We start from the raw sequence: 144,179 nt of genomic DNA on the forward strand, positions 1-144,179 counted from the left end.
CATTGGATCCCTTGGAACTGAGGTACAGATGATTGTGAGCCACCATGTGCATGCTGGGAATTGAACCTGGGTCCTTGACAAGGGCAGCCAGTTTTCTTGACCTCTGAGCCGTCTCGCTAGGCCCTAGTTTCTGTATGGCTAAGCGTTTCGTGCCTCCGTTCTGATTTGGCTGTTATTCTGTGCAGGTGGAAGGCCACCCTCCTCATTCTCTCCCAGGCGAAATTCCCTTCATCCTTCAGGTCCACTTCCTCTTCATCACCTGCTAAGGCCCATCCATCAGAGCTGCAGTCTCACAGGGACAACTTTGTAGAGAAATAACTCGTTTCTTTAGTCAGTGTCTTGTGTCGTTTCCATTGCCTACCGGGATGTGAACTCCTAGAGGACAAGACCCTTGGACTTGCCTTTGTGTTCTCTGTGGTACCCCAGCCCTGGCTGTCCCCCAGAGAAGGGAGGAAGTCGTGCAGCATGCGCTCTGAGGCCCGGTTCCAAATGAAGGCAGAAATCTTACTGTATGCTCTTGGCCTCCGAGCAGACACTAGATGTGGTGTTTTATTCACACCCAGTGGTCACAACATTGTAAAAATGTAAATTATTTCAGCCGAAGGTGTGAAAATCCCATGCTCTGTGTTTACACCAGCAGTTTCCAAGCTGCCTTGCTGCTGTGAATAGCCAGCATGACTCTCCTTCCTGAATTTTAACTAAGCACCGAGATGATTGGGCCACCTTTTCAAAGCCGAACCCCACCCGCTGGGAGTTCTCCACCTCTTTGCAGAGATTGAATGGCAGGCGGTTGAACTGTGGGTGAGTAGCATGACTTAACAATAACTCGGTGTGATTTCAAAAGACTCGTTTGTCTGATCAAAGGACTACGTCCTTCAAAGCCTAACTAGTTAGAACTCACTCAGTGAGATGAATGGGTACTCAGGTGTGGGGTCGAGACTCAGGATGCAATTGCTTCTTATGTAACTCTAGAGGAGGAAAGGGAGCAGCAGAAGCGAGGACCCTGGGCTTGGGTTGACTTAGTGTCTCTTTGTGTGGTGTGCACCAAAGCCCTTTGCAGCTGCAGCACAGCTCCTGCCCCTTTGTGGGAGAGCAGAAACCAGCGCAGACAAATGTGAGATCAGGCATGCAGTAAGGCCCTTGCTATACTCACTTGCCTTTTGGATTCATAAAGCTTACCTGGTCCATATAAGATTAAGGGAAATGACTTTACCCTATGACATCCAAACAATTCTTGGAACTCGGCAATCACCAAGCAGAGCCTTGTGGTGAATGGAGGCAAAGCAAAGACCTTATTCTCCCTGCAACTGACAATTTCTTCCTACAGTAAAGGTGGGTGGGCGGAGGTGGGAGCATAGGGGAGTGGGCTGTCTACTTTCTGTGATGCCTGAACACTGTAGAAGCTGTTTTGTTTTTCCCCCCTCAGATCTGGGATGTCTTGGGAAGCAGGCTACAGAGGGGCACAGAAAATCCCACAGTGAATTGTTTATTGGAGCAGTTAATGTCTGGCGACCTCACTGATTTCATTACCGTAATGATACTGTGTTTGTGGTTAGTTTGGGGATGCTATGGAAACAGCAGGCCAGGGCAAAGAAGCAAGTGTGCCATCACTCCTGCAATATGGGAAGACCGTGGTACCCATTAGTGAGCAAACGCTGTGTGCTCACCCGGGTTTGTCAGCGTCAGCCCCATTTTGCCACTGGTTTATCAGAACAAAAGGAATAATTGTTTCTGCTTTTGCAGAGGGATTGTTATAAGGAACTCTTATTTAAAATATACTTGTTATTTTTTTTCTAGATTTGTTGATGTATGACTTACTAATATTGTAATACTTAAAGCATACAATGTAATTGTAGCCATTAAGTTAATTAGCACGTCTATCATACACACATAGTATGAAGGCAGCCATAAGGTATTTAAAGTAATTGTGTACATAAAAGGAAAGTTTTACAAGGTGGAATTCCCACCTCTTGGTATCATGCTGCACTTAGACTTGAGATTTCTGAATCAGGGTGCTCAGCCTTTAAAGAACTTTCATATATGATCCCTGTCTAGCTTGGGATTAGATAACTGTGTACAGAACTCTGCTGGAAAGGGATTGAAACCCGAGTAACATTAACCAAACTTTCCTCTTGGATTCTTTTTGTTGAACTGAGACTTAGAAAACTTGAACTGGAGGCTACTTGAGCCTCTCAGGGTCAGGGAAGACTTAGGAGGGCTTCTGGACCCTCTGCTGCAGTCCTGTGATGGCCCAGGGAAGCCCTGGTCTTCACAAGAACTTGTTCAGCCAGCAGGAGCCAGCAGTTAAATTCTCTTACCTGGTCCTAGTAACATGCGGGGAGGTTACCGTCTTATTGCGTGTGACTGTAGAACGACACGCACAGGTTGATGGATGTTGAGTTTTGGTTTCCTTTCTGTTACACCTTTCATGCTAGAGGTGGCCTTCTTGTCTGGATGATATCAACTTGAAAGTGAGGATCATATAATTGACTTCATATGATTAATTTAAAAAAAGTTTGCGGCCAGGTGGTGGTGGCGCACCCCTCTAATCCCAGCACTTGGGAGGCAGAGACAGGCGGATCTTTGTGAGTTCAAGGTCAGCCAGGTCTACAAGAGTGAGTTCCAGGACAGCCAGAGCTGTTACACAGAGAAATCCTGTCTCAAAAACCCAATAAAATTAAAAATAAAATAAATAAAAATAAATAAGTTTGTAGCAGAGATTTTCATGTGGGATAACTTTGCTGTTAGCCTTTCTTTTAATATGAAGGTATTTCCTACTATCCTTTTGTGTTTGAAGCATATCATACCAGCTAGGCTTAGGCCAGTCTATGACAATGGAACCCTGAGTCAGCTGGACATGGCATAGCCTACCACTCAGCTTCTGGGAGAATGTGGTAGGAGGGTGGTAGGTTTGAGGTTATCCCAGGTTGCATAGGGAAACCCCACTTTTCCTGGATGCTCCTATCCTTTGGCTTTTAATAATTTTTCATGTTCTTTGCTTATGTTGTCAGATAATCTCCTTTACCTTCAAGTCCTCTGACTTTTCTAATTGGGATAATAAACTTTTCTATTCCATCTTCATTCCAGCCTGCTGTGGGAATTCAGTCTGATAGCCACTTGTATTGGGGTGGCTTGGCCGAATGGGCATGGTCTTCTCTAGGGATAACTGACCCGATAAGAATAAGAGGGACGGGGGAGAAGGGGTGTGAATTTTCTTGGACTGAGGAAGGTTTGCTGAGGCTATAGCTTGGTGGCCTTCCACTATTGGGAACAAGAGGAGTGGCAAATCAACTGCAGCGTTGCAACCTCGTTCTGATTGTGAGTGTACTTTACTGATTGGCACCTGGTAGTAAATCTGACTTGATCACAGAGTTCCCTCTCTCATCATCAACCCGTGTTCTCACCAATGTTTTTTTTTTTTTATCACTTCACTGAATTTGCTTTTCAAATCTTGAATTATCTTTAAGATGTGTATTTGTGTTTTCTTGGCCACCACTCAGTTGTGCACTGTTCTCCCCTTGGAGTTGGAGTTCAGTGGAGTGTTTGCTGCTGTCTTCTTTAAATTCCTTGAATTCTTTCTTAAAGTTGGGATTGTCCTTTGAAGTTCTGTGTCCTGGGGTTCGTCTAGGTCGTTCTCATTCGTGAACACTTCTATAGGACTAATGGGTTTGATGGGAGAGAGAGAGTTGTTAGGGCCATTCATGTTGTTTTTGTTTTTGCAATTTGACCTGGGCTTGTGAACTCCTTTGGTTGTGTATCTGATGTGATTATCTGGCCTTCCTTAGACTGGGCCAGTACAGGACACCTGAGCTGGGTCAAGTAAATCTGGTGGATGAGCTGTTAAATCAGACCAAGGAAAGATGGAACCCAAACCACCGGTCTAGGGCTAGGCCAGGCAAAGGGGGTTCACAAATGCTGGACAGTGTGGTGACTTTCATGCATCACCGCGAGGCAGGATTGTTGGTGCTTTTTCCCCTTGGCAGCTTGCAGAACACCTTCTAGTATTAAGAGAGTTGGTCCTCAGTGAGGATGCTTTCTGGTATCCAGTTGGTTCTTCCAAGTCCTGGGTCCGAAGTGTGGGACATCTTAGAAATAGGAATTCCATCTTTAAACTGTATAAGTCAGTGACAATCAATAGCAATAGCCTATATTATTTTGGGGGATCTTTTGAACTCCCCTGATAATTCAAAATGAGGTTTCTCATGCCTGGTACTGGGATTTTTGTTAGGTATTTTATGGCTCTAGGGGAAGCAATATCATACCAAGTGCCATAACTTTATTTAAACCACACACACACACACACACACACACACACACACACACACGCACACACACACACACACTTTTATACACTATAAGTAATTTTAAACATAAACAATATGATTCCATTATGGTTTTTAGACGCAGCCTTAGTGTTATCTATCCCCTTTCTCTCCATCTCCCTGTATTGATTGCCCTGCCTCTCTTTTCTCCAGTTAAAACTCTCTTCCATTTCCATCCCTCCCCCGCACCATAGCCTCTTACCTTGCTATTCCCTCTGTAGATCTCATCTGCTCCCACATGATCCATTTTCACTTTCCTGGTTTCTTCAGTTGCTCCAGGTTATATCCTCACATTTAAAGATCCAGAGCTTGGATCCTCAGAAAAGAGGTAGTGTGTGATCTTTGTCTTTCTGGCTCTGGGCTACTTCATTCAATATTGTATTTTCAAGGTAAATTCATTCATCTGCATATTTTATTACTTCACTTTTTAAAAAGTTGAATATAATTCCATTGTGTACAGGCGCAACATTTCCATTATTGAGCCAATGGTTAAAGAACCTTGAGATTGTTTCAGTTCCCTAGCTGTTTTGAATAAAGTGATGATGAATACGGCTAAATACGTGTCTGTTGAGTAGAATGTCTAGTCCTTTGGGCATATGCTTAGGAGTGATATAGTCGAGTCATATGGTCGATTTGTTTTTACGTTTTTGAGAATCCTCCATGTGAATTTGGAGGATTTGTTTTCAGATTTCTATGGTGGTGATCAGGGATCTCCTTCCCCTACACCCTCTTGCTGTCAGTTGTTTTATTGATCTTGGTCATTCTGACTGGGACGAGATGAAACCTCAAAAGGAATTTTAATCTGTATTTCCCTAATTGCTAAAGATGATGGACATCTTTAAAGATATTTCTTAATCATTTTTATTTCTCCTTTTTGAGAACTCTCAGGCAGATCCATAGCCCATTCATTCTTTGGATGGTTTTCCTTTATTCTCTGTGTGTGACTGTGAAGACTTTGCTGCATATACATGTGGACCACACCTGTGCCTGGTGTCTGTGGAACACAGAAGAAGGTGTTGGGTCTCATGAAATTGAAGTTAAGGGTAATTGTGAGTCACTGTATGGGTGGAATATTGAGGAATAGGAGATTTCAATTCAGTGGCAAGCAAGAAAACCTGTGAATGGAGCAAACACCCAGATCTGCTTTAGCTGGTGTGCAACCTGTGCTATCCAAGCTACTCCTGGGCACGTGGGGAAGGAGTGGGCAGGCTGGACTTCGGGATACTCACTATTTGGGGTGATGTACAAGCTGTGTGGTTGAAGCAAGGCCCGAGGATTGGGGATAATGCAGGCAGGTGACAGTCCAGTGAATCATCAGCTTGGAAGGGGACTCAGATGTTCTTCTTGAGTTAGGCCTGGAAGCAGAATTGCTATAGGCAGGCTAGGGTCTCAAGGATTTACTATATTTAAGTGGCACACAGGCTGTGTGATAGGACCAAGCTGGGAATGGTTCCCAATTCTCTGGTAGGACTGACTTTACTGGGCTGGCCCACAAGGTGCTGTCTGGGTATTGGGAAGCGAACGGGCTGGTTACAGTTTGACAAACTCACTGGATTAGACCTGGACACAGGCTGTGTGACCTTGGCTAGGCTATAAGTTTGATGTGACGTGGGTGGGCTAGAATAAGACAGGCTGACCACACTGGGTGGCACAGGATGTGTGTGACCAGGGCTAAGCTTGGTGGGTGAGGAGAATGCAGGCAGGATTAACCAGCTGGGCTACTAAATAGAATAGGCTGTCTGAGATGGGTTTAGGGGTTGGGAAAGCTGTAGATGGAATAGGGTTCAGGGAACTCCCCAGACTGGACAGGGGTACAAGATGAATGCCCTTGGTAAGGCCTGGAAGATGAATATGGCAGAAGAGGTTTAAAGTGGGGTGAACTGGCTGGACTGAGCTGGGACACAGGATGTACAAGGTCTGAGGGTTGGGAATTAGGGCTAGTATTCTTGCCTATAAGCAGAAGGCTGGTGTGGGATTTGTGCGGTAGGAGGGTGACATGCATGCTATGAAGGAGCTTTCTCGGATCAGGAGGAAGATGGAGCTGTTGCTAAAGGGAAAAGGTAGAGTACTGGTGACATCTGAAACACGGTTCCAAGAGATAATGTCTGTTCTAATTGTGGAGCTGGGTGTTGCGTGTTTTCAGTGTTTATCGCTCAGATATCCATACAGACCTAGCTTCAGCAGCTCAACTTCCCAGCACAAGCTACATTCTGAGCTGATGATGATCTCCTCTGAAGCACTGCAAGCTGGGGATTTGTCAAAGCAGAGGCCAGAGGCATCCCAGAACAAATTCCAAACCAAAATATACACAGGGGCAAAAGCAACTGCAGTGAGTGCCCTGACCCATCTGGGCAGCGGCTTGGTAGCCAGTCTGTAGCAACCGAGTGCCAGGAACTCACTGACCCGGAGTCTCCTGAAGCAGACACAGAAGGAAGGACTTGGTGTCCTCCCAGGAAGTAATCTCAGCGGTGGCTGAAAGTTCTAAGCAGAAGTTTCTGGTGTGAATGATAAAATCATTGGATGCCATTGGAGAGCAGCCATGACTCACTGTTTAATGATTTCCAGAAGGATTACAAAGGATTAAAAAGTAAGCTTGAAGCTATTGAGAATAAGTAGTGTGCCAAGAATATCAGAGTAGTTTGTGTTTTGGACTCTGAAAACTACATTGTTAATTTAGGGAAAAATACAACTAGTTTCCAGAGGTGCTGGAGGCCTTTTGTTTCCCTAATGTTACTTATTTGTCTTACTTCGGCAAGATCACACACACACACACACACACACACACACACACACACACACATACACACACACACCCCAAAGCTAAGCAGAGAGAGACAGAGAGAACATAAACAATACACAAATCTAGTTAAGTGGTTCATCTCAGAAGACTGGTAGAATCAGGAAAGGAAAACAGATTTGGTGAGTTGTTGAGTAGCTGGGAGAGGGGAGAAGACAGGGTGTGAAGAAAGGACAGGAATGGTGACTCTTTCCCCCAAATATCAGAAAGTATTAAAGAAACTTACTTTTTAAAAAATAAAATGACCTCTAAATCCATGACCATTTGCAATTTAACAGTGCATCTCTTTCCGTGAAGAGATGGCATGTGTTTTCCCTCCTACTGACATTTGGTAGGGCTTGTGATTTGTTTTGGCCAGGAGAATGCAAGAAGAGAATTAGCTCAACTTAGAGTTTTTTTTTTCTTACTTCTGCTCTTCCTCTTGGAATTCAACTGAGCCACCAAAGAAAAGCCTGGGCAGGCCTGCTTGATGGTGGGCCAGGTACCCTAGCAACCTCCACAGTAACACACTTCTTTCAACAAGGTCAAACCTACTCCAACAAAGCCACAAGAGACACCATGACCACAGCAACTCTTATAAAGAAAAATATGTAATTGGGGTATCTTACTGAATTAAGAGGTTCAGTTTATTATCATGATGGTGGAACATGGCAACATGAAGGCAGAAAAGGTGCTAAAGAAGTAGCTAAGAGTCCTACGTCTTGCAGGCAACAGGAAGTAGTCTGAGACACTGGGCAGTGTCTTGAGCATATATGAGACCTCAAAGCCTGCCTCTACAGTGACACACTTCCCTTATATCTACTCCCACAAAGTCAGACCTCCTAATAGTACCACTCCCTTCGGAGGTCATTTTCTTTCAAACCACCCCAGATACATAGTTAATAGTATGATTTCTTATGATTATTTTCAAGCATTCTTCCTGTTATTTTATATTCCTCCCTCCTTCTTCTTTCCTCCCCTTGTCCTAAGGAGCCACCTTTTTTTCCCATCCGATCGTTTGCTCCCTAATAGTCCCTTCTCTGTTGTTTCCCAAGTCTCCTATCCTAACAGTTGTCCCTTTTTATGTCCCTGGTTTCTGCAATGACTTCAGGCTAATGAACTCACATCTGAAGAGTTGGATCTAGGAGCCTCTGAAGAGAGAGAGAGGTCCTGTAAAATTTGTCTTTATGGGTCTGGATTATCTCACCTAATATTTTTTTCTAGTTCCATCCATTTACCATGCAAAGTTAATGTTCTCATTTTTCTTTATAGATGAATAGTATTTCCTAGTGTATATGCACTGCATTTTCTTTATCAATTCATCAGTTGAAGGTTGTTTCCATTTCCTAGTTACTGTGACTAGAATAGCAATAAACATAGCTAAGTAAATATCTGTAGAGCAGAATGTTGAGTCCTTTGGCCATAAGCTAAAGAGTGGTGTATCTGGAGTGGTAGATTTAGTTTTGGCTTTCTGAAAATTCTCTATGCTAATTTCCATAGTGGTTATATCAGTTTACAATCCTACCAATGGTGAATGAGGGTTCCCCAATCCTCATGTCCAGCATTCATTGTTGGTTGTTTTGCTTATCTTTGCCATTCTGACAGGAGTAAGATGAAATCTCAAAGCTGTTTTAATTTGCATTTCCCTAATTGTTAGGGACAATGAACATTTTTTCTTTTTAAGATATTTATTAGCACTTTTTTTTTCTTCATTTGAGAACTCTCTGTTCAACTTCTAGGTCCATTCTTCAAATGAGTCATTTTAATTTTTGACTCTTTCTTTTTTGTACATTTTGGATATTAATCCTCTGTTGGGTAACTAGATGGTGAATATTACTTCCCATACTGTGGGATTTTTTTTTCCACCTGAATTTTCTTTAACTGTGAAGAAATCTTTTAGTTTCATGAAGCTCCACTTGTCAATTTGTCTTAATTCTTAGGCAAATGGAGTCCTGTTTAGGAGGTCCTTTCCTCACCTTTATCTTAGGGTACAGCCTATGTTTTCTTCTTGCAGTGCCAATGTTTCTGGTTTCATTTTTAGGACTTTGATCTATTTGGAGTTAGTCTTGTGCAAGGTGCCAGATATGGCTCTAATTTTACTCTTCTACATGTGGACATTCAGTTTTACCAGCACCATTTGTTGAAGATGCTTTCTTTCCTCCAGCTTATATCTGTGGCGTATTTGTCAAATATTAAGTGACTAATATTGTATGAACTAATGTTTGGGCTTAGGTTTTATTCCATTAGTCTTATTTCTGGTTTTATGCCAGCACCATATGTACTCTTTAAGGTACTCTCTTAAGATTGAAGGGGGATGGGGTGGGAGGGTGTGTAGAGGGAGTGGGAGGAAAGTGGGAGGAGTGGAAGAAGTGGGATTTTGGATTGGTATTTTTTTTAAAGTAATAAAAAAAGAAAAAAAGAAATAAATGTTTTAAAAACAAAACAAAGTCTTTAAAGAGACAGAGTACAGGCAGTCATAGATTAAAGGAGTAAATATAATAAAATAAATATTAAAAAGTAATAGAGTAAAAATAAATAAGCCACATAAAGATGGAATATACACAGAGAATCTGTATTATGTATATTATTGTGCCTTCTTTGAATTTTTTGACTATGAAAGAGCTAAGTACAGAGAGACATTTCATTGTATAAGCTGCTAAGCTAAACCAGCATGTATATTATAAAGGTATCTTGACTTCAAAATATGGGTCTAAGAATATGTTCCTTTGGAAAAGAGATTCTTTTGTTTCTACAGAGGATGAAAACCTGTGCATTAATTCCAGACTAATGTGGTTTGATGGATCAAGATTCCCTGAAAGGTTGCCATGAACAAATTACTTCACCCAACTCCTGACTGAGATGAACCTAGCACACAGGATACACCATGAAAGACCTGATTAACAGCTCCCCCAATCAACAGGAAGTAGTCTAGAGAACTATACCAAAATTCCCAAATATTGTTTATAAATGTTCCTTTAAATTTAAAGGGGGATATGCTATAGATATTTACATTGGTATGGATGTTGGTTTATTGATACAAATTTAAGGACAATTTTGTTATACTGTGTATATGTATTTTTAATCTTGATTAAGATATTGTGTTGGTTCAACTCATTTAAAAATGTAATATATAATTAAGAAATATAGGTTAGTAGATAATCATGTAATAACATGATTATAATATGGTAATTACATGACCATATTATAGTCATGTTAGTTAGGTTTTCTAAATATGTTGAGATATATTTTAATTAGATAGGTATTCTTCAAATCTTTCAGAGACCTTCAGAATATGGCATTTAAAATATTTTAAGAGCTTAGGACTTTTCATGACAATGAGACACATCTGCTCCTGGCAGCACCAATCTACTTCAAGAGGAAGATGGGCATTGAAAAGGCTCCTTATGGAGTTGGTTAGACATTTGGGCAAGAAACTGCTCTTGCCCGGACTGCTTGATAAACTGGATATGCAGAACCCATAGAGAAATGACTGCTGAACATGCATAAAGATGAGACAGTTGTTTGGGGTTCCTGCTTCATGAAAGAATAGAAAGAGTCTGCTAGACTTTCTGCAGGACACAGAAGAAAGTGACTGACAAACTACCAATGGAGATGGAACTGTCTTTGAAATTTCCTGCTTCATGGAAAAGTCTGCTGGATACTATGGGCCTGTAGAGTGAAGATGGATGCCCCAATGGTACAAAGAATTTTGGGTGACTGTCCTGGCAGTAAAATGTCTCTGAAAATTCTAGAGTGTTGGAAGTTGCTTACAATGTACTTCCTTTTTACTTAGGTAATATTATATTATATCCTTCTATGGTCTTTGATGGAGTTGAAGAATAGATAGTTATAGTTTCTTTAATTATGATAAAAGGTAAAATAGATATAAATATTGTAACTGTAATTCTTGCTTAATACTTATTTTGTTATATGTAATTTTACTATGTTAAAGTTAAAACCTTCATTTTTATTTAAGCAGAAAAGGGGAGGTGATGTGGGTTTCCCCTCTGTTTGCTGTGATTATCATTTGTTAATAAAGGAACTGCTTTGAGCCTATAGCAGAGCTATAGGGGAACAGAGGTAGGTGGGAAAACTAAACTGAATACTGGGAAAAAGGAGGCAGAGTCAAAAAGAAACCATGTAGCCCTGCCAGAGACGAAAGAAACTTTACCTGGTAAGCCACTACCATGTGACAATACACAGATTAATGGAGATGGGTTAAACTGATATGTAAAAGCCAATAAGAAGCTAGCGCTAACAGGCCAAGCAGTAATTTAAATAATATGGTTTCTGTGTGATTATTTCAGGGCTGAGCAGCCAGGAACCAACAAGCAACTTCCTCCTCAGTCAGGCAGACAGAGTGGGCTGGGCTGGTAATTTCTGTGCCATCCTGTTAATGTGGAAGTAGATCTGGCTGGGTCAAAGAATATGATATGGTTTGGGAGAAGTCTGTGGTTGGGAGATAGGTAAAGCCTAAAGACAGTTTATTTGCCATGTATAGGCTGGGACACTAGATGCAACACCCAGACTTGATCTGGCACTATGAGGAGAAGGCTTGGATGGGTAGGTCAGGGAAAATCAACTGACCAGACCCTAGAAAAGGAGATAAGAAGTCTGGGCTGGATGCAGTGCAGAAGGGACTTGTGGGTGGTTGCAAGTAGGGTGGGTTCTGGTGCAAGTCTAGAGGTTGGCTGCCACACAGATGGGGTAGCCAGAATAGTCTGGCACACAGGATGTGGGAGCCAGGCTAAATCTGCATGGTTAGCAGAAGGCATGGATGGAGAGGTCAGGGAGGCTCACTGGGCTGGACTCTGCAGGAGATGGGAAATCTGCCAGGGTCGAGGGGTTGTATGTGGTATCATACAACTATTTTGATCCCATTTTTCCTCTATCCCAACTCCTCCCAGATCCTTCTCACCTTCTTACCCCTTCTCATAACCTCATAAAGAAAAAATGGAAATCAAAACAAACTTAAAACTCCATTAAGACAAAAAAAATACTAAAACCAAACAAAAAGTACATATGCATAAACATACACACACACATGCATGCACACACTCACATACATACAACATAAACAACAATTACATAGAGTAGTCTCTTCTGTATTGGCCAACTATTCCCAGGCATGGGGCATGTCCCACAGTGTGGTTGCTTATTAGGATATTTTATTACAGTCACAGAAATGAAACTAAAACATCCCCTACAAGTTTATTTGAGGACACGGGGTTTTTTTGTTTTTTTTTTTTTTTTTTTGGGGGGGGGTGGAGATCAGGGTTTTTTTTTTGTGTAATTTTGATGCCTGTCTTGGAACTAGCTCTTGTAGACCAGGCTGGCCTCGAACTCACAGAGATCCACCTGCCTCTACCTCCCGAGTGCTGGGATTAAAGGCATGCGCCACCACTGCCTGGCTTGAGGACACAGTTTTACCTTACTGTGAATACACCAAAATCCAGTTCAGACTGGACCAGCCTTTCTATCCTTTGTACTAGATATATTGGAAAAATATATTTGGATAGAAACTGCCTAAATTTGATTATTTTTATGGGTAGAAAAAATTTTATTGTTCAGCAATGAATGTATATGTAGCCTGATGCAGGCAAGAGCTCAAGGGGTCCTGAGATTGCTAGTGCATTGTGTAAGGAGAGGTGTGTGTGTGTATGTGGGTGTGCACATGTGTGCATGCTATGAAGAAGGCAGGTCTGCTGTCCTAGTCACTTTTCTTTCACTGTGGTAAAATTCATGACCAAGACAATGTACAGAGGAGTTATTTGAGGCCTATGGTTTCAGATGTCTTCTCAAAGCACCCTGCCAGCATTAGTTGGCAAAGCTGCAGCAGGACTATGGGAATTCGAAGTCTTTGCTCCTCTTTTCTTTTTATTTGAAGATGTTTGCCAAGAAAGAGGAGGAGAAATATCTGCATCTCAGAAAGCCAATGTAGTATAAAGTAGCAAGACATGGTGGGGTGAAACTGTCGATCTTTGGCAGGCTGTACCAGGCCTGGCCACTTCTCTCCAGGTGCTGAACACTTTTGGCCTTCCTGAGATTTAGATTCTTGATGTGCTGTGTGGCCTACATACTTGTTAGATAGTCACACGAGAAATAAAAAGAGAGAGATAATTGTTTGTAAGAATGCATGGAACCTGATTTGTACCCACTAAATGGCAAATACTGTTATACTAAAGAGTGATATATGGGGCTTGCCATGACCAGCGTGTCTCTAGGGATTGACCTGAGTGGGACAATGAGGGAATGGAGAAAGGATGGACACGTAGTCACATGTACAGAAAATCTGGGACAGGGTTGCTGTGCACACTCCGATGGAGTAGCAACAACTATGCACCAACTCAGAACCTTAGTGCATTTGTTTTGTACAGCTCAGGGGCAGGGAAGGATTAGTAGGTCTCTGTAGGAGGTCTCTGTAGGTGAGACCTCTCAGACTGTCTACGTCCAGAGAAAACTGCAGCTACCAGTGTTTGTATACACAGGTCAGTAATGCATAAACATTCATACTTACACACACTACCATCGTTCTAACACAGACCAGAGGAAGGCTTTGCCATCCTTCTGAACCACACCCCGGAGGTCATTTTCACCAAATTCTCATGAGTCTGACAAATTGGTCCTTGACAGACATGGCTGGGCCCACGTCAAACAAGACGCGTTCACTCAGAACGTCATTCACTGTTTCCACATTCGCTTAGGGCTTTTGTTGATCGCCACAGGCCCATGTTCATTTGTTTTCTGTGCTCCGTAGGCAAACACATTTCCAATTCTACTTCTAAGGAGTTCCCAGCACCCTCGCTCTGCTTCCCTCATTGCCTCTGGCAGTCTGATGAATCATCCGGTTCCCTTTTTTTTCTCTCTTGACAAAGCACCCCCTCGAGTCAGGTAATGTATTAGCACTATGCCCATTGATTCTCTTGTTCTCCATTTTAATCATGGTTAGGCTCCAGGTTTTCAGAATTTTTCCATTTGATAAATTATGTGGACCTGACCAAATTACTTCCCTTCCCTTCCTTAGTCTGAACCCAAACTGGGTTACCATACCAGGAGGAATGGTAACATAAGGAAATCTTCAAATTAATCTCTTCATTTTTACCTTTAAAAAGATATATTTTTATGTATGTGTATGCGTGTTTCTGCCACATGAGTGCCGTGTCTGTGGAGACCAGAAGAGGGAATTGGATACTAAGGTTTTATACTAAAACAAGTAAGGGACTAGATACTGACTTCTCTGAGGAAAAGCAAAGTGATTTTTTTTTCCTTCCAAATGAATAGAATAGCAAGAGTCCAGAAGCTGTGGTTCTTTAAAACTGTATTACCTTTTTATTTATTTATGTATCACATATGCCTGTGTACTTGCATATAGGTATCAGAGTTGGGTTTCTCTTTTCAACGTGTAGGTCCTGAGGATTGAGCTCAGGTCACCGGTCTTAGCATATGCACTCTTACACTCTGAGCCTTCTCATTGCCTAGAAGGCCTGCTCCTAATGTAATCATTTTTTCTTTCTTTTACTCTCTTTCTAACCTTTTAAAATGTTGTGCATGTTTGCATGTTTGTGTGCGTGTGAGTCTGTGTATGTGTTCATGTGTGTGTGTGTGTTAGTGTGTGCATGTATTGTTTTTGTGTGCATGCATGCATGCATGTGTATGTATGTTATAGTACAGACATAGAAGTCAGAAGACAATTTTTCAGGCAAGGGATGCTATTTTCTTTCACTTGACTTGAGAAAGGGTCTCTCTGGTTTCTCCTGCTATGCTACATAGAAACTTTTGATTAAATTTTCTGTCTCTACCTTCTATCTTGCTATGGAAGTACTGGGATTACAGATGTATGTCATTGCATCTAGCTTTATGTGGGTTCCAGGGATGGAACGATGTTATGAAGATTGTGCAGCAAGTATTTGAACCCAGGAAGACATCTCCCAGGTCAAGTATAATCTTCTTTTACAAAATGATGAAAAGTCAAATAGCTAATTTCTAATGTATAGCAAAGAAATTAAAGTTTAAATAAGAAACAGCTTACTTGTTTTCTCTTAAAATGACAACAAGATAATTAGATGTGTTAGCATATTTGACAAAGAATGTGAAATTGAATAAATACTGGCTATGGTTAATACCATAAAAAGTATTTTGCATGATTTTATCGTATATTAGTTTTCATCTTAATGGGTTTTATGATAAAATTTTCATATAGTTATATATAATGTATTTTTGTCATAGTCATACCACTGTCCTCTTTCTGTCCCTCTCAGTCTTGGGGATCTCCTTCTACCCAGCTAGTCCCTCTTCTAAAGAAGATGTTTTCAAACATGCGAACACAGATTGGTGCTGGTCCATTTTGTGCTGCTACAGTGGAAACCCTAGGATTTGGTAGTTTATAAAGAACAGAGGCTATTTTTCTCAGTCCTGGAGGCTGCAAATTCAAACTGTGCATGGATTATTTGTATTAGTGATTAACTCAGAGTCACCAACAATTCATTACTGTCACATTAAAGAAAAAAAATAAGAGCAGGCCCCCTTGGAGTCCAGATTGAATTCTCTACTTTATGTTCTTCATGTCTTCCATTCTCTGTCTGTTGTATGAATCTGAATCTGTGTCTGTCTGAAGACTGTCGCGTGAGTCTACTTGTCCCTGTGAGTGTCCCTGTGGGTGTCTGCGTGTGTTTCTGCGCCTGTCTTTTGTACGAGCTGTATGTGTCTGTCTCTAACAAAGGGCCTTTCTCTATATTTATTGAACAGCTTGGAATAGCATCACATGGGGGAGGGAACAGGGTAATTTATAAAAATCGTCAGCAGAGTTTATGAGGGATTAAATCACTGACTTCAACTGGTCTCAATTGACCCAGATAACAAACATCATTGTTTGTCAACCGATATCCATACTTCAGCATTTATGGTAGATTTTAGGAAGGTCGTTCAATTTCTGTATTTGCTACTTTTAGCAAATGGTTCACATGCACTATTCGGCTCAGGGGCATGGAAGAGAACATGACTCAAGTCACAGCAATGCTTTAGTTTAGGTTTAAACATTGATTGCCTGGGAAATCTAAGGCAAGTAAGTTTGATTTTTACACTGATCTCTTATAAGTAGATTAAACAAACACTTTGAGTACAGAGTACTTACGTGACCTAATACTTCAGTCACTTAATAATACTAAGTACATTATTAACTCTCATTGTGTGGTCCAGCAAAGGTTTCCAGCTCTCATGTAAGAAAAATTTTCATAATATTAGATCACCACAAAGATGGAGGAGAAGGCTCTGGTGAGGACTTTCTTGATACAGCCTAAAGTGGCAGAAGGCAGGGAATAAAAATGTGTGTGCTTCAAGTCCCCTCTCTCTCTCTCTGTGTGTGTGTGTGTGTGTGCACGGAGGTCTGAGGGTATGTATGTGCAAGTATGCATGTGAACGCATGTGCATGTGCGTACTCGTGCGTGTGTGTATGTGTATGAAGGTGGAGGCCATAGGCCAACCACTGGATGTCTTTCTCTGTTCTCTATATCTTATTTTTTGGGACAGGGTCTCTCACTGAACATGAGAGCTTCTGGATTCCACTATGCTGACGGGCCAGTTATCTCCAGTGATCTATTTGCATCCAGTTTCCGAGCTCTGGGGCCTTAAGTGTTTACCACCATGCTTTGTGTTCTACATGGGTACCCGGGATCTGAACTCAGGTTCTTATGTGTATGCAGCAAGATCTCTACCAGCCAACCCATCTCCCCTACCCATTAAGTCTTTTTATAATCAAAATCAATCTATTTAACACCTAGAGCCTAAAAAAAAAAAATCTCCCAGTGGGCCCTACTCGTGTCCTAGAACTGTCGGATTGCAGATTAATTTTCAGCCTGTGAACTTTGAGGACACAAATCTCATCATTTCCCAGATTAATAAAAAATAAAATACTTTTTTATGGACAATTGCTGTTGAAGAATTTGTTTTATACATTTTATAGTTTTTATTATAAATACTTAAATGGTTTAATAAATTGAAACTATGGCTATGTTGTTCTCATCTGAAGAAGATACAGCCAATTTCTCAATTGTTTTTTCAAGGAGAAATATCAGGCTTTTGAGCATATGACTACAAATTATGAGAAATAAGTTCAGAACAAACACTTGATGGTGGTTTGGTTATGGACATTGTCACATGGAAAGCAGAGGTGTAGAAAAATGAAGGAACCGGACATGCCCTTGACTTTTGCTTTGCCTTACCATCCAGGATGTCGTCCTGCTTTGGAAAGTGGCCCAGTATGCTGATAAAGGGAATTCATAATATTGACCCATATCTAGGTCTGAGAACACAAAGACGAAAAAACTCAATCTAGTGAAATCTCAAGTGTATTTACTTTCAATGTATGTTTTTTTTTTTTAAAGCATCATGGAACACTAATCTTAGAATTATAAATCAGAAGGTTGAGGAAGAAGGTGTGGTGTGTGTTTAATGGGTCAGTGGGTGATGGAAAGTCACAGGACTCATGGATCCTACACAGTAAGGAAATAGGGCTGCTGACCTAGAATTATGGACATTTAGCATACCAGTAAGTAAGCAGCATTGTGCGGAGATCCTCCTATGAAAACGGAAATACTACCATTTATTCAAGGAATAAAGAAGACTATAGAATTCGTTGTTGGAGCAGGGGAAGTATTAGGGAACTACAATCTGACCTGGCTGTTTAAAATAATTTTGGCTTTTCTCTTTTCTGGAAAGATCGTGTCTTACTCTATAGCCAAGACTTGCCTGGAGCTCTCAGCAAGTCCTACATTTGCACTTGTGAGACACCGTATCTGTCAACAGCCAAACGTCAGACTGGTGTTACGATCCATCCAAGTCCATGTTCTTCTCTTCATTGGCCCTTGACCCTTGTCTTTTGCTCAGGGCTATCTCTTGAACAATAACTCAGCAAATAAAAGCAGCAGGAGAAGGAACTGAAGCGAGAAGGGGAGAAGGGTACCAGTTTCTGGAACCTTAAGAAAGGTGTTGGGAGCATGGTCCTACCAGCCCTGGAGTGTCTGGAGAATGGAATAAGCAGTCATCAGGTTCGTCTCAGTGAGGTCCCCATTGTCCCCTCAGACATAGTGGGTGGCATACGAAGACGGAGAAAGTAGTCCTTACTGCTCAAGTCTATAGTCTGAATAAAAAGGAAGAGATCTGTACCACATGGCAAGTTAAACTTTAAAGACCTCAAGGACTTGTCTCACTCCCGTTTTTTGATTTCTTGGATTGCAGCTGCCAGTCAGCACTCCCCGAATTCTCTTTCCCATGTTGGGTATCAGAAAGTTTGGCCATGAAGTAGCCATACTATTGTGGCCAAGTTTCTCTGATTGTCATGGTATTCTTAGGTGGAGGGAATTCTCTGCCGGTTCCCACTCTGCAGGACTCCGTGAGGCATGACCTCTGCCACCCTCCTTGATAGAGAGACACAGATAGAGCCTCTTTGAAATTCTAGGGTGCTTGTGAAAGAGTCAGTCTCTGTAGCTTGGGCTGTGCAGGAACTACTAAAGATAGAAGTGAAGATTTTCTGTCAGGTTTCTAGTCCTGGTGACAACCTCATTAATGGCTTCCCTGCTATTTTAGAACTCTGAATACCCTCTAAGTATATTACCAGGCTCTCATCCTCATGATTTAATTGTGGTATTGTGCACTTTGTAACAACAGAAAAGGGAAGTGTGTGCAGTGCATGAATAGGAAGTGGTTTCCTTAGCAACAGTTGCAATGTGAATAATATCTCAAATGACATGGGTTTCCCCTCCATTCATTAACTCCAGTTGTAGTCCCTAACCTATTTTTAATCTCCTTTTCTTAGAATTTAGAATTTTGTACTCCCTGAGAATTTATTATAATTTTGAGGGCAAATCGGGATTTTTATGCATGCATATAACACATGGTGTCTTCACTGCTGTTCGGGTGCTATATTTGAGCACATTTACCTGGCTTCCCCCCCCCCCGGAAACTTCACAAAACCAGGTGACGTGGGCAGGCTGCCCTCCTTCCCATTCTTGAGCTTTCTTACCCTCCATGGCTGGTTCTTCTTGATGTTCTTTTGAAATGTAGATACTCAAAACTATGAAAAATGCAATTTGTACATGTCAAGGGAAATCAGATATTTACTGGAAATTGTAAGGGCTGAGAGCAGAAGCTGCAGTCATGGCTACCTACCTAGGACTGCCTCCTTTTCTTTTTCAGGCAAAGTACTCACAATATGGAATAACCACTGGAGTCTTTTTAAAACTTCTTCTCTCTTATTTATTTTTTAAATGATCAAAAATTTTATGTGTCCTGGAGCTGGAGTTACAAGTGTCTGTGAGCTGCCAGACCTGTATGTTGGGAACCAAGCCCAGGTCCTCTGGAAGAGTAGAAAACACTTTAACCAAGGATGCAACACTCCAGTATGGTTGGCATTCCCAAGCTTGCATGAGGGCTTTCATTCTGGGAATGAATGTGTAGTTTTTCAGGGATGGGATCATAGCAGATTGAGAATTTCTGGTCTTTCAGTTGTCCACTAAATAATAGTGACCTTTCCTTCCTTCTTTCCTTCCTTCCTTCCGTCCTTCCTTCCTTCCTTCCGTCCTTCCTTCCTTCCTTCCTTCCTTCCTTCCTTCCTTCCTTCCTCCCTCCCTCCCTCCCTCCCTCCCTTTCTTTCTCCCTCCCTTCCTTCCTTATTCCCTCTTTCCCTCTTTCCCTCCTTCTCTCCTTCCCTCGCTTTCTCCATTCTTCTCCCCTTCCCTCCTTTGTTCCTTCCTTTCTCTCTTTCTTCTTCTTTATCCTCCTCTACCTTTTTTATCTTCTGCTGTGGGGAATCATATACCAGGGTTAGGCAGGGACAGAGAGAACCCTTTACTGACTTTGTGCAAAGATTAATTAAGGCTCTGGACATAGGGGTAACAGACCCAGAAGCTAGACGAATACTTCTTGAATCTCTAGCTTTTGAAAATGCAAATACTGAATGTAAAAAGATAATTGGGCCTTTAAGATCTAGATCAGCACCAATGGAAGAATGGATACAGCATACAATGAATGTTGAGATGTTTAGCTATAATGATGAATCCTGGGTAGGAGAAGCGATTTCCAAAGCTATGAGGAGACATCAAACTACCAGGTGTTTTAATTGTGGTAAATTAGGACATCTGAAAAGGGATTGCAGGCAAAGAAATCCTAGGAATAATATCTCCTCTGGGAATGACAAAAGTAGGAGATCTCAGCCTTCAGGTATATGCAGGAGATGCGGTAAAGGCCGACATTGGTCCAACGAATGCAGGTCAACAACAGACAGACAAGGCAACCCGATACCATCGGGAAACTCCTTGAGGGGCCTCTCGCAGGCCCCCAAGCCAAAAGTGGCCCAGTCATTCCCAGTTACAGTCGAAAATGTGTCTCACCAAGAAAATTAAAAACTCCAATGTCTGCCGTAAAAAGTAATACTGGTCTAAATGATGAATTACATGTGGAGAATGAGTCAAAAAATTCAGGAGGACAGAGTAAACGTATATTTTGGCAAACGTATATTAACGATCAAAGACCAAAGCTAAGAGTCTGTATAAATGGCATTTTTATTGAAGGCTTATTAGACACAGGTGCGGATGTAAGTATAATTACTCCAGAATCCTGGCATCCGAATTGGCCTCTTCATGAGGTAGATGTTCAGTTCCTGGGAATTGGAACCCTATCTCGTGTAAAACAAAGCACAAGATGGGTGGAATGCATAGGGCCTGAAGGGCAAATAGGAAGATTAAGGCCATATATAGCAAATATTGCAATAAATTTATGGGGCCGTGACCTGCTACAGCAATGGAATACCCAGATTAACATTCCTGTAGTTCCAGGAACTCACAATTCTGAGAAGGATATAATGAGGTATTATGGAAAAAGGTCACCAGCCATTCAGGCTGTACAAGAACACACAGCCAATAGCAAACCTTTAGAGATACCAACAGCCCTACCTTTAAAATGGCTAACTGAGAAGCCAATATGGATCAAGCAGTGGCCTCTAGCTGAAGATAAGTTACAGGCTTTGGAACAGCTGGTACAAGAGCAACTAGATGCTAACCATATTGAAGAATCAACCAGCCCTTGGAATTCTCCTGTGTTTGTTGTAAAAAAGAAATCTGGTAAATGGAGAATGGTGACAGATCTAAGAGCTGTCAACAAGGTAATTCAGCCTATGGGTCCGCTACAATCTGGAATTCCTTTGCCTTCTCTATTACCAAGAGGATGGCCTCTTATAGTTATTGATTTGAAAGATTGTTTTTTCACTATACCTTTGCAAAAAATGGATAGAGAAAAATTTGCCTTCACAGTGCCTACTTATAATAATTCTCAGCCTACTAGGAGATATCAATGGACTGTCCTCCCACAGGGGATGCTCAATAGTCCCACATTGTGTCAATATTTTGTTAATAAGCCACTGGAAATAATTCGTAAGCAATTTCCCAAGTCCATAATTTATCATTACATGGATGACATTTTATTATCTGATTCAAATAAAGATATTTTGGAAAGTATGTTTGAAGAAGTAAAGAAAGTCTTGCCTAGGTGGGGATTACAAATTGCCCCTGAAAAGATTCAAAGAGGAGATTCTATTAATTACCTAGGCTACAGAATAGGGTTAGAGAAAATTCGAACACAAAAGGCACAAATTAGGAGAGACCGGTTACGGACTCTTAATGACTTCCAAAGATTGTTAGGAGATATTTCCAGTCTACGACCAGCTGTTGGGATAACACCTGATCTAATAGTTCATTTAAACAAAACCTTAGATGGTGATAAGGATTTGAATAGTCCCAGAAAATTGACAGTTGAAGCAGAAAAGGAACTGACAATGATTGAGGAAAAATTACAGGAGGCACATGTGGATAGGGTCAACCCGAATCTTAGTTCCATCCTAGTCATACTGCCTTCCAGAATTTCTCCTACAGGGATTTTAATGCAGAGGGAAGATATTATTTTAGAGTGGATATTTATACCTCATAAACCAAGTAAAAAATTAAAAACTTATGTAGAAAAGGTTTCAGAATTAATTATAAAAGGTAAACTGAGACTTCGTCAACTAGCAGGTATAGACCCAGCAGAAATTATAGTGCCTTTTACTACTGAGGAAATAAGAAAGTTATGGGAAGATAATGAACCATGGCAAAGAGCTTGTGCTAATTTTTTGGGAGAAATTAGCAGCAACTATCCCAAAAGTGATAGACTTAACCTCATAAAGAGAACTTCTTGGATTCTTCCTAGAATTGTACGTGATGCTCCAATAACTGGAGCCCGGACATTTTATACCGATGCAAATAAATCAGGGAAAGCAGGTTATAAATCGGAAGAATTGAGTAAGGTGGAACAAAGCCCTTATAATTCTGTCCAGAAGGCAGAATTATATGCCATTCTTATGGTGCTAAGGGATTTTAAAGAACCTCTTAATATAGTTACAGATTCACAATATGCAGAAAGAGTTATCTTGCATATTGAAACCGCTGAATTCATACCAGATGACACAGAGTTGACTTCATTGTTTATTCACGTACAGGACATAATTAGGAATAGGCTTTGTCCAATGTACATAACACACATCCGGTCCCATACCGGTCTGCCTGGGCCTCTAGCACAAGGTAACGCTGAAATTGACCAATTATTGATTGGAAGCGTTCTGCAGGCCTCAGAATTTCATAAAAAACATCATGTCAATAGTAAAGGCTTAAAGAAAGAGTTTTCCATTACATGGCAACAAGCTAAGGACATTATAAAGAGATGTCCTACTTGTTCTTTCTATAATCAAACACCGTTGCCTGCAGGGAGTAACCCAAAGGGTACTCAAAGGAATGAAATCTGACAGATGGATGTGTTCCACTTTATGGAATTTGGTAAATTAAAATATGTACACCACACCATAGACACGTATTCAGGTTTTCAATGGGCAACTGCCCTGAGCTCAGAAAAGGCTGATTCGGTAATCACACATTTATTGGAAGTTATGGCCATCATGGGTATACCTGCACAAATAAAGACAGACAATGGTCCAGCATATGTATCTAAGAAAATGAAACGCTTCTTTGCTTATTATAATATAAAACACGTTACAGGTATACCAAATAATCCTACAGGTCAGGCAGTTATAGAAAGATCAAATCGTACTATAAAGGATATGCTAAACAAACAGAAAGGGACGAAAGATACCCCCAGAAATAGATTGCATAATGCTTTATTAACCTTGAATTTTCTTAATGCTAATAAGAAAGGAACAACAGCAGCAGAGAGGCATTGGATAATGGAAAAAACTTCTGAACTAAACCAACCTGTTTATTTCAAAGACGTGCTGACCTCTCAATGGAAGCCAGGAGATGTGCTACGTTGGGGAAGGGGTTTTGCTCTTGTTTCCACAGGAGAAGAAAAATTGTGGATACCATCAAAATTAATAAAGGTTCGATTTGAAGAGGAGAAACCTCTTGGAAAGGAGAAATGACAGCATCTACAATGATGATAACCGTACAGGTGGTAAGAAAAGCATATAGAATGGGGGCAGGGTTCTGTTCTTATCTCCACAGGAAAACACTGATCTTTGAAAAGTTCAAGGGACCCTGGATATTTGAATACTGACAGATGGAAAATAACGGCCCAATAGGGACTATCAAGAAAACTGAATAGGTTCTGTAAGTACCATATACTAAATCATATTTCTAAATTTATAGAGCTGGTTTTAGAGTTGGACTCTGGCTCAGTCCCTCTCTAATTCCAAGCCTGTTGTTTAAAGAAAAACCCAGAGTTTCTGGAGTTTCTGTCTCATGTCAAGAGCCATGATATGGGACAGAAAGAAATATGAGTTTAGAAAACATCTTTACTTTTCTTCATATCTATCATACCTTCATTAAATATATCTATCATGTCTCTCATTGAATATAGGTATTCATGTATATGTCTATATAATTAATGTTTAAGTTTTCCACAATGAACAATGAGTTTTTCCTACAGTGACATTTGAAGTTTCCAGGAAGAAGATGAGGCCCCATAACAACAACTCCACCTGGTTGATATGACGTCATGATACTGATAGCGCTACTACAAGACCTGTTTTGGGTACCAACTGCACAAGACGGTTCCAACGTGCTGAAATGGTGCACATCTTGTACAACATTCTGGCCAGACCTCCACAAAATACTCAGAGACTATTTGCAATTTTAAAAGACATTGATCTTGAAATTTAACCATCATTTTACTTTCACAGGATTCCCCAGAAAGAATGTCGCCCCCATGACAGCTGGAAGTAATTCTAGAGAACGACGTCCCCTCTCCCAATAAAGTTTGTCCTTGCGTTTAGGGACATCATTTAGGGGTTGGTTATAATTAGTATACGGTTGAGGGTTGGGGGAGGAATTTTATAAGCACAGGAATCTTAAAAAAAAAAAAGAGGGATAATTGGATTATGGGATAAATAGATTTGTACTTGTGAGTTATTGCTTTTAGACAAACATATTGGTATCGATTCTTATATATTGATACAAAGTTAAATTATGTTGACTATTTTATGCATGCATGCTTCATGCTTCTACCTCTGTTTAAAACATTTTTATGTATTTGTATATATATATATTGTATTGATATATGTATATTTACCATATTGCATTGTACACTTCTACCTCTGATTAAGATACTTATATATTGTTTATGTATTGATATATATATTTACCATATTGCAATGTATACTTGCACATTGTTTATATTTGGAAGTCACATTGTCCTCATTTATTGCACAGTTGTTTATTATCTCAGTTTTTAAGTTAGATAGATATTGAGAATTATATAGATCAACAGTCATCTAAGTTTGTCATTTATAATTAGACTAATCAGGTTCTTTAGATATATAGAGATTATATTCAGTATAGATAGATAATCTTCAACCTCTTCAAAGAGCTGTAGAAAATGGCCTTTAATCTAATTCAGAGTTCTATGGTAGGGAGACACAATCACTCCTGGCAACACTGATCTATGCCCGAGAGAATGTTGAGCACCAAAGACACTCCACCTGGAGCCTTTCTTCTTGGCAGAACTGGCCTTTGGGTAAAGAAATGCTCATACCTCAACTACTGACAGAGTTACAGAATATCCGTAAATGGATAAAACAAGACTGTCATATCCTGCCAAGACAGGGTAAGATAGTTTTGAAGTTTCTTGCCTTTGAAAATGGTATGTCAGTTACATCAGGCCTTAGCCAAAGTTGGTTGCTTCAACGCTGCAAATGTGACTTTGGGTGTTTGTCCAGGTAGCCAGTTGTCTCTGCGATTTGGTACATGTTCTGGAAGTTGTTTGATTGCACTTCCTAATTACTCAGATAACATTATTTCCCTTCTCAGATCTTCGATGGGATTGAAGATTATATAAATGTAGTTACTTTCCTTTCATGACTTGGCCAAGTTATTTGTTATACAAGACTTAAGCTAGTTAGAATAGGACATTTGTATTTATTGTATATAATTTCGTAGGTTTGTACTTATTGTATATAATTGCGTAGTAGGCTTAGAACTCTCTTACTTAAACAAAAGGGGGAGATGCTGTGGGAGTTCCTTCAGCTCCTTCAGCCAATCGCCGCTGAGTTACCAGCCCATTGGGGCGTGGTCTCTCTCCCTTTAAAAAAAGCAACGGCTGTCCTCCACTCTGTCTTTGTCTTCCGGCTCCGTTTCCGGCCCCTGGACTCCTTTCCTGTTCGCGCGGAGGGGCTGTTGTCTGGGACGGTAATCTGTAAGTTTTTTCCCCTTTGAATAAATAACCATTCTATTAATCATAATTCCAAACTGGTGTGGTATTGTCTGTGACTTACGCCTTCAATCTTCTTATCTTCTTTATCTTCCTCTACTTCCTCCATCTCTTCCTCTGTCTCCTCTTCCACCACCTTCTTCTCCTCCTTCTTTTCTGAGACAGGGTTGCTTTATGACCTGGTTGTTCTGGAACTCGCTCTGTAGACCAGGCTGATCCTGAACTCAGAGATCCTTTTGCCTTTGTCTCCTGAATGCTGAGATTAAAAGTGGGCGCCACTATGCCTGACTGTAAACTGGGTTTTCTTAATTACACTCATCTGAATTATGCAGAAACAATTCATGAAATAATTTTTTCCCTTGGGCTCATTGTTCATGTTTTACAAACATAAGATAACTAAATAATCTTAATGGTGTTTCTTTTACATATTAATAGCTTTTCTTTCTAGATACTATTACTACCCTGGTTTGCTTTCTGTTGCTATGATAATATAGTGACTAACGCCAGCTTGGGGAGGAAAAGGTTCACTGTATCTTACAGATTACAGTCCATTGTTGCTGGAAGCCAGGGCAGGAGTTTCAAGCAGGATCTTGAAGTAGAAACCACTGAAAAACACTGCCCACTGGCTTGTTCCTTGGCTTATATTCAGCTCTCCTTCTTACCCAGTTCAGGACCAACCAGCCTGGAACTGTGATGCCAACGCTGGGAAGGAGCCTTTTACATCAATTAGCCATTAATAAAATGCCCTGCAGATGTCCACAGTCTAGTCTTGTGGAGGCAATTCTTAGCTGGGGTTTCCTTTCCTCATGTGTGTCAAGGTAGCAACCAAGATCAGTCATCATAAGTCTACTTCTTGTCAACTTGACACACAAACACAACACTGTTAAACAATAACCTTTCCTTGTTTGTTTCCAAGATCTTCTGTTGTTATCGCAAGATAAAATACTTAAAAGTCCCAAGGTATTTTAAAATGTCAAGATTTCAAAACTCCAAAATCTTTTCTAAAGATTCAAAGTGTCTTAACTTTGGGTTCCTTTTGAATAAAAATAAGTGAAGTATTTTTTATGCCCTGTGTGTGGAGCCAGCAGTTCAATTAAACCCCACGCCTCCCAAGCTCCACAGTCTCTGCCTGCCTGGTTTGCTCTTTTCTGAGTTGTTTTTAAATTTCCCTTGGAAGTGCGGTGCTTTAGTGGCGTGAATCAGAATGACTCGGTCACGTGGAGGCATACGCGGCTTCCGGGTTGCTCTTTTCTACCCCTGGATTCTGGGTTTCTGGTTCAGTGTATGGAATTGATTTAATTACATTTTCTTTCTTGAGCAACTTATATTTCCTAGTTTTTAACAAATACTAAGGCGGACACTGAAACAGGAACCCGTTTCCGTCACCTTTGCAGTGGTTCTAGTCGCGACTTGGCAACAGAGCCACCTACTAAACAAGAGGTAATATGGCAGTTTTTGTTTCCAACACCAATTTTACTGTTTTCTTTATTAATACACTGGATTATGTCATGCAAGGTTTATATGACTATGGGGATACATTAATTTACTTGATACTAGGTTTCAGTTTTCTTTTCAATATTTTATCATTAAGAAAGATACGATTTTTACAGACTAATAATGAACAACTAGTTGAAAGGATTAAAATTATTGAAAGTCAAGGGTTATCTGAACAAGTGGATACTATGATAGACAAAATTGACTCCATGTCCAAGGGTACTAGGAAGTTACCTGAAAGGGTTCAGGCTGTTGAATTTGACGTTCAGACGTTACCACAAAGTTTTGATAAGGTAACAGATAGAATGTACCTCCAGAATGGGAACCAAAAAGCTGATACCTTAGTGAAATTCCTAGAAACACGGGTAGGTCAGGAGATTCAGGATGTAAGGGAGAAAATGATACAAAGATTAGAAATGATTGAAGAAATTATTGGAGCTGGTGAACAGAGTAAGAAGGCACAAGGACAGGATACAATGCCACCACCAGCTGTTAGAACTGGCTTACCCAGGGTTCTAATGACATACCCTGTAATTTACTCTGACAAAGGTCAACTTCTAAAGGCTCAAAGGGAGTTAAAGAAGCTAGATGAACACCAATAGCAGTGAATGATTTAAAAGAAATTAAGCAAGCTGTCGTTAATTACGACTTGCACTCTGCGTTTGTTAAGGAAATAATAAGGACTTGGGCTTCTAATGTCAGAGCTACTTCCCATGATTTCTATCAGCTAGTGTCTGCAGTTTTAGATGTTTGGAATTTATTTCAGAGAGGAATCCAAACATATGGAACAGCAAGGAAGAGCAAAAGGTGTGGAGGTTTCCCAAGATCAAATTCTTGGTGTAGGAGCAAATGCTGATCCACAGGTCCAAGCTCTTTATAACGAAGAAGTGCTGTCCTTATGTCACAAAGCAGCCTTGAATGCTTTGAATAGAATACAAGATCCAGCAAAAAGGGTCGAATCATATACCAGGGTTAGGCAGGGACAGAGAGAACCCTTTACTGACTTTGTGCAAAGATTAATTAAGGCTCTGGACATAGGGGTAACAGACCCAGAAGCTAGACGAATACTTCTTGAATCTCTAGCTTTTGAAAATGCAAATACAGAGTGCAAAAAGTTAATTGAGCCTTTAAGATCTAGATCAGCACCTATGGAAGAATGGATACAGCATACAATGAATGTTGAGACATTTAGCTATAATGATGAATCCTGGGTAGGAGAAGCGATTTCCAAAGCTATGAGGAGACATCAAACTACCAGGTGTTTTAATTGTGGTAAATTGGAACATCTGAAAAGGGATTGCAGGCAAAGAAATTCTAGGAATAATATCTCCTCTGGGAATGACAAAAATAGGAGACCTCAGCCTTCAGGTATATGTAGGAGATGTGGTAAAGGCCGACATTGGTCCAACGAATACAGGTCAACAACAGACAAACAAGGCAACCCAATACCATTGGGAAACTCCTTGAGGCGCCTCTCGCAGGCCCCCAAGCCAAAAGTGGCCCAGTCATTCCCAGTTACAGTGGAAAATGTGTCTCACCAAGAAAACTGAAAACTCCAATGTCTGCTGTAAAAAGTAATACTGGTCTAAATGATGAATTACATGTGGAGAATGAGTCAAAAAACTCAGTAGGACAGAGTTAACGTATATTTTGGCAGACTTCTATTAACGATTAAAGACCAAATCTAAGAGTCTGTATAAATGTCATTTTTATTGAAGGCTTATTAGACACAGGTGCGGATGTAAGTATCATTACTCCAGAATCTTGGCATCCAAATTGGCCTCTTCAAGAGGTAGATGTTCAGTTCCTGGGAATTGGAACCCTATCTCGTGTAAAACAAAGCACAAGATGGGTGGAATGCATAGGGCCTGAAGGGCAAATAGGAAGACTAAGGCCATATATAGCCAATATTGCAATAAATTTATGGGGCTGTGACCTGCTACAGCAATGGAATGCCCAGATTAACATTCCTGTAGTTCCAGGAACTCACAATTCTGGGAAGGATATAATGAGGTATTATGGAGAAAGGTCACCAGCCATTCAGGTTGTACAAGAACATACAGCCAATAGCAAACTTTTAGAGGTACCAACAGCCCTACCTTTAAAATGGCTAACTGAGAAGCCAATATGGATCAAGCAGTGGCCTCTAGCTGAAGATAAATTACAGGCTTTGGAACAGCTGGTACAAGAGCAACTAGATGCTAACCATATTGAAGAATCAACCAGCCCTTGGAATTCTCCTGTGTTTGTTTAAAAAAGAAATCTGGTAAATGGAGAATGGTGACAGATCTAAGAGCTGTCAACAAGGTAATTCAACCTACGGGTCTGCTACAATCTGGAATTCCTTTGCCTTCTCTATTACCAAGAGGATGGCCTCTTATAGTTATTGATTTGAAAGATTGTTTTTTTCACTATCCCTTTGCAAGAAAAGGATAGAGAAAAATTTGCCTTCACAGTGCCTACTTATAATAATTCTCAGCCTACTAGGAGATATCAATAGACTATCATCCCATAGGGGATGCTCAATAGTCCCACACTGTGCCAATATTTTGTTAATAAGCCATTGGAAATAATTCGTAAGCAATTTCCCAAGTCCATTTATCATTTATCATTACATGGATGTAATTTATCATTACATGGATGACATTTTATTATCTGATTCAAATAAAGATACTTTGGAAAGCATGTTTAAAGAAGTAAAGAAAGTCTTGCCTAGGTGGGAATTACAAATTGCCCCTGAAAAGATTCAAAGAGGAGACTCTATTAATTGCCTAGGTTACAGAATATGGTTAGAGAAAATTCGAACGCAAAAGGCACAAATTAGGAGAGACCGGTTACGGACTCTTAATGACTTCCAAAGATTGTTAGGAGACATCTCCAGTCTACGACCAGCTGTTGGGATAACATCTGATCTAATAGTTCATTTAAACAAAACCTTAGATGGTGATAAAGATTTGAATAGTCCCAGAAAATTGACAGTTGAAGCAGAAAAGGAACTGACAATGATTGAGGAAAAATTACAGGAGACATATGTGGATAGGGTAAACCCGAATCTTAGTTCTATCCTAGTCATACTGCCATCCAGAATTTCTCCTACAGGGATTTTAATGCAGAGAGAAGATATTATTTTAGAGTGGATATTTATACCTCATAAACCAAGTAAAAAATTAAAAACTTATGTAGAAAAGGTCTCTGAATTAATTATAAAAGGTAAACTGAGACTTCGTCAACTAGCAGGTATAGACCCAGCAGAAATTATAGTGCCTTTTACTGCTGAGGAAATAAGAAAGTTATGGGAAGGTAATGAACCATGGCAAAGAGCTTGTGCTAATTTTTTGGGAGAAATTAACAGCAACTATCCCAAAAGTGATAGACTTAACCTCACAAAGAGAACTTCTTGGATTCTTCCTAGAATTGTACATGATGCTCCAATAACTGGAGCCCGGACATTTTATACCGATGCAAATAAATCAGGGAAAGCAGGTTATAAATTGGAAGAATTGAGTAAGGTGGAACAAAGCCCTTATAATTCTGTCCAGAGGGCAGAATTATATGCCATTCTTATGGTGCTAAGGGATTTTAAAGAACCTCTTAATATAGTTACAGATTCACAATATGCAGTAAGAGTTATCTTGTATATTGAAACCGCTGAATTCATACCAGATGACACAGAGTTGACTTCATTGTTTATTCACGTACAGGACATAATTAGGAATAGGCTTTGTCCAATGTACATAACACACATCCGGTCCCATTCCGGTCTGCCTGGCCCTCTAGCACAAGGTAACACTGAAATTGACCAATTATTGATTGGAAGCATTCTGCAGGCCTCAGAATTTCATAAAAAACATCATGTCAATAGTAAAGGCTTAAAGAAAGAGTTTTCTATTACATGGCAACAAGCTAAGGACATTATAAAGAGATGTCCTACTTGTTCTTTCTATAATCAAACACCGTTGCCTGCAGGGAGTAACCCAAAGGGTACTCAAAGGAATGAAATCTGGCAGATGGATGTGTTCCACTTTATGGAATTTGGTAAATTAAAATATGTACACCACACCATAGACACGTATTCAGGTTTTCAATGGGCAACTGCCCTGAGCTCAGAAAAGGCTGATTCGGCAATCACACATTTATTGGAAGTTATGGCCATCATGGGTATACCTGCACAAGTAAAGACAGACAATGGTCCAGCATATGTATCTAAGAAAATGAAATGCTTTTTTGCTTGTTATAATATAAAACACATTACAGGTATACCAAATAATCCTACAGGTCAGGCAGTTATAGAAAGATCAAATCATACTATAAAGGATATGCTGAACAAACAGAAAGGGACAAAAGATACCCCCAGAAATAGATTGCATAATGCTTTATTAACCTTGAATTTTCATAATGCTAATAAGAAAGGAACAACAGCAGCAGAGAGGCATTGGATAATGGAAAAAAACCTCTGAACTAAACCAACCTGTTTATTTCAAAGACGTGCTGACCTCTCAATGGAAGCCAGGAGATGTGCTACATTGGGGAAGGGGTTTTGCTCTTGTTTCCACAGAAGAAGAAAAATTGTGGATACCATCAAAATTAATAAAGGTTCGATTTGAAGAGGAGAAACCTCTTGGAAAGGAGAAAAGACAGCTCATCTACAATGATGATATTCATACAGGTGGTAAGAAAAACATATAGAATGGGGGCAGGGTTCTGTTCTTATCTCCACAGGAAAACACTCATCTCTGAAAAATTCAAGGGACCCTGGATATTTGAATACTGACAGATGGAAAATAACGGCCCAATAGGGATTATCAAGAAAACTGAATAGGTTCTGTAAGTAAAATATACTAAATCATATTTCTAAATTTATAGAGCTGGTTTTGGAGTTGGACTCTGGCTCAGTCCCTCTCTAATTCCAAGCCCGTTGTTAAAAGAAAAACCCAGAGTTTCTGGAGTTTCTGTCTCATGTCAAGAGCCATGTTATGGGACAGAAAGAAATATGAGTTTAGAAAACATCTTTACTTTTCTTCATATCTATCATACCTTTCATTAAATATATCTATCATGCCATTCATTGAATATATGTATGTCTGTATATGTCTATATGATTACTGTTTAAGTTTTCCACAATAAACAATGAGTTTTTCCTGCAGTGACATTTGAAGTTTCCAGGAAGAAGATGGGGCCTCATAACAACAACTCCACCCGGTTGATATGACGTCATGATACTGATAGCACTACTACAAGACCTGTTTTGGGTACCAGCTGCACAAGACAGTTCCAACGTGGTTAGCTGAAATGGTGCACATCTTGTACAACATTCTGGCCAGACCTCCACAAAATACTCAGAGACTATTTGCAATTTTAAAAGACATTGATCTTGAAATTTAACCATCATTTTACTTTCACAGGATCCCCCAGAAAGAATGTCGCCCCCATGACAGCTGGAAGTAATTCTAGAGAACGACGTCCCCTCTCCCAATAAAGTTTGTCCTTGCGTTTAGGGACATCATTTAGGGGTTGGTTATAATTAGTATACGGTTGAGGGTTGGGGGAGGAATTTTATAAGCACAGGAATCTTAAAAAAAAAAAAGAGGGATAATTGGATTATGGGATAAATAGATTTGTACTTGTGAGTTATTGCTTTTAGACAAACATATTGGTATCGATTCTTATATATTGATACAAAGTTAAATTATGTTGACTATTTTATGCATGCATGCTTCATGCTTCTACCTCTGTTTAAAACATTTTTATGTATTTGTATATATATATATTGTATTGATATATGTATATTTACCATATTGCATTGTACACTTCTACCTCTGATTAAGATACTTATATATTGTTTATGTATTGATATATATATTTACCATATTGCAATGTATACTTGCACATTGTTTATATTTGGAGGTCATATTGTCCTCATTTATTGCACAGTTGTTTATTGTCTCAGTCTTTAAGTTAGATAGGTATTGAGAATTATATAGATCAATAGTCATCTAATTTTGTCATTTATAATTAGACTAATCAGGTTCTTTAGATACATAGAGATTATATTCAGTATAGATAGATAATCTTCAACCTCTTCAAAGAGCTGTAGAAATTGGCCTTTAATCTAAATCAGAGTTCTATGGTAGTGAGACACAATCGCTCCTGGCAACACCGATCTATTCCCAAGAGAATGTTGAGCACCAAAGACACTCCACCTGGAGTCTTTCTTCTTGACAGAACTGGCCTTTGGGTAAAGAAATGCCCACACCTCAACTACTGACAGAGTTACAGAATATCCGTAAATGGATAAAACAGGACTGTCATAATCTGCCAATACAGGGTAAGATAGTTTTGAAAAGTTTCTTGCCTTTGAAAATAGTATGTCAGTTACGTCAGGCCTTAGCCAAAGTTGGTTGCTTCAACGCTGCAAACGTGACTTTGGGTGTTTCCCCAGGTAGCTAGTTGTCTCTGTGATTTGTTACATGTTCTGGAAGTTGTTTGATTGCACTTCCTAATTACTCAGGTAACATTATTTCCCTTCTCAGATCTTTGATGGGATTGAAGATTATATAAATGTAGTTACTTTCCTCTCATGACTTGGCCAAGTTATTTGTTATACAAGACTTAAGCTAGTTAGAATAGGATATTTGTATTTATTGTATATAATTACATAGGTTTGTACTTATTGTATATAATTTCATAGTAGGCTTAGAACTCTCTTACTTAAACAAAAGGGGGAGATGCTGTGGGAGCTCCTTTCGCTCCTTCAGCCAATAGCTGCTGAGATACCAGCCCATTGGGGCGTGGTCTCTCTCTCTCTTTAAAAAAGCAGCGGCTGCCCTCCACTCTCTCTCTGGCTTCCGGCTCCGCTTCCGGCTCCTAGACTCCTTTCCTGTTCGTGCGGAGAGGCTGTTGTCTGGGACGGTAATCTGTAAGTTTTTTCCCCTTTGAATAAATAACCATTCTATTAATCATAATTCTAAACTGGTGTGGGATTGTTTGTGACTTACGCCTTCAAGTCAGGATTTTCTAGAGGAACAGAACCAATAAGATATATAATATATGTGTGTGTGTGTATACATATATATATATATAACATATTATATATATTTACATCATATATACACACATACATATATATGAATTTACACACATATATAACTCCATACTACCCACATATGGATTTATTCAATCAATTTACATTGAAACAGTAAGCGAAGCTGTCTCACATCTGAGAGGCTGGTGATCTGGCAGTGCCCGAGGCCTTGAGCCTGGGTCCCACTGAAGTTGCAGTCCCCCCGTAGCTTTGTTCCAGTGAAGAGGATAACAACTCAGTCGTTTCTCAGTCCATGAGGCTGGGCGCCTCAGCAGTTCTCATATGGTGCCACCAAACCTGGAGGGTGCTTGTAAAACTGCTTGTCCTTAATCAATGATGGGAGCCTGGAAACTTAAGTTCAGCAGCCGTAAAAACAGGATAATTAACTTGATAGACAAGACAGAAGGTCAAGCAAGAAAATTGTGACTAGTCCCCCACTTCTGCCCTGCCTTTTTATGTAAGTTGCTACTAGAAGGCACTGCCCACATTTTAGGCTATCTTTCCTTCATCAATTAGGGCAGTCAGGACAATCCCTCAGGTGAGGTGCCCTGTGCATGTGATTCTAATTTATGGCAGGTTGACATTAGAACCAGCCATGAAAACTGCTAATCAATTTCACATGACCTTCTTCCTTCTGGCCGCCATCTGCTGCGTCCTTGCACCAGATCACCAGCCTCTCAGATGTGAGACAGCTTTAGTTACTGTTTCAATGTAAATTGATTGAATAAATCCATATGTGGGTGGTATGGAGTTATATATGTGTGTAAATTCATATATATGTATGTGTATGTATATATATGTTGTAAATATATATAATATAAATATATATAGTCAGCCTTCGCTCACCCTTGTGTTCTTTGGCTTGGGGATCTAAGGTGTACGCTTCCTCTGCATTTTAAATGTCAGCAAAACAACTGGTGGTCACAACGCAGAAAGGAAAATCAATTTACAGTGGGTGATATGCCTTTTGTTTCTATTGTGGCAAAAGCAATGGGCCAGCAACTCAGCATAAAGCATAGAAAGAAAGCCTTCCCTCCATGGATCTCTGGCAGAACCACAGCTCAGGGCCCTGGAAAAGGGAGTCCCAAGAATCTTGGCTAATCTTTCAACTGTAACGTCCTCTCTGCTTGACAGCAATCTGGGGTCATCTCTGAACACCTGTACAACTGCAGGACTAATGCACACAAGCATCTAGTGTGAAGCCCAACAGTCTTCAGTATCCTATCACTACCGAGGCATTAATTCGCCTGCACTGCTTTGGGAGGTGAAGAAATCCTAGCACAAGAATGTGGAATGAGAAGCTAACTGGCTGTTGAACCTTCAGTATTTATTAAGATGTTATACTTTCTTTTGGGTGGATATGTCTAAAGGTAACCTTTATTTTGTATTTTATTTTATTTTTAATTGAACATATAGTGGTATGGGAGAATTGTCTGTATTCTGTCAATCATATTTTAATAAAACGCTGATTGGCCAGGCAGGCAGTATAGGCGGGAAAGCCAGACAGGAAGTAGGGGTGGAGCAAAGAGACTGGGAGTATTCTGGGAAAACAGGAAGCTCCCTCCGTCACTCCTGTGCAGACCACCGAAGAGGCAGCATGTAACTTGCCCAGCTGAGAAAGGTACGGAGCCATGTGGCTAATGTAGATAAGGATGATGGGGTAAAATAAGTTATAAGAGTTAACAAGAAGCCTGACCTAATGGGCCAATCAGTTTATAACCTTATGGAGTCCTGTGTGTGAGTTCTCGTTGAGATTTGCCAGCTGTGGGGTACTGGGCAGGACAGAAACCCCAACAAGCCGGCCCACTTGTGTTACATATGGCGCCCAACGTGGATAAGTAAATAAGGATTTACTTATGGCATTTTCATGTCCAGTCTTGGTTACTTTCCCCGTCTCCATCTCCCCGCCTGCTGTCTCCACTTGCACTATCATTATTAGTATCCTCCTTTCTACTTTTATGTCTCATGCCAGCTCTTCTTCTCCCTACTTTAAAAGCCTTATTTGTTCCTGTTCATGGGGCCCTTTCTACTTTTGTGGTCCTTGCACAGCAATCAAAATTAGAATCCAGGATCCGTAGATGAGAGAGAATTTGCGGTATTTGTCTTCCTGAGTCTGTGCTGCCTCACATAATAGCTTCTAGTGTCATCCATGAACTGGAAATTTCCATAGTTCTCACAATGCACCATATTTTCATTATGTATTCATCTTGGCTTAGACATTTAGGCTGATCCCATTTCCTAGTTATCATGACTAAATTATCAATAAACATTGATGTGCGAGTATTTCCGTGGTAGGATGAAGTCCGTTGGTTATGTGCTCTGGAGAGGTATTTCTCTGTCATATGGCAGTGATATTTTTAGCTTTTAAGGAAACATCCACACTAATTTCCATATTGGCTGCACCAATTTAGACTGCCACCATCATCATCGCTTCTCGGCCTTTTGGCTAAGATCAAGTGTAGACTCCCACCATGAGAGAATAAAGGGTCCTCTTTTTCTACACTCTTACAGGAATGTGCTAGTACTTGTGTTCTTGATCTCAGCCATTCTGCCAGGAGTGAGAGGGAATCTGAAAGTGGTTTTTATCTCCCTGGTGGCTAAAGATGCCGAGCACATTTAAAAATATTTATTGTCTGTTTGTATTTATTCTTTTGAGAACTTTCTGTTTGGTTCATTGGCCCAACCATTGACTGGTATTCTCTCTCTCTCTCTCTCTCTCTCTCTCTCTCTCTCTCTCTCTCTGTGTGTGTGTGTGTGTTTAACTTTTGATTCTTTGTATATCCTCTATGTTAACGCCTTATCTAAAGTACAGCTGGCAAAGCTTCTCTCTCTTTCCAGAGGCTGTCTGCTCACTTTGACAGAGTTTCTGTTGGTGTGAAGTTTTTAATGTCATCTGATCCCATTTGTCAATTTTTGGGATGATTTTTTTTCTCTGCTGTTGGGTTTTGCTCAGAGTGTTATTGCCTATATACCCATATCCCGAAGTGTTTTCTCTGCTTCTCTCTAGAATTTTCAAATTTTAAATGAAGGTCTTTGATACACCCTGGATTGATTTTTTTATACATGGATATGCAGCTTTGCCAGCACTATTTGTTGAATAGGGCTTTTCCAGCGTATGTTTTTGACACGTGTCTTAGTTTCATCATGTTGCTATGACAAGACACCCTGACCAAAAGGAAGTTGGAGGGGAAAGGGTTTATTTACAGGCTTACATTGAGGGAAGTCAAGGCAGGAATCCAATTAGGACCATATTAAAACGTGGTCTTTTCCTTTGGTTCTTGTTAATATAGATTTTTATACATCCCAGGAGAACCTACCTAGGGGTGGTGATGCTCACAGAGGGATTAGCCCTCCTACATCAATCAATCGCCAATCAAGACAACCCCTAAAAGACATGACCACAGTTAATATGATCATGGTAATTCCTTAACTGAAACTTCTTCAAATGACTTTAGGCTATGTCAAGTTGACAGTTGAAGATTCCCATGACATCCCACTCCTTGTCAACGTGACACATAATTGCACTACTTCAAGTTATCTTGTCCCCAAGATATCATGTTAATATTGTAGTAGAAAACACACCAGAACTTTGAAAGTTCCACAGTACTAAGAGATAGCAGTGCTTGAAAAGATTTCTTTAAAATCCAGAATCTCTCAGCTGGAGCTCTTATACAGTAAAAAATGAGTAACATACTTAGGTTTTATTTCAAGGTCTAGAGAGATAGCTCAATGGTTATGAACACATAAAACTCTTGCAAAAGACCCAAGTTTGTTTCCAAGCACCCACACTGAACACGTGACAATTACCTGTAACTACAGCTCCAGGGATCTGACACCCACTTTTAACCTCTGTGGGCACTTAAAGACATATGGCAGGCATACATGCATACTTATAAATAAAAATAAATATAAAATAACCCAATATACTTCAAAAGGAAAAAAAACTGTGGCACATCAAAAACAAAACAAACAAACAACCTTACCTCGAACCAAAACCCAAACAATTATGTCTTATTTAGGGTTTTATTCCTGTGAAGAGAAACCATTGTCTGGGCAATTTTTAAAATTTTTCTGTTCTTTTCTCTATTTTTTTTGTTAAATTTATTTATTATACATCCCAGTCTCAATTTCCCTTCATTCTCTCCTCCCAATCCTGTTTCTCCCCCTCTCTTCTTACTCCCCAACCCATTCCTTCTCCATTTCTGTTTAGGAAAGGACAGGTCTCTCATGAGTATCAATAAAACATGATACATCAAGTTGTAGTAAGACTAAGCACAATCATGTATTAAGGCTGAGCAAGGTGATTCAGTATGAGAAGTAGGAACCCAAAAGCCAGTAAAAGAGTCAGAGATATAGCTCCTCTTTCCACTGTTAGGAGTCTCACAAGAGGACCCCAAGTTACACATATATGCAGAGTCATAGGTCATTCTCATGCAGGCTTCCTGGTTGTTGGCTCAGTCTCTGTGAATCCCTATGAACACAGGTTAGTTGATTCTATGGGTTTTCTTGTGGTGTCCATGACCCCGCTGACTCCTACAATTCTTTCTTCTCTTCTTCTGCAGGATTCCTGAGCTCTGCCTAGTGTTTGGCTGTGGGTCTGCATCTGTTTCTCTCAGTTGCTGAACAACGCTTGTCTGATGACCATTGGGCTACATATCAATCTGTCCACAGGAGATGGACAGTTTAGGCTACATATCCTCTTGGTTGGGATAATCCTTGTAGATTCCTGAGAGATTCCCTTGTACCGTTTTTTTATCTGATACTGAAATGCCCCCTCTTCCAGTAGTCTCTTTCAGTACTCTCCCTCTCTGCCCTCTACCACCTGATCATTCATGCCCCCCATCCCCACCTGCCCTCAGTTCACTCACGAATCCTCCCCCCATTGAACCCTTGTTGCTAATTCCTCTGGATTTTTGGATTGTAGCATAGTTATCAATCTATTTGGTGTTCTATAAGCTTCTTGTACCTAGGCATGTCCTTCTTTAGTTTGGGAAAATTTTCTTCTGTGATTTTGTTATATTCTCTGGGTTTTTGAGCTGGATTGCTTCTTCTTCTTGTATTCCTATTATTCTTACTATTCTAAACTATTCTAAACTTTTCATTGTTTCCCAGATTTCCTGGATGTTTTGTGTTAGTCACTTTTTTTGATTTAATATTTCCTTTGACTAATGTATCTATTTTCTCTATAATTTCTTCAATGCCTGAGATTCTGTCTTTCATTTCTTGTATTCTGTTGGTGAGACTTGTATCTGTAGTTACTGTCCACCTACCCAGATATTCTACTTCCAGAATTCCTTGCATTTGTGTTTTCTTTATTGCTTCTATTTCCATTTTTAAGTCTTAAACCATTTCCTTCACCTGTTTGTTTATTTTTCTTAGCTTTCCTTAAGGGATTTGTTTTTTTTCCCTCAATTTCTTTATGGAATTTTAATTTTTTTTCTTTAAGAACCTCTATTATCTTCATAGAGTTATTTTTAAGGTCATTTTAGTATGTTTCAACTAACCGATTGTTCAGGTCTTGCTGATGCAGGATATCTAGGTTCTGATGGTACCATACTGATCTTTCTGTTTTGATTGTGATTTTTACACTGGCATTTAGGCATATGGGTTTGGGATGATTATAGATCTAGGTTTTGATTCCTTTGTTTGTCTTTGTTGGATGAGTGTTTTGTTGCTTGGTTTCAGTTTTCTCTCTGGTCTTCTGTCCTAAGTGACCAAGGGTGAATAGTGAGTCTTCAGGTCCAGTAGGGTGTCTCTGCTGGGATATTGGGGGGAGACTAGCAAAATACCTAGGGTTTTGGGTGCCGATGTTGCCTCTGAGGTTCCAAGTATCTGTTTGGCCTCTGGAGTTCTGGTTACCTGCTTGGTCTCTGGGATTCCTAGTATGGCATGGACTTCAGTATAGCAGAAGTTTTCTGCCAGGGTTGGGATTTCTAGATCTGCCTTGCCGACTGTAAAGCAGAAGTCTTCTGAAGATATAGGCCATAATATGGAGCACAGGGGAAAGGGTGGAGTCTGGGTTTGTTGGCTGGGCTTAAATGACTTCAGTGATTTGCAGGTGGTGTCTCACCTGGGGTCCCTCGGCCCAGCCCGGCCTCCAGTAAAACTGTTGGTGCTGTGGGCCAGAGTATGGAGCCCAAGGGGGGGAGCCTCAACTTCATTTCTCTCTGCCACTGAATAGTATTCCATACTGTGTAGTACCACATTTCCATTATCCATTGGTTGAAGAACATAAGATTGCTTCCACTTCCTAGCTATGGTGATGAGAACAGCCTTAGTACATATCTGTGGAGTGGGATGTCAAATCCTTTTGGCATGTGCCAAGGAGTGGTATACAGTAGATTCATCTTTAGGTTTTTGAGAATTCTTCTGATTTCCATAGTGGCTACACACTTTTACAACCCCACCTACAAGGAATAGGGCTTCCCCTCACTCCAGCTTTTGTTCTCCATCATTCTGTTGATCTTTGCCATACTGACTGAGGTGTGAGGAACTCTCAAAGATGTTTTGGCTTGCATTACCCTAATTAGTAGAGGCAATGAACATTTTTGCGATATCTCTTAGTCATTCTTTTTCTTCTTTCGAGGACTCTCAATTCAGGTCCCAGGCCCATTTTTCAAGGGGGTCATTTGTTTGTGTGCTTAATTTTTGCTTTTTGGAGTTCTTTATATAGTCTTGATATTAATCTCTGTCAGATATATAGCGGGTAAGGAGTCTCTCCCATTCTGTGGACTTCCACTTCTAATCCATTGTTTCTTTAGATGCACAGGAGCTTCTTAATTTCATGAAATCTCACTCGCCAATTGTTGGTCTTATAGGGTGCTTTCTCTCAGCAATCTTAATGTTTTATTTATAGGTCTTTGATTTATTTGGAGTTTATTTATTTTTTGGTTTTTACACAAGGTGACAGATATAAGTCTAATGATTTCACTTTTCTGCATGTGAACATCCAGTTTTACTAGCACCGTGTGTTGAAGATGTCTTCTTTTCTCCAACACGTTTTGGGAATCTTTGTTAAATATTAAATGGTTGAAGGTACATGTTTGGGTTTCAGTTTTGTTCTGTTGGTCTATGTATATATTTTATGCTGGTGTCATATTGCTTTTATTACTTTGGCTTGTAATATATCTTCATATCTGTAACTGTAACTGTCAGGCCCAGCCATGAGAGGCTTGATAGAGACCAGCCAGTCAAAGAGTAGGCCTGAGTTCCAGTTTGCCCTAAGGCAATACCTGGTTCCAGGAAAGACCACCAACTGAGACCACCCAGGCAACACCCAGAGATGGACCATCCAAAGGAAAAATAATGTTCCAAAGGAAATACCTAACATTCCAACCATTTTTGATAGGCTCACCAGATGTCCCTTAACCCAACATACCTCCATCCTCCTTCACCGAGACACTTCTAGACAAATGCCAGCCAATCAGAGGTCCTGAACCTTTGAAATGCCCTCACCCCAACCTCTGCTATGATAAAAACTCCACCCCAGCTGGGCTTGTGGCCCTCTGCTCTCACAACTGCTTCAGACAGATGAAGAGATCAAGCTCGAACTTAAAATAAAGACTCTTTGCCTTTGCATATGGATTTGGACTCTTCGGTGATCTTTGGGGGACTCCATGATCTGGGCATGTTATTTGGGAGCTTGTCTGAGATCTCCAAGCCCACCAGGACCACTGCCCTATAGAGCCTTCAGCTGGCCTAGTTTTCTGTGTTTATGTTTCAATTATGTCTTTCTAGTTAGTCCTTCTATAAGTGGTTCCAGAATCTGAAAGAGCCTCTGGATGGTCCAAGTGGACGTGTGAGAGGGCCACAGGAGGAGTACCTGAGAAGACATTTCTGGGCCATTCTGTACGGGATCGGATCCCTCTGTTTTCTGTATTTGGGTCCCAGGACCCTTCTGTATGGAATTGGGTTTCTCTGGTTTCTGTAGAAAGAAAGAACGGTCTCTCCTGCATTCCAGGATGAATCCAGCATCTTCAGTTTAGTTTTGGCTGCAGACACCAGGAGGACTCTATTGTACTGTCTTTTTGTTTTTGTCTTCTGTTTGTCCTCTTTCTGACTTATAAGACTGGTATAATGGGACAGGCTCAAAACCCGACTCTTTTGGTTTTGATGTTGGATCATTTTCAGGACTTTAGAGATAGGGCCATAGGCGTGGGGTTTGAGACTTAAAAAGGGGTATGTTTTCCTGAAAGGGATGAGGCAAACAACCTTTACCCATCTTGAACATTTCAATGAAAAGAGGCAGCCTACCTCTGTTGCTCTCAGCCTGTAGTGTGCAGGCAACACGGGCGGGCAGGGTCAGACTTGCCCTGGCATGTCTTACAAGCATGGGCAGGGTTTTGGGGAAGCACACTCATGTGGGCGGGATGGCTGGGCTATGCAGCCTTGTTGTGATAATGCAGCAAGGCTGTCAATCAGTTTGCAAGGGGCAGGTGTGCCCCAATAGGATTTCAAATGCTGAACAGAGAATCTGGGGTTAATTGTTATGACCAGAGAAGTTAACAATCCTCTGCCTCCATGCTGCATGTTACCTTCTTCCATGCTGGTGGATGGGGTTTCCTCAGCCTGCTCTGGGGGGGCATCCACCTTGACTTCTGGCCAAAACTAACCAAGCTTTGGTTCCTCCACAGGCTGAGGGTGGGGAGTCACTACCTATATCCTGCTAAGTGGTTGTGCTGTGACGCTGTAGTCAAGGCTACAGTGGAACAGCCTGTTACTGCTGGATACTTCCCTCCATCATGGCTGCTTTGGTCATTCAGATCCAATGGGTTATCAATATCTGCCATCATTTAGAGGAGTTTTTTGTTGTTGTTGTTGTTATTATTGGTTATGGCAAAGAAAGAACTACTGCTAGTCTCAGATGTTTCGTGCTGGTACAGGTTTTTATGTGTTGATGCAAATTTAGAGTTATTTTTGTGATGGTATTTTCATGTTTAAAATATTGTAGCCATGCAATATAGTCCAGACTACTGAGGGAAACCACTAGAAAGATTTTGGTAAAAGTTTTTATGTTGTCTGGAAAGTGAGAGAGGAGGAAGGAGACTTGGAATAAGAAAGAAAGGAAAAGGGAAAGAGAAATTTGTAAAATTGTAGACGTGTAAAAAGTAAAAATGTCTGAGGAGTCAGAGGAATGAACTAAAGGCATATAGAAATTATGAAAGGTCAGAGGGGGTGTGAACTATGCTTGCTGTGGTTTCTCATATCTGCACATACTGAATTTAAAAGGAATCTGTAAAATAAGTTAAAAATTTCACCCTAGTAAGTTAATTCTCGTTAAGAAGTTTTGTTTGCCTTGTTTAAAAGTTTTTTCTATTTCTCAAGAAAGTTGTTGAAAAGTTTTGCCTGTATTTTCTGGTGTATTTCTGAGTTTCATTGCAAGCATGGAGCCGAAACAGAAATGGTTTGGCTAGTTTTGCTGTCTCTGCTGCCGACAGCAGACAGTCACCACCCACCGCTGCCATGGTCCCATTTATGGACGTGGCTCAGAATTTGTCTCTGAGCTCTGGTCACTGGATTTGGGATAGCAGGAGTTCAGATGTCTTTTTGATATGGATAATGTTAAAACTGTTTTATGCTGTTCTTTGTTAAAAAGCTGCCTCTAGAGCGTGTTTAAGGCTCTTCCTTCACTAGACCCAGGCATGCTTGTTTAAAAGCTCCCTCTTTGTAGTTCTGCCAGTCTGAGCTCCTGACACAGTGACGGGGGGAAAACCAAACCAGAACAGTCAAAAAAATTAGATTTAGTTTATATGAGCATTCTCTACTTTAAAATTTATAAATTTATCTTGTTAGATATGGTTAAAGATCTGTTAAAGTTAAAACTAGTTAAAAAGTTAAAACTAGTAAGACTGGAAGTCGATAATTAAAAATCTATACATGAGCAATTTTAAAGGAACAACATGACATGACTGAAATTTGAATTGCCACTGCTTTCAGTCAGCCACATGGCTGGTTGCCATTTTGCTAAAGTTAGAAAAGATAGATGTCATATGATATCATCACCATCTTCATTAAAGGTGGTCACATGGAATGGGCCTACCTAGGAGGCAGCAACAGATCTCCAACATATTTTGGATCGAAATAGACTTTTATATGATGATTCATGTCCTGTCTTAAAAACAAGATTTATAAAAAAAAATAGGATTTAAAATATTAAAGTTGTATTTCAATGCTTTTATACACAAAAATGTACCTTGCTCTGGCATCTAAACTTTGTAATTTAAGAGTCACCGAGGCTAAAGACATGAAGAAATCACAGGGGACAGCTGAGGTTTGCAAATGTGTGGCAGGACTGGAGTCCCAAAGAGAGCCCAGTTACAGGATGGACAGTTTTAGAAATGCCAGTGCCGGGTGATGGTCACCAGAAATGCCAGCCATACTGAAATGGAGCAGGCTAAGGTCTAGAAGGCAGGCTATGTATATGCTGCTGAGGGTAGGGCCAAAGAGGTGAGCCAAGCCTCTCAAAAAATAAACAAGCAAGCAAGCAAGCAAACAAACAAGCAAACTAAACTAAAAGTATTATCAATAAACGCCAGATATTGAACTTTGGATTGTTTGCACTATTGGAGCTTGGTTTTTGCCTTATACAAATCGTGGTTCTGCCATGTTTTATCCCTCTTGAAGTAAAAAAAAAAAAGGTACTTTATTTTTGAATTGCAGAAAGACATTTGAGAGATTTTAAGATTTTTAAAGAACAGCTTTAAAAACATTTAAATGTAGTAGGCTATGGTACATTACTGGTTATAAAATGTTTTATATTGTTGATATTGCAACTCAAAATAACAAGATAAAAATTAGGGTCACAGCCATAGGCACCAAAATTCCAGAAACTGGAATGTTTGTTTCTGTAATGCAGCAAGACAATGACCTAAGTGGTCTAGCAAAGAGCTGGGAGCAGCTTCTAGGCCTATGGGTCTCAATCCTTTGGGGGTTAAAAAAAAAACCTTTTTACAGAGGTAGCTTAGGACCACCTGCATGTCAGATGTTTGTACTAAGATTCATAGCAATGACAGAACTGTAAGTGTAAAACAGTAATAAAAAAATTTGTAATGGGGGTGTGGTCACCACAACTTGGGGACTCTATATTGAAAGATCAAAACATTGGAGAAGTTGAGAACCAATGGCTTTTAAATATCTCTCTGATGTGGGATTCCCCTCTGTATGCTTTTGGCCTATAGAAGAACTATAGGGGAACAGAACCAGGTGGGGAAAACAAAAGTGAATCCTGGGAGAAAGGAGGCAGAGTTAGGGAGAAGCCATGAAGCCCCACCAGAGCCAGACAGAACTTTAGTCACAGCTACGTGGTGATACACAAATTAATAGGAATGGGTTAAATTAGTGTGTAAGAGTTAGTTAATAATAAGCTAGAGCTAATGTGACAACAGTGATTTAATTAATACAGTTTCTGTGTGATTATTTTGGGCCTAAGCAGCTGGGAACCAACAAGCAGCCTCCTTACAACATATCTCCTTACTCAAGGTCTATTCGAGCCTAAGAATATATGTCTAGTCTCCTTGTCTTTGTTAATTTTGTTAAGCTTAAACTATTTGGATAAACTGAGCCATATAAAAGTTTTATTTTAATACTAAAAGAGCTTCAATTCAACATCATTAGTTTTAGGGCTAAACCTGACAGGAATGGAATGTACAGTCCTAGTCTTATAAACGCTGCTAACTTATTGCAGACTATTACAATTATATTAGGGAATATAAGTAAACAATCAATCATCCTTATAAATGATCAAGCTATTTAATTACATTCATGCTAAGTACTGATATAATTAACTACAGGAATAGGCCTTACTTAGAGTCCTGTGTATGTTCACAGCTAAACTTAAAACAAACTAAAAACAAAGTTTGTCTATTCAGATACACCTAAGCAACCCTCAAATATATCAGAGTTCTGCAGAATATGGCATTTTTTAACATGGCATATGGCAATTTTTAAATTTAAAATGTTGATTTAAAAAACTTATTCTATTACACGGAGAGTCCCAAATCCTAGCAGTGATTCAAGGTCTCCAAAGAAGATTATGGACACCACGAGGTCTTCAACTGGATTACGACAATGCTGATCACTGGGCGAGATGCCCCTATGCAACACCTGCCACCAGCATCTGGCCCAGACTGTGAACAAGCAGCAAGACACTGGAGAATTGATTGCACCATTTCTGTCTAGATAAAGTAAGGTCAGTCTTCTCTATGTCTCTCTTCCACAGGAAAACAAGACAAAACAAAACTTTCACCTTTTGGGCCTGGCAAAGACTGATGTTGTTCTGATTCGTTTGCCTCCAACACTATGGAGACCTGGGTATGGCTTACTGGGTATGGACTGGTCCCTGTCATTTTTAATAGATTTGGAAGCTGCTTGGTCTGCACTCAGGTGTAATTTATCCTTCTTGGATCTCTGATAGTGTTGATGGTTGGACTAGCTACAACTTTGTCAGGTTAGCAGCAGGCAACCTCGTTTTTTCCCTAGGCTACAGTCAGTTTGTTGGCTCGTTTCATATGTAAAAATTAAGAATTGCTTTTTCTAGCTCTAGTAGTAGGTCTCCTGTTGAAAAAAGGTTTGTCTAGCTAACAAGCTTCATATTAAAAGATAAACAGGTTTCAGATGTAACTTTCCACTAAGGAAACATGATTAGAACATGATTTAAAAGGACTGTTCTCAGAAGTAACTGCTTATGTCTCTGGTAAATAATTAAACAAAAAGATTAAAGTCTTAAGAATTTTAAATGTTTTAAGGATTTAAAAATGTTTTAAGTTATAAAGATCTAAAGATATAAAAGTTTATAAAATTTTAGGGTCTCAAAAATAATTTAAAATATATAAATAAAGTTGGGCAGTATGGTGCATGCTTTTAATCTCAGCACTCAGGAGGTAAAGGCAGGCAGATCTCTGAGTTGGAGGCCAGCCTTGTCTACAAGAACTAGTTCTAGGACAAGCTCCAGAACTATAGAGAAACCTGTTTTGAAAAACTAAATAATAATATATAAGTAAATGATTTAAGTTATATACGATTTTAAATTTCTTTCCCCTTCTATGGTATAAAAGTCCAGAGCTTAACATTAATAAAGTTGTGATAAGCTAATAGACTTTAAAGTACTTCCCATTGGGCAAAAGACATCTCAGTGCAGTCCATATCTGGTTCTCTGGACAGAGGAAAATGTCCCTGCTTTAAACCCAAATCTGTAGTTTTTCTTGGATTCAAAGGTATAAGCCCACTCCTGTTTTACAGATATCTGTTACCTGCTTCTTCTATGATATGGATTTCAGTACCAACTGGTAATGCTAATGTATCTAAAACTTTTATGTCATCCTGTAAGATAAAAAAAATTCACGTAAGCTTCAGAAAATCTGGGAAGTCATAAAACTTGGATCCATTTCACACAGGTCAAAAGGACTCCAGATAAGTATAGCCTAAGGTTTCCTTACCTGCCTATTCCTGAGGATGGTATTTTTCTCTTTCCTGGTCTTGGGACTCCCCTCTTTCATACTTACTACAACCATGGGTCTAAAAGTTTCAAATATAATATTTTCCTTGAGGTTCGTATATTTTATCTAGTTTAAACTTTTCTCAACAGGTTGCCACTTGGCTGACAGACACATCTAATCACCAGCTGCTGACTACAACTTGCTCCAAAAGTCTGTGAGCCATGGACTTGCTGAAAGCAGAGGTGGACCAGTCCAGTCTATGAGAATGTTCCCTGCCTCTCCAGCGCAGTCAGCGAACCAGATGCTTCTGAAGAATACCCTATTGCCTGAATTACCCCCTTACCTTCAGTTACCCTTTCAGCCTTCTTGGACCCTGATTACAATGACCCAATGTCAGCTCAAAGTAGTTATAGAAAAGGACACGTTGTCTCATGCTCCCTGTCCAAAATAGGTTGAAACACTGGGACTAGGGGGTACTCCCTTGTTGTGGGAACTCCTTCAACCAATAGCCTTTAAAATTCTGGCCCACTTTGGGCATGGTATCATGCACAGTGCAGACAAAATGCATGTGAGGCCCCTCCCCCCTTTTTTTCCTGCTGGTTTCAGTTCCAGTTCCCAGCATACACAGAGGACTGTGGATTGCTACCCTTACTGTGAGTTTATTCCCAAATAAATAAACCTTTGTTATACTCCATTCCAGGCTATTGTGGAGCTCTTTGGTACAACTACAATTTGGTACCCAACCTGGGGCATGAACCCATGACTCAGAGATTAAGATTCTCATGCTCTACTGACTGAGGAAGAAGATGGGGTCCCACAACAATGATTTCCAGATGATTGATATGATGCCATTATTCTGGTAGCACCACTTTAAGATAGATTTTGGGTTACAAACTGCTCAAGATGATTCCAACTTGGCTACCTAAGGTGATGTACCTTCTTACAAAGTTCTGGCCAGAACTTCAAATATGAATTTCAGGAAAACCTTACTGACTACTCAGAGATTATCTACAATTGTACCATGCAGTAATCTTGAAACTTAACCATCATTTTAGTTTTTACAGGATCCCATAGAAATAATATCACCCACATGACAGCTGGAAGTAATTCAAGAGAACAATGTTCCTTCTCCCAACAAAATTTGTCCTCAAGGTTAGGAACATATATTAGGGGTTGGTTATAAGTGATATATTTTTGGGGGTGGAAATGAAGTAGACTCAAAGATCTCTTTTGAAATAAAAGGAAATATAGGGGAAAATAGGTAGATTAGAATATTACTTGTGAGCTATTATTTATAGACAATTTACATTAATATAGATTCTTGTATATTGATACAAATTTAAATTATATGTATTATATCGAATATGCTCCTGTTTCTGTTTACAATGTTTGTGTACGTATTCAAAGTTATTTTGTCATACTATATTCAGGCATAGTTCTACCTCTGTTTAAGATATTTTGTATATTGATGCAATTTTAGAATATATTCATCATATTGTGCTATACATTTCTACCTCTGATCAAGATACTTATATATATTGCTTACATTTTGAGGTTGTTGTCCTCATTTGATGGACTTCTTTCAGGCACTCTCCTCCCAAGTCCCCCTGTTTCCTTCTCTGGTGTCTTCTCAAATTCTCTCACTCAACTTTACCCCTTTCTTGTTACTTTCTCCTCTATCTCAGCTTTCCTTTATTTCATCATCTCACTTGTGGTGAAGTTGATTTGTTTGTAAATTAAGATATGGCTCCATTCATTATATGCAAGAATTCCTTTGCTGGACATTTTTTGACTATAAAAAGGCTCACAGAATTCTAGGTCAAAATTCAGGTCTCTTAAAACAATCAGCGAAAACAACAAAGCCCTGTGTGTCTGAATTATTTTTTATTTTCTGTCCTTCATCTTTGCTTTGAGAAGGACTTTTTAGACCTGTTTTGGCTTGTTATGAGAACAAGGGGGCATCTGTCCCTGTCACTACACTAAAAGGGCTCTTCCAGGTCACCTGTAACCTTGATGGAGTCAGATTTGATCGTCACCATTGCATCTAAGCCCTCACTTGATCTTCAATGTTGCTTTGTTGGCCTTCTGCCTTTCTTTTGGTGGCTGACCTCTTCTGTTTAATCTATTTCGGTGGTACTGATACTTTTTTAAATTAACAGGTTTGTGTGCCCAATGTCAGCTCCTGGCCTATTCATTTCTCCATGCAAATTCTCTCCCTGGATGAACATTTGTGCCCTGAACCCTTCTAAATAGAAATGACACATCTGGATTTGCCTCTAAGCTCCAGATTTCTGGCAGAAAGGGTCCTAGTCCTGCAGAAATCTCCACTTGACAGATGATCTGACATTTCAGTTGTCATGGACTCACACGTTGAACCACAACCAATTGGAACAGAGCACTATCTCTGCTGCCATTCATCTTCCCAACAGGAATTTATTTCTAAGTGGTCATCTCTGGCCATCTACCCTGATACTCAACTAAAGCCCACTCCCAGCTTGGTTCCAGCACTATTGAGCTCTATCTTTAAAATGAGGTAGACGTCTGTCTACTGTTTGCAGCTCAGCTGCCTTGCTCTTGACTGTACTCCACCTTCTCTAGGCTGCAGGTCCGCACTCCATCAGTACTCGTGTCTTCATAGTGGCACTTTCTCTAGACTCAGTATCTAGAATAAGTTTCAGATGTGCACATCATTCCCCTTGCTAAAAACCTTTTACAATGCCCTTATCCCAGTGATGCCCATGCCCAATCTTTGCATTCTCTAGTATATTGCTTCCTTTGTGGTTGGACTTCTTGAAAAGCTTAGACATTTTTATGCTTGCTGGTTCCTCTCTCATAGGTAACATAAGAATAGCTGTGGTGACAAACATCTTTCATCCTAGAACTTAGGAAACAGAGGCAGATGGGTCTCTGTGAATTTGAGGCCAGTCTGATCTATATAAAGTGAATTCCAGGACAGTCAGGGCTATATAGAAAGATCCTGTCTTGCTCCAATACTGAGGGGACTTAAGAGGTAAGTGAACAGTTATGTGTCATAACACCCCACTCTCTAGAACCTCCACAGAGGGACAAAACCCTGGGCTCCTAACCCAACTCCCTTGGCTTTTCTAGCCAGCAAGCAGGAAGTTTCCTGTGGGTAAACTTGCCAAAACCCAAACTCATCCACTGGACCCCTCAAGCTACTAGCCACACCCCACCTAGGAACTGAGAGCTTGCTATAATACTGAGGGGACCGAGAGAGAGCACCAAGAGAGCAAACCAGGAGAAAAGACCAAGAGAGCAGGTGTATAAAGACCTCAGTGGCTTTCTGAGACAGACATTGACAGTACAGAGCATACCAAGAAAAACTCTCAAACACTTAGACAGCCACTGCAAGGATTGGACCAAGATGCAAAGATACTGCTGACCTCAGTTGAAGGAAGAGATGGGTAGGTGCCAATGCAAAAATTCCTCCAACAACCTAAAAAGCAACATGGTAACACCAGAACCCAGTGGTCACACAAGAGGAAGACTTGATTATCCTAACCTAAAAGAAGCAGAAGAAAACGACTTTAAACATAACTTTATAAAAATGATGGAGATCTTTAAAGAGGACATGAAAAATGTTCTTAAGGAAATGGAGAAGACAAACAAAAAATTGGAAGAAATTAATAAATCCATCAAAGAAACTTAAGAAAACAAACAAAAAAATCAAACATGTGAAGCAAACAGTTCAAGACTTTGTCATGCCTGCCTCGCCAGCAAGGAAGACGCAACATCGGACTCTTCTAACTGCGGTTTTATTCAGGACCCTTGAATAATCTTCTCACCCTCTCGCCCCTCTTGCCCCTCTCGCACCTCTTGCCCCTCTCGCCCCGGGGCAAAGCCAGTCTACAGCTTAAATAACCTCTGGGTAGCCAACCCCAGCAAGCCATGTGGGAAACGCATATAGGTTCAGAAACGCGGAAGCAAGCCAGATTCTTAGCATTAGCCATATACGGAGTTGTTCACAGCTGAGAGCACTCACCGTTGGGAAGGTGGAAGGTGGAAGCCAGCGCCACCTTTAAGACGTGGCATCACGCAGCTCTCTACAAGACTTGAAGACTGAAATAGAGGCAATAAAGAAAACACAAACTGAGAGAATTCTAGATATGGAAAATCTGGATAAATGAACAGGAACCACAGAGACAAGTATAACCAAAAGAATACAAGAGATAGAAAAAAGAATCTTAGATGCTGAAGATACTATAGATGAAATAGACTCATTGGTCAGGGAAAACATTAAATCCAACAAATTCATAACACAAAACTTCCAGGAAATCTGGGACATCATGAAAAGACCAAACTTAAGAATAATAGGGGTAGAAGAGGGAAAAGAACTCCAGCTCAAAGGAACAGAAAATATATTCAGCAAAATCATAGAAGAAAAGTTTCCCAACCTAAAGACGGATATCCCTATGAAGGTTCAAGATGCTTACAGAACACCGAATAGACTGGATAAAAAAAATCCCCTCACCACATAATAATAAAAACACAAAACATACAAAATGAAGAAAGAATATTAAAAGCTGCAAAAGAAAAAGGTTAAGTAACATAAAAAGGTAAACCTATCAGAATTACACCCGACTTCTCAATCTAAAACATGAAAGCCAGAAGTTCCTGGATAGATGTGCTGCAAACACTAAGAGACCACGGATGCAAGCCCAGACTACTATACCCAGCAAAGCTTTCAATCACCATCAATAGAGATATTCCATGACAAAAACAGATTTAAACAATACCTATTCACAAACCTAGCTCTACAGAAAGTACTGGAAGGAAAACCCCAACCCAAGGAAGCCAACTGCACCCACAAAAACACAGGCAATTGATAATCCTCCACCAGCATAACCCAGATAACACATAAACACCACTACTGCAAAATAACCAGAATTAACAACCACTGGTCATTAATATCGCTTAATATCAATGGACTCAATTTACTTATAAAAAGAAACAGGCTTAGAGAATGGATAGAAAAACAGGATCCAGCCTTCTGCTGTATACAAGAAACACACCTCAACCTCAAAGACAGATACTACCTCAGAGTAAAGGGTTGAGAAAAGGTTTTCCAATCAAATAGACCTAAGAAACAAGTGGGTGTAGCTATCCTAATATCTAACAAAATTGATTTCAAACTAAAATTAATCGTAAGAGATTAATCATATCAGGAATAATCCTGATGTACAATCAAGATGTAGTCTCAATCCTGAACATCTAAACCCCTAATACAAGAGCACCCACATATGTAAAAGAAACATTATTAAAACTTAAATGCACAACAAACCCCCCACACTAATAGTAGGCGATTTCAACACTCCACTCTTGTCAATGGATAGGTCAACCAGACAGAAGCATAACAGAAAAATAAGAGAACTAACAGAAGTCATGAATCAAATGGACTTAACAGACATCTATAGAACATTCCACCCAAACACAAAAGAAAATACCTTCTTCTCAGCACCTCATAGAACCTTCTCTAAAATTGATCACATACTCAGTAATAAAGCAAACCTCCACAGATATAAAAAGTTGGAGTAACCCCCTGTGTCTTATTGGATCACCATGGGTTAAAGTTAGAATTTAACAACAATACTACTTTTAGAAAGCCTACAAACTCATGGAAATTGAACAGTGAACTACTGAACCACCCCTGGGTCAAGGAAGAAATAAAGAAAGAAATTAAAGTCTTCCTTGGATTCAATGAAAATGAAGGCACAATGTATCCAAACCTATAGGACACTATGAAAGCAGTGCTAAGAGGAAAGTTCATAGCACTAAGTGCCCACATAAACAAAACAGAGAAAGTTCACATTAGTGACTTAACAGCACACCCGAAATCTCTAGAACAAAAAGAAGCAGACTCACCCAAAAGGAGTAGAAGACAGGAGATAATCAAATTGAGGGCTGAAATAAACAAAACAGAAACAAAGAAAACAATACAAAGAACCAATGAGACAAAGAGTTGGTTCTTGGAGAAAATCAACAAGATAGAGAAATCCTTATCAAAACTAATCAAAAAGCAGAGAGAGAGAGAGAGAGAGAGAGAGAGAGAGAGAGAGAGAGAGAGAGCATCCAAATTAACAAAATGAGAAATGAAAAGGGGACATAACAACAGACACTGAGGAAATTTAGAACATCATTAGGTCATATTACAAAAACCTGTATTCTACAAAATTGGAAGGACGATGTTTTAGATAGATACTATATACCAAAATTAAATCAAGACCAGACAAATAATTAGACCTATAAACTGCAAGGAAGTAGAAGCTGTCATCAAAAACCTGCCAACCAAAAAAAGCCCATGGCTGGATGGTTTTAGTGCAGAATTCTACCAGAATTTCCAAAAGAGCTAATACCTCTCCTCCTCAAAGTGTTTCACATAATAGAAACAGAAGGAACATTGCCAAACTCTTTTTATGAGGCTACAGTTACCCTGATAACAAAACTACACAAAGACCCAACCAAGAAAGAGGATTACAGACCAATTTCACTCATGAACATGAGTGCAAAAATACTCAATGAAATACTGGTGAACTGAATCCAAGAACACATCACAAAAATCATACATCATGATCAAGTTGGCTTCATCCCATAGATGCAGGGATGGTTCAACATACAAAAATCTATCAATGCAATCTATTATATAAATAAATTGAAAGCTAAAAAAACCATATGATCATTTCATTAGATGCTGAAAAAGCATTTTAGAAAATCTAACACTCCTTCATGATAAAGGTCTTGAAGAGAACAGGTATGCAAGGAACATATCTAAATATAATAAAAGCAATATACAGCAAACCAACAGCCAACAACAAATTAAATGGAGAGAAACTCAAAGTGAAACTAAAATCAGGAACGAGACAAGGCTGTCCATTCTCTTCATATCTCTTTAACATAGTTCTTGAAGTTTTGGCAATAGCAATAAGACAACAAAAGGAAATCAAAGGGATTCAAATTGGAAAGGAAGAAGTCAAACTTTCCTTATTTGCAGATGTTATGATAGTATATAAAAGTAACCCCAAAAACTCTACCAGAGAACTCCTACAGCAATAAATACCTTCAGTAATGTGGCAGAATACAGGATTAACTAAAAAAAAATCAGTAGCCTTCCTATATACAAATGATAAAGAATTACCCTGAGAGGGAAATCAGAAACATCACATTTCACAATAGCCACAAATAACATAAAGTATCTTGGGGTAACACTAACTAAAGAAGTGAAAGATCTATTTGACAAGAATTTTAAGTCTGTGAAGAAAGAAATTGATAAATATACCAGAAAATGGAAAGATCTCCCATGCTCTTGGATAGGTAGAATTAATATAGTAAAAATGGCAATTCTACCAAAAGCAATCTATAGATTCAATGCAATCCCCACCAAAATCCCAACACAATTCCTCACAGACCTTGAAAAAACAATAGTCAACTTCATACGGAAAATCAAAAAATCCAGGATGGCTAAAACAATCCTGGACAAAGAGGAACTTCAAGAGGCATCACCATCCCTGACATCAAGCTGTATTACAGAGCTACAGTAATGAAAAAAGTTTGGTATTGACATAAAAACAGAGAGGTTGACCAATGGAATGGAATTGAAGCCCCCAATATTAATTCACACACCTATGAGTACCTGATTTTTGATAAAAAAGCAAAAAATATATAAAATGGAAAAAAGAAAGCATATTCAACAAATGGTGCTGGCATAACTGGGTATAAACATGTAGAAGAATGAAAATAGATCCATATCTATTGCCATGCACAAAACTCAAGTCCAAATGGATCAAAGACCTCAACATAAAACCGACTATTGGACCTTATAGAAGAGAAAATGGGAAGTACACTTGAATGCATTGGCACATAAGACCACTTCCTAAATATAATATCAGTAGCAAAGACACTGAGAGAAACAATTAATAAATGGGACCTCTTTAAACTGAGAAGCTTTTGTAAAGCAAAGGACATGGTCAACAAGATAAAACGACAGCCTAAAGAATGGGAAAAGATCTTCACCAACCTCATATCAGACAGAGATCTAATCTCCAAAATATACAAAGAACTCAAGAAATTTGTCATCAAAAGAACAAATAATCCAATTAAAAATGGGGTGCAAACCTAAACAGAGAACCCTCAACAGAGGAATACAAAATGACAGAAAGACACTTAAGGAAATGCTCAACATCCTTAGCTATCAGAGAAATGCAAATCAAAACAACTCTGAGATTCCATCTTATACCTGTAAGACTCACCAAGATCAGAAACACTGATGACAACTTATGTTGGAGAGGTTGTGGGGTAAAGGGAACACTCCTTCACTGCTGGTGGGAGTGCAAACTGATACAGCCCCTTCGGATATCAGTACAACAATTTTTTTTTTTAGAAAGTAATTTTATTAAATTATAAAAGTTTCCATTTCCGCCCCTCCTCCCAACACCCTCCCACTCCCCCCATTCCCTCTCCTCCTCCCTCTTCGTCCCTAAGGGCAGACAGGGTTTCCTGCCCTGTGGGAAGTTCAAGTTCTTCCCCCCTCCCTCCAGGTCCAGGAAGATGAGTATCCAAACAGACTGGATCCCCAAAATCCAGTATATGCAGAGGAAACAAGTCCCAGTGTCATTGTCAATGGCTTTTCAGAAAGACTCCGGGCCAGTCACATTCAGAGAATCCGGCCACATTCAGAGAATCTGGTTGGATCACGTCCTCTTTCAGTCCCAGTCCAAATGGCCTTGGTAAACTCTCATTAGATCCGTCCCCTTGTATCAGTGGGTGATAGCATCCCTCACAGTCCTTATTTCCTTTTTCATTTTTTTCGTCCTTCTGCTCCTCATTTGGACCTTGGGGAGCTCAGTCCGGTGCTCCAATGTGGGTCTCCGTCTGTATCGCCATCCATCGCCAGATGAAGGATCTATGGTGATAAGCAAAATATTCATCAGTATGGTTATGGGCCAAGGCCGGTTCAGGCACCTTCTCCTCTGTCCAGAGAACAATCTGGGGATCTCTCCTTGGACCTGGGATCCCATATATAATCAAGTCTCCTGTAAACCCTAAAATGACCCCTTAGTTGAAATATATTCTTCCCTGATCCCATATTCATCCTTCCTCCCTCCCCCCGATCCCAGGCCACCGAGCTTTCCCCATTCCTCCCCTACTCCCTTCTCTCTAACCGTCTTCCCTTCCAACAACCCTCCTACTCCCCCCATGCACCCGAGGTTACCTGGGACTCTTGTCTATTTCCTACCTCCTGGCGGATAGCTAAATAATCTTCATCAGGTTCATCTTCTTATTTAGCTTCTCTAGGATCACGAATAATAGGCTCAAAGACCTTTATCTATGGTTAGAATTCACTTATGAGTGAATACATACCGTGTTCCTCTTTTTGGGTCTGGCTTACCTCACTCAGTAAAGCGTTTTCTATTTCCATCCATTTGAATGCAAAATTCAAGATGTCATTATTTTTTACCGCTGAGTAAAACTCTAATGTGTATATGTTCCACACCTTTTTTAACCATTCTTCTATTGAGGGGCACCTAGGCTGTTTCCAGGTTCTGGTTATTACAAATAGTGCTGCTATGAACATAGTTGAACAAATGCTTTTGTAGTATGTTAGGGAATCTCTAGGGTATATTCCCAAGAGTGGAATTGCTGGGTCCTGAGGGAGGTTGACTCCCAGTTTCCTGAGAAACCGCCACACTGATTTCCACAGTGGCTGCACAAGTTTGCATTCCCACCAACAATGGATGAGTGTTCCCCTCATTCCACATCCTCTCCAGCATAGGCTATCAGTGGTGTTTTTGAGTTTGGCTATTCTGACAGGTGTAAGATGATATCTCAAAGTTGTTTTGATTTGCATTTCCCTGATCGCTAAGGAGGTTGAGCATGACCTTAAGTGCCTTTTGGCCATTCGAAGCTCATCTGTTGTGAATTCTCTGTTCAGATCAGTACCCCATTTTTTAATTGGGTTAATTAGGGTTTTAGTGTCTAGTTTCTTGAGTTCTTTGTATATTTTGGAGATCAGACCTTTGTCTGATGAGGGATTTGTGAAGATCTTCTCCCAGTCGGAAGGTAGCCTTTTTGTCTTACTGACAGTGTCCTTTGCTTTACAGAAGCTTCTCAGTTTCAGTAGGTCCCATTTATTCATTGTTTCTCTTATTGTCTGCACTCCTGGGGTTCTGCTTAGGACGTGGTCTCCTGTGCCTATATCTTGTAGACTACTTCCCACTTTCTCTTCTATCAGGTTCAAAGTGGTCGGATTAATGTTGATGTCTTTAATCCATTTGGACCTGAGTTTTGTGCATGGTGATAGATATGGATCTATTTTCATTTTTCTACAGGTTGACATCCAGTTATGCCAGCACCATTTGTTAAAGATGCTATCCTTCTTCCATTGTATACCTTTAGCTTCCTTGTCAAAAATCAGGTGTTCATAAGTTTGTGGGTTAGTATCCGGGTCTTCTATTCGATTCCATAGGTCGACTTCTCTGTTCTTATGCCAATACCAAGCTGTTTTCAACACTGTTGCTCTGTAATAGAGTTTGAAGTCAGGGATGGTAATGCCACCAGAAGTTCCTTTATTGTATAAGATTGTTTTGGCTATCCTGGGTTTTTTGTTTTTCCATATAAAGTTGATTATTGTTCTCTCAAGGTCTGTGAAGAAGTTTGGTGGGATTTTGATGGGAATTGCATTGAATCTATAGATTGCTTTTGGTAGAATTGCCATTTTTACTATGTTGATTCTCCCAATCCAAGAGCAGGGGAGGTCTTTCCATTTTCTGGTATCCTCCTCAATTTCTTTCTTCAAGGACTTAAAGTTCTTGTCAAATAGGTCTTTCACTTCCTTGGTTAGAGTAACCCCAAGATATTTTATGCTATTTGTGGCTATCATGAAAGGTGATGTTTCTCTGATTTCCCTCTCTGCTTCTTTGTCCTTTGTGTATAGGAGGGCAACCGATTTTTTGGAGTTGATTTTGTATCCTGCCACATTACTAAAGGTGTTTATCAGCTGTAGGAGTTCTTTGGTAGAGTTTTTGGGGTTGCTTATGTACACTATCATATCGTCTGCAAATAACGAAAGTTTAACTTCATCCTTTCCAATTCGAATCCCCTTGATCCCCTTATGTTTTCTTATTGCTATTGCTAAAACTTCAAGCACTATATTGAAGAGGTGTGGAGAGAGTGGACAGCCTTGTCGTGTTCCTGATTTTAGTAGAATGGCTTTGAGTTTCTCTCCGTTCAATTTGATGTTAGCTGTCGGCTTGCTATATTTTGCTTTTATTATATTCAGGTATGATCCTCGTAAACCCAATCTCTCCAACACCCTTATCATAAAGGGGTGTTGAATTTTGTCAAATGCTTTTTCAGCATCCAATGAAATGATCATATGGTTTTTTTCTTTCAGTTTATTTATATGATGGATTACATTGATAGATATGTGTATGTTGAACCAACCCTGCATCTCTGGGATGAAGCCCACTTGATCATAATGGATGATTTTTCTAATGTATTCTTGGATTCGGTTTGCCAGGATTTTATTGAGTATTTTTGCGTCAATGTTCATGAGTGAGATTGGTCTGTAATTCTCTTTCTTGGTTGTGTCTTTGTGTGGTTTTGGTATCAGAGTAACCGTAGCTTCATAAAAAGAGTTTGGCAATGATTCTTCTGTTTCTATATTGTGAAATACATTAAGGAGTATAGGCATTAGCTCTTCCTGGAAGTTTTGGTAGAATTCTGCATTGAAACCATCTGGTACAGGACTTTTTTGGTAGGGAGATTTTTGATAACAGCTTCTAATTCTTCACGACTGACAGGTCTATTTAGATTGTTCACCTGGTCTTGGTTCAACTTTGGTATATGGTACTTATCTAAAAAAATGTCCATTTCTTTTACATTTTCCAACTTTGTGACATATACATTTTCGTAGTAAGATCTAATGATTCTCTAAATTTCCTCTGTCTGTGGTTATGTCCTCCTTTTCATTTCTGATCTTATTAATTTGCATGTTCTCTCTCTGCCGTTTGATTAATTTGGATAGGGGTTTGTCAATCTTGTTGATTTTCTCCAAGAACCAGCTTTTTGATTCATTGATTCTTTGGATTGTTTTCTGTGTTTCTATTTTGTTGATTTCAGCCCTCAGTTCGATTATTTCCAGTCTTCTAGATCTCCTGGGTGTACCAGCTTCTTTTTTTTCTAGAGCTTTCAAGTGTGCTGTTAAGTCTCCAATATGTGCTTTCTCCGTTTTCTTTAATTGGGCACTTAGTGCTATGAACTTTCCTCTTAGCACTGCTTTCATAGTGTCCCATAGGTTTGAGTATGTTGTGTCTTTATTTTCATTAAATTCAAGGAAGACTTTAATTTCTTTCTTTATTTCTTCCTTGACCCAGGGGTGATTCAGTAGTTGACTGTTCAACTTCCATGAATTTGTTGGCTTCCTGGGGGTAGCACTGTTGTTGAATTCTAACTTTAATCCCAGTACAACAATTTTTCAGAAATTAGGAAACAATCTACCTCAGGACCTAGCAATACCACTTTTGGGTATATACTCAAAGGATGCTCAACTGTGCCACAAGGACATGTGCTCAACTATGTTCATAGCAGCATTGTTTGTAATAGAAAAAAACCTGGAAACAACCGAAATGCCCCTTGATCAAAGAATGGCTAAGGAAAATGTGGTATATTTACACAATAGAGTACTATACAGCAGAAGAAAATAATGACATTTTGAAATGTTTGGGTGAATGGATGGATCTAGAAAACATCATATTGAGTGAGATAACCCAAATCCAAAAAGATAAATATCATTTGTACTCACTCATAAGTGGCTTTTAGACATAATACAAAAAACAAAACAAAACCAAACTAAAAACCTGCCTACAATTCACAATCCCAGAGAACCTAGACAACAAAAAGGACCCTAAGAGAGACATACATGGATGTAATGTACATGGGAAGTAGAAAAAGACAACATCTCTTGAGTAAATTGGGAGCATGGGAACCATGGTAGAGGGTAGAATGGGAAGGAAGAGGTAGAGAGGGGTGGAGAAAAAGTATAGTTCAATAAAAACATAAAATAAAAATAATTAGAAATACCCTGTCTCAAAATCCAAACCAAAACAACCAGTTAATTATGGGTCTGAAAATTTTTTAAAGCTGCTTATTACTATATAGGTGAGAGCTGCCTGTGCACCCCTCTCACTTCTAATAAGTTTCAAAGATTAGAACTTCAGTGATGGTGTTGAGTTGCCCATGACCTGATAGACACTACTGAAGAGAGCTACGGAAAGTAGTGTGGACTTGGGGAGAAAGAACAGAGGGGGAATAAACAGGAAAGCCAAGCACAAAGGGAGGTGGGTGGTTTCACAATGAGGCATACCACACAGAACAATCTTCTCCTTATTTTGTAATTCATATTATTATAAAATACTATAAACTGAGTTGCTAGAGAAAGAGGAGTAATGAAATGATATTAATTTGCTTCATATTAATTATACTAATTACTCTTTCTGAAAAAGATCTAAAAATGGTTTAAAAAGAGCTAATGATGTTATATTGTTGGGCAATGTGTCTATAATAAACATTAATTATATGGTATTAAACCAGTCCACAGAGCTTTTGAAAGGTACAACACGCTCATAAAACAGTGGAAGCCTAATTGCTGCTTTAGATTTTAGAACTGAAATAGAAATAAATTTCTTAATGATAAGAAATATTTTTTAATGAGAAAACACATGCACAAAACATTTTGTTTAATGTATAGGGAAAAAATGTAAAGGTCAATAAATTCAAAAGAAGTACCCAGATAACACCATTAAATTCCTCTTATTTCTAGCCTAGCTCATCGTGTGGATTTAGGAGCCTTCTGTAAGTCAGCCACTAGAGAGCAAACTTTTTCTTTTTATCAGACTGTAGCTTTACTATTATTAATTTTTCAAAAAGCCAAAAGCCTTATACCATATATATAGGTAGCCTCACAGTACCACATTATCTAACTGTAAATCTGATAATACAGCTTCTAGGTGTTGGGGGCAGTGGTGAGGGGAATGGAAGTGGGAATTTTAAGACCATTTATATTAAAAGCATAAGAAAGAACAAGTGAGATGCGGTTATGTTGAGCCTCCTTCCTGCACGAAAATGAAACCCGCTGCTAATGGAGCCTAAAGTCTTCCATTTCATCCCGTGTATGAAATATGACAGGCACTGTTGCCTCTGACAGACATCTCAGGCCTTTTTCTAGCTTAAGTCTCCAGAGAGCTGGAGAAACGATGCTGTTCCCAGATAAAGTGTGGATAGATTACACTGTCCGCTACCTCTGCCACTTTTAATTCCAGAGGCTCTGGCTGGAAAAGAAAAAAACGGCCTCTTTAAAAACGTTTGCATCACTGAACTAACCTCCATGTGGATGTTTCTGCCAAAGGTGAGTGTGGTACCCAAAACCTTAATGTGTGACCTGCTAAAGGGTACATAGGAACAGAAGAGAGATGCAAGGGGTGCATAGAAAGCTTGATTACCAGGTTACCAGGCCCTGGAGTCTTCCTAAGCCTCCTCTTTGCCAGAATTGTGGGATAATCAACTGAGCTTTTCCGGTGACTGCTTAGCAGTTGGCCAGAGGGGTTCTTGGTGAAACAAAATTATTGGAATCAGATTTTACCTCCATTGTCTGGGCTTTGCGCCATCAGAGAGCTAGTGGTTTACATTTGATAGCTATAGGTACTTTACAAAAAGTATCTAAGAAAGGCGGTTTAAAAATCTTCAAGGGAACACTTCTCCAAGGTTCATTGGCTGTCCTGGTTAGTTTATCAAGGTGTGAACCATTTGTCTTAGCAAATTCTCTCATTTCACAAGGTTCAGCCTCACAGTTCATCCTCCAGGCCCTTTTCCTTCGCTCATCATCTATCAGCATAGATACCTGCCCAGCAGCCCCACCCCCGCATGCCAGTTCCAGTGTCTCCCGCTATGAACACACACTGAATGCATGTGATCCGTGACCACTGTAGCAAGCACTCCCTAAGTGAGGTCTTCTGTTTACAGCGAGATGCTGGAAATCCTCCCCCATAGAGGAGAAGCAGACTATGCAACATTCTCTCAAGTGCTGTTGAGAGTAGGAAAGAGGAGAACTGGCAGCTTGCTAGAAGTTTTCGTTGCCAAGGTGACATCTGCATGGAGAGGTGGATGCTTCCCATGGAGAACTAAAAACTTAACCAGGGCTTAGGGAAGAACACCTACCCTGTGAACCAGACTGCTGCTTGTCTAGATGGGGAACCTCGAGCAGTTTATTCAACCCCTCGGTACCACGGAGTCGTAAATAAGAGACAATAAACATCACCTTTCTGTGTTCTCTTCAGGAATTTAGACTTGACTGTGCATCTCCGTGGGTCTGTGGTGGGGGAGTCAGCCAGATTCTTTACTGATACATCAAGGAGTCCCCAAGGAAGAACCTGGAAGTAATCCTGAGGGAGTCAGGCTGGCGGGCAAGTCTGACTCAGCCTTGACACTCCGTGGAAGAAGGGAGTCAAGGCAAACAGTTGTTATGTGTTTTTTTTTTTTTTTCTATTGACCCAGTTTCCTGAGGGGGCGGGGAGAATCTTAGTAGAGACCTGAGAGAATTCCTTTTTACCTCCTATCACTGAGACTCTAGGACCACAGCGGAGTTGCTTCCATAGTCTCTAACCCTACTGGAGCTTGAGACTGAGGCACGGCAAAGAGAGGCTTGAAGGATTGCCAACTTCAGAGCCAACAGACCGGCATTCCCATCCCCATGTCTCTAAGGCTTCTGCTGAGGTCTGGGAGTGGCCCAGTGGAGAGTATTACTCAGAAAAAACAGCAGCTCATTTATGCCACATAGCATTGTTCCTGGGTGCATTCCAGAGAGACCCTGGGGATACTCAGAACTGTTAGGTGGGTAGATGTTGTGCAGGGGAAGTAGAGACTGACAGGGCAAGAGCTGCAAATAAAAGCTTACTATTACTTCCTTTACCTGTTGAACCATCTTTCTGGGCCCATAATTATAATTTAATTTTTAGTTAAATACCCATTTGCTATTTTCATTTCATTACTATGTGGATATTGCTCAATATGGACCTCAGTATTACAGTGTGGCTACATTTTCTTCCATATACCTTTTGGGTTTGGATGTTAATGCTGGTTATTTTCACTTGATTCACTTTTTTTTGACATATCATAAGTCTTCTCCATTTGAAAAGCTTTAAAATGGCTTTTTATATAAGTTTCACATGGTCAAATCTGTCATATAATTTGTCATTTCTATTTTATTCTGTAGAATTCTTTCTGACCCCTCTAACCTCCATTCCATTCCTAAGACAAATGTCTCTAGATTTTTTCTTAGTGATGAGTTATCATCAGTTTTGTTTTGGGCACGCTATAATGCAGCCAGCTTTCAATATTCATAGATTCTGAACCTGCAGATAGAGCCCCAAAACTTTTCTCAAAACTGTGTCTATAGTGGCCAAACTCCAAACTTCTTGTCATTATTCTCTAAACAATGTATCATAGCAATTGTTTTTATGGTATTTATATTCAATTAAGTTTAATATATAACCCAGAGATTATTTGGGAGTCTTGTGTATTGATTATATGCAAATTAAGCAGGATATTATGTAAGGGACTTGGATGTCTTTGTAAAGGAGTCATAAAAGCAGACTACAAATAAAGAAATGATTTCATCTCCAATATTTGTATCATTTATTTTAACACAAAGAAGTGATAAGTGTTTGAGAAGAGAAATATGTTTTAAATGTTACTCAATAGGTGTATGTATTGAACAGTGGGACCCTTTTTATATGTGCATGTTTTATATGTATCTATTTTTAAATGTTTTTGTTTTTAAAAGAATGAGATAATAAGTCACAGTGTAAGAGGAAGTGTTTCCAAAACTCACATCTGATAAAATACTTTATCCAAGGCAGGAACTTCAAGCATAAGAAAGCAAATAACACAACTGAAAAATAGACAAACTGTCAGAACAGAAGACAGTGTGTGAGAGAAGACATAGAGACAGCAGGTAAGAACATGATGTTCAGCATCATATGTCATCATATGTTATATGTCATGTGTCACTGTACACATATGATAGACTTTAAAGACTAAATCACAGACACCACCAAATACCAGCAAGGAAATGGAGCAATAGGAATGTTCATGTGTTGCCGGTGGGACTTTTCAAATGTCGTCACTTTAGAAGATGAGTGTGGAGTCTCTTATAAAAATTAAACATAGCCTTAGCACATAACCCAACAATCCAAAGGAGTTCAAAATTGAGGTTTGTACAAAACCTTCATATGAATATTTATAGCAGCTTGATTTGTATTTGCCCAAACTTGGAAGCTGCTGTCTTCTAATAGGCGGATAGGTGAACATACCATGGAGCACCCATACAATTTAATATATTTACAAAACGAAGAGGTGAAAAGATGAGAACAGACATGCATATTCTGAGTGAACAAAGTTAGTTAGGAAAGACTGTATTATTCTCACTACATGATATTCTGGGAAAGGTAAAATTGTATAGACAGTGAAAATATTGGTGCTTATGAGGAGCTTAGGGAAGAGAAGGGTGAAGGAGAATATTCAGACAGTGAAACTATCCCAATCAATATTGTGATATGCCTATGTACATATATCTGCATCTATATTTTACTATATCTATATATTTTCCAAAGGTATGTACATATCGTTAAAGATTTGCCTAAGCCCACAGATAAACACATGTTTTAGTACATCTAATGTTGATGGCAAAGTTCTTCATTCATTCGTGAATTATAACATATTTATCACATTAATATAAAATAATAATAAGAGACTATGGTGGGGGATTATTGTGGAAGGAACACAGGAACAAGAGCAATGACACTCTCTAATTTCTGTCCAGCTTTTCCAAAATCTTAAAACCACATTAGCAGAGGATATGAGGTTGGGAGAAGGATGCGGAGAAGGATCTAGAAGGAAATTCTCAAATAATACCACAGTTTCATAAAAGTCAGGTCTGCCCCGTGCTACCGTCTCGCCTGCAAGAACCACGCGGGACACAGGATCCTACTGCAGAAATAGCTTTAATGCCCCTTGGGAGAGCGAGCATCAGCCAACATGGCGGAGACCCAGATAAGATGGAACCCATCCCTTATAAAGGAAACAGACCCTGCTTTGGACGTGTCACTCTTGGATTGGTCAACTGCTCCCAGTCCCAGGTGATACCTTGGGAGTAGTGGAAAAATATCAACACGTGTGAGCTTTCTAGCTCACCTGGCGGTGCAGCGCCATCTAAGGTGGAGAGTGTGGTTGCAGCCTTCTACATCTCCCCCTAATTTACTTCTTTGCAGAAAGGCAACTCCCTAGGAAGGTAAAGATAGAGGTCGCACTTCCCAAAATGAAAACATTAAAATGGGCTTACACGGAATCTGCCCCTAGGTTCATGACACCTGGAACCTATCCGGCCTGCCCTCTGCCAATTTTCTGGGAAAGGGAATATACGGCAGGAAACCCTTATGCAGAGCGACTTATCTCTCAGAGAGGGCCATTCTCTGTGCGATGCTCTTCAGTTTCACAACCTTCAGGGCTAGCTAAGCCAAGCACTCCACCCTGTGCAATGGACCACAGTCCTAGGGGTGCAGGAGCTGGTTGGCTTAAACCTTACTGTTTTAACATAGATAACCACACATCAGTAGAGGCCCCTGTTCCAGGGCAGCCAGCGCTTGTGCAATAACCACTTTGTCCCTAAGACTTTGGGATTTGAGTCAGCAGACCATCCAGAGGAGAAACACTATTCCATAGCAGGACCGTTCCAAAACATTTCCACCCCCACCCATTCTTTGAAGTAGGGGATGAAGAACACGACCCAGGACTGGAATTCTTCGGCCAAGCTTATGTCCACTCGCGTGGAGTTGATTGTCATGATGGACCATCTCAAGGAGGACAGCAAATCATCAAAATTCTCCTGCAAGATACAAAGACAATTCTCGGGACAAGTTAGCCACTTTTATAAAGTTCTCATATGGTACACTGGTCATATATAAGGCTGGAGTTTTCCATTCACAGTCCAATTGGGCAAGCTGCCATAAGATATCCACCTGTTCTTGCATTAGGTCAATTCTTTAATTAAGAACCATTATTTCACCTCTAATAGATGTATCTATGGTAGACTGCTGATCCAGGACTGTAGCCACTGTGGTAGATAACTGATTGAGGGTCTTTTTTTTTCATGATATAGGCCGTGCTGCCATTTAAAAAATGTATAATGAACAGAGCATCGGGGGCAGTTCCTTTATTATTCCCCCATTTTTCAATTTTAACAAGAACTGGTAAGTCCTCCAGTCCAATTACCTAGAAGATAACTAGACAATTGCTTAATAATCTGGGATCGCAGGGGCGCAACTCTCCAGCTGTATTAAGAAGTCTGTCAAGATTAACCTTAGTATCTAATTTTTAATTTGAATAACCATGGCATTTTGTAACCTGTCTTGAAGATACCCATAGTGTTTAGCAGAAATAACTGACAGGATAAGGGAAACTGATAGCAAGTAACAACTGACAAATCAAGGGGAAATCCAGCAGCATAGCAATGGCACAGCAACAATAACATTGCAATGTACAGCAACAACAGTACAGCAATAACTGACAGACCAAGGGCAGGAGCTGGACCATCCCTCAGGAATCTGCCAGCTCCGCAGCAATCAGGCCAGACAGCTCCATAGCAGAGGCTTTGTCCTCAGGCCTCTGGACAGATGAATCCACAGCATGAATAGTAGCATTCCTAGAAAAAAAAAACATCTCCCAAAATAGCATTTAAGAGTATTAAAAAACTCAGTGTAAAAATTTAGCACAGTCAGTACTGGAAGTAGGCTGGTCTTGAACTTAGAGATCTACAGGTCTCTGTTTGTTGATATTAGATTTAAGATTTATTGACTCCCGTATTTCTTGCTGGTATGGTGGCCTCGGGCTCCAGAGCCCGCCCGCCATCCAAGGGCTGTGCGCGGCTGCACGGCTCCCATGTGTCCCAGGCCAGGAAGTGGCGGCTCCACCCCCAGGCGCCCCTGCCTTCCCCGCGGGGCTAGCCTAGTTCTCTGAGGCTGTGTTGGTGGTGGAGTGTGGCGGGAGCCGACACCCAGACCGAGGCGTCACAGGCCGGCAATATCTCAAGGTCCGCGCCAGAGCCGCTGAGGCTCAAGGGGCCGATGGGAGAGGCGGCGACCAGGGCCGCTTTCCTACTAGCCAACTCTCAACATCTGTGCCACAGCAAAAGTGGCTGTAAACTCTCACAGATCCAGCCAACGACCCAATCACCCCAAAATCCAAGGGCCCTTCGCATCCACCTCCCTGCGGATCCTGAAACACCAGACAAGCCAAGCGTATACACAGCAATCTTTCAGGAGGACTTGAGTTCTTAAAATGCTAAGCAGTTCTTAAAAACTTAAGTCGCACTATGTAGATGTAATACGGTACTGCCTGTTTACTGCGTCTAACCCTTAATTGCGCTTTTATTATGATAATTACGACCAGCCCTGCCTGAAGTCAGCATCGTTTAGCATAGCCAAATGGAACCAGAGCCATTTTACCCTCAGAGACCAGCACAGTTTTAGGTACATTGTAAGCCTTCTGGCCCGGCTGCCTGTGGTACCGCTGTGACATCCTCCAGGCCAGGCACCAACCGAGCCGCACCAATTGAGCCGGCGCAACGTGCTCCCCACCATAGCCACAGAGCAAAGCTCCACTCCAGCCGCCCTCCAGCCCCAGCTGCACCCATTCCGAGCCCAAACCTGTGTACGGAGCAAAGCGGAACTCAGAGAAGCAGGCTTGAAAGGACCTCATTTAATCTTTTAGGGAATTTGGGCGTCGTTAGTCTCTTGGCTGCTTCCTGCTGTTATTGGGTCGTTGCATTCTTAGGGGTATACACTACAACATTTCAGGAGGTCTCGGTGATTCAAACCACGTGGATCTCAAGCACATACTTAGGCTCCCATCCTCCGTGGAGGCGGAAACAGAACCTCTTTCCCAAAACATCATATCCTTAGCAGTTTTTAAATTTAAATATCTTTCTCCTGTCTGGTACACAAAAGACAACATGAACAACATAACATAAAGCTTTTGACCTTGTAAATCAGCCTTCTCCCCCATTTTTACTTTCTTAGAATCACTGGGGGGTCCTTTTTAACTTATTTTCTTTTCTGTCTCCCCCATTCTTTACCGGAGGGTCATTTTTAACTTATCTGGGTGCGCGCACAACCTCCCACTGCTGCTCAGTTTCTGATATGCTCTCTGGACTTTAGAGCGTACCTCTCTGAGCATGCATGCCTGCAGTTCTGAATCCTCCTTGTGTCCAAGGGGTCTCCGGCGGTGCAAAGTTCTTCTTTTTCTTCCCGGGTATGGCACCAGATGTCCCGCGCTACCGTCTCGCCTGCAAGAACCACGCGGGACACAGGATCCTACTGCAGAAATAGCTTTAATGCCCCTTGGGAGAGCGAGCATCAGCCAACATGGCGGAGACCCAGATAAGATGGAACCCATCCCTTATAAAGGAAACAGACCCTGCTTTGGACGTGTCACTCTTGGATTGGTCAACTGCTCCCAGTCCCAGGTGATACCTTGGGAGTAGTGGAAAAATACCAACACGTGTGAGCTTTCTAGCTCACCTGGCGGTGCAGCGCCATCTAAGGTGGAGAGTGTGGTTGCAGCCTTCTACACAGGTCCTTTAATTTCCCTTCTATTTACCCGGAGCTGTGTATTGGCGAAGGCTTTCTTAACATCAGTTCCTTTACTTTGTAATCGCTGTTGTTAGACTCCTTCATTGTGCAGCTTGTTTTCCCGTTCTCCGGTTGGTTTCTCACAATGTCTCTGGCATTCTCTCCTGCTTTTGCTGCTCCTTCCTTTGCTGTGTGCCTCACACCTGCACTAGGTGTTTACTTGGTGCTTATGTTGGAAGTGTTCCCCAGATTTCTGGCAGTACTTATCTGCTTGTAGTGAAGAACAGAAACGACAAGGCCCCTCGGAGGCTCTGCCTGCATTTGTGGGGCTGATTGATGTGCACAGCTAATGAGCACAGAGCTTGTTGGGGATCCTTTCGGACATGGCATTCAGAGGACGATGCCCCCCGCCCCTGGTGGACAATGCTCAGGAGTTGGCAGTGAAAACGATCTGGTCTACAGGAGACGGGCTTTATTTGCACCCCCTGTTGTCAGCATGGAGTTGCCTCTCTTTCTTCCTTTCTATTTGGTTTATGTCTGGAGATTCTGACTAAGTTTTGCTAGATATTACAGGATGATGGAGGGTTAGCTATTTCTCCATACAGAGTAGGAGTGAGAGCCTGGTTTAGGAATACCTTACTTTTCTTTAAGTATATGTTTCAAAGACTATATCTTCGTCTTTCTGTTCACACCTGGTGCCCAAGGCAGCTTGGTTATCTTCTCTCTGAGCTTCTTTCAAAGTTCTGTGGACAGGTCAGTACTAATATCAGTTGCTATTACTATTACAGTTGCTTGTTGACATACATAGTACAGTTATCTTGGTTTGATCATCTGTTTTGGTTTTTCTGATAAGTCATTTGTCGTGTCCCTGTCTGTTTTCAGTCTTCCTATAGTGAGAACGATACAGTTGTTTCAGTAAAACGTGCACCCCACTCTCAAGATATCCATGTTGTATGACTGGAACACGTGAAAGTTGCCTTATCTGGAAACATAGTCTTTGCTGGCTGGTGTTATTAAATGAAGTATTTTGAGGTTAGAAGATCATCCTGATTATTTGGGTGACCCTAAATGCCCCCACAAATATCCTTAAGATAGAAGAGATACAGAGAAGAGAAGGCAAGGGGATCATGGAGGCAGAAATTAGAGTGCAGCACTCTCAAAGGAACTGCTGGAGGTACAGGGTGCTGGGAGGGCAAAGGATGGATTCCCCTCTAGGGTCTTCAAAGGATCAGGACCTGTCAACAATATAACTTTGGACTTCTGGCCTCCAGAAATGTGGAAGAACAATGTTCCTATTGCAAGTTATCGCGGTATAAAATACTATGGAATTACCACAAATCATCTTCTAGTTTTACAAAAGACAGGATTTATTTTTTTAGATTTTTATTCTCTTGGTTAGTATGAGCAAGGGGCACTTACTATGCATGTTGAATCTGGAAGCCATTTAACCTGTTTTAATATTTCTCCAAATTTTGGAACATTGGTTTCCTTTAGTTAGTTCCCATTATAAGTAACACTGGGCATTCCAGTGATGCAGACCTTAAAAACATTGTTTTTTGTTTGTTTGTTTTTTTTCATAAGCCAGGGTAACGACTCAATCAGTAAAGTGCTTCCACATGAAAACTTTAGTACAGGTTCTCAGCATCCAAGTAAATCCAGGTACAGAATTATATTCCTATAACAAGTGATGGGGAGACAGAGACAGGAGGACCACTGGGGTTTGCTGGCCAGCCCAGTTTAACCCAACTGGGAGTCTCAAGTTCAGTGAGAGACCCTGTGTGCTGACTAATTTTATGTCAGCTTGACACAAGCTAGAATTATCTGAAAGGAAAGAACCTCAATTGAGAAAATGCCTCCATAAGACTAGGCTGTAGTGCATTTTCTTAATTAGTGATTGGTAGGGGAAGATCCAACCCAATGTGGTTGGTGCCTCCTTGGGCTGATGGACTTTCTTTGGACCACCAGCTCCCAAATAATGCCACAGAGACTTTTTATTAACCATGGAAGCTTGACCTTAGCTTTAGCTTGTTCCCAACTAGTTCCTATAGTTTAAATTGCCCCATTTATATTAATCTACATTCTGCCACATGGCTCATTACCTCATATGTCCCACTTGCTCTGTCTGACTGGCAAATTCCGCCTCTCTTCTTCCCAGAGTTCCTATCTCTTCCTGGAAGTCCCACCTATCCTCTCCTGGCTAGCTGTTCAGCTCTTTACTAAGCCAATCAGAAGGTGCCTTGGCAGAAACACTCTTCACAGCGTACAAAAAAAGTTATCTCACAGTAGTCTTGGGTTGAATAAAAAAGCAGGTTGAGCAAGTCAGTAAGCAGCACTACTCCATGACCTTGCAACAGCTCCTGCCTCCAGGTTCCTGCTCTGTTTGTTTTCCTGCCCCGAGTGATCGACTATTACCTGAAAGTGTAAACTGAAGCAAATCTTTTCCTCCCAACAATGCTTTGGTCATGGTGTTTCATCACAGTAATAGTAACCCTAACTAGGACATCCTGTCTTTAAAAACATGCTGAGAGTGATTGGGAAAGATACCCAGCATTAATTTCTGGCTTCTACATGCATTTGCGCGCGCACACACACACACACCAATTTTACCAATTATTTACACTTAATTTTCAGTGGGTCACATATTTGTATCCTTTGAGTGTTTGACTGTTTCTTCAACATGATTTCCAGAAAATAAATTAAAATTAAATGGTCCTAATTTTGGATTTTTGTGTTTTAATAAAAAGCTTTCCTGAAAAATTTTTTACTTTCTAAGTTTATTTGCAGGGTTGGGGAGTTGGACTCAGAAGATAAAGTTGTTTACTGCACTGATAACCAGGGTTCAATCCCCAAAATGCATGTAAAGGTGGAAGGAGAAAACTGATTCCCCAAAGTTTTTCTCTGGACTTGACATGTGGGCTCTGCCATGTATGCCCACACTCACATACGAGTAAGTAAGTTAAGACATACTTTCTCTCAAGAGCTATGTGAGAATTCTACTTTCATTCAAGTTCCTCCTACAATGAAAGTTATTATCCTTCATTTATATTGTGATATAATATAAGATCATCCATACAAAGAGCCTCTAGCTTAAATTTGCTTGCAGTTCTTTAACAGCAATGTGGACAGTTCTCACGTGTTTAATATATATATATATATGTATATATATATACATATATATATATATGCAACTTGCTTATTTTCTTTGCTCATTTTTTGATCAAGATTTTAATATTCTTCTTGTTACAGGGTATGGGCATGCACATTTAAAGATGTATTTTAAATTAAAGTATACGTATATCACTTTCCTCTGTCTACCCTTCAACTGCTTCCATTTCCCCTCCACTTCACCTCCTCCCAAACTGTTAGTATTATTATTTATTATTATTATTTACAAATAGATAAATGCAACCTTATGAATCTGTCTTTGTTGTGCGTATGTGATTTCAGGGCTAATAATGTGGGAGGATCCAGCCTATTGTGAGAGGAGCCACACCTTGTCTGGTGGTCCTGGATTTAATAAGAAAGCAGACTGAGCAAGTCAAGGTGAGCAAGCTAGTAACCAGAACTCCTCGATGGCCTCTGCATCAGCTCCTGTCTCAAGGTTCCTGCCTCTTTAAGTTCCTGTCCTGACTGCCTTCCATGATGAACAGTGATATGGGCACATAAACCAAATAAACCCCTTCCTGCCCAAGTTGCTTTTAGTTATGGCATTTCATTACAGCAATGATAACCCTAACTAAGACAAAGATAAGTACCAGGAGTTGGTATTGCTGTGACAGACCTGACCTTGTTGCTTTGGGGAGGACTGTGGAAGTACTTTAGAACTTTGGGCTAGAAAAGACACTGGGCATTCAAGGCTTGGTGAGATTTTCTGGGGGAGCCTGGAAGCTAAGACTATTGAGAGCAACATGGATAATGGAGGCCCGGCTTGCGAAACTCTCAAGGGAAGTTGGAGAGTCACTTAAAAACTCTGTCAGGGATGTTTGCTGTTTTGGATGGAGAATCAGTCTGGGGTTCTGGTTAGCTGATTGATGGTGAAGGGCCCAGTACATTGTGGGTGGGGCTACCCACTGAGCTGGTGTATCTGGGTACTGTAAGAAAGCAGGCTGAGCAAGCCATGGAGAGCAATTCAGTAAACAGCACTCCTCCATGGCCTCTGTATCAGTTCCTGCCTCCATGTTCCTGCCCTGAGTTCCCGTCCTTACTTCCTTTCATGATCAACAGTGATATGGATATAAGTCAAATAAGCCATTTCCTTTCCAAGACAGCTGACCACTTTGTAGTAGAAAACCAATTAGAGGAACTCACCCCTGGGAGAAGCTAATTCTCCCTCTTTCAGTAGTGTTTAGTTGCCTGTAGTTCTTTATCTAGGGGTGAGAACACATGAGATTTCCTCCTTTGCCATTTAGCATGTCTATTACTGTCATGGTCAAAGTCTTGTTAACTCAACCATTTCTAGAAGACAGTCTCAAAGCAGACTTCTTGGTCCCCTGGCTCTTGCGATCTTTCTACCCCCTCTTCTGTGATGTTACCTTCTTGTATTTAAATATATCCACGTCTGATGTGGCCACAACAATGGATTAAACAGACCCACCACCTACTACTTAGTTTCCATTCAAAGTTAGTTTGACTGAGGAAACATGATGCCAGTCACTCTCTGTGCAAACTGAAGGCTTCATGTTAGGTGTGGAGATCAAGTCAGGTTCCAAAACTGACCCCTCAATGCCTTGAGTGAGTAGGGAAAGGAGACTGGCTCAACTTTCATTATCATAAGGTAATATGGTTGGCTTCAAGTTACCTACACGGATTGGGCTTATGTGTCCTCAACTTGTTCATAGCAGCTAAGGAGAGAGTACATATGCTTTTCACTAAGACTTGCCCACATGTGGGTAGAAAGGGTATGGGATATGTGAAGTCTGAACGAGAATGGCCCTCATAGGCTCGTTGTTTAAATATAGGACCCCAGCTGATATAACTGTTTGTGAAGGATTAGAAGGTGTGGGCTTGTTGGAGGAGGTGTGTCACTGGGATAGCACTGAAGTTTCAAAGGACTCATGCCATTCCTATTGTATTCTCTCTGCCTCCAGCGTGTGGATCAAGATGTGAGCTCTCAGCTTCCTACTACCATGTCATCACAGACTCTAACCCTCTAAAATCTTAAACCCAATTAACTGCTTTGTTTTAGAAGTTGCCTTGGTCATGGTATCTCTTCACAGCAATAGAAAGGTATCAAACACAGATGTTGGTACCAGGAATAGGGCCCTTGCTGGAAATCTGACCATATTATTTGGAAGAATATGGACTAGAAGTTTGGACTAGAAAAGTGTTTGAATGTGGCAAGAAGAGCTCAATTGGCTGTCCTAATAGGGACTTGAAAGATTGTAGTTCTGAGAGTAACATGGATTATGGAATATAAGCTCAAGATGTTTCAGAGAGGAACAACATTAACAACTAGGCTAGAGACTGTTATTGGGCCAAGAATGTGGCTAGCTTCTTCCCTTGTTCTAAGAATTTTCTGAAGGCTAAACTGAAAATTAGTGAACTAATCTCTTTGACAGAGGAGGTTTTAAGATGGTCTAATACTGACTCTGTTTTGTGGTTGCAGCCAATGCTTGCCTTGAAAGAACTAAGAAGTGAAATGAGAGGCCTGATTCAAACTGGAATAAAAGAAGGAGAGTACGAAGGGCAAGACCCCACCCAGCCAAGCCTTGTGGAAGGAGAGGACCTAAGGATTGCTTACTCCTCAAATGTAGTAACAAATGACAGCTGCCATGACTGTCATTGAAGACGTCAGGCTCCACCCAAGCATGCAACTGACCTTAGAATGTTGTCTGTGTGGTTCTGGCTCTAGAGTCATGAACTCGAATAAAGGGATGTAAATTCTTTCTTCACTGCTAAGGAGAGCCACTGAGGCCAGGGATGTGGCAGGGTACTCCCTGTCTGAAGGCCCCGAGAGGCCATTGTATGAAGCTTTAAAAGCAAATGTTGGATTGCATTGGAGATCTCCTTTTAGAGGTGCCAGAGCCGTGGGGTAACTGTGAAGGGAAGCTGCACAAGGGGGATGAATCATCCTGAAAGAGAGATGTAGTTTGTGGGTAGCAAAACTGGAAAGACTGAACCATCTAAGTCTCTGATGCTACAGGATTTGGAGTTTACCCTGCTGGGGTTCATTCTTGGCTTTTGTCCAGAATAACTTTCCTATGTTACAATTCCTCTCTGTTGGAATGGTAATGTATAGTTTATGCCATTGTATGTTGGGGGAATGTAATTTGATTTTTGATTTCACAGGGTGTGATGGCTGTTCTTGGTTGTCAACTTGCCTACATCTAGAATGACCTACAATTGAAAAATGGGGAGAACATCTTTGGGAGGCTTTTTGTTTTTATTTTTGTCTTTTTAAAATTTTTATTTATTTATTTATTTATCTATTTATTTATTTATTCATTGGCTAGGTTTGAAGTTCTTCTAGTCCCCACCTTTCAAAGTAGGAGCACACATACACATACTCTTTTTTTTATTAATTTATAAAATTTTCCACTTCTGCCCCTCCTCCCAATACCCTCCCACTCCCCTCACTCCCTCTCCTCCTCCCTCTCCAGTCCTAAGAGCAGTCAGGGTTTCCTGCCCTGTGGGAAGTTCAAATTCCTCCCCACTCCCTCCAGGTCTAGGAAGGTGAGCATCCAAACAGACTAGGATTCCAAAATGCCAGTACATGCAGACGAAACAAGTCCCAGTGCCATTATCAATGGCTTCTCAGTCCGCCCCCATGTCAGCCACATTCAGATAATCCGGTTTGATCACATGCTCATTCAGTCCCAGTCCAGCTGGCCTTGGTGAGCTCTCATTAGATCAGTCCCCTTGTATTAGTGGATGAACGCACCCTTCGCAGTCCTGACTTCCTTGTTCATGTTCTCCCTCCTTCTGCTCCTCATTTGGACCTTGGGGGCTCAGTCCAGTGCTCCAGTGTGGGTCTCTGTCTCCATCTCCATCCATCGTCAGATGAAGGTTCCCTCTGATCCTGACTTCCTTGCTCACGTTCTCCCTCCTGCTTCTCATTTGGACCTAGGGAGTTAAGTCCAGAGTTCCAATGTGGGTCTCTGTCTCTATCTCCATCCATCGCCAGATGAAGGTTCTATGGTGATATGCAAAATATTCATCAATATAGTTATGGGTCAAGGCCAGTTCAGGCACCCTCACCTCTGCTGCCCAGGGAACAATCTGGGGACCTCTCCTTGGACCTGGGAACCCCTCTAGAATCAAGTCTCTTGCAAACCCTAAAATGGCTCCCTTAGTTGAGATATATACTTCCCTGCTCCCATAACCATCCTTCCTCCCTCCCCTCCATCCCATTCCCCCAAGCTATCCCCAATCCTCCCCTACTCCCTTCTCTCTAACCATCTCCCCTTCCTTCCACCGCCCCCCCCCCCCCCCCGTGCACCCAAGGTTGCCTGGCACTCTTGTCTACTTCCAATATCCAGGAGGATAACTATATGATTTTCTTCAGTTCACCTTCTTATTTAGCTTCTCTAGGATCACGAATTATATGCTCAAAGACCTTTAATTATGGCTAGAATCCACTTATGAGTGAGTACATACCATATTCCTCTTTTTGTGTCTGGGTTACCTCACTCAGTAAAGCGTTTTCTATTTCCATCTATTTGAATGCAAAATTCAAGATGTCATTGTTTTTTACCACTGAGTAAAACTCTAATGTGTATATGTTCCACACCTTCTTTAACCATTCTTCTATTGAGGGGCACCTAGGTTGTTTCCAGGTTTTGGCTATTACAAATAGTGCTGCTATGAACATAGTTGAACAAATGCTTTTGTAGTATGATAGGGCATCTCTTGGGTATATTCCCAAGAGTGGAATTGCTGGGTCCTGAGGGAGGTTGACTCCCAGTTTCCTGAGAAACCGCCACACTGATTTCCACAGTGGCTGCACAAGTTTGCATTCCCACCAACAATGGATGAGTGTTCCCCTCATTCCACATCCTCTCCAGCATAGGCTATCAGTGGTGTTTTTGAGTTTAGCTATTCTGATAGGTGTAAGATGGTATCTCAAAGTGGTTTTGATTTGCATTTCCCTGATCGCTAAGGAGGTTGAGCATGACCTTAGATGTCTTTTGGCCATTCGAAGTTCTTCTGTTGAGAATTCTCTGTTCAGTTCAGTGCCCCATTTTTAAATTGGTTTAATTAGAGTTTTAGTGTCTAGTTTCTTGAGTTCTTTGTATATTTTAAAGATCAGAACTTTGTCTGATGAGGGGTTGGTGAAGATCTTCTCCCAGTTGGAAGGTAGCCTTTTTGTCTTACTGACAGTGTCCTTTGCTTTACAGAAGCTTCTCAGTTTCAGGAGGTCCCATTTATTCATTGATTCTTTTATTGTCTGTGCTACTGGGGTTCTACCTAGGAAGTGGTCTCCTGTGCCTATGTCTTGTAGACTACTTCCCACTTTCTCTTCTATCAGTTTCAAAGTGGTCAGATTAATGTTGATGTCTTTAATCCATTTGGACTTGAGTTTTGTGCATGGTGATAGATATGGATCTACTTTCATTCTTCTACAGGTTGACATCCAGTTATGCCAGCACCATTTGTTAAAGATGCTTTCCTTCTTCCATTGTATACCTTTAGCTTTCTTGTCGAAAATCAGGTGTTCATAGGTTTGTGGGTTAATAACCGGGTCTTCTATTCCATAAGTCGACTTCTCTGTTCTTATGCCAATACCAAGCTGTTTTCAATACTGTAGCTCTGTAATAGAATTTGAAGTCAGGGAGTTAATGCCTCCAGAATTTCCTTTATTATATAAGATTGTTTTGGCTATCCTGGGTTTTTTGTTTTGCCATATAAAGTTGATTATTGTTCTCTCAAGGTCTGTGAAGAATTTTGATGGGAGTTTGATGGGGATTGCATTGAATCTATAGATTGATTTTGGTAGTATTGCCATTTTAACTATGTTGATCCTCCCAATCCAAGAGCAGGGGAGATCTTTCCATTTTCTGTTATCCTCCTCAATTTCTTTCTTCAAGGACTTAAAGTTCTTGTCAAATAGGTCTTTCACTTTCTTGGTTAGAGTTATCCCAGGATATTTTATGCTATTTGTGGCTATCATGAAAGGAGAAGTTTCTCTGATTTCCCTCCCTGCTTCTTTATCCTTTGTGTATAGGAGGGGAACTGATTTTTTGGAGTTGATCTTGTACCCTGCTACATTACTAAAGGTGTTTATCAGCTGTAGGAGTTCTTTGGTAGGGTTTTTGGGGTCGCTTATGTACACTATCATATTATCTGCCAATAACGAGAGTTTAACTTCTTCCTTTCCAATTCGAATCCCCTTGATCCCCTTATGTTGTCTTATTGCTATTGCTAGAACTTCAAGCACTATATTGAAGAAGTATGGAGAGAGTGGACAGCCTTGTCGTGTTCCTGATTTTAGTGGAATGGCTTTCAGTTTCTCTCCATTCAATTTGATGTTAGCTGTCGGCTTGCTGTAAATAGCTTTTATTATTTTATTTTTTTTAATTTTTTAATTTTTTTTAATCATAAAGGGGTGTTGAATTTTGTCAAATGCTTTTTCAGCATCTAATGAAATGATCATATGGTTTTATCTTTCAGTTTATTTATATGATGGATTACATTGATAGATATGTGTATGTTGAACCAGCCCTGCATCTCTGGAATGAAGCCTACTTGATCATAATGGATAATTTTTCTAATGTGTTTTTGGATTTGGTTTGCCAGTATTTTGTTGAGAATTTTTGCGTCAATGTTCATGAGTGAGACTGGTCTATAATTCTCTTTCTTGGTTGTGTCTTTGTGTGGTTTTGTTATCATAGTAACTGTAGCTTCATAAAAAGAATTTGGCAATGACTGTTCTGTTTGTATATTGTGAAATACATTAAGGAGTATAGGTATTAGCTCTTCTTGGATATTCTGGTAGAATTCTGCAGTGAAATCATCTGGTCCTGTGCTTTTTTTGGTAGGGAGGTTTTTGATAACATCTTCTATTTCTTCGCAACTAACAGGTCTATTTAGATTGTCACCTGTTCTTGATTTAACTTTGGTAAATGATACTTATCTAAAAACAAGTCAATTTCTTGTACATTTTCCAACTTTGTCGCATATAAGCTTTTGTAGTAAGATCTAATGATTCTCTGAATTTCCTCTGTGTCTGTGGTTATGTCCCCCTTTTCATTTCTGATCTTATTAATTTGCGTGTTCTCTGTCTGCCGTTTGATTAGTTTGGCTATGGGTTTGTCAATCTTGTTGCTTTTCTCCAAGAACCAACTGGTGCGGGAGAATTGTCTGTATTCTGTCAATCATATTTTAATAAAATGCTGATTGGCCAGGCAGGCAGTATAGGCGGGAAAGCCAGACAGGAAGTAGGGGTGGAGCAATGAGAACAGGAGAATTCTGGGAAGCAGGGAAGTTCCTCTGCCACTCCTGCGCAGATCACTGAAGAAGCAACATGTAAGCTGCCCCTGCTGGAAAAGGTACTGAGCCATTATGGCTAACATAGATGAGAATAATGGGTTAATATAAGTTATAAGAGTTAACAAGAAGCCTGACCTAATGAGCCAATCAGTTTATAACCTTATGGAGTCCTGTGTGTAATTTCTCTTTGGGATTTGCCGGCTGTTGGGGTACTTGGAGGGATGGAAACCCCAACAAGCCGGCCCCCTCATGTTACAACCAACTTTTTGTTTCATTAATTCTTTGGATTGTTTTCTGTGTTTCTATTTTTTTGATTTCAGCCCCCAGTTTGATTATTTCCAGTCTTCTACTCCTCCTGGATGAGTCTGCTTCTTCTTTTTTCCCAGAGCTTTCAGGTGTGCTGTTAAGTCTCCAATATGTGCTTTCTCCGTTTTCTTTAATTGGGCACTTAGTGCTATGAACTTTCCTCTTAGCAGTGCTTTCATTGTGTCCCATAGGTTTGAATATGTTGTGTCTTTATTTTCATTAAATTCAAGGAAGACTTTAATTTCTTTCTTGACCCAGGGGTGATTCAGTAGTTGACTATTCAGGTTTCATGAGTTTGTTGACTTCCTGGGGTTAGATTTGTTATTGAATTCTAACTTTATTCCATGGTGATCCGACAAGACACAGGTGGTTACTAATATTTTTTGTATCTTTGGGAGTTTGCTTTGTTACCAAGTATGTGGTCAATTTTCGAGAAGGTTCCATGAGCTGCAGAGAAAAAGGTATATTCTTTCCTATTTGGGTGGAATGTTATAGATATCTGTTAAGTTCATTTGATTCATTACCTCTATTAATTCTCTTATTTCTCTGTTAGGTTTCTGTCTGATTGACCTGTCCATTGGTGAGAGAGGTATGTTGAAGTCTCCTACTATTAGTGTGTGTGGTTTGATGACTGCCTTGAGTTCTAGAAGTTTTTCTTTTACATATGTGGGTGCTTTTATATTAGGGGCATAGATATTCAGAATTGAGACTTCTTCCTGATGAATTGTTCCTGTTATGAGTATAAAATATCCATCTCCATCTCTTCTGATTGAATTTAGTTTGAAGTCAATTTTGTTGGAAATTAGAATGGCCACACCGGCTTGTTTCTTAGATCCGTTTGCTTGAAATCCCTTTTCCCAACCCTTTACTCTGAGTAGATGTCTGTCTTTGTGGTTGAGGTGTGTTTCTTGTGAACAGAAGAAAGTTGGATCCTGTTTTTGTATCCAATCTCTTAGTCTGTGCCTTTTTATAGGTGAGTTGAGTCCATTAATATTAATGACCAGTGGCTGTTGACTCCGGTTGTTTTATTTTTTTTTGTGTGTGTGTAGTAGAGTTTGTGTGTTTCCCTTCTTTGAGTTGTGCCTGTGAAGGGTCACTAGATGTCTGTGTTATTGTAGGCAGTGTTGGCAGTGTTAGATTCCTTGGGTTGCAATTTTCCTTCTATTGCTTTCTGTAAGGCTGGATTTGTGGCTACGTATTGTTTAAATTTGTTTTTATTCTGGAATATTTTGTTTTCTCCATTGATAGTGAATGATAGCTTGGCTGGGTGTTGGGGAATGTCTGAGCTCCTCCTTGCTGGGCTTCTGCCACGGGTCAGAAGCAAACTCTCCCCTCTGATGTATCTTTGGCTAGAGCCACATATGGTTTTGATCTGCACTTTGAGTCAGGAAGACACACCTTTAATCTGGGTGACACCTTCTGCTGGAAGTCTATATAAGGACATGGAAGAAGAAAGACTTTGCTCTCTGCCTGCTTGCCCTCACCTTGCTAGCAAGTTCATTCCTTCACTGTCATTAGAGCCTGCTTCTTTGGGATTCTAGCTTATGCTGAAGACCAGCTTTGCATATTGAGAAAGTACTGGATTCTCACACTTTCTGTTCACAGCCAGTCATTGCTGAATTAGCTGGACTGCAGCCTGTAAGCCATTCCAATAACCCCTCTTATATCTACACATACAGAGATTCATTCTGTAAGTTCTAGACCAGAGGTTCTCAATCTTTCTAATGCTGTGACCCTTTAATACAGTCCCTCATATTGTGGTGACTCCTCATATTGTGGTGACTCCTCCAAGCCATAAAATTATTTTTTGGCTACTTCATTACTTTAACTTTGTTACTGCTATGTATTGTAATGCAAATATCTGATAGGCACATTTCTGAGACAACCTCTGTGAAAGGGTCATTCAACCCAAAGGGGTCACGACCCACAGATTGATAGCCATTGTTCTAGACTCTAGTGGTCCTCAACCTGTGGTTGACCTTTTGGGGGTGGTGAATGTCCCTTTCACAGAAATCTCATATCAGATATCCTGTATATCATATATTTACATTATGATTACATTATAATAGTAGCAAAATTACAGTTATAAAGTAGCAGCAAAATAATTCTATGGCTGGGTGCTGTGGGACAATAGTCTGTACCCTGTCAGTTGTATTTTAATAAAATGCTGATTGGCCAGTAGCCAGGCAGAAAGTATAGGCTGGATGACCAGGCAGGAAGTAGAGGCAAGGCAATGAGAACAGGAGAATTCTGGGAAGAGGAAAGACTTAGTCTGCAGTCATTACCCAGACAGCAGAGGACACAAGATGTGACTGCCTTGCTGATAAAACTTACCAAGCCACATGGCCAACACAGACAAGAATAATGGGTTAATGTAAGATATAAGAATTAATTAATAAGAAGCCTGAACTACTAGGCCAACCACTTTATGATTAATGTAGACCTCTGTGTGTTTATTTGGGACTAAACAGCTGTTGGACCTGGTGGGACAGAAACATCAGTCAACAGCTGGGGGTCACTACAACAGGAGGAATGGCATTAGGAAGGTTGAGAACCACTTCTTAGAGAATTCCAACCAATACACAACTAATAACCCCTGTGTAATACACAGGGGATTACAATTAAGAGATTATATTGAGGGGCTGGAGAGATGCCTCAGAGGTTAAGAGTACTGGCTGCTCTTCCAGAGGTCCTGAGTTCAATTCCCAGCAACCACATGGTGACTCACAACTATCTATAGTGGGATATGATGCCCTCTTCGGGCATAAGGTCATACATGCAGATAGAGCACTCATATACATTAAATAAATAAATGTTTTTTTTTTAAAGATTGTCTTGAGTCTCAGAAGAGACTTTCAATCTTTTTACTTTTAAGTGTTGTTAAGGCCAGAAGACTATGAGGACTTTTATAGTCAGAGTACATGCATTTTATATCATGATAAGACAGGGGATAGAGTATGGTGGTTGAATGAAAATGGCCCTATAGGCTCCTATATTTGACTATTTTGTCCCCAGTTTGGGAGTCTTAGGTGGTGTAAACTTGCTGAAGGAGGAGTGTCACTAGGGTGGGCTTGGAAGTTTCCAAAGACAGGTGCCATTCCCTCTGTGCTCTGCTTCCTGTCTGTCAACGGGGATGTGAGCTCTTAGCGATTGCTCCAGCGCCATGTCTTCCTATCTGCTGCCATACTTCCCACGATGATGGATGGACTCCTATCTCCCTGGAGCTGTAAGCTCCAAATAAACCCTTCCTTCTATAAGTTATTTTGGTCATGGAGTTTTATCACAGCAATAGAAAAGTAACAAAGAACAAAAGCTGTCAGCAGTCCAGCATCAAAGATGCGATTAGAGTTTTTCTTCTTAAATTACAGAGACCCAACCCAAATCGTACCTGCCTCCCTAGTTTCCAGTTACTATTTTTCCTTCTGAATTTCTGTCACTTAACATTTATTATCTCACACTGCTATTTTACTCTTTCTATACTAACTTATGGAAACATTAATGACTTTAGAGTTATATATCCAAAGTAGAGTCCAATTCATAGAGCAACAGGATTCAGAGTTTGCCTGGTTGGGTTTTGGTCTTGCTTTAGCCCAGTATCTCCCACTAAGCACCAGTTCCTCTTTTGGAACAGTAATGTTTATTCTGTGACACTGTATGTTGAAAGCATATAATTTGCCTTTTGATTTTACAAGGGGATTACAATAAACAGATTGTCCTGAGTCTGAAGAAGTTGGAAGCATAACTATATTTACAAAAAATAATTAAAAATAGATGGAAAGCCTTGCAAGAGGCTGTGCTTGTGGGGACTCTGAAGGCTTAGCTTCCTTAGCTTTATGTTAATAACCCTCTTCTGTGTGTTCTTCTGTACTGAGATTAAAAATATATTGTCAGGGATGTTTGCATATGTTGGCTTAGTTTTGTGTGTTCTTTTCCATGCACACCTAGGTTCTTAGACACACTATGGTAGGTGAACAAATAGTCCCCATATGCTCCTTATGTTAAGATTCTCCTGCCCTCTGGTATCTTGTGACTTCTTTCCTGGGCTTCAACACTGTGAAACAGCAGTTTTACTGCATTGTCTTTCCCGGGGACAGTCCTCTAGAGGTTGTGGGGTTTTGGTAAGGGTGTTGTTGATTATAGAAGGATGAGTTTTGGTTTGGGGGTGAGAAGACATTCTTAGTAATGAATCAAGATGTGAAGTATATCTCTGATAAAGATCAAATAGAAAAGCTTCCATTAAACTAAAAGAACTCAAAAGTTTTTTTTTAAAAAATACTATCTACAGTGAAATTTGTGAAATTTAAGTAGTTTTAGGCTTGACCCCTTGCCTGAGTCTTGGCTTAGGTGGAAAGGCATAATGTCCTTGCTTAGAAAGTGCCTGGTCATAGAAATTTACAAGCTAATTGCCAGAATCAGAAGTTACTATAGTCAATGCCTAGCAATGTTTTATTTTAATTTTCTTGTTTTTTTTAATAACAAACCTTTTAAAGGCAGCAAGTGGAAGCGAGAAAATAAGCAGCCTTTTGCCGAGGCGTCGTTGAAACACTAAATAGCTCCTTGGACTTCGGTGCTTGCCAAGCACTGATTCAGAGACACGGAGTAGGTCAGCCCTGCTCGTTCGCGGCAGATGAACTCCCAAACCGCTGTTCTGCGGAGTGGACACTGCTGGTCCTGATGTTCTGACTTAGTCTGAGACTGAAAATGGCTTTGCAAACTATTTTTGCAAAATAGGGGAAGACGCAGAACACTCGCCTCACTTCCTGGAGTCCTGATGGCAAGCTGTTTTCAAATATCACTGTGTCCTCAATCCTGGCAGAAAACAACTGCGGAGTGGTTTGTTCATTACAGAACCAAAAGGAAGGGGTCACACAACTGGGTTTCCAGATAAAAGTCCAGTTCATCTCAAAACACTGCTCATGGAGTAAAGAAAGCAGCTAAGAACTCCCTGCCTGTAGCTTCTGAACATATCTTCTTTCCCTGTGATGAGTTGTTAATCTTGCACCAGAGGAAGGCCAGGCGTTCTGCCTCGACAGACAGGGAGATGTGATGAGTTGCGGTAACCAACACTGTTCATTCAGCACCGGAAGAAGGCCAGGCGTTCTGCCTTGAGACCCCCTCCCTGTCGCTTGATGTCTAGCCACCATAACCTTGTTAACAGCAGGTGGTTTGCTTGCTTTTCAGGACAACAGAGAGAAACCTGGGTGAGACGGTGAAGAAAACACAGCCTTAGCAGCAACTGGCATGTAGCCAAGATGGAGTCACGTTCTCTGGAGAACTGAAGCTATTTCCATTCTCCTCCATTGGCCTAGGGATTTGAAACAGTGGCATGTTTCCTGGGAGCCAAGTGGGTTTACAGCATTCTCTTCTGTCTTCTGTGACAGTGCCATGTAGCATTGTTTAAAGTGGCTAACAGTCACTGCGTTCACCTTTATGTGACAGATTTATCTGCATCGACCAGACTTTCAAATGTGAACTATTTCTCATTGTGTCTGAAATGATAAGACTAGTTATTTTTTGTGTTTGACCTTTCTGGGGAGTTAGGTGGCCATTGCTTTGCTCCTTTGGGTTCACTTTCTTTGATTCACAGGCATTTACAGTCATTCAAACTGGGTTTGATAAGCATAATCCAGATTCCCCACATCTATTCTCTAATACATTTCTTCTACAACCAAGTCCCACTTGGCCATCGTAAGCTTCTCCTGTTCATCTCATCTGTCATTTAAATGAATCCCAAAGATGATGGAAGAATGGGGCACCAGCCTGAGGCTCAGAAGCCTCTACAGGAACAATATGCAGAAGAAGACAGGTTTTAAAGACAGAGGAAAATAGAAAAGAAAAGAGAAAACCTAAGGAAACAAAAACCTAAGGAAACAAAAAGAAAAGAAGGCTCTATTTGTGAAGCATGCAAACAAATCTTGTGACTGTCCAAGGATGGGGCTGTAGAGCAAGGTGACATTTTCTCAAGAGCATGTTACTTTTTTGTATCCATGTTTTTCCTAGAGTTTCATGGCTTTTACTTGAGACCTGCTTCTTAATAATAATAATAATAAAAATTCTCTGCGGGAATTTGTCAAGATCTAGTTTGAAGCCAGAACAAGATCACGAACACTCTATGAATTCTTTGGGATCAAATTCAGGACCCTGAATATGCTATGCAAATCCTCTATCCCCGGCCCAACCCTGGCATGTGTGTTATATTCGGTACTGGGCACCCTGCAGACTTTACAGGGAACATCGGACTGCAGGCCCTGTGAGGACGATCCCTGTGTGTATCTACAGAGAGAGGGGTCCTCTGACACCTTCTACAGAATGGGGGCCAGCTCTCAGTCACTTGCACATGGAAGGCAGAACCCTTTGGAGTTTCAGCATTGTGTGAGCGGGGTCCTCACTTGGATTTCCCATCAAAAGTGGGCCCTGGAGCTCTGAGAGGTCCTCTACACAGAAGCTTACAACCTACTGGGGTAGCAGAAACATTAGGGTAAAAGCCACCTCGGTTGTCTACTTTCAGCCAGCGTCCCTGCTCTGTTCAGCTTTTGGGGACATACAGGAATTAATTTTATGCTCATCTTCTGAGGCATTTGAGAGTCAAGGAGCACCATGTAATGTTTTCGTTGTCTCAGTCGGGGGCCTGCTCAGAAGATGAGGGCTGGAACACGGTTCACCAATGGAGTCACACGAGGGATATGCTGAGTGTTTGTGAGAAACCGCCAAGAAAGCAAGACAAATCTTGTGACCTCAGTTTCTTCAAAACAGCAGAATTGTTCTAGGAATGCAGTTTCGGGCCCCTTCCAGGTGTAGCAATGGAAGTGAGTTTACTTCAGATTATTCATGACAACTGGCTATTGGTATGTGTTTATATGCCTCCAGGCAACAACATGTTTTAGCCACCTTTCACTTGCCCTTGTGATTGTACACTTACGGGAGTCTTCTTAACCTTCAGAGTATAAACTGTCTGATGCTCTGAATAAAGTTGGCTTTGGCATGAGACGTGAGTCTGCTCGTTTATCAGCGGCATTCTCCCAGGTCCTGTTGCCAGTTATAGAGAAGAGCAATGAGTCTCACCATGTTTCTACTTTGTGAATGACACTGTGCTTTCTCGATTCTGGTAGCTTAACTGTGTTCAGAGTTTATACCTTTTGGGTTTCTAGTTTTCTGAGGCTTTCCTTGACTAAGGACTCTATGAACCTTCCTCAGTATCCGCCCTTGCTGCTATTCTTCCTTGCCATTGGATTGTTAGGAGAGAGAGAAATGCAACATTTAATTCGGGCAGCAGTAGATCACTGCTGTTTTGATAGGGCTGCCCTGGGTTGAGGTATGTGTGTGTGTGCGAATGTGTGTGCACGGGCGGACATGTGTGGAAGGATGGGTGAGTATACAGTTATCTTCCACAAATACAGCAGCCTGATTCTAAAGGGAGAACATGTGCGCAGGGATCACACTGTGCATGCTCCTAATGTAAACATCCGTAAGGACATAGTCAACCTCTTTCCTACCATACAAGCAAGCCAGCCAGTACACACGGTTAGCGACATTTTCTGACATATTGTCCCTAGAGTGGGGTGGATACTTACTTAGAGGTGATGACAGGCTAACTGAAGGAGAATCTGGCACCAAGACTTAGTATTAATGGTCATGGTTCTTAATTCACTCAACTCTTTTCATGCCTTTTTATGGAATATTGTAGCTGCTATATGAAATCAAAAATAGATTCATTAAAACCATTTAAGGAACTGCATGAGCAACTTTTATTTTAAAAGTCACTGACATATTAACAAATGTTCAAGAATTTATTTAAATGCCTATCTGCATTGTGGTACTAACACACCATCAGATTAAAGCAGGGCTCAGTGTTGCCCCGTCCTTTCCCTCTAGCTAATTTTTTCAGATTGTTGTCCATATGCCCTGCTTCTGCTTTTCTATTTCTCCTCTTTGCCTCAGTCCTGTCTAGTCTGCAGCCCTTAGCAGTGCATAGAAACATTATAAGGACAGAAACTGGTCTATTCTTCTCACCAGGCTAGCCCCAGCATAAGGACAGTGCCTACTTCCTACTCAGCTCTCAACAAACACTTATTCTGAAGTAGGATTGGAAATGATACTTTGTGTGCAATTTTCACTATACCGCCAAACTTTAATTCTAATTAATAAAAAAAAATCATATTTAAGGGCCGGGCCTGGCAGCACATGTCTTTTACCTCAGTGCTTGGGAGGCAAAGGAAACAGATCTCTGTGAGTTCCAGGTCAGCCAAGACTACATAGTGAGATGTTGCTTATGAAACCAACCAAGCAGCAGCCACAATACAAAGCACCAAAAACACCAAGAAACAAAATCCCCTCTATATTCAGCAAACATAAAGGACACAGTGTTGTATTTCAATGCACTTTCCTTGAGGCTCAAATACAGCAAACAGTATTGAAGCTACTATGTCCTAGGTCAGCTGGCGTTTGGTGAGCATATACTAGTTATTCAGATAATAGATTCATCATTACCTCTCACTGTAATTCTTTCAGTCTCCTGTCTCCAGATAATTCAATGTTGTAAGACAGCGACAACTATAGCAGCAAGTCTATTCGGAGTAATGTCTGGTGTGTAAAACAGACACTGGGCATAGACTATAAAAAATGAGGCACGGACTTTATCTTACTAAATTATCACATGTACCCTCTAAGGGAAGCACTATTATCACCAGCATCATCATTATCATCATTGTTACTGATTTTAGATGGGAAAACCGAGATTAGAGCTCATATGGAGTAATGTGGGATTCCCCTCTGTATGCTGTGAATTCCATTGGTGAATAAACAAAATGCCTTGGCCTGTTGGTAGAGCAGAACTTAGGTAGGCCGAGGGGAAAACTAAACTGAATGCTGGGAGAAAGGAGGCAGAGTCAGAGAGAAGCCATATAGCCCCGTTGGGGACAGACAACAGAACTTTACCTGATAAGCCACAGCCACACGGCAATACACAGATTACTAGAAATAGGTTAAATTAAGATATAAGAGTTAGCCAATAGGAAGCTAGAGCTATGAGCCAAACAGTGATTTAAATAATATGGTTTCTGTGTGATTATTTTGGGGCTGAGCGGCCTTCTTATAACAATGGAGTTAGCCTGGTGCTAGTCTGCTACTAGAGATTAGAGCATGGTCCAGATGAAGGGCAGTCCTTAGTTGGGGCTTGGAAGTGGTTTTCCCTGTTCCCAGATACACAATACCTCAAACAGTGCACACTGTACCTAGAACTGACCAGTGCGGGAATTACCAGTCACTGCTGAACACTGTATTAGAGCATGTGACTTCCCCACTATGGCTGGCAGAAGTAATAAAGAGCTCATGCTTGTCTTGGATCAGAGTGAGCGCTGGCTACAATGAGAGCCCAGTGAAAAGAATTTGGAGAGCTGTCATTATTCCTGTGAAACATATAAAAGTAAAGCATGATTTTGTTCAAAACTACACCTTAACAATCCGCACTTTACACAGCTAATGTGCAGGTCAGAACAGGACCAGATACCCCATGTCTGCTGCTGGGAGGTGTGGGGGAGTGAGAAGACAGGCTGCATCACTGCAGGGGCCATAGCCTTTTCTCTAGAGCCTCCGAGCATGCCATCAAAAAGGGAAAGAACCATTCTCTGTTTTTCCATTGAGAAAGTTAAGTGCATAAGATCCAAAACAAACCGAAGATTCAGGTGTGGTGGAGACAAGAAGATCAGAGAGCCAATATCATTCTTGGCTTCATAAGGTATTTGAGGCCACCTTGGGCTATGTGAGACCCAGTTTCTGAACAAATAATTTAGAAAACAAAAACATAAAAAAGAATGCAGCAAAAACTCACTTTCCCACCCTACACTGTGCTCTTTTCTCCAGAGGCACCATTATTAACAGCTTCTTGAGCAGTTTTTTTTTTCCTGAAATATTTTATGCATAAATTATATATTCCACAGTTGTATGTAAGCTCTTTGAAAAGCACACATCATATTAAAGCACACCCACCTCCAGTTCCCCCATAATAATCTTGCCTGTGAGCAAGGCACTTAGCCAAGGGGAGTGGGAGCTGAAACTCAGTAAGCCATGTTCTCAGGGGGAGGCTGAGTCTGCATGAAAAGCGTGACGTTCCTTCTCTGTGGAAAAGAAAGGTACAGCCTGTGGTCCTGGGCTCACTCTATCAGCACAGGGCCACTGTTCTCTCTCATCATTGCTCCGTTGGGCTGGAGAGAACGAATGACACTTTAGCCGATTTCCTCGTCTGTACACTGCGTGCACCTGTGCGAGCGTGACTGCGGATTAAATTTGGCGTGTTGGTTTTGAGATTCTGAGATCTTTGGTTTCAGAGGAGAAACAAAAACATGCTGATTTAAAAAGACTTGTGCTCCAGAGGTATTCCGTCTTTGATTTTTATAAACAATATTCCAAATTCTCATCACTTTCAGCCTTGGTAATTGCCTTCCAGCTGCTCTGGGAAGTGTTTGCTTTCTTCTCACGGTCTCTAATCATCTTAGCAGGGACCTATTCTCTATACCCCGTCCTTGCCCTCTGTCAGCAGGGCCCTGGCCATGGCAGCCCTTTCCCTTCCTTATTTTGGGGGAGATGCTTAATCACAAAAGTTTAGAAGACTCAGTATCCATTGTCTGATGTTTTCATTCGGGTGTGGTTCAGGATTACACATTTGAAGAGCTTGGCTCTTCTGCTTTAAATTTTAATGCATTTTCTGCCACTCTGAAACATAGAGACAATTTAAATCTCAAGTGAAGAGATTTTCACAGAAAATCCTGTATTCACAGGATAAGGAAGTGATTCTGGTGACTTTCTTGGAATGGCTGTGCGAGTCTTGAATCTAAACTTTTGTCTGTCTGCCCAAGGCAGCTAGCCATTCCTCCCATCCTCTTGAGATCTTTTAAAGTTCCATGGTTCTGCAACAGAGATAATTTGTAAGTTTAGTGTTAACATTTATAGCCAGTTAAGTAACTGACTGTAAACAAGTTAAGTAATCACTCCTGAAAGCTGGACACAGAGCTGTTCTTCAAGATACAGGTACCGGATGCTCATTGTAAAGCAATTCTGGCTTTCACACTTAATATACGTTAAAAAATACACTGGGGTTTCCAAGGCCTTCATTTCTTTTATAAGTAGAGTGGCATCTCCGTGTCTTTTCATAATGTTCTTTGCTAGTCCAGGTGTTGAATACTAAATTGGCATTGCACTAGCAAAGCATCCTTACGTCACAATCACTGTCCCCCTTTCTAACTGAAGCCTAAATCCTCCCACTTGACATAAGCAAAGGGCTGTAGGGTTAGGAGACTAGAATGACCCTGGCTAACTGTTTTAAATATTCTTTCCTAGGGAAACAATTCCCTGAAGGTGTTTTGACTGGGGGTTGAGGGATGAGGTTGGTTTCCAACTTTGTAGTCTCTCCCCACTCGGCTCTTCAGATGACCTCTTCTGCTCCTAAGTGCCCAGCTCTTCTAGGGAACCCCGATATTCCAGTTCTCAGATAAGTGCCTCCAGTGCCCTCCCAGCAGCTGGCAGGACTGGGGGGCAGAAATTAGCTATGCAGGTTAGGTATACCACCCTACAGAAAAACAGCCAGTTTCTCTCTTGGCTAAAATCCAGAAGGTCCTTGGGAATCTTGGCAACCTCATGCTCGCCAGAGGCTAGAGATTCGAGAAGTGTTTGGGGGCGCTGATGACTGGCCTGGTTTCGCAGTGATTTTAGGGTTACCACCTCAGAGGGGGACCATGGTAGAGGAGTAATAAAGGCCTAGCAAGGAAAAGCTCCTTCTCGTCTGGCCTGGGGAGAGACCTAACCTTAACATGCTAACTGGGCTGGTCAATTACCCAACCAAGCGATCATTCGTAGGGTGTCGTACTAAAGACATAGGTGGAATGATTTTCCTTTAAAAGGACACTGTGCTTTTCTTACCCCGGTTCTCACCCTTTTATGTAGACCTGGGACTCAAGATTGATTGTTGGGAAGTAGCCTAATGAGGTTGAGAATGAGGAAGTGGGTGAAGGTTTTGTAGGTGTGAGGTTGTTGGTGAGGTTATTTAGGTCTAGTGCGATTACGAATCCTGTGATGGTTACTAGAAGTGCTGTTGTTTTTAGATATCATGGTATAGTTATTACTTGAATGGTTGTAGGTGGGATGTTATATGAGATGAAAAATCCTGCTATAATACTTCCTAGTGCGAGTCGTTTAATTGGGTTGATTAGTAATGGGTTGTCTTCGTTTATGGTAATTGTAGAGGGAAAGCGGGGTTTGGATATAAGGACGAAGTAGATGATTCGCATGCTGTAGATGGCTGTTATTGAGGTTCTCACCCTTTTATATAGACCTGGGACTCAAGAGGCTCAGCCACACTGCCGGCTTACCCTCACTGCCGGCCTACCCACACGCCAGTCTATCCACACTGCCGGCCTACCCACCCTTCCTTTTGTTTGGCGAAGCTAATCAGAACTCACATTTATTGTTTGTTTGTTTGTTTTCTGATACTTTGGGCTGCCTTATTTCTTTCTCTATAGAAAGAAATTATTTCTTTTTTATTACCTTTTATTATTGTTTTATTATTATTATTATTATCTTATTTCTTTCTCTTATTTCTTTTCTCTTCCTGCCATGCTGCTGTGTGCAGTCCGTGGTGAACCTCCATGCCCATCATTCCAACGCCAAGCCTTTTCTCTGTCTCCTTTTGCCTCCTCTGGGCAGCCGCTAAGGTGCTTCTCCTTTGAATTCTTGTAAAATTGTCTTGAGCTTCTGTTTGGGTCTGCTCTTAGTTTCTTTCGTCAGTGTGGGACTAGGAACCCCAAGGAGGGATCCCGGTTTCCCCAGAATCAGTCACGGATGTATTAATATGAATAAAGGGAACTTCGAAGGCTGTCAGGGAGACATACCTTTCTGGCCCTGCAGCCACTCACATTTACCCCGTGACTGAGCGGCTGAGGGAAGTGGCTGGGGAGCTGGGGACTTCTGTATTGCATCCCACAGATAGCTTTGTGTTTCCATATTTTTCTCTGCTCTAAGCCAGGAAGAGAAACTAGTTTCCAGGATTCATTTTCTGGCTCCAAGAATATCGAAGCTATTTTGTTTTCTGTTGTAACAGTCGCTGTGCGCGTATTGCTTCTGTAGGCAAAGGCACATTTTAATGTTGATTGACTGATGTGATCCCTGGGAGATTCTCATTATCACTGTGTACAGCCGAAGAAACAAGGGCATTAAAAAGTTAAATGAGTTGCCTAAGGCCCCACAGGGCAGCTGCTAGGTGGGAGAGCTGGTTCAAACCTGGCAGGCTGTACTGTTCCAAGTAGAAGATTAGGATGGAACCCCTTGAGGAAATGAACTCTAATTATTTCTTTCTTTATGTAGCATGTTGATGAACCTTGTGTAGAAAAATGGTATAGATTTTCCCAGGCTGGTTCTTCATAGAACTATGCAAGATTATTCGAATTTATTGTGCCTCTGGACCCCATCAAATCGTTTGACCACTCTTCTTTATGTCTCTTAAAGAAATGTGCTTATAAGTTTGAAGTCTCATGTCTTTCCCACTTTTCCTGAAACTGACAGGATGCCGACCTGCACATTGACAGGATTTTTTCTGTTCTGTCTGAAGGTGAGTTGATTGTGAAATATAAGTTCAAGGCAAGGATTTGTAGGTGAGGCCCCAGGTAACTGCAATATATCCCAAGATGTATTATAATGACAATATAAAATTACAGCTTTGCCTCAAGCAGGATAAGAGATACTTTATTCAACAGTTAAAAGTTCTACCCCTGAGCTATATCCCCATAGTTTTTTATTTTTATTTTGTGTGTGTGTGTGTGTGTGTGTGTGTGTGAATTTTTTGGTTCTGATATTTTTTATCTTATCAATTTTCTTCTTGTTTGTTTGTTTGCTTTTATTTCATATTTATTTATTTTGTTTTTTCCTATTGTTCCTTTTGGGAGAAAGAAAATATGAAGCTGGATGCATAGGGAGATGGGAAGGATCTGGGAGGAGTTGGGGGAGGGGAACAATATAATCAAAATATATTATATAAGAAAGTTTAAATTAAAATTTAAAAAGAGAAATAGTTTATTCTGGAGTCAAAATATGTGTGACCATATCCTGGGAACATAGATTTAGGCCAGCTCATATTCCATGTTGCAACGTGGTAACAGTTTGAGGATATTTTTATAGAAACCAAGCAAAGAATCATGTAAATCAAGGTACTTTTCGAATACATTGGTAGAAGCAATAGGTAGATTGTTAGAGCAAAGCAGGGAAGCTCCCGGAAAGGAGCTGACTCTCTTAGCTTTTCTTTTGGTAGAAGCTAGTGTCTGCTAAGCTCATACATTTCAAAAGATTTGCTATTCTATGCCAGGCAGTGGTGATGCACACCTTTAATCCCAGCACTTGGGAGGCAGAGACAGGCAGATCTCAGTGAGTCTGAGGTCAGCCTGGTCTACAGAGTGTGTCAGGACGGCCAGGGCTGTTACACAGAGAAACCCTGTCTCAGAAAAAGTTTTGGTGTTCTAATAAATTAATCAACTTTGTAGAGGGGCCAGTAAAAATTGCAGGTTATTTCTGGAAACCTTCGTTTGTAATGTTCTGCCCCAGAGGAAACACTCTTAAAGCACGGTGCCCAGAGAACTTAGAGTTCTTTTTAAAATGACACATTGGTGTCACTGTAAATCTAGAAGCTACATGTTTTGGAGACTATTTGTCAAATTGTCTTGCCTTGAATGAAATATGCCATTTGAAATGTTTCATGGTTGCTGTATCATCTCTTAACAATCCACATTTGGAATCACAGGTGCAGTTCTCTGTGAGTTCTGTCTTTAGAGTTACCATCATGTAGTCCTTTGTGTATGACTTTCCAGGAGAAAACAATATTGAAGCAGCTGCTCCCCTCTACCAGGCAGCCTTGAAGATGCCTAGCATTCACAAAGGCACTTCATTTTAATTTTCTGTTAACTGAGCATCCCAGTAACTGCTAGGGACAAGTTCTGGTGTAGGACAGTCTTTCTGGGTGGGTGGTTCCTTTGGGATCCCTGTTGAGATGTTCATTAAGAAATGTCAGCTATACAGAGACTGATTATTATGTTTTTGTTTGTTTCTTTGTTTTCCTGTTTATTTGAGAGAGAGAGAGAGAGAGAGAGAGAGAGAGAGAGAGACCACGAAGTTGGGTGGGTGGTGAGTTGGAGAAGGGGACTCTTGATCAGAATGTATTGTATGAGAAACATATTTTCAATAACAAATAGAATTTTTTTTTAAAAAAAAAAAAGAAAGAAGAAGAAGAAAAGAGACACCAGTTAGTGAGGAAGTGGGATCCACCCCGGTGCTTTATAGAATCAAGATAAAAAGACTCCTCTAGGGCAAAAACAACAACAAAACAAACAAATGAACAAACAAACAAAAAATCCACAAAAACAGCAGCGAGGAGAAAAACTCGGTCAAGTAGTCTAGGTTTGAACCAACCGCTGTTTTGTAAATGTCAGTCCCTGGGAGCTGTCCCCACCCCCAGGCTCTTGTCTCCTCACGGTTCCCCGGTCCACAGCAGGTTTGCTGCTGGATCTCTGTTTGATCCACTGCCCCTAACCAATACCTGTGGTTAATTTTGATTGTCTTGCTGGCTGAGGTACTTCCACTCAGCTGAGGCTGTCACATGCTCGCCAGAAGTATGAGGAAAGCATGGCATTTAGAGGTTGTTTTCATTGTGTATTCAGAGATGGGAGACTTTTTAGATGAATAACCCTGAAACAGCAGTCAAAGTTTTCTGATGAGTAAATGTGGCAATTTAGATGTTTATGACAACTGTAAATCTTCTCTCTATAGCACCTTGAAAACCATTTTAGCTTTTCCCATAGGTCCCAAATACATGAAAATGATTGATTTTAGATGATTAAACATAACTTCTCCGATTTATTTATTTAGCGAGTGGCACCTGAAATCATATTTTTCAAGTTTAAAGAAACAAAACAAATTTACATCTTGAAGTAATTTGTCATTAACTAAGACAATAATCTCCCTGGGTGTCATCTTTTATTTCCTTTCCTACAGATCAAATTGAAAGTTTCTAATCAGAAGTTTGAACATCATTTTTTCCTAGAGGTAGAAGTTACAGAAGACAAACTAGCTGGCCTTCAGAATATGTCCAAGCGGCTACAGGACAGGGAATGGTGAGTTAGCCCATGGTCTCTTCAACTTTAGCATGTATTGGGGGGTCTTGGGAATCTTACCATAAAATTTATTTTTTTAAGTTTCATCTCTGGAGAGTTTGACCCATAAAGTTTGAAAATGTATGTTTTGGTTTACGTTTTTATAATCTACATTTTCTTCCAGCAGCTGAGGTGCATGTTTTAAAACCATGCTGAAGTACTCAAGGAGGTCTGGTATGCTTCTGACATGATGTAGAGTTTCCCAAGGTTGGGAAGAGTCTGGCCATTGTAAACTACCCAATGTTGTAAAGAAGATACGCAATATCCTGGAGAGTCTGAAGTTCTAAACTGCACAATGTAGAGCGAGTTCTCTGGAAGAAAACCTCTGATGGGCACTTGAATATAACCTGAGATTTTTGGGGTAGTCTCAAGAAGAACAGAGTACAGATGTAGAACCAGGATAAAGCAAGTGTGTGGTCTCAGGTGAAGGCCAGCTATGGTCCCTCCCACCTGGGCACTGGGACATGCACTATACCGTACCTTCTTCAGGTCTTAGCCTGAAGAAGTGAGATCAGTCGTTTGTAGTTCACGTCGGTGTGTCCCTGATTCTGAGCTGCCCTGGGGTGGATGTGCACCATGACATCCTATTGATGAGGTGACTTTGTTGCCACATGAGGCATTTCTCATGGTAGAATCCCTGTAGAGCCACTGGTAACCCATGCCTCATGAGAGCTGAGAGACAGATGTACTAGCCAAGCAAAGAGAAAGTAGGACGGGTCCATCAGCACCCAGGATGCTTTGACAACACAGTTACAATGCTGTGTAATGATCCATGTGTTCTGAGAAAGTAAGAACAACAGGAACATCCGTGACAGGCAGTTCGTCTACGAGCAAATAGAGTCTTCTCATGGATGACTCCAATTCGTAGTCACTGTGGCCACCCTTGCTGCAACATTGTATGTAATAAGCTTACTGCTTTTGCAATTCCTTTTATAATTACAAGGGAAAATATGGGCAATATAGACGCTTGCCTTTTACTAGAATTTGTCATTCTGCTGTATAAAATATGACAGTCTCTCTGGCAATTCTGATTAGCCATCATCAAGAAGGGGAACATGATTTCCAGTATTGAATTATGGATTCCCAGGCTGCTGTAAAATCATAATCATTTGCAGATGATTCTGTTTCATGCTCCTTGTAATGATATTGTTTATTGGGAGGAGGTTCCCTTGCTTGGAACTTTCAATGAGGAATGTGCTGTTCTGGAAACCATTGAAGCTGTTGTCATTGGTTACTTGGCTACATGAAACCAAACAGCTTCTCCTAAGTCACGTTTCTGCAGAACATGAGTGTCTGTACCGTGTTCTGCTTAAAGCAAATTACATGCTGGCGCTCTTTTAGAGAATTACAAATTATTTTCAATCATTAAAGGCTCTGCAAGTAAGAAAACTGCTAACTTTTGTTTTTAACTATTTCCCAGAGTCTATGTGCTCGCGGAAGAGCTGCCTGTCACGGACATTCTCGTCCTCCTTACTTTCTCAGAATACATGGATCACTGTACAAGCTTAATGTGCCATAGACCACAGTTGAGGGATATGCAAACAAGGCTTTGTGCCTCATAGCATATTAGCCATGCACCCACCAGCAGCTTTGTAAACACCGGTGAGCTTTGGAAAACTGACTCCAACATCTTCCTACCAGTGCCAGGCAACCAGAAGGCCACAGAGGGAACCAGAGAATCTTCTGGGGATAATGGTAGATTTTTTTCCATACTGAAGGGGCCATAAACAGCAGCAATGTATTTAATGAAGGCTTGCAGTGAATAAAGTAGGCTCCATGAAACATTTTATTTACTCTAACTTATAATGACTTAATGGACAAGAAGTTTTGAAATCATCTAGTTCCTAGCTTCGAAGGTTTATTAAATGTCTGGGGTTTTTATTTTTATTTTTTTGGAGTGACATCTCTAAGGGAAATCATGCAATATTAAAAAGACAGAATATTAAAAAATTAGCCAAGAAACACTAGTACTTCTCTGGTGATAAGAACTGTGGTCCAGCGCCTCTGAATTCACATGGATCCCCATGTTCTCAGTGGAAGGTACCCTTCCAGCGTCCTTTTATTAAAAAACGTTAACTTGCCGGGGGTATGTGGCATTCACTTCTTTGCAAGAAAGATCTTTTATGAGCTGCAGTCTAAAGAATTTTGAATCATAGCAGTGAATGAATATTTATTTGGAAGAAAACCAGCAAATATTTACATTTTGTACAGCCCTGTGCACAGCGCTGTGCACAAACCCTGTGCTGTTCTTTAGGAAGCCCCTCCCACTCCAGCTATTATCTGGACTCACAGAAATCCCAAGAATGTTAGTATTATAAGTTGAAGGAGCCAAGTGTCTGTGGAAGACTGTTCAGTAAGCTTTGCAAAGACAAACACTTCATTGCCCCTACCCCCTTGTGTGTGTGTGTGTGTGTGTCTGTGTGTCTGTGTGTGTGTGTGTGTGTCTGTGTGTGTGTGTGTGTGTGTGTGTGTGTGTATGTGTGCTAGGAGCTGATATTGTAGAAGGCTGCAACCACACTCTCCACCATAGATGGCGCTGCACCGCCAGGTGAGCTAGAAAGCTCACACGTGTTGGTATTTTTCCACTACTCCCAAGGTATCACCTGGGACTGGGAGCAGTTGACCAATCCAAGAATGACACGTCCAAAGCAGGGTCTGTTTCCTATATAAGGGATGGGTTCCATCATATCTGGGTCTCCGCCATGTGGCTTATGCTCTAGCTCCCAAGAGACATAAAGCTTTTCTGCAGAAGAATCCTGTGTCCCGCGTGGTTCTTGCAGGCGAGACGGTAGCGCGGGGCAAAAGACAAACACTTCATTGCCCCCACCCCCTTGTGTGTGTGTGTGTGTGTGTGTGTCTGTGTGTCTGTGTGTGTGTGTGTGTCTGTGTGTGTGTGTGTGTGTGTGTGTGTATGTGTGCTAGGAGCTGATATCATTCTTTTTTCCTCTTTCACTCTTTATCTTAGTGTTGAGACCAGATCTCAACTGGTGTGGAGCTTACTGATTGGCTAGACAAGCTGTCCAACAAGCCCCAGGATCCTGCCGCCTCTGCCTCCCCAGTGCTGGGATTGGAGTGTGAGCCGGCACATCCCCAGCTCATTATGTAGGTGCTGAGCATCCTGGCTCACGCTCTCATGCATTCATTCCATTCACTGAGCCATCCCCCACTCCTGTGCCTTGTTCTTGATCCTAAGTGGCAAGTTTTCATGAGTTTGTTTCTTGGTTCTGTAAGACAATTCTAGAAGAAAGCAATAAGAGATTTCCTCCCCTGGTCTTAATCTCTTCTTGATTATTTATGCTCAGGTTTACCAGTCAGAATTCAATCACAGGCTTTTAAAATTCCCAACACACTACTAAGTAATAGTCATTCCTTACCCACAGGTGGGTGGTAAGACTTTTTTTGAGGGGGGGAGGGTATGTTGTATGGGTGTGGGTGTGGATGATACTGTGGGGTGGAGAAGTTAGAGGTCATATTTGATCCCATATGGAAGAAAACGGAATTTTTTCCTATTAGGAAGCCAAAGGAATCTGGGTACTAGAGTGCTCTGGACAGGGAAAAAAAAAGATAATAATACCATAAGTGCTGGTGAGGGGCAGTCACAGTAACCCAGCAGACAGACAGACAGTAATCCAGCAGACAGACAGTAACCTAGCAGACAGACAGACAGTAATCCAGCAGACAGACAGTAACCCAGCAGACAGACAGTGACCCAGCAGACAGACAGTGACCCAGCAGACAGATGGTGACCCAGCAGACAGATGGTGACCCAGCAGACAGACAGACAGTAACTCAGCAGACAAACAGTAACCAAACAGACAGTAATCCAGCAGACAGACAGACAGACAGTAACCCAGCAGACAGATGTATCCCAGCAGACAGACAGATCCTGCAGACATCCTGCAGACAGATGATAAAGGTATGGCAGATAGATATACTTGAGTCTGTTAAGCATGTCTTTGGCTCGGACTCCTGAGACTGGATTGGTCTAGGTGGAAAAGCATGTCTTAGATTTGGTGCCATTCCCACCTTGCTTATAATTGCATTACTCCATCTGTCGTGTGTTCCTGCTCTTACCTCTAGTCGGCCTCTCTAGAGGTTTCTAGTTCAGGTGTGCTCTGATGCTGTAATCACAGGAGTGAATGGGGATGTGTGTGTGCGTGTGTGTGTGTGTATGTGTGTGTCTGTGTGTGTGTGGAGAACTGACTTGGCAGAGCAGGATGGAAAGAGAGATGGAAGTCAGTTTGGAGTGCTAAGTTTGAAGTAAGATATACAGGAAGCATCTTGGGATATCACTCTGAATTCCAGAGGAGTGAAGCCAAATCTGAGACCTAGATGTGGAACTAAATAGCGTATAAACACTTGGGCATAGAGAGGAGTACCCAGGAAGACTGTGAGGCTAGACGGAGTCAGTGGGCATCACTCAGGTGCTTAGAAATCCACAGGCTCTTCTCCCAAATAAATCAGCCTAATTTCATATCCAAGAACCTCTTTTTATAGTCTGAGGGTAATGTGATTTCATCTGTTAAACTGTACTTCCTGTGGGCAGCGAGGTGACCTTAGGGCACAATCCAGTCTTTGGTGATTTGTGTATATAGATTATTGTGGAGGCTGCTCCTCTGGCCATTTCTCTTCTCAATCTTGCCATGAGATGCTGGAAATGCTGCCTGTGGCTCTGTCTGCCTAGTGTAAGCTCCACCCATGAGATCCTGCCTGTAGCTCTGTCTGCCTAGTGTAAGCTCCACTCATGAGCTTACCCCACCCAACCCTTTTTCTTGGGGTTTTCTATCAACTCAAAAGACCATAAGGAAACATGAGGCCATTTTAAATGTCTCTTTCCTTCCCTCTTCTTCTAACTCAGGGTCTCCTAGTCTGGAAAGAATTGGGAGGAGGCAAAGGATGCTCCATGCTGTATTGTTTCTCACGTTGTCCTCTGTATTTTCCCCAACACACTCTTAAGGGCTTAACCATGTTTTCCAGGGTGAGTGGGGAGGTCATGTGACCTAACCACTTATTTCTGGTTTGGGATTCTGATCCATGTCTTCATGAGATCCTGGAGTATCAAGGCCACTACTTAGCTTGAACTACGGGAAGGAAAAATATAAAAGGAGAAAAACAATCTCTCAAAATACAATCTAACTAATGTTAAAATAAGAGAAAATAAGCAGGCCTGTGGGTTCAAGCCAAAAACAAATGGAAAGCTGTTTCCCAGGCAGCCAGAGTGCCCCAGGGGAGGCTCATGTGACACTCAGATGCTCCCATGACAGTAGTGTGGCAAGAAGATGGCAGCTTGCACATTTGGGAGAAGGGCAGATGGATTCAGAGTCACCTGTGCTCGGTCATGCCTGTGGTGGTCTGTGGTGAGCCTTCTCCTTTCCTCCCTGCCCCCCACCAGGGGCGTGTAGAGTCGTTTCTGCTTTGTGCAAGGTCTTGGCCACCTCCACTGTTTTTCTATGCAGGTTACCCAGGTCTGTTCCTCTGAATGCCAACCCTTCTGGGGGTACAAGTTCCCTGGGCAGAACAACACAATTTATATTCATAAGTCTTCAGCTCCTAGCACAATATCTGACACATAGCAGATTCTAATTTAAATTTAACAAATGACTGAAAGTCAAGCTTCCTAAAAGAATTGTCACGTTGACCAGAAATAGGGCTGAAATTATGTAAAACCTCAGGAAACGTTTCTCTCCTGCTATGTTGGACAGAGGCAAGAGTGCTGGGGTAGTGCTTTTCTTCTCGGTGACTCTGTTTCTTTGCTTTTTGGTGATAAGAGTGACAAAGTAAAGACAGGATTTGGGCATATTTGTACCCTTACCAAATATAGACATCAGATTCTTAACATCTTCAATACATTTTCACTCATGGGAGTGATTCAGAGGCAAATCAGTTTATGACAGATACATACCTTCTCTCGAAAGGCAACTTTGTTCTGAGGAAGAATGACAAGCAAAGAGAACATGCACAAACAGTGTTTTGTCTTTGAATACTTACAGTCTAGCAATTATTAAGGGGAAAATAAAAGAACAAGTGCTTAAAAACAATTGTGTGATTGGGGACACAGATTTCTACTTATCTAAAACCGTGGATGACACAGAATTGCCAACATATTCTGTTTCAAAGATGTTTCCATGAACCCTATAAAGTAGAAAGCCTTTCTTGAAGAAAAAAAGAGAGGGAGGAAAGAAAAAAGAACATTCCAAATGGAAAAATAATAAAATTTAGGGTGGGGCTAAGGAAATGCTGATAGTTTATTTCCCAGTAAAAATAAAGGTTTAGGGAGGCGAGGGAAGATTTTTTTTTTTGAAGCATCAGGATTCACTGTTTCCATTTATGAAGAAGGGTATGATTTTTGCCAAGGAATTACACACAGCAGACTGAGTCCGTTTTTAGCTTCTAAATCAAAGTTGGAGAGCTACACAGTTTGGAAGCATCTCAGCTGTGTTTGAAATTGCAGAGGGACCCTTAGGTGAAAGGTGGTCGGTGAATCTAAATAAATATTCTTGTTATTTCATCACCGTGCCGAGTTACCTTGTCAGGTGCACAGTCCTCTGCACTGAGACTGGGAACATAGGGGAGAGGCATGGTAACCTACAGATTAAATTTCACAGCTGTAAACACCCAGAAGAACTTCTGCAGAGAACCGTCAGCTGTAAATTTGCAGCCTACACAGGCAGCCAAGCTTTGTTGGAGGAAAAAAATTCTCTTGAAAAATATGTTTTTCTAAAGTTTGGTTTCGAAGAGAAATCAGATTTCTGTATTTTTAGTAAGCATGGGGGTAGTGAAGGGGTTGAGATGGAGAGAATATCAGAAGTACTTTGGAGGACCTGGAGAATTTTCTTTGCTTTGTTTTCCCTCTCTAACGTGTCCATTTCTGCTTCTTTATATAATTAACCATCTGGGTTGGAATAGCTGGTAAAATCGTGTTTACTGAGTGCTAGCTGGATACTTGGGCTAGTGTTGCTGTCTGGGGGACCATAGATCAGACAAATGTTGAAGGTTTGGTCCTTGGCATTTTGTAATGTCTAGGAAAGGGGAAAAGACCAACCAAAAGGAAAACAACAGGGGACTGTCCTTAAGAGGAACCGCCATTAGAGGTTAGAACAAGTGGTTCTGTGTGGGTTGCAGCCAGCAGCACACAACGTTCCAGAGGCTGCTCTCAGCATCAGACACAAAGGAGGGGAGCTCTCAGGCAGCTTGAGTGTTGCAACCTTGGAGGTCTAAGGGGCTGTCACTGAAATCAAGTTGAAGGAGTTTGGCTTCCGCTTGGCTCAGCACCTGTTCAGGGACTCTGAGACCCTCATGTACCTAGCCACCTAGTGTGCTCATGAGCTGGATAACATCCAGAAGGGAGAGAACACCAGGAATACTTGTTAATTTTTAATTGGTTTATTCTCTTTACACACAATTTAGCCTCTTTTATCCCTTCCCCTGCCAAACTGTTTTGAATTCACAAGTCTCCCTCTTTTATATTTTTTCTTCTCTGCTGTGTTTACTAGTGGTACCTGTATGGACACAGATAGGGCGGTGTCATTTACTTAAGCCAAGGCAACTTACCAGTGTCTACACTTCTGTGTCCTGCATGGCTCCGAGGCTCTACCTAAGGGGGGCTGAGGGGGACTGAAGAAAGGCGAGGCACGTAGATAGAAGCGGAGAAGCTGAAGCTGCATGACTAGGCTCGCTGATGGAGAAGGGTCGGCACTGCAGAAGCCCAGTCTATTATACTCAGTTGAGCAGGGTTACTACATACAGATGAACAAGAATCAGGGTGGCTCTGGGGAGAAAGTTACAGTGGACATTTCTGTTTACTGTCAACTTTCACAGTTGGGTTAGATGAGGTTTTTGCCTCCGAGCCTCATCTGAGAAAGACTTTGCCTTGACACAGTTGCTCCCGTGTCAACAGCCCACATCCAATCAGGACTCCATTCCCTCGGGGCTTCCTCGGCTCTGCAAAGTACACCACTGGAAATATGACTCTCCCAGTAACCTATAGCTGCTCAGGTCAAGGCGAAGCCCCGCGAGCTCCTGTTCCATCCAAATGGAATGCTGATTGGCCCAGTCCTGTGCAGGTCGGTAGCGATTGCCACTGTGATCTCATGGGTCTAACAGTTATGTCAAGCCCAGAAGATAACATTTTCCACGGCCCTTTCCCATCCTCTGACTCTTACTCTGTTTCTTCAATGTTCTTTGGACCTTTGAGGGGGTACCATAGATGCCCTACTTAGGACTGAACGCTCAGCAGTCAGTTATTCTTGTCACTTTAACCATCTAGGAGTCAGTCACACACCACAGAAGAAGCTTCTTTGACCAAGGCTGTGGGTAAAATATGAATATTTAGGAAGCAGTTTGATGTGATGTTATCACTTAGCAAAGTAACAGTATAAGATGCCCCTCCCATGCCAGTGGCTCCCCTGGCCGTGAGATATTAACTGGCTTTATCTTATTAGACATAAACTACTTCCGTGGAGTGAGCCTTCAGCCAATCAGAAAACAGTTGATCACCTCCATAACTATCACGCCACACTTGCATGGGTGGGCAAATCTTGACTTGCAGGTTGATATTTTATCAGTCAGGGTTCATATCTAGGTAAGATTGTTGGTGATTTTCTCTCCCCAGGAGCCTTCATAGCACCTTCGAGCATCGTGAAGGCTAACAAGAGTGTTCCAGCTTGAATTCTCCTTGTTCTACAGCTAAAGTAATACTTTTATCACTTAAAAATTAACATTCAAATTAAGATGAAGTACGTACATGAAGGTTTCAGAGAAAAGCCGTTTTCATCTGTCTTATCAGTCTGAACTCTGAACCCTAACCGCTGTCAAATCCAGCTGCTACTTCCGGGATTTACAGTCAGAATTTTAATGACTGTGTCTGACCCACGTTTGATTTGGTGACATCGTCTCTTAACGTCTTGTCACAGTAAATGAAGACATTGTGTTAACACCCTTATTTCATGGTCACAGCACCTAAATAGTCAGATCAATTTTTCCAATCAAGTTGCTGATGCTTATTAATTACTTAATATGCTACTTATTATAATTATTTATTATGTTATGTTAGATATATTGTTTGGTGCACAATAGAACTCCATATCATGTCTCATGTTGTCCAGCTATCTTGGAGTTGACATTTATTTCTTTTCTAAGTGTCGTTTTCTCTAATGCTTCCAGAACTTTCCACATTCATAGACAAGTCAAACCCATGGTGACTTTCCACCATGTCCTTGCTGGAGCCTATTCTTCTGTGACCACTCTGGATGACTCTGCTTTGGAACACTACTTGTTCTTTGGTTCTGACCTGCTGGTTTGCACATGTGTTGGCTTTTCTCATTTATTTTGCATGTGTTGGAGCTTTTTAGCAGCCTCCTTAAGCAAGGTGAAGAAAATATAATTTTTAAGATTCGGATGTCTGAAAATGTTCTTCTTTTACGCTCACATTTCTTTGATAGTTTGGATACATGATTTCACTTCGAACAGACTTCCCCTTGTAGCTCTGTAGTCACTGCTGTGGTTTCTTCTATATGCATGCCACGACGAAGACTGATGACACTCTTATTCACAAGTCTTCGCGAGTGATCTATTATTCCTTCTTCTTTAGAAGCTTAATTTTGCTTCTCTTTGTTTCTGTTGTTTTCAGAAAACATTGTACGGGTTGAAAGGTGTGAAATTTTTCTTCAGTCATTGTAGAGATGGTGGCCATCACTTCTATTACAAAAGGCAAGGTAAGAGAAAAACACAGTAGGTTAGGCTTGATGAAGAATGGCTAGCAATACAGAAATGTAACTGGAAAGAACAGAGTTGATAGAGGAAGTACCCAGCAAGGTCTGTCTGTCCAGACGCATCTTGGCTCCTCTGGGCAGCATCCTCTCCTCTGGGTCAGGGCCACGGCCCTTTCTGAATGATAGACTTCAAGAAACAGGAGATAAAGGTAAGAGCAACATTCCTGGGCTTTACAGTTTTCTTTCAGGGAGGCAGGGAACAGCTTCTCTGACCTGCCTTAGCAAGAGGGCTTTTGATTTCTGTGACTCACCGTAGAAAAGGATGGGCGTTCAGGGCCGGTTAGACAGTTGACTTCTAAACCTGCCGGTACTTTAAGAGGACGGATGATGAGTCCTAGCAATTCTGTAGTATTGGCCTTGTCATTTATTGTCATTGACCACATCAATCTAGAGACCCATGTGTTTTAGTTTTAGGGAATTAGAGACTTTTTTATTTTGTTATTTGTGTGTGTGTGTGTATGTGTGTGGTGTGTATGTGTATATATGTGTGTATCTGTGTGTGTATATGTGTATGTATGTATGTGTATATGTGTGTGCATGTGTGTGGTGTGTGTGAATGTGTGTATGTGTGTGTATGTGTGTGGTGTGTATGTGTGTGTATATGTGTGCGTGTGTATATAGGTGTGTGCATGTGTGTGGTGTGTATGTGTGTGTGTGTATGTGTGTGTGGTGTGTATGTGTGTGTGTATATGTGTGCGTGTGTATATAGGTGTGTGCATGTGTGTGGTGTGTATGTGTGTGTGTGTATGTGTGTGAGTGTGTACATATGTGTGTGCATGTGTGTGTATATGTGTGTGGTGTGTATGTGTGTGGTGTGTATGTGTGTGTGGTGTGTATGTGTGTGTGTTTATATGTGTGTGGTGTGTATGTGTGTGTATATGTGTGTGTGTATATGTGTGTGGGGGGCACATGTGATCCACAGTGTGTGTGGAGGTCAGACTGGTAACTCAGTTCTCTCTACCATGGGTCTCAAGACTACATGCTAGTCACCCAGCATGTCTGGCAAGCCCTTTCTACCCACTGAGCCATCACTTCTGGGGAATCTTGTTATGAGAAAACGACATCATTTATAATCGCCTCCCTGCTCTGTCTTGGTCCAGTCCCTGTGAGTCACACAAGCTCTGGATCCCCTGGCTTCCCTGCCTGTGTTGTCCATTTCTTCATACATTGGGCGCCCTGATTTTTTTCTCTTTATTTCCCAATGTGTACATTATTGCAGCAACAGCAGCAAAGGAAAAAAATGAGGGAATTTTGCTTAGATTTCTGAGCTATGACTCATTCTCTGCGTCTGTGCCTGCTCTCGTGGCTCTCATATTGGAAGCATCCCTCAAGTGTCTGTCACCCTCAGCTGTCTGCTTAGATTCATAAAGAGACATTAAAAGGAGATTGAAATCTCGGAGTGCGGTGGGGGAGGGGTGGAGACTCAAACGGGGCGTGCCCACTGCCCCACCCACAAATACTGAAGGCATTTCTGTTTCATTTGCTTCTGTGAATGCTGGAGGGTGTTTTTTATTGTTTGGTGTTCATTTGCTTGTTTTTTTTTTTATTTTAACTATTGAGAACGAGCCTTGCATTTCCTGCCTGGGGACTGGGACTAAAGTCTGGTTGCTTAGTTGTATTTTTTTTTTTAATTGCTGTTGTTGTTGTTGATATTTTAAGCTGGAGTTAGGAAAAGAATCTAGAGTCCACCTCTTCATGCTATGGATTGTCATTTAATCTCCTAATTTCTATTTCTCATCTTGTCCCAACATCGAGTGCAGCAACCCTGAGACTTGAGACCCAGAAAAGAGTCCTCTGGCTTCTGTGTCGCGCGTGGGAGTGGTTCAGAGAAAAGCTGACAGGCTGTGCGGCGGGAGAGTCATGAAGGATTCTTACCAGGCTGGGTCTGGGTTTGGATCACAGCTTATATCTGTCCTGAGATGCTCTCCTGTGCCCATGTTTTAGATTTATAGGGACATGTGTCTTAAGGAAGCCTTATTTCTTTGCAGTACTATTCTTTCAGTGGCCTGGCTATTCCTTCTTCCTGGCTGAGTCAGAGCCACACTTCCGTCTCCTCAACTGGTCATTTGTTCTTGTGGGTCTTCAGTTGTCGCTTGCTGGGGTCTAGGACACAGGCCGGCTGCCCTACGAAGTTCTCACTGGCAGTCCGGTTCTGCTCCACAGTGTTTAAGTTTCTGTTCACGGCCACACTAGCTGTGGGCCTCGAGCAAAGCCCTGGGAGTGCCCTGCCTTTCAGCTTCTCGCTTGTAAAGAGCCAGCGACACCCCCTCCCCCCCAACGAAGACTCATAGAAATCGGTGAACTGCGAAGCACATACTTGCTCATCGGTCTCTTGATCGAATAGCTGAACTGAGAATGGTCCCGTGAGAATGATGTGGAGAAAGCAAACACGGGGTCAGAACTGAGCACGCGATGAGTAAGCCATAAAAGGGAAAGAATCCCTTTCAGATGGAGAGGGAGAGGAGAGCCTCCTCCGTCTCTGCCTAGCTTCCCGGAGGCTGAGCGTGTGATGGGAGATGAGGGTGTCAGTCACAGCTCCCACCTGTTTGGATCCCCTTCCTTTCCTCTCAGCATTAGCATGGCTCCCTTGGCTTTGAGTTTTGTCCCTGCTGTCTCCCCCGGGTACCTCAGGGTACCTCAAGCGAGGAAGAGGCCGTCTGCAGTGTTCCTTGGCCTCCGTTTGAGACCGCTCGTAAAAATTTTCTATTTAATTGCAAATCTGTGTTCTCACAATATAAATCCACAGCCTCCTACATTGTCTGTTAGGCTATATTACTTGTATAAATCCAGGACAACAGTAGAGAGAAGTAAAAAAAAAAAAAAAAGAAATGAGATGCTGAACGCCGTCATAATTTTGAGGCATGAATTGCCACTTGCTAGACTCCACGGCACTGCAAAGCTATGCCTTCGCAACAGAAACCTGGGATGGTGAGGGTGACATGCAGTGTATGAGCAAGTGCCTTGTGAAACAGCGACGCTTCAGACAGATGTCGGGCGCTGCGGTAATCATCGCCCATCTGTCCCTGCCTTGCTTTGCTCATCTGTAGACTGAGTCATCGAGAGATTCGGTTTAGCAGGCTAAGCTTGCTATGGCCCATCTCTTCCACAACAGCAACAATTAAATATCCAATCATCTGAAAAAACTTCAGGCATCTTTGAAAGAGGCAATCAATGGCATGACATGTTTGAGGAGAGACCCCCCAAATGCTGATCTGAGCTAGACATTGTCTGCCCAGTGCCTGGAAATTCTGCCTTGGCAATCAACTTCCACTGAAGAGTATTCACTGAAAAAAATAAATGTAAATTTTGCTTAGAATGTTAGCAACCCTCAACTCTAGTGTTAAGGTTTCATTACAAATTAGTTCAGTTGAAGGGACTTGAATCCTGGGAAGAAGATCAGGTTGGGGCTCCACTCAATCCATTCTGTGGAGCAATCCCCAAATATAATCCTGTTTATGCTCCTCACTGGTAAATGCAGTGAGCTTTTACAGTCTTAGAAATAGTGGTGCTCGGTTATTAGGGATGTGACACAGTCGAAGTGGGTCATTTCCGCCAAGACAGGCCTGTTTTCTGCAGATTTGAAATAAAAATACAACTTTATACTTTTGATATTCTAGCGTAGGACGTTGGAAATTTTACATGAAAAGATAATCACACAGGATTTCTGGAGCCTTAATATTCTAGGAAATATTAAAATGTTCTTTAAAAATTAAAAGATGTTGATTTACTTATTCTTTTGTGTGTGTGTGTGTGTACATGCATGTGTACGTCACGAACGTTGGCATGTGTGTATCGTCGTGTACCTGAGTGTAGGTCAAAGGGTCTCCCATGTGGTCCTTGGGTATCAAACTCAAGTCTCTAGGCTTGGAACCAAGCACCCTTACCCACTGGGTGATCTCATCGGTCTCTAAAATCGTCTTTATAATAAGATCTAGCAATAGTCTTTTGTGTCTTGTAACTTCAAATGGTTTTATGTCTTGATCTTGTTAAAATAACAGTATTGAAACTGGGCAGTGGTGGCACACAGCTTTAATTCCAGCACGCAGGGAGGCAACGGCAGGCAGATCTCTGTGAGTTCGAGGCCAGCTTGATCTGCAGAGTGAGTTCCAGGCCAGTCTGATCTACAGAGTGAGTTCCAGGACAGCCAGGACTGTTACACAGAAAACTCTGTCTTGAAAACAAACAAACAGAAAACAGTATTAGTAAATGTTTCCTGTCTCTTCCTGTGTCCAAACATGCTAACATGGCTCTTAATACTTATTTGACTCATTGAATAAGAATTTGCACAATTATTCATGTTATTAAAAGCAAAGGAGGGTGGCTCAAAATCTAAATAATGTACTATACCAAACAAATTAAAGAAGAGAAATCATAGGAACACATGAACTATTCCAAAAAATAATTCAACAAAATTCAATACTCGCTCACAATATAAATAAAGTTAAAGCCAGTCAACCATCCAGCTAACAAACAAAAAAAACATAAGGAAATGAGGACTTCAACTGAATAAATTCCTTCAACTGAATAAAACCTGTGCATAGGAAACCTGGAGTGTAAGATGTTGCTGGGATGTCTGCTCTGTCAAGAGAACACTGAAGCACAGTAAGGAAGGATACATGCATTCACTGTAATTTTTCTAAAAATATCTTTTTAAGTTTCATAATGTGCATCCATATGTGGGTATATGCATGTCAGTGCAGAGTCCCCTGAAGGCCAGAGGCATGGGTCTGCTGGAGCTGGAGGAACTAGAGGTGATTGTGAGCTGTCTGGAGTGGACGTGGGGTGCTGAGAACTGGACTTGAATCCTCTGGATTAGCATTCCATGTGCTTAACTGCGGATCCATCTCTGCACCACAACACTGGACATTGTTGAGGAGGAGACCCTGAACATGGAAAGGAGAGAAATGACGTGGTGGTTGGAATTGGTAAAAGTTACCTGGAGCCTTCTAAACATAGCACGGCTGTGGTCTTGGGGTGCCTTGTTTGCAGACATAGCTATAGCTACACATAAACAATTACATCCATAAGTTCATAACTGCTTAGGTCTATCCAAAATTTCTGTTTTGGACTATTTTGGTTCAAGAGAGCTACCTGTATTGTCAGTGTTCATAAGGGCTGACTCTCAGTAGAGATTACATATTCAACCTGTAAGATGGACACCAACAGATATGACTTAATGGTTCTCGGTTATGACATGTCTGGCATAGATAGTTCCTTCCCTTTATGGTTTGTTACAGATGTTAATGTTTTCTTGAATTTTGTTGGATATACTTTTCTTGTTGTTGTTCTCCCCTTACAGAATTTTAAGCTTCTTGTTCTAGAGGTGTTTTCCAACTCAGGAGTTTTATCTATTTAGAATATCTTATATGATAATAAAACTCCAAGCCCATTTCCCCTTCTTTCCTCATATGCCAGCTTCAGACTACTTCTGTGTTATGAGCGTTGATAAGGCCAGAGAAGACTTTATAAAATCCAAGTACAATATTCCTCACAGCAGGATAGTTTAATGTTTTCTGTTTGTAGATTCCTTCAAGGTGTCTAGGGGTGCCAGCGCCACAACAGAAGCCTTGAAACCACACACATAGCACAGTTTTCTCTCCTGGAAGACAACCATGGTACAAGAAGAGAGGATAAATGGAGGTGTGCTGCTTCCTAATCTGAGACAACCGAGTCCTGGTTTTATATATATTTTTGGAATTCCAAGCATGCCACACTTTCAGGGGTTTGGTTTTACTCGTGCTGGGTAAGTCACTTGCTAAAACTCTGCACAATCGGCTTGAATTTGAGAATTACTGGAGCTGAGTCTGGCTGTTCATGCTTTCAAAATGGCAAGCAAATTTATCTTCTTTTTTTGATATTATTTTTACTAAAAAAAAACCTTTAAAATGTGTTATCTTGCCATCTGAAGGGCAGGTACATAAACCCGAAACCACATTTAACCAGAGGGAACACAGACACTGAGGATTTATATCTAGGCATTTCCCACAAGCACACCAGATGTTTCATGTACCAAATCATCCTTGGTGCTGAAATCTAGATCTTACTGACATCCAAATATTGCTATTGCAAGTGCTGAAATACTCCCAAGTCTAACATGTATAAAGAAACCAGACCTCTTCTCCAAATCAAACTATGTAATCTCTCAGACTGTTCAAAGTGCTGTGATTTACTTCAGGGACGGGAAATGTGTAGCAACACACAAAAACACCATATGACACCGCGTTTAGGTTATCTTTAACACGCCTGTTTTCAAAGCTTAAATACCAGTGCTTCCTGATAGGTGTAGAGTGTACAATTTGGCATGCATTTGGGGCCATCCATATCGCTAGCTACTTAGGAGGTGACTTCATCTTTTCTTGCTGCCCTGTGTCTCTTAACCATGCAAAGGAGAAAGAAAAGAACATCTGTCCAACCGTTGCTGTCCCACTTGTCATGCAGGACATGTGGTCCTGTGTTTGCCTCTCATCAGGGTTCATAGATGCAGCGGCAGGCTGGAGCATTGCTTCCTTGACTCAGCTGGTGCCTTTAGAACATACAATCAATCTTAGCTTAGAGCATCCTCACACCTATGGCTTTTTATTGGGTCTTTTGAGAGGGATTCCATTTTTGGATTATGCAAACATCTCTCCTGGAGCTTGAAGCAAGAATTGCGTATTTGTACAACAGCATTTTTGAATAATTTGACAGTTTACAGATGGAACTGTGATCTAGAAAGAGACAAGTTCCCAAGGGAGGATTTTCATATCTTAGTGCTAATACAGACTTTATTTTAGTAGCCTTGGGTGAAACCTGCTGCTCTGTCTCTATCTTTATTCAATCCTGTGTGAAACATAAGATAGTCGCCATATAATCATGCTGTCTTTGTGTTCTCTGTCATTGGATGGCAGCGGGGCATTACTTATTACTTACAAAGTAAGTCACTCTCATTAAGGTATGTGTTTCAGTGATAATTTATTTTAAAATTCGTGATTTAAGATATACCATATATTTGGTAACTCATTTCTACACCAAAATCCCCCAAATTTGGTAAACTGGGTAGTATTCCACCTTGCCTAGAGGCCTCATAGCAAACTGGACATCATGTAGCTATGTTCTCTTGGGATCCGTGACCCAGACTTCATGGTTGCTTAATAAACCTGGTGAAGAAATGTTTTGTTCATTAAGACAAAAGGACTTAGACCTCATTAAAGTAAAACACATGGGTTTCCAGGACATAGTCAGTGCCCCGAACTTATGCATTTCTTAGTCTTTCGAACTGAGATTAATTTTATCCTTCATTCCCTTGTAAGCCTGCCTATTTCCCGAGCAATGCCCAAGTAGAATAGTTTTACAACATGTGGAATAAACAAAGTGTGGGCTTTCATTTCATATGAGAGTGCAAATGTAATATGGATTCACATATGAACACAGACACCAAAATCGAAATTAAGAAGAAACAATGCACACCTTTGTAACTTTTAAAAACAATGGATGCTATAAACAGAGGTGAATCTTGGTTGCTTTTGTGTCCTCAGTACTTTAGGGGTTTGCCTTTGTTTTCCTAGCACGATCAGTTCTCTAAGACACTGTGGGGATGGACCGGACTTTCTCGACCCTCTGGAAGCCCGGCAGTACAGTGGGGCCAGCTAAACAATAAACAATAACAGGTGCTGAGTTTATTGACTTTTGAACCCTCACACCAGCCAGTTAATCATGATATTATGGCAAGAGCAAAGGCATAAAATTCTAAAACTGACAGAAGATGCAGATAGGTAAATTTCCCAGCAGGAATAACTGCAAACCTTTTAGAGCAAAGAAAAAGTGATGATCACTTGCGCTCTTTAGGGTCCACTAAGGCTTATTTAAATGCGGTAAAGTCCCATCCCTTCAGGCCTAATGATCTCCTTCCTACACTTGTTAAGAGAAAGTGCTGTTGTTACATTTCCTTAAAGACCCATGCCCCAGATCCTTCGTGTTGAACATCATCTGTACTTTAAAGGCCAGATTTCATTGTTTAGAGCACCCCTGTGAAACATACCACACACACACACACACGTTTAACAACTAGGCCAATCTGGTTTCTCCTGTTTGTATTGAAATTGGCTCCCAACCATTGGCTGGGTATTAAAAAGATTTTTATGTGGCCATATCAATCAATAGACAAGGGACAATGCAGTTGGTACTAAGAAAAAGAGTGAATCACCAGGTGGAGCGAGGAGCCCCAGGTCAGAGATTCCAATATGCACTCATAACACTCAGCCATAACGACATGTACAAAGTTCTCCCATACGGACACAGACTGCAGAATAATCACAGCTGAAGGTTCTTGATGGCTGATTTGGATTTGTTTCTGAGTTCATTTGCTCGTTCCTGGAGGAGTGGACCAGATGTGCAGTCAGTACTAAAAGAGACGTCCCCAGATATCGTGGTGCTGATGTGAGAGAACTGGTAGGTTTTTTGCCAGGGATGTGATCTTCTCAGCTGTGTTGAGTGCAAGCAACATCCACAGAAAGGTGGCTGCTTTGGAACTGTTGGGATGCTACCTTCAGAATTCATGAGTCTGGGATTGTCGAGTTGTAGCAAGTTAGGATAAATGGAAGCCTTTGCTTGTTTGTGCATGTGTACATATGTGTGTGTGTGTGTGTGTGTGTGTGTGTGTGTGTGTGTGAGAGAGAGAGAGAGAGAGAGAGAGAGAGAGTGTATAGGAGCCTGAGGTGGACATTGAGCATCTTTCTCTATGGGCCTTTACCTTAATTGTTGACACAGAGTCTCCCACTGAACCTAGAGTTCACTGATTTATCTACAATGGCTAGGAAGAAAGCTCCAGGCATCTGCTGTCTCCAGCTCCAGCACTAGGGTTACAGGTCTACAGATGCAAACCACCATTCACACATTTTAGGGGGGAGCTGAGGTCCTCATGCTTTACTAGCAAACATTCTATCCACTGAGCCACGATGTAGCGTGAATTCTAATAGGTCTTAATAATACAAACCCGGAATCAGATATTAGGGGGTGAAAGCTGAAAAATCAGAGAAGCAGAGCAGCCAGCCACTAATTCTTAACTCTACAAAATCCTCAGATCGAATGGAGTATTCTGTCTCAACAAGTCCTCAGACTGAATGCTGTCTCTACAAAACCTCAGATTGAAACCTGAGCTCCTGTCTCCTCTGGCCTTATGTTCCTCTCTCTACCCAGCCAATCACTTCCTGTCTCAACCTCCCTAGCACTGGGATCAAAGGTGTGAGCCACCACCACTTGGCTCTGTTTCTCTTTTATACTTACTGAATCTCGGATAGCCTAGGGTAGCCTTGAACTCACAGAGATCCATCTCCCTCTGACTCCTGAGTGCTGGTATTAAAGGTGTGTACCACCACTACCTGACCTCTATAGCTAACTAGTATGACTAGTTCCACACTCTGATCTTCAGTACCTGTTAAGCACAAACAAAATATCACCACATTTCCCCTTTTTTGTCTAAAATAAAGAAGAAGGTTATAACTAATACAAAAAACTGTATATAATAAGTACAATAACTGTATATAATATATAAGGCAATAATTATATTTACAAATTTGACAAATTCAAAGAAAATACTTCATTATCTAGCCTATCTTGGTGATTCCAAAGTGTTATACCTAATTCACTTTCTATCATACCTTGTGTTACTACATTTCTATATATCCCCCACTTTTTTTTTTACAAGATCCTTGAATCTAATCTCCTTTGCTCAGCTTTTTTTCTTGACCATTGCTAATAACAACTTGTACCCAGCCCCCTTTAAATGATAATAAATATGTATGACCCATCTTTAGAGAATGTAGGTATAGTTCTCTAGACTACTCCCTGCTGGTTGGGAGCACTGATAATCTTTGATAATCTTTGAGGGACCTTGACAAAATTCGGGATTATGGTCACGTTCTGACTGGAGAATTCTGTGAGGCTGGATCATCTCAGTCAGAAGTACTGACGCTGTTCTGGATGTAGAACTCAGAGGAAACTGCAACAGAGGCAGTCTGAAACTTTCGATCCCCTGGGCCATCTGCTCCCTTTGGAGATTTTTCAGGGGGTCTTCTTTGATGGAACCTGATTTGTCTTAACACGGAAAGAATCCAGAGTCTCTCGTTTCCTGTGGAAATAAAAGTAACATCTTTTGACATAAATTTTGAAATCAAGGCATTTTCAAAATATATATGTTGGATTAATCCAGCAACATTTATATTCAGATGTCTCTTAGCAGCTGTTTCTCCTTTCTCAGCAGTGAAACAACTCAAAGACAGCACAATAACATACAGTATATCTGTATTCTCCATCTTTATGTGACTTTTTGTATGTTGCCCTACTTCCTTTGTAAGGACTTAACTTTATTATTTTAATACCATATATTCATTTTTTATGACTGTTTATAACTTTAGGACTTTATTAAGATGTTTTATCCCTCCTGGGCATCCTCACTCTGGTGGCAATTTTGTCTCTAAGAGCTTTTTGTTAATCTTCATGACTTTCTAGAAATAATATTAATCTGGGAGTCTGGTTCAGAAAACCCTTTGTCCTCTCTTCATAGCTTGTCCTTTCTATTATTTATGTTTGTAAAAGCACTTTGATTTAAAAAAACACAGTAATTAGACAATTGGTTGCTAAGGATGTCCAAGTCTTTCTACCCAAAGTTTTCTGTCTGGTGGGAATCTCACCAACAGTCCCCAGAGACCTGGGGCACAACTTCTCCTGGGACTGACATCATCCAACCACTCATTACATATTAATTTTTTTCCTTCAAAACTTCATATGTTAAAAAGCCTGTCATATGTTAAAGACCTAATTTCCAGTTCATCAAACTAGAAGCTTCTTTGGTAACAGGGTCATTATAGTTCTTATGAGTTAAGTTAGGATGAAATCGTACTAGAGCAGGTTGTCTTTAATCTGATATGACTATATATATCTTTATAAATGGGAGATTTGGATCTACATATTACCTACAGGAGAACTCAATGTGTAGACACAGGCAAAGGCAAGGCTCAGGTAATATACGTTAATGAGCACCAAGAGTTGTCAGTACTTAGGAGAGAGCCTGGGACAGCTTCCTTTCCAGCTTCTGAGCAAACCTACTCACCAATACCTTGATTTTGGACTTCGAGTATCAGGCAACACGAGGCAGCAAGTCTTTGTTATTTAGGCTGTGTGCCATAGAGTGATGTTAGTTCTAGAGATCTAGACATTGGCTGTCATTCTTGCTCATATGTTTTCCTAAGGACCTGCACATAGTGCTCATGTATGACTTTGTTAAACAATGCAGATTTAGGGTCTACACCATGAACCTACTGAATCAGAAGCTGTCTTTTAAGGTCTTGGGAGATTAATATGTACTTAGTATTTGATGTTTACAGGTTCAGAGGAACCAAGAGATATTGAATTCACTAGAACATTCTGACAGGCAGGAATGACCAACACCAGATCATTAAGTTTTGTTTCATTACTAGATTTTTTAACCAATTGAAGCACATTATTATGTATCTTTGCCTTTCCAGATAAGATACAATCAGAAATTTCTGGAACATTTTGACAAGGACACAACTAGAACTTAGATTTTTCATTTTGAAGATTTAAGTTGCATATTTTTACCTGTAGTTTCCCATTAAATATATGTGTATAAAATTACAAAATTCTACCAAAATTATTGTTCTAATAATGCATAAATAACAACACACAGCTAGTCCAAAGAAGCTACTCAAAGAGTTGCTCACTCCCAAATTCTGTACCTCTCAGGGAACTATACAGGGCACACATTCTGAAATGATGACGCTTTACCTAGGGTTTTACACTTTTACATCTGTCTCAGTTAGGGTTACTATTGCTGTGATGAAACACTATAGAACCCTCATCTGGCGATGGATGGAGATGGAGGCGGAGACCCACGTTGGAAAACTGGACCTAGCTCCCTAGGTCCAACTGAGAGGCAGAAGGAAAGAGAACGTGAGCAAAGAAGGCAAGGGCAGAGGAAACCTTCATCCGACGTTGGATGGCGATACAGACGGAGACCCATATTGGAGCACCGGACTGAGCACTCCATGGTCCAAATGAGGAGCAGAAGGATGAAGAAAATAAAAAAAGTAATCAGGACTGCGAGGGATGCGAGCACCCACTGATACAAGGGGACTGATATAATGAGAGTTCACCAAGGCCTGTTGGACTGGGACTGAACGAGGACGTGATCCAACCAGATTCTCTGAATGTGGCTGGCCCGGAGCCTTTCTGAAAAGCCATGGACAATGACACTGGGACTTGCTTCCTCTGCATATACTGGATTTTGGCGATCCAGTCTGTTTGGACTCTCACCTTCCCTGGACCTGGAGGGAGGGGGGAGGAACTTGAACTTCCCACAGGGCAGGAAACCCTGACTGCTCTAGGGGATGGAGAGGGAGGAGGAGAGGGAGTGGGGGGAGTGGGAGGGTGTTGGGAGGAGGGGCTGAAATGGAAACTTTTATAATTTAATAATAATAATAATAAAACAACTTGGAGAGGAAAGGGTTTATTTGGATTCATGTCCTGAGTCACAGTACATTCAGGGAATCCAAGAGAGGAACTCAAACCAGGCAGGAACCTGGAGGCAAGAACTGATGCAGAGGCTGTAAAGGGGTGCTTCTTACTGACTTGTTCCTCACGATTTGCTCAGACTACTTACTTACAGAATCCAGGACCACTGACCCAGGCATGACCTCGTGCATAATGGACTGGGCTCTCTTACATCAATCACTAATTAATAAGATGCCTGACAGGCTTGTCCACAGCTCAGTCTTATGGAGGCATTTTCTCACTTGAATGTCCCTCCTCTCTGACTTGTGTTAAGTTGACATAAAACTAGGCACTACACTACCTGTTTTATTTTTATCCATTCATCTACCACAAAAGAAACAAAGAAAAAAATAACTGTGACAGAGCAGAAACTAGAAAGCAATTAGCTTTAGCTCCTCTTTCATGACTCATGGGTCTTTTTTGCCTGAATTCCATCCTTCCTCATCACCCGCTATACCCTCTCCTTATCTCCGTCCTCAATGTTAGATTCTTTATCCACATGCACTGTGGTTTGCATATGTGCATGTGTACACCATAGACTGGAATCCATATCTGAGGGAAAGCATGACTGTGTTCTTTTTCATTTCTGAGTTTGTGTTGTACAGAAGAGGGTCAATATTGTAGAGAAAGAGGGCAGAGATTTTGTGGGCTGACAAACAGAGTGGGTTCTTTGTATGTGGCCCCTGGAAAACCCGAATCCTAAGATCTGCAAGGATCCATCAGGAAAACACTGAGGAAATTCAGATTTAAAAGCTGGGCTCAGGAATAATTTTGGTTTTGGACCCAGATTTACATGCTTAGAAGACTGGAGGAAGCAGGGTTTCGGCCTTATAGACTCACAGGGGTGCCCAGACCTCTGAGAGGCCAATTGTGGCTCTTTACTTCATTTTCAGTCATTTTTCTTATGCAGAATAATGTCAAGCCTAAGAAAAACATTCACATAAATGTCAGTATTGTCAAAAAATATCTTAAAGATAGGAATATCTTTGTTATTTTTATGTTTGATGAGTCTGTTGTTAAGAATGTTCTTTCAAATATATCAAATCATTCAAGACTCAGTAGCAAGATAATTTTAAAAGTTGAATCTCTTTTAGGTTTGAAGGATCCACAGAAGTCACTGTGAAAATTTAGGTTCATAAAATTACAGTCCACTTTAAAGGAAAAAGTACCAAGCTGAGTGGTGGTGGCACACTCCTTTAATCCCAGCATTCAGGAGGCAGAGGCAGGTGAGTTCAGTGCCCCAGCCTGATCTTCAGAGCGAGTTCCAGAACAGCCAGGTTTCACAGAAAAACCCTGTCTTACAAAACCAAGGTGTGTGTGTGTGTGTGGGGGGTAGGTTTAGCAGTTTGATGATGATTAGTTCCAGCATCCAGTCACTGCTGCCCTGTTCATCTCAACAAACCAATCCTGTAGAAAAAACTTACTCAATGAAGCAGCATTGACTCCAGCACTGATATATGACTTGAAGTGGCTGTTTCTATCTTCATTAAGTAAGCAAATTGAGTTTGGATTTCTGTGAGCAATATTTATCTCACTATAATATGGGTATAATATATATTATGTGAAATCTTGTGCTTGAAATATTTTTCCACTTTATGACCTTTGTACTCACTTCATAACTAAAATGGAATTCTGTAATTGAATAATTATCAACCATTTCAAACAACTATAAACTGTAATTCTGAATATTGCCTCATAATTCCACAGGAGATTTGTCTTGCTTTGAATTAAAGTGATTTTGTTCTTTATTTCATGAGATCAGCATTTTGTGGGCTTTATGATGAGGGGATCCTCAGCATATGTGGAATGATTGCATCCTCAGCCATGAAAGTACACACTATGTAATCACATGCCAGAATTTCCCTAAAAGCACCATTACTTTGGTGTAGCATTCCCAGGACATATGTTTATATAGCATTAGAGTCATTTATTCAACTGGAAACTCTGGAATAATTTTGTGGTCTAGGGCAGTTAAATTCAAGTTTCACCCTGCGAATCAGTGCCTAGGTTAGTAACGAAACTAGTACAGTTAATAGACTAGAGGACACTTACTATACAGAATTATTAGCTATTAGAGGCTGTGGAGCTAACTTAGTAACTAATTGCTTACCTTTCAAGCATGAAGACCTGAATTTGATTCCCTGAACTCACATGAAAAGGTATAGATATGGTGGTATGTGCTTACAATTCAAGAGCTGAGGAGGCAGAGACAAGCAGAACCTTGGAGCTTGTTGACTAGCCAGCCAAGCTCAATAGACAAGTCCTAGGTCCCAAAGAAGGTCCCTGTGTTTATAAAGTAAGATAGACAGTGCCCGTGGAAAACACCCGAGGTGGTCCTTTGGTCTCCACATGAGCATATGCTTAAATACCCACATTCATGCATACGCACACACATGCACGCGTGCGCACACACACACACAGGTGCACGCATGCACATATATAAAACAAATCATTAACTATGAATGGGATAACACTAGGGTGTATTAATCATTTTCCTTATTTTGGTGATCAAATAACTCACAAAAGGTAAATTAATGACTTCTGTGAAGAGACACCATGACCACAACAGTTCTTATAAAGGAAAACATTTAATTGAGGTGGTGGTTTGCTTGCAGTTATCATCAAGGTGGGACATGGCAGAGTGTAGGCAGACATTTTACTTGAGTTGAGAGTCCTTACATCTGACTTGCAGGCCACAGGAAGTGGTCTGAGACACTGGGCATGGCTTGAGCATGTATGAGACTTCAAAGCCCACTCCCACAATTACATACTTCCTCTGAGAAGGCATTTCCTACTCCATCAAAGCCACACCTCCCAAGTACCCCTCCCTTTGGGGACCATTTTCCTTCAAACCAGAAAGAATTATTTTGACTCATAGTCTGTTGTTAAAGTTCCTCATGAGAAGAAGGCACAGCAGCAGGAGATTTGAGGCTGTGGCAGCAGGAGTGAGCAGCTGCTTGTTCACATCTTGTCTGATCAAACAACAGAGTGCAAAATTAGGCTCGAGGTGGTTCCTAGCTATAACCCTTAAGTCCAGCACCCCTTGATAATTCACTTCCCTCAGGCCAATTCTACCTCCTAAAGGCTCCATCATCTCCCATAATAGCACCACTAGATGAAAATATGAGCTGGTAGGGGATACTTTACACTTAGACCATAATGAAGGGGTAAGAAGAACTCTAAAGAAAGCACCAATGGCAAGTGGAGGGAGGAAACCTTATTGGTAGGAGTGTGGCACAGGCAAGAGAACAGACCAAATTGTAGGAAGATTTTTTCTTACCCCACATTACAATTGCTGAGTAAGACCTCTTTGAAAAGGGTGTAACTGGGGTCCACTAAGTGGCAGAAATGCTCACCAAAGAAAGCAACACAGACAAAAGTATGGGATGTGTAGTGATAGGAGCGGTGGACTGCGTTCCCGCCGCCTGGCTCACAGCTAGCTTTACTCGAAATAATTATGCGGAAACTGTATTCATTTAAACACTGCCTGGCCCATTAGTTATAACCTCTTATTGGCTAATTCTCACATCTTGATTAACCCATTTCTCATAATCTGTGTAGCACCACGAGGTGGTAGCCTACCGGGAAAGATTCAGCATGTCTGACCTGGTGGCTGGCTCCATGGCGTCTGCCTGCTTCTGCTTTTTTCTCCCAGCATTCTGTTTTGTCTACTCCGCCTATCTAAGCTGCTGTACTATCAAAGGCCAAGGCAGTTTCTTTATTAACCAATGAAAGTAACACATAGACAGATGACCCTCCTACATCAGGGATGAGTATTCCACTCAGGAATATCTTCTATAACCTTGAGGCAGCTAAGATCTTATAGTCATAAATGTTAGGATTCTCATCCTTCTGCAGTAACTTGAGATTGTGTCAGGAGCCATCACAGATACTACAGTAGTGGAGTGGATGTCTGCATCCCCCAAAGCGACATGCAGAACTGCACATGCTCCTTCACTTCCCAGTCACACTTTGGTCTGTGCGCCCCCATCATGTTCTGAAGATCGAGAACAGAGTTCTCAGAAGGACTTTGTACCCTCAGAGCCTGAGGCTAAGACGTTTCTCCAGAGTCATTTCTCAATATTTTATACCCTACTTCCTAAGAACTCTCACAGACACTCTTCTTATTAATTTCTATTTAACCTCTGCGTTGGATTTGCAATATTCTCTATTATTTCTGTGAAATCTGATGTGTACAACTTATAACACACACTTGGTTAGTAGGACATACTTTAGTGTGACATAAGTATCTGCTGTTATCATTTGAGTTCTGTTCCTACAATGAGTCAGGTGTGTGTGTGTGTGTGTGTGTGTGTGTGTGTGTGTGTTCTAAATCATTTTACTTCAATTAAATTTATTATAATGATATAATTTACTAAAATTATAATATTAATGTATAAAGAGAGTTGTATGTAAGGAATAAAATTGACAAGTTCTGGTAACAACTGTTCTGGCAAAGGAAACAATCTGAAATTCTCTGTATGTGAGATAAAATGCAATAAAATGTCTTAGAAATGCTTAGCTATGTTAATAGAAATGGACACTTTTAGGTCCCAGTGGTAACAAGGGAACTTTAAATCAAAGAAGTGTAGGGCTTAGCTGCTGCACAGCCTTCCCTGGAGGCTGGGGCAAGCAGCTCTACTGCCTATAAAGAAGAGGACATACTGGCTGGTCCTACATAGGCAAAGAGTTTGAAAGAAGACTCTCTTATAAAGCCTGGGCTTTGAAAGTTTATACATTTGATTAAAAACAAAAATATTCTATGCCCCAACAGGAGGGGATCATAAGCAAGATTTCCTGCCTGTGAGTAATGAAAAGATAGAAAGAAAGAAATCTCAAAGAACCTGGGACCCAAAGATTGCTATTATAGTCTCTGGGTGGTTTGGGACCCCTCTAGCCAATAACTTCAATAAAAATTGCTATCAGCTGAAGGTATCTTTTACATATTAAACTGAAACCATCTTAAAGCTCCTTTGGAAGAGTATACCTTTACATCTGTAGCAGAATATTTCCATAGACCAAATCTTCCTGAAGATAAGTTCACAGTGCCAGACTGTAAAACACAAGAGGAAATAATGTTTTATGGGAGCCACCTGGAATGATAAACAGAATAAAGTCCTAAGAGTTACAGATAATAGAAAGCCTCGGTGGCAAATAATAAGATAAGAACATTTCAAAATACAGTGAAGGAGTTGGAAGGATGACTCCGGGGGTAAGAGCATTTACTGACATTTAGAGGACCTGCGTTCAGTAGCGAACACCCACATAACTGTTCACAATTAACTGCCTGTAATTCCAGCTCCGGGTGGTTCAGCCTCTTCTTCTGTCTCCTGTCTGTGCATTTACATGCATGTATATTAATAAATAGCGATATAAATCTGTTAAAAACTGAACATTCTGAGGGTGGAGAGATGGTTCAGTGGTTAAGAGAACTTATTGCTCTTGTAGAGAGCATTCTTTAAAAGAATGGCAAAAATGTAAACAAAACATCAAACCAATAAAGAATAAGATTCATGCTGAGACCAGACATGTTTACAAATGTATCAACTCAAGTTCTTAGAAATCCTTACTGTGTGCTCCTATGGGTGGGAGGAGCCTGTATGGCATAGGAGAATACTTAGTGCAATTTAGTTTGAGTTTCTAGTATAGCTGTGTTGGCTAATGAATCACTAAACAGAGGCTACTGGTGGAAGAGAGAATTACCTTCCCAGAACTCACATAGTCTATATACATAGAGATTCATGCTCATATAAATTATACTGGAACTAGTACCTCTATCACCCTAAGATTTTTGGCAGCGTTGAATGAAATACCAAACATCATTTACAAAAGATGTTTCCTGAGACGTTGAAGCCAATCACATAGAGTTAGCTACATGACTGAGATAAGAAATTTCAAGCAGAAAATATTACAGAGAAATTTAAAAACATGAGGCTGTAATAAGAAAATCCAACATGAATCTAATAAGAACGCTGGAAGAAAAAGAGAGAGAATAATCAAGAAGCAATACATAGTGCTAATGGGAATTTCTGGTATCACGGCAAGGACATGATTTGGAAGCACATGAACACAAGACTGAATAAATACAGTGAAAATAACTGCAAGCAGACATATTATAACAAAATCTTGAACAACAGAGAAAATGAGATTATATAAGAAACCAAATGAAGAGAATATTAGACAGAGAGCTGAGAGTTCAATGTGAACAACGGAAGCCAGAAGCTAGTCTGATAATATAAAATGCTGAAAGAAAATGCATGGAACCTAGAATTACCAGACTGAAATATCACTCAAGAATGAGGCCATAATAAAGATGCTTTTACAAAATTAAGATAGAGGGCTAGAGAGATGGCTCAGTGGTTAAGAGCACTGGTTGCTTTTCCTGGTGACCCAGATTGGAGTCCCTGTACCCACATGGTAGCTCACAACTGTCGTCTGTAACTCCAAATCAACCCAGGGATCCAGAGTTCTAGTCTGGCCTCTGTTGTCACATGTGCACAGACATACCTACAGGCAAAATGTCCATACACATAAAATAAAATAGAAACCGAGATGGAGACTCTCTTTCACCCACAACACCAACAGTGCATGCTCCACCAAGAAGAAAATTAAATCTGAGTGAGACGCAATGGTGACCCAACTGTTTCATAAATAGGACTAGTTAGTAACATTAATCATACAAAACAATAAGACTAATTAAGATAAATCGAGGACATGGCTTAAAAATTAAGGACCAATGGAATTGAATTGAAGACCCAGATATTAATCCACACACCTACGGACACTTGATTTTTGACAAAGAAGCAAAAAAATATAAAATGGAAAAAAGAAAGCATATTTAACAAATGATGCTGGCATAACTGGATATCAACATGTAGGAGAATGAAAATGATCCATATCTATCGCACACACAAAACTCAAGTCCAAATGGATCAAAGACTTCGACATAAAGCCAACCACACTGAACCTCATAGAAGAGAAAGTAGGAAGTACACTTGAATGCAGTAGCACAGGAAATCACTTTCTAAACATAACCCCAGTAGCACAGACACTGAGAGAAACAATAAATGGGACCTCCGGAAACTGAGAAGCTTCTGTAAACAAAGGACACAGTCAATAAGACAAAATGACAGCCTACAGAATGAGAAAAAACTTCACTGACCCTACATCAGAGGCCTGATCTTCAAAATATACAAAGAACTCAAGAAATTGGTCATCAAAAGAATAAATAATCCAGTAAAACATGGAGTACAGATCTAAACACAGAACTTTCAACAGAGGAATCTAAAATGGCTGAAAGACACTTAAGGAAATGCTCAACATCCTTAATCGGCAGAGAAATGTAAATCAAAACAACTCTGAGATTCCATCTTACACCTGTAAGAATGGCCAAGGTCAAAAATACTGATTACAACCTATGCTGGAGAGGTTGTGGGGAAAAGGGAACACTTCTGCATTGCTGGTGGGAATGCAAGCTGGTACAGCACCTTTGGATGTCAGTGTGGTGATTTCTCAGAAAATTAGGAAACAACCTTCCTCAAGACCCAGTAATCCCTCTTTAAGTATATATCCAAAGGATGCTCAATCATGCCACAAGGACATATGCTTAACTATGTTCACAGCAGCTTTGTTTGTCATAGCCAGAATGTGGAAACAACCTAAATGTCCCTTGACCAAAGAATGAATAAGGAAAATGTGGTACATTTACACAATTGAGTACTACATAGCAGACAAAAATAATGGCATCTTGAAATGTGTGAGCAAATGGATGGATCTAGAAAACATCATTTTGAGTGAGGTAACCCAGACCCAGAAAGACAGCTATCATATGTACTCACTCATAAGTGGCTTTTGGACATAAAGGAAAAAAAAAAACAAAAACAAACAAAAAACCCCTCAGCCTACAATTCACAATCCCAGAGAACCTAGACAACAATGAGGACTAAGAGAGACATACATAGATCTAATGTACATGGGAAGTAGAAAAAGACAAGATCTTTTGAATAAACTGGGAGCATGGGGAGCATGGGAGAGGGTTGAAGCAGAGGGGAGAGGAAGGGAGGGGAGCAGAGAAAATGTATAGCTCAATTAAATCAATTAAAAAAGCAACAACAACAAAGTCAAGATAGAGATTAAACAGTGGTCAAAAATGGCATGTAATATTGAAGGAAAAATAAGAGTTAAAATGTCTGTAGCTGTTTGTTTGGGAAGAATAAAGAAATACTGATTTTGTAGTTTATTAAGTTGAACATACATAATACTAAGTCTAATATGATGTAAAACTTAAATGCAATCATTAAATGTAACTGTAGCTCATGCTTTCAAAATAATCTGAGGAATAAAACATGACTGAGTTGGAAAAGGATAAAAGAGGAACTTTATCCAAAGCTTGTTTAACAGAAACTTCAAAAAGCATGGGCTGGCAATAAAAGGAAATATTTTAATACAACAAGCATAAATATATCAGTTTAGTTGCAATCTTGGTTGAGGGTTTTCTTAAAATCCAGTTCTGAAATAACTAACTGTGACTCACCTACACTGATAGGAAAAGGCTAAAATTAAAGATTAGGATAGCTTAGGAGAACAATTAAAAAAACAACAGTAATTAAAAGCATTATTATATTATGTTTAGAAAAAGACATTTCCCCCATGAAAATAGATCAAATTAGGATTTGCAGGTATCCAACATGTAAACAGGGAAACTTTTGAATATTTTTGAGGCTAATATAACTTTGAAATCAAAATTGTAATAAGTATATAAATAGGATAATGTGGGTTGCTTTAAAATAGAGATGAATATTAAATATTTCTTTAACATGTGAAGAGTAAACAATTGAATGTGAAGAAAGAATCATTCCTGAAAGGGAAAGGTTGTGGGTAAGAACAAGATCTTCTACTCTTGCCAATAGTTAGCACTGTGCTAGAAGTCCTGGTCAGCGCGATAACGCAGGAAAATGATTGATTGGCCTATGTCATTATTTGTGAATTATGTGGATATTATGTGGACATTCATTAAAATGTATAAGATTTGGCAATCATCAGAATATATCAATTAAGTTACGCTGCTTGGTCTGTCAATATCATAACACTGGAAGTTATTCTGTTCCAGTAACAATGAGAAATGCAATTGAAAACACAACCTCAACAGAAGTTGTGTGGAAATTGGAAAGAAAGTTGCTTACTTTGTTCTTTTGGTTTGCTTGCTTTGAGGCAGGATCTCACTGTATAGCCCTTGCCAGCCTGGAGCTAATTATGTAAACTAGGTTGGCCTCAAACTCACACAGATATGCCTGCTCCAGCCTTCTCTGCCTCCCAAGTACTTGAATCAAAAGAATGTATCACCATACCTGGCTGAAAATAGGTTATTAAAAATAGAGAAGAAACCAAATAAACGGACTGTATTATGTTTCTAGATAAATGCATTTGATTGATGTAAATTTTCCCCCACTTAATATTTTTGCTCAAAACACTAAAACAAACAAACAAAAGAACAACATAATCCCAATTTTCCAGAGAATGTGACAATCTGATTCAGAAACACACAAGGCAGGTAGAATCACCTAGGTTGAAGGTGAGCACGGTGCCCAGGAAGGTCTCACAGGGATCCCAAGCAAACCTAGTCATTACTACCAGAAAGGGGGAAAGATGCCAAGTAACTTAGGACCGACTTCCCTTGGTCACTATGTTGCTTAGACGTTGTAGTGCTTTGAACAGGAATGGTGCCCATAGGCTCAAATATTTGAATGCTTGGTCATTAGGGAACAGCACATCTTGAGCGAGATTAAGAGGTGTGATCCTTTTGGAGGAAGTGTGCCACTGGGGGTGGGCTTTGAGGTTTTAGAAGCCCAGGATAGACCCACTAACTCTTGCTCTTCCTGCTGTCATTGGATCTGGATGTAGAACTCTCAGCTAACATAATCTGTCTGCATGCCACCGTGCTCTCCCCATGAGGATAATGACTGAACCTCTAAAACTGTAAGCAAACCCCAATGAAATGCTTTCCTTTATGAGTTGCTCTGGTCATGGTGTCTCTTCACAGCAATAGAACTCTAAGGATGAAGTCTCATTGGTTTCTGGGAAAAATCAGGAACAGAGGAAGCTGGAATGAGGACTTTGGCCACAATATGAAGATGCCCAATAGCACTTGGGGTTTGCCACAGGATTCACAGCTAGCTGCACAACTCAGCTCATCACAAACCCAAGCATCTCACAGCAGGTCTTTCACATTTTTTCAGGGCTCTCAGTCCCTCCTTGAGGATATGGACACAGTATCTGGCAATTTGATGTCTTACTTGAGTCTCTCACCCCACTGCTGCTTGGCAGTGCCATGCTGTCCACCTACATGCACACACACTCACACACTGATGCTCCCGTTCCTTCTGAAAAGTATAGCACTTAACTAAAATTACACAACCATCTGGTCAGTTCAAGTTTGGGGTCTGTGCTGGTTAGTTTTTTTTTTCTTTATCAACTTGACATAAGATAGGGTCATCTGGGGAAAAGGAACCTCAGTTGAGAGAATGCATCCATCTGGCCTGTCTGGAGGTCTATGTTGGACATTTTCTTGATTACTGATTAATGTGGAGGGGACCATCCCATTGTGGGTGGTGCTACATCTGGGCAAGTAGTCCTGAGAGGGATAAGAAAGGTAGCCGGCTGTGAGCCTGGAAGCAACATTCCTTCATATTGCCGGCTTGTTACTGACTCCAGGTTCTTACCTTGCTTGAGCTCTTTCACCAACTGGCTTCCTCTACTGACAGACTATAAAACGTAAGATGAAATAAACCCTTTGCTCCTCAAGTTGTTCTTGGTCACGGTCTTTATCACAGCAATAGAACAAAAGCTAGGGCAGGGTTTCAAATTTTTATTCACTGCCTTTCCTCTCATTGCCGCAATTAGTAAAATAATCATGCATAAAGAGACATCTGAACAAGAACACAAATATTGACTTTATTAATAGACTAAGAAGTTACCTAAACATGTCCTACCTAGTGTTTAGTCCTCCTGAGAAGAGGTAGACTAAAACACATTCCTTCACATCTTCTCATCTCAATTGAAGACAGACTAACAGGAAAGGGGAGTTTGGTACAGAACATAGGACTTAATCTACTAATAAATATTGCAATGAAAGGAGAAAACGTAAAAATAGCATCCCTTTCCCATAACTCCATATCTGTAGGTAGAAAATCCGGGATAAGAAGTAAAAATGTCTGTCTCCCATGTCACTCTCATGGATGTAGGAAGATCCTTCCAATATAGGAAGAAAGTGTGAGTGTGAGGGAGGGGGAGAGAGAGAAGTAGAGAGAGGACGCATATATCTACTTCCTTTAGTTGAATATAAACATTTTCTTTATAACTTGACAAGAACATTGCTCATCTTGATCGTTTGCATTAGTTATTTATTCCCCCAAAGGCATGGTGGGTGTCAGGGAGGGTGCCTCAATTTGTGAAGAAAAACAAGAGTTCTGTTCTCTGCTGAAACACGGCAGAGGGGACAATAAATATTTCCTTCACACAAACTGCAGCTTACAACTCAGTACAATTTGGGGGATGTTAGCATCAATAAATAGCAGGGTACTTTAAGGTTCATACCAACTAAACACTCTGAGAGATTCTAAAGAACTCAGTGCCTTCCACCTTTGTAGATCAGGACTTCAGAACACCAGACCCTCATCAGACTGAGCGAGAGAGAGCTTTAAAAAGAGAATACTATGTAGTAATCAAGTTCAAATTGTGTGGCACAGACTGCGATCATTATTAGGTTTGAAGAAGTGGAAGAATGTTGAAGGATAGAAATAATAAAATAGAATCTTTAGGGCAAGTGAAAGAAACGAGAAATAAAATGGACAAGGGACAGTTTCACAACGAGGACAGTACATGGTAGACAAGGGACAAGGAAACCTCTGTAGGGGTAAAGAAGGTGTTGTTCAGTATTAAGTACTGAGATGGAACCCAGAGATTGAGCCTGGTAGAGACCTCAAATACCAGGAAGAATCGTCAAGACTAGATGTGATAAACACTGAAGATGTGGAGGATGTCCTAGCACAAATATCTCTGCTGAGGTGAGTAACCCTATGAACGGAATTGTGCTGGGCCCTGAAGTATTGGAAAAAGAGTGTCATAAATGTGAGTGGGGTGTGGTCCCAGAATTCTTGATACAAGCCACCTCGTTTTGCAAGGTGTCTTGTCCATTTTTCTCTTATAAAATATATCGGGGCTGGAAAACTCGGGATGGTACTGGAAGGGTTCCATTTCCCAGATTCTCTTCAAGAGAAATTTTAGGGATGAACTAGAGCAGGGTAAGAAACAAGGCAGCGTGCCTCCCCGACAGAAGGAAATAGCCTATACCTGTCGGCCTGCAACCACTGCTGCAGAAGCCCTGAGAGTGTAAGATGCCCAGAGTCAGCCTAAGGATCCGCTTCTTTGGAAGCATCCCCAGAGCCCTGAGCTTGCTGAAGCAGAATGATGCCAGATGCTCCACAATTGTGTGAGCTTTTCTTCAACCTCAGCATCATTTGAGAATGTGACTGGTCAAACACTCCATCATTCTAACACTCTGGGTTTGGTCCGTCACCTCTGGGTGACTTTTCTAACCAACAGAGTACTACCTTACGTATCATCTAACATCCTTTAGCCCTTTGGGGTATTTTCTTTAATATTCACATTTTCATATGTGTTTTGATCAAATCTAACCCCTTTCCCACTTCTCTAATATCCCCCTGTCCTCCTACACTGCTTTTCCTTCTCTACTTCATGTACTCTTAAAACACACACATACACACGCATTCAGCACACCCGCACCAGAAGAAAAGAAAACAAAATAACAAAAGCCATCGAGCCCACTTAGTGCTGCCTGTGTGTTCCTGACAGTAGGACCATCTACTGAAGCATGGGTAGCTTCTCAGGGGCCAGATCACGAAAATGCTAACTTTCCCTTCCCCAGCAGCCTACGCAGTCAATTTAGGTAGGGGGCAGGGACTTCATGAACCTCTCCATTTGTGCTGTGATTTGGGCTGACTTGATTTTGCACAAATTTTGTACATGTATCCGGAGCTTTTGTGACCCCAAGCTTCTGTGATCCCGAGTTTTGGTGGCCCCGAGCTTAGGTGACCCTGAGCTTCTGTGACCCCAACCTTCTGTGACCCCCAACCTTTGGTAACCTCAGCTTCTGTGAGGTTCTGTATTCAACTACATTATCATGTCCTGAAAAAAAAAAACAAGTATAAACACTGACTCACGCCTTGGCTCTTGCCATCTCTCCTGCCCCTCTTTTGTGATGAACCCTGAGCTTTGGAGGAGGAATGTGGCATAAATACCTCATTTAGCCCGAGCCCTCCACCATCTCTTATTCTCTGCTTAGCTCTGGATTGAGCACTTTTTAAAAACATAATCTTAATTAAGGTATAGTTTTATCATAAAATTCAACTGTTTTCAATACAGAGTGTACTGGATTTTAGTGACTTTAGAGGATTTCACAATCATTACCACATCCCAAATTTCGAACATTCTCAGCGCGTCAATAAGACCCTTCTGGTCTCTTTTCACCTAACGTCTTAGACCGTTAGCATTGCCTGTAGCCTGTGTGATTAAAAGTAAGAGTAGACACAGGCAGAGTCAGGGAAGTAGATAAGCATGTGAGCACACTGCAGGAGGCTCAACTAGAGAAATAGAAAGAAAGGTCAAAGGTTGTGTGTGGTTCACAGGTCTACTGAAGGCCTCAAATAATCTTAGAAACCAAAGCTGGGGCATGAGTTACTACATGACTGGCGGAAAACGGTAAGCGTCTGTCTCCCTTCATGTCCTGTACTCACCACTATGCCTCGTACTTTTATTGATTGGTAACTATTTATTGATTGGAACTGAACGAAGTTGAAAAGATGCAGTATTGGTGGAGGGAAAATACTTCTTCATAGTCACTTGTCACCTAGGATCTTTTCCTATCCCTTAGAGCCTCGATGTCTCATTAAGTGGCTGGCCTGTCCTTCCACGTAAATTCTTATAGAAATGATAATTCCAGGAGTCCAGGAAACCATGGGGTCAGAGTTTTTCTTCTTCCCACCTGAGCACACCTACAGGCAAAGCCTTTGCTCCGGCTGTCCTGACCCAAGCCAGGTGCTGTCTTCCAAAGCAAACATGGTGCTCCTGGTTCTCACCCTTCCAGAACCCCCTACCCCTGCCTCATCACAAGCCTGCTGTCCATCCTGTGTGTGCATGTGTCCTTTTAAATACTCAGAACTGGTTTCTGTTGCTTGTCACAGGCACCCTAACGCTTTCATATACCATAAAGACTAGAGAAGACCATTGATAGCATCTACAGGAGGCATTTCAATGGCAAAAGTCATGTCACTATAGAGGCGATTGCTAGCAGGAAAGGCAGAGAAGTTGAATTTAAGCCTCAAGGTTCATTTTTTTTAAAGCCATGTGAGAAGTTTTGGAAACCCTTATTAGTGCTTATAAATAGTTCTGTTATCTGTTGCACAGGTTCAGCTAGATACATGCTGCCCTGCTTAGCTAGAGCTGTAACTTGATTTCATCAAAAATGATTTATGCAGAAATTTGAATGAGTCCTGGATTCTCTTAAAAGTGTGATGAAGTTAAGCATTAAACATTCAATTCTTGAACTTTAAAAGTTAGCCCCTTTGTAAATTTTACTAAAACTAAATCAACGTTCTAAAAAGTTTGGTTGCTTTGAACATAAGTAAAACTTTATGAATGACTTTTTGGTTAGAGACAACCAGAAACATTTTTCCTAAAAGGTTTATTCTTTTAAGCATCTTGTAATTATGAAACTGTGATGAGTCACTTCGATTTTTAACATAATCTTTAGATTGCTATGAGATAATATTATCTCAGAAATCAGAAACCATATATATACTACCATACCCCTTAAGTCATCTGCTTGTCTTTTTTAAATTTTGGCTTGGCATAAGGAAAAGAAACATCAGTAAAATTAAACCTTCTGAGCTTAAGAATTCTGACATTACGTCCTAAATAATACTTAATTTTAAAGTTCTTTAGAACTTTAATTCATGTGCGGACTTAGCCTGCAACCTCATCGGTACCTCTCTAAATCCAGTCCGGTTTTATACATTGTGTTCCTATGTGAGAGGGTTTTGGCCATTTGAACTTTCACCCAGACAGGCTAAGAAAACTGCTTGTACATTTCTTAAAACCATATCAACAGTGCAGACTATTTTAAGACCTAACATATGAGGATGAATAATTTTCACATCCTTTTTGCTGTGCTCAGAGAACAGCCACCGCGGCTTGTCAAGCAGTCGGTGTCACAGCTCAATCTCATTCACGTGCAGCCTGGGCAAGTGATTCAGTTTTTGCCGAGCACAGCTTCCTGCTGAACCAGAGTGCCTAGGCTATGAGTCAGCTGTGCCAGGAGCCAGGAGGGTTCGATGCCGTCTGATGTTCTGTCTTAGCACCCCAGGTTCAAAATGTTTCGTTCCTCCTCTTCAGTGACAAGGACCAAGATGTTAGAAGTCCCAGTCCAGGGCTGGGTAATTAAAATGTTCAGTCTTTCGAAGTCATGGATTCTCAAATGATCGCACCGCTCCAGACTGCTAAATAAATGAAATGGAAGAGTGGATAATCCTTCAAGAAAATAGCAGGTTAATCAACGGTCCACAGTAGCATCTTAATGCTAAATGCCAACTTCGTGGTTCAGTACTCTGTTTACTGTGATGAAGGGACTAGGCAGAAGACAAATGTCAGAGGAACGAGGACAGAGTAAACATGCTAATACAGGATTGACATTTATACATTTCCACGCTGCTCGTCCTTGAGTAACAGCTCTGATCATTTGACAGATGTGGATCCCACGACTCCTACTTCAAACTGATGCTTCATCAAATTCCTTCTTCCTCTCAGCTGTGAGAAGCAGAGGATCTTTGTCTTCATTTGATTCAGGAGAGCTGAAAGTTACAGGGCATCAGGCTGGCACTCACGGGGCTGTCGTGTGTGCATGTGTGTGCATGTGCGTGTGTGTGTGTGTGTGTGTGTGTGTGTGTGTGCGTCCTTTTAGAAAGGAATTCTGCAAGGCCACCTGCCTGAGACAGATGCAACACAGTCATCAGATAACAAGCAATGGAGCCATATCACACTCTAATGCTAAGGTAATTCTCTTAGTGTTTCAAAGACTGAGAACCTGAGCCAAGCACAGGAACACATTAGATTGTATTCAGCTCGGGCCTCTCATTGCCCTCTCAGAATGGAAATGTGTCATCATAGTTTAGCTTCCTGAGGACACAAAGATAAGAAAATATCCACTTTGATTTCAAACAGAATCTTTTATAGATAAAAGAAGTCCCCTCCGTAAAATTAAACAGCTTTTCTAAAAGCCTCTCACCATAGTGAGTAATAATTTATGCTCGGTGAGCAGGAAAATATGCTGAATTTATTCATTTTACTGTGTGTGTGTGTGGCACCTATCAAAAGGGCAAACTGATAAAGAAAATAAATGAGTGTGGGTAACTTACTGGCATTTACAAACCTAATATAAAAGGTTTTTGTAATTCTTCCTTGTTTTGGGCAAGGAAGAAAATTAATTTTGAAAGTGGCAAAACAGAAAATACCCATTATTTTCAAAGTCATGGTAACTGACATTTACCACATAAGATAATTCCAGGGACTGCTTTTTCTTTGTCCTCTGAGATAAACGTTGCTCCGTTTTTGACCCCTAATCAAAAAATTATTCACAGTAGACAATCTCTGGTGATGGAACTAGAGGCTGGCTGGATTTTACCCAGTCACATCTCTCAAACACCCGAGAGCTAAACGGGTGTTATCTCTTCTTTTCTTTTCTCTCTTTTCAGCCAACCAAGGTATGTGCAGTTTCTACTGTCAGGGCTTCTGAGGGAGACTTTCTTTTCTCACTCAATTTCAGGACCCACTGGAAGGCAGGACACACATGGTCTCTCCCAGAGAGGTGTTTAACTCCTTACGTTTAAAGAACCATTCAGAGAACATCTGTAATTTCTCTGCTTCGTGTGGCAGACAGAACATTAGGTGCGTTGTGAAGTTTGGGAAATTAACTGGAATTAAAGCTCAGAAAAAATTTGTCTTAACTCATGAGGCACACTTTTATCTTTCTGCCACATCAGATAATGAGGTCTTTATCCTAAATTAAAGGAATTGCATGAAGATTTGGGAATCATTAGAGAAAAACACAGTTTAAAGCATATACTTGACAACTTAAATATATTTAAGCACACCATAAGAGCATGGTTGAAAATCCTGAGTATACCTAGCAACATGGCTTATGGCTCATTTTTCTTAAAGGAATTTAACCATAAAATTACCAGGTTTTGGAAGCAAACATCTTTTGAATCTTTCTTTCCTGAATTTAAGTTTAAAAGAGGCCAAGCAATGTTGCCCACTGAAAATTCTTGGTAGTGGTTAATTCTCAACTACAGAAGCAAGAACATCTACATAACAAGTTGTGAGAAGCCAGGGGCTGCCCATGGTGAGGTTTATCTGACTCTGACAGATAGAGGAGAAGGTTGCACCTGTAAAGCATGGGTCTGCTGGCCTGAGGATTCTGTGACTTTTCCTCTCTTTAAACCACATCTAATACAATCACAGTGGACAACGGACACTTCGTGGGAACTAGATCACCTGTGAGACAAAACAAAAAGCAAACAAACAAACAAACAATAAAATAAAACAAACAAACAAAAAAACCATGGGGTGGTGATGCATGCCTTTAATCCCAGTACTTGGGAGGCAGAGGCAGGTGAATTTCTGTGAGTTTGAGACCAGCCTGGTCTACAAGAGCTAGTTTCCAGGACAGGCTCCAGAGCTACGGAGAAACCCTGTCTCAAAAAACCAAACCAACCAACCAAACAAAAACAAAACAAAACAAAACAAAAATACCACAGTGAAATTTTTCCAGCCATAAAGGAAAAGGGAGTGTATCAACTAATGGTGATTAAATCAAGCAAATGAAGTCAGTCCTTGAAAGACAAACATTGTATCATGTGTTTTTTTCTTATTTGTGGCTCCTAGATTTCATATAGTCACATATAATCATATATACATATATATGCATGTATACACTTACATGTGTATACATGCCTGCATGCGTATGTATATAAATATTATGTATGTGTGTATGCATATATAGATGTATTTATGTGTGTGTATGTATTAAATGAAAGTAGAAATAAAATTGCCTAGGGAGACAGACGGAGTTATGGTAGCAGAAGAAGTAAAAAAACGGAAGGTAGGGGTAAACAGACAAGGGGGGGGGGCATGTACTTAACTTACTATATACACCAGAAGAAAATTAAAATAAGTATATAAAACACCAGTCCCAGAAAGACTTGCTCCCAGGAGAGGCAACACAAGATGCCAATGAAGTAAATTTCCAAAGTGCCATCCAATTAAGGCTTCCCGTGTCCTCCTGGGACTTGGTCATCGCTGATGCTCAGTAAGCTCAAGACTCAGAGTCGTTTTTTTTACGTGAATAAAAAAAATGTAGTTTTTACTACACATAAGATGGCAACCTAAGAATGAGACCTGCTCAAACTTCCTTCCCTTCCACTTGGTCCTTTCTGTGCCATGGAGATCCCCAGTTGGGGTGCTTTCTTTAGTGTTACCCTGACTTCATGGTAGGAATTTGTGGACGGACCTGGACCAGAGCAAGTGTCAAGCATAACTTGTCGCAGATTCACACTGACACTCGGCACTCCCCCTGCCCTGCCTGCCTTCTTCTCACACAGGGGAAGCACGACCATTCCGAAAATCCCGGGCTTTGGGTCAACCACATTTGGATTCACATTTCAGCAACTGAATTCAGAACTTGAATGTTTGAATTCAAGATCCTGGAGAAAATCACCGCCCTTGTGGAGTTCATTTCCTCAATTATAATGGACTGTTACAAAGCGCGACCCCATCCCAGCGCCTCTGCATCAGGCACCTGCTCCAGAGGTGGAGAGATGGTTGTCCCTGTCCTTTCGCTCCCTGAGACACCCAGCAAAAGGAAATGAGTGAAGAATTGAAAATCTGACCCACTAGTGAGGATTGACTTGCCCTTTTCCTAAAGACACCTTTTTGGGGCACACCTGATGAGTCAGGTGAGATTTAGGGCCTAAATTCAAGGAACTGGAATTTCAGTCCTGTCTGGTTCTTCTGCTTCTCACCCCTCTGACCCTCTTTTTCCGTATGCTGATTCCCTCCCACCCCCAGAGCCTTCTAGTTTCTAGGCAGGATCTCAAGCCCTGGCTTTCACCAGCTAACTGCTCCTCTCTTTCTCTTTCTCCTCAGAGGTGCCAGGATTTGTAGCAACAGAGACAACAGGCTTTCATTTGCATCTGTCGACCTAGTCAAATGGAGCTCGTTTACAATGCAGAAAGGGGCATGGATTCTTGTGTTTTTCACAAGGAATTAAAGCAGCTATTCCACAAATGATATAGGCAACCACAGCAAATGCGTGAATAACACCTTACCTAGCTAACTGGTTTCATTGAATTTTCCAGATAATAGTTCTGTATGGAAACCTGTCAATGAAATATATTCATTCTGCATTGATTTAGGAAGAAGACAATTTGGAAAGTAAATTCATGGAAAATAATATAAGTTATGAAAAAGTAAATAAATATTCAGATAAAAAATAGTAACAACAATGATAATAGAATGAGTGTAATTTTTCAAAAATCTTTAGAATGTAAATGTAATGCTTCTTGCTTATTATAATCAGAAGACCAAACCATGCATGAGTTTTTAACAGCCTGGCTGGTGATGTGTCCCTTTTGGGAACCATTAACCCCATCCTTATAGATGGTACATAATCCTCATCAAAACCAGAAACTGCTTAAAACCTAAAAAGGCCATTAGTGATATTGGGTAGTTTATTAGATTATAAGATAATATTGAAATTCCTAGGGATAATTTTTTTCCAGTAGTGAATTAAAGAGACCCAAGCTAAATAGGAGAGCTTGGGTAGCTAGCAGTTCTCCTGGTTGAGAGTCAGAAAATGCCTTTTTGAAAACAAAATTATTAACTCTCCAAAAACGAACAAAATAAATAGGAACAAGAGTAGCTCAAATGTATAAGATGAGAACACAGGGGTGGAAAGCAACCATCTGTTTAGACTGGACTTCAGTAGGAAATCGTTTATGAAAACGATGTTAAAAGAATGACCATCGTCCTTGCAATTGGCTTAGAAGGAGAAAGATTAGGCGTGGTAAGCATGGATGTATAGGACAGAGAGAGCAGCAGTGTGCAGCAGGGTTTCTCCTGAGAACAGGCCTCAAGATGCTGTCTCTACAATGTTAATGTCAGTGCTACATGTTAGGTACAATCTAAAGATGAACCTCTCTGCCAACGCGAATAATTCCAATCAGAGCAGATTAGACCAAATCAAAGGTGCCCACATTTAATAAATGCAGCACTCCTGGGTGGCCAGGACAGCATGATGAGAAGAAGGGAGAGACAGAGGCAGGGAGGGACACACAAAACCTGAGACCACGTGTTCCTTTCTCCAGTGCGAGCCTAATAGTCTGTGGGAGTGGTCTTGACCTTGGGAAGGGGTCAGTACTTGGTGAGCTTCCTGGAGGTGGAGTCCGGACCAGGATAACTCCCAGCGGGAGGAAGCTTAGGATGGACACCAGGGGCTGGCGCGACTCTTCCAATCATCCCAGACTCCTTGGATATAGGGGTGTTAGAGGGCTGGGGTCTCACTTTTGACCAGACACTACAATCTATGGCAACCTTTTCCTGGTAAGGCAGAATTCCAAAAATAATGCAGTAACACAATAACACACTCACACAATAGCATCGCTCCTATTCCACAGTTAGAGGGAAGCCGAGGCGCCAGCTACCCATTACAGTAAACAGAGGAATCCCAGGGTGCTCATGTGTGCGTCTGTCGTCTGTTTTACTGTGCGCTCGTGACTGAAAGAAGGCGGCCAAATCGGTTGTGACAGGACAGTGATTCCCTAATAGCTCTAACAACGTAACGACGGACTCGCTGTGTCTAGAGCCTCATGAATGCTGTCTGTTCTCGTTACATGTAGCTTTTTACCAAACATAGCATTTTAATGCTTAAACTGTGGGGACATCGCTAGTTGAGTAAATGCATCTTTTGGAAGGACTTATTTCTTTTCTGAATCCCTGTGATTACTAGGGAATTGATCCCATTTTTCCCCTAGAATCCTTGTTCTCATCAGACACATGAGCTCTCCAAGGACATTTTGATATTTCTCCTGGCTAAACTCTGGGGACCTTATCAAACACATGGTACAATAAGCTAATATTTCAGCAGAAGCTGAAAATATAGGAAAATAGAAGGGGGAGGGTAAGAATTGTATTTGGGTTAAATACTAAGCTCTTAGAAGTTTAAATATTTTAAATCAACATACATGATTTCAAACACAATATCCAATCAAAGCCTTCCCTTTCCCACGGTCTGATTGATGGGAACTTTCCATTAAAATGGCCTATTCTGTCCCAAATATGGATAATATATAATTCACAGTTGAAATCAGCTCCCTTGAGTTTCTTGAGATTGGATAAGTGTCTGAAAACATCAGCAAATAGTCCTTAAAGTGAGGCAGAAATCTATAAACCATTCCATGCCTTGTCAATAGTACGGGGAAGATAGGATGAGCTTGCAAACAGAGCAACCTTTGTCTGACCTCTCCCTCCCCCAACCCTAGAAAAGCAATGAGTGGACCCTTCCTTGGGCCTTTGTTTCAGGATGCGAGAGTGAGAGCCGCGAGTTCCTTCTCTTACAGATTTAAAGGAACCACAACCCCTCCAGTTCAAAATTGCTTTATATTTGATAATCTGGGGTCCAAGAAGGTAAGATATTGCTGTGCTCAAGAACTCAGAAATGATTCACACAATCACTACACTAAGCAACACAACCAAATAGGGCAATAATGACCCTTGAGGGATGAGACAAACAGGCCAGGAGAACAAGAAGATATTTCAAAGTGGAACGTGAACTGGGCAGCAGAAAATGAGTAATTTTCAGGTGCCCTGAAATCTTTAGGTAGCAGAAAAATAAGAAAAGAGTGTGGATGTAAAACTAATCCCACCACTGATTCGTTTTGTGACTCAAGTAAGTTTCTTAATCTCTTTGGGCCTTAGTTTCCCTATGTATGGATTGACCTTAAGCAATGGATAAGTTACTCTCATTTTGCCAAAGTCTATAATTCTGTGACTGTTACTGGTATTAGTTATAATCATACAAGAAATAAAGAAGAAGGGTGGGGAAGGAGGAATGAAGGACAGGAAGAGAGTCAGTTGCGTTTCCTTGGCCTAGCTAATGATGCTGCAGCTCCACAGCAGGGCCTTCAGCAAAAGGCAAAGGAACAAATCCACGTCCTCAGTCTAATTGAATGTGGATGGCTTCTGTGCATCACCATGGAGACCAAAGGGAAGATCTCCCCAGTAAAGGTCAAAGACTATGGAGAAGGCATGTCATTATGATAAATTCCCCTAATCCTACTAGATTAGCTGTTAATGCCATGAGATATCTCAAAGTAGAGGCCAATACCACCTACTTCAGAATTACTTAATCACAAATAGATTCTTACAACTCACCCATACCCTCGAGTCTGAATCTGTAGAGAAAGGGCTAGGCAGACTGTATTTCTAAGTTCTTCTGATGGTCTTCATTTGATTATGAAGCTTGTGAATTACTGATCTAGCAAACGAAGAAGAAAAAGGGAGGAAAAAAAAAGAATGAACACACAGCATACTCAAAGAGAGCCAGGCAGTGCAAGGTGGTAATGGTGGTTGTCTCTAAGGATGTCTGAGGTTCAGAGAAGAGAAACCCTTCCAAATGAATTCTTTTAACATCATCTTCATTTAATTGTGAGCACAGATTTTTAAAACCAAATATTTCTAATCCTAAAAGTTTTGAAAACACAAATTAAATGCTTTTACAATTTCTCAGGGTTTGAAAAAATTGAACACTGTTTTCTTAGACAAATGCTCTAACCACTACTCAATATACTCAGATGAATTTTTCTTTGTATAATAATGTTTATCAAATAAATAAGCTTGATAAGGATAAGCAAAATGTAGGATTAATGGTATGAAATGAGGCATGTCAAGGAAGACTATCAGCAAGGATGCTTAATGAAGATGTTTCCTTCAGTTCGGCTGATGTCTGGTTGGTATCCTAGAATTGGTACTGCCTCACTGTCTTGGTCCATGTTTGTTGCTATGACAAAATCCTTTATGCAGTACTTTGTATACGTAGAGACCAGGTCATATTTATGAAGATTCAAAAGAATAGTGTTGGCATCATCTCAGCCCTGGGTATTGGAGAGAAGAGTCACGAAGTGAGGCAAGAAACAAAAGAGATTATGCTAGGTGTCAGGGCCACATATAACAATTAACTGTAGTGGGAATGAACCTCCTGAGTAATACCAGCATTAATCTCATCCACAGGCACAGCTTCTATAACCAAACTACCTTCTACTGGGTCACAACTCTTCAAAAAGTTCCACCATCCCAATATACAGGACTAACTTTTGGCATGTGAAACTTTATGGCACAACCCCAAACAAAATACAACTATAGCACTGTGCTGCTATTTGTTTTCTGGAGTGGTACCTGTTCTTGCCAACTAACCTAAGATTTTCACAGCTTAGACAATGAATGGCTGAAGATCCTTCACATTCCTCTGAGCCCCTTGCTCAGTAAAATTCTAATGCAGTGTTTTCCGTAGCATACAGTCCCTTCTCCCTTTGCAAGAAAACTCTGACATTTAGTCAAATAATATTTGTTTGTTTGTTTTTTAATTCCAAGGTAAGCCATTATTTGTGATATGCAAAAGGCTTGAAAAAATGCCAGGAGAACAAGGATGGAGAGATCAGGACCAGAGATAACAAGTCCATTTCCACATCATTTCAGATCTAAAGAAGTCTACATAGGAGAGCTCCGAACCAAAGAGACTGTATCTATAGCTGGAGGATACAAACAGACATCCTCTGCCGAAGTGACAGTTCTAGGAGGACAATGAGCTCACGTGAGGCTCATTAGAAAGTATCCCATTCAACCACTCAAGACAGGAAAGACCAAAGACAGGATGATAAGGTAAGAACTAGTGAATTTCTGTGAAAGTTAAGTCAGCAACTCAAACTGAGTTTTGTTTTAAACAATCAAATACTCAAACACATTACATTCCAAAGTTACACTCATTTGATCCTGATGTGCTAAAAGAATAAAGATAGAAACATACCTTTGCTTTCTATAATTAACTATTATGTTTCTGTAAGAGGAGAAAACTTTGCATGTATAGTAAGCACTGGAATATATAATCTCAAATCAGAACCAAGATATTTTGGAGACTTGACGTAACCTCTTATGAAAGCATGCTTAAGTGCAGAGGGTATGTTGTGTGTTCATAGCCAAGACTAGAGTAAAGTTGCACAAAACAACGTGGGTGAGCACTACCAAAAGACCTCAGATTTGTTGTGTTAATTCTGAGTTAATTTTTGGTTATTTAAGGTTCAGAAAACTTTTTTATTGGCAAAATAACCCCTAGCTTCACTTATAGCATTCTATATGAGGCTGCAATAAGGGATGAGATCATACCTTGACAAGGTCTGAAGAAAGCTTAGTCCAAAGTGTGATTGGCAACAACCTACAGCCATCCTAATTGACAAGGTGTTTGCAAGGGACAGAGAGATTCTTTTATTTTCCTTTCAGATTGTGTCTTAGTCAGCGTTCTATTGGTGTAAAGAAACACTTTGACCATGGCATCTCTTATACAAGAAAACATTTAATTGGGGCTTGCTTACAGTTTCAGAGGTTTAGTCCACAATCATCATGGTGGGGTGTATGACAGCACACAGGCAGACATGGTGCTGGAGAAGTAGCTGAGAGTTCTACATCCAGATTGAATGCAACAGGAAGAAAGATAGACACAGGGCTTGTCTTGGGCTTTTGAAACCTCAAAGCCCATCCCCAGTGGCACACTTCCTTCAACAAGGCATACCTACTTCAACAAGGCCACACCTCCTAATCCTTCTCAAGTGGTGCCACTTTCTGATAACTGAACACTCAAATATATGAGCCTATAGAGATCTTTCTGATTCAAACCACCACAGTCAGGGTTTCACTATGCAATTTCTGCTAGACTGAAACTCCTAATTCTCTTGCTTCCGCCTCCACAGTGTTGGGATTGGAAGCATGTGTCTCCACATCTATCCCTAACAAAAGACTTGTATCACAAGCTTAGCCTAGTTTAAGTGGAAAAATATTCATTTTTGGATTGTCTTCTGTCCAAAGCACATTTTAAAACATTACTCAGACAGGTGAGGTAATACATGCTTTGAATTCCAAGACTCTGGAGTCAGAAGCAAGAGGATCTCTTTGTGTTTAAGGTCACTCTAATCTGCGGAATCCTAGATGAGCCAGGACTGTACAATGATATACTG

The 144,179-nt window shown here is 40.8% G+C and overlaps 1 long non-coding RNA gene across 1 annotated transcript; it reads left to right on the top strand.

Annotated features, from left to right (window-relative positions):
• Positions 1-642: 642 nt before the first annotated feature.
• Positions 643-48,538, top strand: LOC125391359 (uncharacterized). The gene is made up of 3 exons (XR_015735116.1): positions 643-801; positions 46,629-46,734; positions 47,994-48,538. It is a non-coding gene; the product is annotated as an uncharacterized LOC125391359 (long non-coding RNA).
• The last annotated feature ends 95,641 nt before the right edge of the window (positions 48,539-144,179 follow it).

The sequence above is a fragment of the Myodes glareolus genome, chromosome 16 (assembly GCF_982192425.1).
Source record: "Myodes glareolus chromosome 16, mMyoGla1.1, whole genome shotgun sequence".
In the NCBI taxonomy this organism is placed as follows: Eukaryota; Metazoa; Chordata; class Mammalia; order Rodentia; family Cricetidae; genus Myodes; species Myodes glareolus.